The sequence below is a fragment of the Astatotilapia calliptera genome, chromosome 7, assembly GCF_964374335.1.
Source record: "Astatotilapia calliptera chromosome 7, fAstCal68.1, whole genome shotgun sequence".
NCBI classification, from domain to species: Eukaryota; Metazoa; Chordata; class Actinopteri; order Cichliformes; family Cichlidae; genus Astatotilapia; species Astatotilapia calliptera.
In genome coordinates, this window is record NC_137428.1 from 22,213,159 (window position 1) to 22,335,054 (window position 121,896).

General features: G+C 39.0%; 4 protein-coding genes across 10 annotated transcripts; 3 read left to right on the forward strand and 1 right to left on the reverse strand.

Annotated features, from left to right (window-relative positions):
- Positions 1-10,577: 10,577 nt before the first annotated feature.
- lhx3 (LIM homeobox 3) lies at positions 10,578-21,365 on the reverse strand. 4 transcript variants are annotated; one of them, XM_026173671.2, is made up of 6 exons: positions 20,891-21,365; positions 16,194-16,365; positions 15,865-16,067; positions 14,251-14,402; positions 12,958-13,129; positions 10,578-11,867 (listed from the first exon to the last, which is right to left on the reverse strand). In XM_026173671.2, exons 1-6 carry the CDS (start codon positions 20,958-20,960, stop codon positions 11,443-11,445), a joined length of 1,194 nt encoding a protein of 397 aa, XP_026029456.1. In that variant the 5' UTR covers positions 20,961-21,365; the 3' UTR covers positions 10,578-11,442. The 4 variants fall into 4 exon arrangements, with proteins under 4 accessions (XP_026029456.1, XP_026029455.1, XP_026029454.1 ...); XM_026173670.2 differs by lacking the exon at positions 20,891-21,365 and adding an exon at positions 18,382-18,578 and having other exon boundaries at positions 15,865-16,064; XM_026173669.2 differs by lacking the exon at positions 20,891-21,365 and adding an exon at positions 18,382-18,569.
- A 16,263-nt stretch (positions 21,366-37,628) lies between these two features.
- gpsm1b (G protein signaling modulator 1b) lies at positions 37,629-64,683 on the forward strand. 2 transcript variants are annotated; one of them, XM_026173673.2, is made up of 14 exons: positions 37,629-37,942; positions 48,879-49,100; positions 50,570-50,705; positions 50,817-50,959; positions 52,071-52,194; positions 54,180-54,295; positions 54,522-54,677; positions 54,765-54,873; positions 54,966-55,080; positions 56,934-57,004; positions 57,098-57,268; positions 62,074-62,236; positions 62,404-62,609; positions 62,733-64,683. In XM_026173673.2, exons 1-14 carry the CDS (start codon positions 37,881-37,883, stop codon positions 62,931-62,933), a joined length of 1,995 nt encoding a protein of 664 aa, XP_026029458.1. In that variant the 5' UTR covers positions 37,629-37,880; the 3' UTR covers positions 62,934-64,683. The 2 variants fall into 2 exon arrangements, with proteins under 2 accessions (XP_026029458.1, XP_026029457.1); XM_026173672.2 differs by lacking the exon at positions 37,629-37,942 and adding an exon at positions 46,946-47,713.
- A 603-nt stretch (positions 64,684-65,286) lies between these two features.
- On the forward strand, positions 65,287-71,126 carry ak1 (adenylate kinase 1). Of its 2 annotated transcripts, XM_026173675.2 has the most exons (7): positions 65,287-65,472; positions 68,677-68,711; positions 69,330-69,365; positions 69,474-69,637; positions 69,829-69,945; positions 70,036-70,227; positions 70,328-71,126. In XM_026173675.2, exons 2-7 carry the CDS (start codon positions 68,705-68,707, stop codon positions 70,391-70,393), a joined length of 582 nt encoding a protein of 193 aa, XP_026029460.1. In that variant the 5' UTR covers positions 65,287-65,472; positions 68,677-68,704; the 3' UTR covers positions 70,394-71,126. The 2 variants fall into 2 exon arrangements, with proteins under 2 accessions (XP_026029460.1, XP_026029459.2); XM_026173674.2 differs by lacking the exons at positions 65,287-65,472; positions 68,677-68,711 and adding an exon at positions 69,087-69,228.
- Positions 71,127-78,868: 7,742 nt separating this feature from the next.
- Positions 78,869-120,945, forward strand: eng (endoglin). 2 transcript variants are annotated; one of them, XM_026173678.2, is made up of 14 exons: positions 78,869-78,991; positions 79,978-80,129; positions 96,849-96,991; positions 105,811-105,924; positions 111,059-111,248; positions 113,439-113,607; positions 113,689-113,794; positions 113,957-114,158; positions 114,590-114,741; positions 115,040-115,270; positions 115,425-115,491; positions 120,313-120,420; positions 120,517-120,564; positions 120,640-120,945. In XM_026173678.2, the coding sequence occupies exons 2-14, from the start codon at positions 80,069-80,071 to the stop codon at positions 120,759-120,761; spliced, it is 1,713 nt and encodes a 570-aa protein (XP_026029463.2). In that variant the 5' UTR covers positions 78,869-78,991; positions 79,978-80,068; the 3' UTR covers positions 120,762-120,945. The 2 variants fall into 2 exon arrangements, with proteins under 2 accessions (XP_026029463.2, XP_026029462.2); XM_026173677.2 differs by having other exon boundaries at positions 78,879-78,991; positions 79,956-80,129.
- The last annotated feature ends 951 nt before the right edge of the window (positions 120,946-121,896 follow it).

Sequence of the window (121,896 nt, forward strand, 5' to 3'; positions counted from 1 at the left end):
CATTTAAAGAAGTGATGGACTCAAGGGGGAGCACTTTGAAAGATCTAAATACATTTAATGTAGCAGGGGATGGCTGTTTGATGGGTAACGCTCAAGATTCAACCGATGGCCTTCTCTCTAGAGGGATGCACTGCCGAAGAGATTTTTGAGTACGTCATTTTGTGATGACTTGGTTTATTTGATGGGAAAGCTTGGCGGGTTGATGCCGGCATCAACTGCACAATGAGCATTATTTATTTATTTCATTTAACGTGTTTTTACAAGAAGATTTTTAGTTTTTCAGCTGATATGCAAAAAAACCCATGACTAAAATCACTAAAACCATTTCCTATAAAAATTCATCCATATCCTGGCCAAAGATTGACCAAAACAAACCAAATATAATTTTTTAAATAATGAAACCAGAGTTTTAAGTTTTATATACTACATACTGGTGTATAGATTTAAGAAAGTGCTTTTTGTATTTTCACTTTTTTTTAAACTGATGTATAAAACCGTCGTAGAAGTCTATGCAAATGTGAATATAGACAAACAAACACAAGCAAGTGTCCTTCAGACATCCTTAGGCATCCTTCTTATTCTATGCAAAATGCAAAGAAGATGCCCTTTCACCTCTCATCTCACTGCTCTACATACTTTTCTCCTTCCATCTCCCTTTCCTTCCTTCCCTACACCCTACCTTGGTGGCAGCCGTCACACTGCACAGACGTGTGTGCCTGTCCGCTTTGATATAGTGGCATAAGGTTTCCTGATGACCAAGGTCAGGGACAAACAATCTATTCAATCCACTCATTATTATTAGTGGTATAAATAAATTTGCTTGGAAGACTGCTCCTTGAACTTTGAACCCTTACCCTCGGCTGAAATTTATCTTTCCACCATTTTTCCCTGTTGCTTGGTGATGAAAGGTGTCTTTTCCTCAGCCCCTTTATCTCCCAGTCTTCTGCGGTCTCTGCTCCACATTGGCAACAAATCCATTAGCTGAATGAGATGAATACTGCAACTCTGCATATGCAATATTCAAAGGTAATGTTTTTAGACTAGATTAAAAAAAATAAAAATAAATTATGTATATATTCCCATAATTTACTCTAAATCTAAATAAGTTGACAGAACCTAAAAAATAAAGCTGTTTTTATTTGACTAAGCTGATGAATCATAAATAAACAATTATCTCCAAAACATAAGTGTTTGGATTTTGTGCTAGATGTACTTTTTGACTTGTGTGTATTTATAGTGTAACTAATAGCAATGTCACCTATATAACAGGGTAGGACTGTAATTTCAATATTTGAGCAGCTATCACTTACCCAAAATAAATAATACAATTATCTATCTCATTGTTTATTTGTTTTCTATGAAACTGCAGTATTCATCAACAATTCAGCAACCCACTGCACTCATGTTGTCACAATTATTTTAACATTTAGGTTAATATAACAACTTGGGCAACTTAACTGAACTCAACATAATAACTTACCATTTGCAGATGCAACACACTAGCTTTCCCAAAACACCTGCATACGAAACACTACAAAGTATTTTATCAAAAGGTTACAGGAATGATCCTCTAAAATTAGGGAATTTTACTGTTTCAAATTTTTCTAATCTCATTTTCAACATCTTCTCATGCACCTCTATACCAGTTTCAGCATGGCTGCCATAGACCCCTTCATAACATGCATCCCCTTGTGCCTCTACTGCATGTGCTGAATCACCTTCAATGTGTTTAAAAGTCGGTCATAATATTATTATATTTTTCAGTCCCAGTAAATATAGAAAGTTAAGATTATGTTGGTGCAGCTAAAAATAATAAATGTAATAAAAGTCCTATGTAGCACGATCTCAGTCAGTTCTTCTGAATTTTCTCCAACCCACAACTCAAGACATTATGAACAAATGATGAGCGTGAGCCAATCTGGCTCATCATCTTACTTCCTGGATTTTTCCCCAGGAAGTAAAAACTGCTTGGTTGTAGCCAGCGACCCAGCTCTCATCATGCCTGAAGATCCTTCATTTGAAACTGGGTTGAGTTTGAAAAAGAAGGCGATCTTTCCTCAATATGATGACCATTGTGAAATCACAGAGCACCAGTGCAAGTACTGAGAACAGGATTTACGGAGAGCTACCTAAATATAGCTTGCTGGAAACAGTCTGAATTCGGCCAAGAGAATGACCGTGAAGGGGTGATCAGCTAACAGCCATCAGTGTGTCTGCTATAATCTGAATTTAAATTATAAAACACAACCCCCAAAATAATAATAATAAAAAAAGAAAACAACAGACTGTATATAAAAGATGGCTGTAGCAGATGGTGCCTTAAACCTGCAATCATTTCTATAACCGGCAGGAGGTTGCAATACTTAATGTGCCTAATCACTTTGAGCATTTGAATTTCCAGTTTTAATAAATGTTAATGAGTCTAATGAAATCATACATTGACAAAACAAACAAACAAACAAAACCTTATAGCTAAAACACCACAAACCCAAAACTTTTATAGTCTTCTTTAATGCCATTATAGCACATACAATGTTCATATGTATAATAATCTAAGTCCTCCCAACATCGACATTATAGATGCGGTAAAATCTGCAATCGGTGAAGGTGGTTAATGTAACATTATAAGACAATATATAACAACATTAAAGCTCCTTGCACGTATACTCTTCCGTAGTGTCTACAGCGCACATCCCTCACCATGCTTTTCATTACTTTCCAACTTTCACCCTGTAAAACAAAAACCTAGATGTTTCAGAAAGGACGGCATGAAGAGTTGTACACCATACTGTATCCTGCTCCTGTATTAACAATAGTTCTCCCTCTTGTCTTTGTCCCTGATCTCTCCCCTCCCTCCCTCCCTCCCTCCCCCCAGAAACCAAATTATAAAATCATCGAGAGCATGATGAGATTGCTGCTCGGTTATTAATCTTCAATAAATACATCTTGACCCAAGGATTAAGTGTATGCCCTCTCCACCCCCTTGTCCTCTCCACCCACCCACCATCACCCCGCGCCACCCCCCCCCCCCCACCCCAGCACACACCACCCTCACTCATCTCTCCAGAGATCCGTTGACATGAATTATGAAAAAAAAGAACAGCCAAGGGCTGAGAGAGAGAGAGAGAGAGAGAGAGAGACAGGAGCTGAAACAAATGTTCCAACCTGGATTGACTATTGGGCGAATGATGGCAGCGACCTTGGAGGGGGTCGCCAGGCTCAAGTGGGATTACTTCTTCCCTCTGGGAAAGACAAATAGCATAGCTGGAGACGTGCTCAACTAGAAACCTTGGCACGCAATAAGTACAATTTTCAGATGGTTAAAACATGTATGCTATATGATATTAGAAATAAAAAAGAGAACCTTACCTCTAATGTGTAAAACCACCACTAAACAGGATTTCTTTTTGCTAGAATGATTATGAACAACCTGTTATTGCTCTATCATGTGATGAATATTTCTAAGCAGTTAGGCTTAATGAGGGAAGACGCGACTCCTGCATTGCAATTCTGGCCACAGTGATTACCTGATGCAACACTTAACATAAATGGGCATGGTGAGTTAGGTGACTCTTAGTTATAGTTAGGATTAGAAATTCTCTAAAAAAGTGAGAAAAATAACATCGATTTAGCAAATTCGCTCTTTATTCACTCTGCAACTGTCAACTGCAGTGACATTAAAGGAACTGACTGGTCAAGACCAGTCTGTCTGTAGACGATAATAATGAAGGAATTAAGTTTTATTCATGCTGCAGGAAAAAATGAGAGATTAACAAAACAGGAGGCTGTCTCGAAATCAGAGTATAAACTAGAATATTGTGCAAAAGTCTTGAGCCACCCTTCAATTCTTTTCCAAGGAGACAAACTTTTAAAGCTTTTTGAAAGTGGTCTGGCGCAATTTTTTGTTTGGTAAGACACTTAAAACTAACCAGTGAATCATCCGAGCATAAAAAAGGTATTGAACTCAAAAGGTGAATTTGTGCTGTCGACATTTAACAGATGACATGACCTGACACGGGACCTGAGAGATGCATCTGGCCCTTCATCCATCTACGTTAAGCATCATCAGAAATGATCTTAGTGGAAGGGTGGCTGTCAACAAGCTATTCATGAGGAGAGGAACGGGGAGAAAAGGCTGAGGTATGTCAAATTTCTCAAGAACTGAAAAAACAGTGGCAACAGGTCTTATGGAGCAATGCATCCAGATTTTAAATATTTGGTTCAAATCATCATCAGTCTGTACGTGTATGATGAAATTATAAATTGGATTTTGATCCACCATGCGGTACCCAGTGGAAAGGATTTGGCTTCATTTTTGCACAAACACACTGTGAATGGAGTAAAGGCATACCTGAATAGAAAAACTCATACCTGAACACTATCAGTCAGGGACTGGCCTCCCCAGTACTCATACCTCAACATTATTGAAGCACCGTGGGAACCTTTTTGACAGAGAACAAAAAGAAAAAAAAAGAAGCCGACATGTATAGAAGAGCTTTGAATGTCCTTCAAAAAGCCTGGAGAATTATTCCTGAAGATTAAAGGTGGTTATACCAAATACTTTCAGGCTTGTTCGAAGTTCACAGACTTCTGTTTTTGCCTCATATACTGTGTTTGTGTGTATGTTTGCAGCAGGGTCAAGCTGTTTCTGTAGAATAGCTTTCCATATGTATAAACACATAAAGAGTGTAATTGGGAATTACATGTTGCAGTATTTCTTTAAATATTTTTTATACTTTGACTGATATATGAATCAAATACATAATATAAAATCTTTATATTCTTCAGATAGAACCAGGCAGAAACTTTTCCAGGACCGAGGAGCCATCTCCTGGCCGTAGCTTTAAGACAAGAAACTCATTTCTGTTTGAAACGCACAAGTGTATATTTAAATTTTTGGTAAAACAAATCATGATGTTCTTAATCTCTTGCCATCCCCCCCTGCAGCTCAATATTAAAACACTAAAGAGCAAACATTCAGGGCTTGCCCTCCTTGTCTCTTCACCCCTCCCTTCTTTTCATGCAGGCAACTAAAACTGTGTAAGACTTAAGTGGTTCAGCTACCCTCTCTTTCATTTGCCACTTTAAATGCTGGCTTCAAAATCAACAATTATATTAAGTGATTTGTCACCTTATACAGCGAGCGAGCAGACTCTAAAAACATCTGTACTGATGTACTGTACTGTCATGGCTGTTGTAGACACGTTGCGGCTGTTTTTCTGTCATCTCTGGGCTTTCCATGTTCTGGATGCAGGAATTGTATGTCTCCCATCCCTGGCTGGCTTCTCTCCTATCTGCAGTGCCACTAAGAGGTGACAGCTGAGCAATGGCCTTTCGCGGGCGAAGCAATAATTGAAAAGTGTGATGGCTGGCTGCTGGTGTAGCGACCATCTGCGAGTCTGAGTGGTTTTAGTGTGTGTTGCACTCGTGGGTGGGGAGGTCGAGGGTTATGCGAGAGCCAGACAGCCTCCCCGAGGGAGCTGTTAACACCTCATAGAAGCCAAAAGGCTCGGAGAATGCCCTTTGCAGAGCCAAGGTTTCTAATGAGAAAGAAGGTGATTATCCCACTGTGATAATCATATAAGCACGTGCTGCTATGAATCCTGACAACAGTACTAATGAGGCAAAAGCCAGCAGAAATATGGTTAAAGCATCACTATTTCCAGTTTGCAAACAAAGTTTTTCATGGGCTAAATTATCACTGTTGAACTGGGGGAATCTGACTGGGATACTTGCAGATGGAAAATTTATTACTCAGGAAAACAATTAATGCTGAAATGATTACACAGCTGATGCACAGAAAATTAATTCCATCCATGTACGTTTGATAATTATTTATTTTTTCCATAAATCACAAACAGTTTGTTTGTCGTTTTTAAATACTTCAACTATTTCTTATTAATTCTGACTTTTTTGGTCCACTCTGAGCTGCAACTTAATACTTAATACTGATAAACAAAAAGACCGACCTGTGATTCTGTTCTGAAACGAGATGGCCTTTTATTGGTTGATGTTAAATATCACTGCATTCATATGCAGCTGTAAAACCGCCGTGAAGGATGATGCGTTAACAAACACAACACATGAAAATCAGTATGTGTCTCATGCACACGCTCCCGGGTTAATGCCTGTATGAAGTGCTTTGATGATTGCATTAAAGATGACAAATACCTATATGCCAGCACTGAGAGGAAGAGCTGAGTGATACATTAGCCAATACATTTCTAATATGAACGCTCCTGAATGCATTTCAGTCAGCCATTGCAGACAGATTACTAGATATTGCATTCCTGTCTAATAATAAAATGAAGAAATAATTACGCAGCTTGCGGGTAATGGGGAGGTGGAGCAGTGATGGATTTGATTAAAGTTGTCAAAGAAAACAGACGCTAATGACTGTGTTGATTAGTTACATTGCTCTAATGCTGCTGCTGGTGCCATTAATCTGCAGTATAAACAAAAGTATCATGCTGGTCCCTGCTGTGCTTGCAGTTTGTTTGCTTGTGTGTGTGTGTGTGTGTCTGCCATCATGGAGACACTTTCTATTTTTTTGTACTATCCAGTCAAACACAAAGTTCTTTTGTGTGCCTGTTATTTGGGGATAGTGCATATTTTAATTTGACAAATATAGCTAAAAAAATATTATTTTGAAAACAAAATTCATTTTTAATTTCACTCCATACCTGCCATTTATTTCCCAGCACTTTTTCCTCCTCAAAACTAAAAAGGCCCGCCCACTGCAGGACCTTATTCAATTAACACATTGCCTTAATTGATTGATATCTGTACCACAGATAATCCCCTATGCCCCCCTGAGATCCCAAAATGAAAAAGAGCACACTGCCTCTGGCATGCATACACACACACACACTAAGCAGCCAGCCCTCCGTTGCTGCTCCATTAGGTCTGAATTGTAGTTGTGATGTGTGGGACCCAGGGGAGGTGTTATTGTCAGCCCTGATTTACTCAGCACCATCTGACATGGGGCTGGGGGGCCTGTGTGCATGTGTGTGTGTGTGTGTGTGTGTGTGTGTGTGTGTGTGTGTGAGGCCGTATATGAGAGACAACAGGCGTTCGGCCAGGCTTAGAGTCCTTTACAGAAAGGACTGTTAAAAGCAACAGTTTAACAGTAACCACAAAGTGATGGGCAGCCTTAAACCTCATCAGGATTTCATATTCTACACCTTGTAATTTATATTTTACGAGTGTTACGCTGCCAACACTGGTGGCTTCAAGAAAGAACGTATTATATTTATGAATTTATTTCTTCCTCCAATTAACAATCCTTGGTGAAAAAAAATGCCCCACTTTGTTTATTATATTTATTTGATTTGAGATAAAATAAATAAAAATGTCCAAGATTGGGAGAAACATGGCTCATCCAATCGCAAATGGTTTTCATATTATATGATACTATATCCAACATTTTTGTTTGTTTGTTTTTTCCTGTTTCCCACTGCAGTTAATATAAAAAAAAAAGTTCACTCACTGATGATTTCTTATACTAGCCAAGTGTGATGTTCTCATTTTAAAAAACAATTTCCATTATAAGAATGTTGTGAACAATTTAATAAACTAAATGGTGAATGAAAAGAAAAAGAAAAAAAGAGGCTAGTTTGTTGATATTTACTCCGGTAAGCGGAGGTGTGGTTGCAGTGCTTTAGAGCAACACACAAATAATTTTTTGATCTGTTGTTAAATAATTTTTTTCCTTGTTTATGACTGTGAGCTGGCAGTCATAAAAAAGTATCTAAATTTCATTTGTAAGTGTAATTATAACTCATTGTAACTGAAAAAAAAAAAGTTCTGTAAAGCACTGAAAAAACCATGATATGAAAATAACAATTATAATGTGCATTACGTTACAATGTATGTTACAGAATTAACTTAAGTCTTGGTTTTATAAATTTTATTTTACAGACATGATAAAAATATACGTTATTAGAGGATTTGTTTGCTGTAATATCAGAAATTAGAAGAAAAGACTGAAGTATCATTGACAGTCTCATAAACTGAAGTTGGCTAACATAGCATAGTATAAAGGCTGTAAGCAGGGGAAACTGGTTAAAAGGAAATCCACATCAAACAATAATTTGATGTTTTTACATTTTTTTGTATGATGATGGAAAAACCCTAAAACAAAAAAACATACATAACACTGCAATAATAAGCTTTAGATGCAGTGAATAGCAGATGTTTTTAAAGCAACTGCACTGTTTCCTTTGGTTTTCATTCTTTATGCTGGACTAGTTGTGTCCTGTTTAGCTTCATATGCAACAGCAGACAGAAATGAGAGGGGCATTTAACTTCTCATTGGATGCTCATCTTAAAAATTTAAACATTTAAGAAGAACCTTTTAAAAATGCTGATTATTTATATTGTATGCAGACTTTGAAATAAAATAATTTGTTATTTATGATGAAATTTTAACTGTTATAAAAGTGGGTTAAGATGCTTTTATTCCCCTCCCTATTTTGTTCTTCTTTTTTTTTTTTGCACACATGTTACTGCTTTTTATAGAAATCCTGTGCATGAGTCAAGAATCATGCAATCTTCAACTGCTTTTAATTGTGTACAATACAACAACAATCCTACTGATTCACACAATTAAGTAAAGTTTGGTTTTCCTAATTAATTTTGTTAATTAATTCTTGTTCTTTCTGTCTCAGTCGTATTCTTCCTTAAATTGCGTGCAACCTTGTACAAATACAAATGTACACTCCATATATCACGTTACACTTTTCCCCACCTACTTCTATTTCCTCTGAATTTTCCCACCATTTACTTACGCGTTACGCTCTTCATTCAACTTAAGTTGTTGAATATGCTTTCCGTAGCAAGTCTGTACAACCCATTTGACAAATTGTATAAACGACCCTAATCTAATTTTTCACTCAGAAAATAGTGGATTTCCAACTCAATCTGAAAGAGTGGGGTGACATAATCCCAGTTATTTGCTTAGAGGAGTTCACCCTATGGTCACCAAAATCTCACACCTGCAGAGTGACAGGCTACGTCCACACTAATGCGTTTTCGCATTAGTAATGAGAAGTGAAGGTAAAAGAAAGGGTGAAAATGTTCAAATGTGATGGGGCCGAGAAATCCAAAGAACTTCTTAGAGTGTAAATGCATGAAGCTATAGCACAGGTGCCACGTTACTGCGCCTTTCCTTTAAGCAAAGGAAAGCAACAAATAAGCCTTTCTAACCCAAATGCAAACAACCCAGTAAACTGACCGAGCCTTTGACTGTTCACTCTCACCCCCTTACTCTCTTTTCACCAAACACTCTCTGGGTCAGGTTACACACCTGGGATGCAACAATGATACCTGCCTCTCAGCTGGAAGGATTCAGCTCTGGTGTTCCTTCCCTTGTTGTTGGAACCCGAGGAGCAGATCAGGCAGCCATTAGCGGCAGAGGAAGTTGGAGGTTACACTTCAAAACAAAAGAAGGGTATGAGGACAGCTGGCTGTTGTCCTCGTGCATGTCAAATTTTACAAATCTGCATACAAAAACGCACAACCATGCACAAGACTCGGATTCAGTCTCTCTGAATGCAGCAGTATTTCCTTTAAACGCATTATCCAAAAATGGACAGATTGCAAATATTTTACATTCTGCTTGGTAATTTAACCTTTTTCACTGGATCCTTTAGTGTAGCGAAAAACAATATTTTAAGCAAAACTACATGATGTAGCATAAAATGGAAAAAAAAGAAAAAAAAGTTTTCAAAGGTGTCCATAAGTATATTGCTTCCATCGCGGTTTATTGATTTACATATTTAGGATGCTTGAAGTGAAATTGAAACAGGTAAAGCAAAATGGCTTTACCCGCTAATGGTTTATGGATGGTGAGCACAAATATCAATACAAAAAGAAAGCACCCATTAAAAAAAAACTACAGAAAGCATAAAGATTTAAAACTTGTATGATGCAAAGGTGTTTCCATGCGTATGTATCACAAGCCCTTATAGAAGGAAACACGTCAACAAAGAACCGCACACATATACACTCGCATGCACGCACACATTTACTGTTTAATCTATTTAATTGAATCTGACTTTGAATAACTAAACAAATGAGGAAATTCACAAGGGGCACTTGATCCCTTCTTGGATAATGGATTGGAGATTCCTTTCCCATAGGGACATTTGGGCAAACAAGACCCAGTAATCTCTGAATTGATGGGTTGACTGCATCAAATTTCTTCACTAAAGAGCTGTTGAACCCCTGATACAGTGTTGGTAGTTAGCCAGATACTCAATTTGCAGACACAGGCAGAACTGCAGGCTTGCTCTGGTTTCACAGTCAGTGTGGCGATATGTACTATAGAGATGTAAGATAAAAAATGCTGCAGGTAAGACGAATAAAGGGTGACTGCCTTGTTCGTTGGTTCTTGTTTCCCTGTTTTAACAATAATTTTTCAAGTGCTAAAAATAACCTAAAATGTAACAATAAAATTTCATCTTCAGTTTTCTGAATAACCGCTTCGAATACTTTACTCAATTACTTTTATGAGCGCTCATTACATAAGGTATGATGCACTGTTTTGTACAGCAACCAAAAAGGACTGAATCCCATTTTGATTTAGGTGACAAATTTATTAAAGTCCTGCCATTTAATTAGGAATCATCATCATCATCATCATCATCATTACCAGACAGAATAAATAAGACATAAAACAGGTTTTTTCCCACATAAACAAACATATACATCAGACCCCGGGTACTACAGTTCTTCCTTGGGGTGGTTTCTGGTAGAATGAAACAAACAAGTTACATCTGAGAACACACAAATGCATAGAAGTAATTGGATCCCTAGGTACCATTTAAGACAACATCTACAATTTTTGCCTATATCCCTGTTCAAGAATGTACAAAGTCCTCATATGCGGGTTCTTATTCATGTCCAAGAAGGGGTTTGTATAAAAATAAAGTCTCCACAATGATAAACCATTATATATATAGACATTTGGCAACAACCAGACATTTAAAGACTTTGAATGTTGAACTGAGTTCTGCACCTACTACACTTTAGTTAACAAAGAGCAGTGGGCGGAGAGGGAGAGTTGGTAAAGCAAACAAAAGGTTGATGTCTAAACTTTCTGAGTGTGTGTGTGGTCTCTATATTGTTCTTAAAGAGCTTATAGTGGTGTCTGAAAATGGAGAATTTTTGAAAAACTCCTTACTTTGCATACAGTATTACTACTGAAGGATAATTGTTAGGCCAAGTCCTTAAAATGAGGAGCATTGTCTTCCTTACTTTCATTCAGATAACACACTCCGAATGAACCTGTCAGTCAGGTATTGATGTGATCCAGGGACAGCAATCTGCTTCCTTTCCTTACACAATCACAGCCCTGTGAGACTATTTTCCAACTCTTAAAATCCAACAGAAGACACAAAAAATGCAGAAAAAAAGCTCAAACTTGTTATTGTTGACCAATCAAAACTGCCCATGGTCCACTTCATCTAACCAGGAGGCAGGACTGGCTGGAAAATCTGGGTATCCGCCGCTGCTGCCGGTAGAGAGGTCTGAGCTGGGGCCGTTAGCTGCCCCCATGGAAACCCTCACAGCAGGGTTGATCCCAGGACCGCTGCCTTGGGCCATGATAGATAGGGCAGAATCAGGGTAGACCAGGTTGGAGATGAGAGGCTGGTGTCTTGGTAGTGCCTGAAGTGACCCCGGTGACTGAGGAAGGCTGTAGGGGCTGTTGGAGCGCATGTCGTGGAACTGGTCTTGAGAAGGGAGGACGCCGTGCTCAAGGGGGAAAGAGTTGCCCGCTTGGCGGCCTCCCATAGCTGGAGAGGACTCGCTCAGGCTGCTGTAAATGCCGTTAGTGTGGCCAAGCTCTGACATTGGTGGTTCATCTGTCAAACAAGGATAAAGATAAAGGAATAATTAAGATAATTAAGATTACAAGAGTAATAAAAAATAGCAGAAATGTTTGCAAAAAATGAACTTCAATAGAGCTGATGCAGTGTGTTCAAGTCAAGTAAAGCTGCACAAATGAGACTTCGCAAACCCATTTTCCTGATTCAAGTAACTTCCTCACATTGTTAGCTTGGTGAACTAATTATTAACCCTTCCTTGAATATAATAATATACTAAACCCAGAGAAAAATATGAAACGAGAGAATATGCTGTATGTCACACCTCAGCAAAAACCACAAGTGGCTTAGGGAGGTTATCAGAGCAGCTTGGGCTGCCAGCTTCCAGTTAGCTAATGTGTTTGTTCTCCAGTTACAACAATTCATCAGAAACATCCAGTCAACAAAGTACTTTCTGCAAGACGAAATTTTACTGCAGCACTTTGTGATGTGCCTGGAATATCAGACACTATATTCTTATTTGAATATCGTCACAGCTTCATGTATCGAAACGTGAAAGGAAAGCAGATTTTTGCTCTAAGTAAGCAAGTAAGACACATAGTCACAAAGCAGAGCAAAATAATAATAAAAAAAATGATGATAAAAATACTATTTTATTTTATCATCTGGTTTTTTTGTAAATAGCATTTGCAAAAGAAAGCCAAGTTAAACAGAAATGTGTTCAACTTCTTTTTAAAGGAGTCAGCTAAATGTAGCTGGAGTGGTAGATCTGGTGCCATTGTGTAAAAAGCTCTTCAATCTCATATGAGGAAAAATTCATTTGAGCCGGTCATCACTTTCCACTGCCTATCAATATTCCACAGTTCAACAATAATGATGGGTCTATTCAGTTTCCCTGCTTTATTATAAATATTACTCTTTACATACTTGCTCATGTGAAAACATATCATAGTAGGAAGGCAACAAGTGCATGTAATGAATTTAATTGTGAGCATGCTGGCTCACCTTTATGGCAGTTACACTTAAAGTGAAGGAGCCATCTTTATGTTAGTAGTAGAAGTTGTGCTTTTCTTAGGGCACATTTAAAAGAAGCTGTCTCTTCTCTCAGTTATTGCATTGTTGACGCTACCTGTGAAGGACACCTCTGCATCACTGTCCATGCCCTCCTCCTGGATGCTGTCCTTGTCAGATTTGGAGCTACCCCGTGACCTCTTCATATTGCGAAAGTACTGCCCCCATCTTTGGCGCCCGGCATCTTTCTTCAGCCTTTTTTCTTTAGCTCGCCTGTTCTGAAACCACACCTGCAGGGTTAAAAAAGAAGAAGAAGAAATTGTTTTTAGTCAAAGTTGCGATACTTCATGATAAATCATTAGATACAAATACAGTGTCTGACTGATTAAACTAATTAAATCATTTTCAGCTTGTTTTGTTTCTATCATTTATTTAATTTTCTCAGTGTAAAAGACTTTGAACAAGTAGCCACTTTTTTTTTCATCGTTATGACTTCTAAAGAAGTCAAAGTCTCCTACATCTGATGTCCTCAGCTCCTTACGTGATGCACATACTATGCTTTAAAGCATTAAAGCAAAATTAATGTTCAGAGACTGTCCGGACACCACTTCACACCCACTTCAGCTCAGGTGAGAGACTTGAGCAGTGACACCGAACAGTAATCCTTTTTGGTGTTACTGCTAGTGTCCCCAGCATCAGATTTATCATGCATTTAATTAACTTCATGACAGCTACAAGTCGTCCTCAACTTAGAGCAGACAGGTTATCTCGCCGGTGACTTCTAATATTTGAAATTTTGTGGCTTTGCTTTTCATCCGCTCAAACTCTGGCTTACAGACAGCAGTATATGTGCAGCCGGTAGTCTTAATTTGTCTGTAATCTCACTGCCTTCTGGTGTCTGTGAAGTCTGATACTAAATGCAAAAACTTCTTTTTTCTCATTCATTTTATCTTGCACACAAAATGTATTCATTTCAGTCACGAGCACAGAAAGCAGTTTTACATTCTTGTTAATGATATTCCACCCTGAGTGAACCCTCTTCACCCCTTCGCTTTCACTGAATAATGAGGAGCATTTTAGTGGCTTCTGTCTCTACTTTTGTCCTTGCAAATAAAACAATATATATGACCACCACCCAGCAACCAGGAGGGGGCTCTTCAGCAGCAGACAATATGCGAGGGGCCCTCTTAGCATTGTTAACGAGCTTGCACTTAAACAGTGCTGACGTTCAGTCGGACTTCATTTTACTCCATCTAGCCGTAAATCCGCCCCCCACGCCACCCAGCAGGCACCCACACATATATGCACTTGTTCGTACAGTACACTTGTGCCAGGTCAGCTACAATTGTCCCTTGATAATGAAGTCAGGACACTAATGGAATAGCCTTTAATGGATAATAATGTACTCTACCTGCACAACCCGCATATCCAGACCCGTCTCTGATGACAGCTGCTCCCGCACATGGCGGGCTGGTTTTGGAGAGTTATTGTAAGCGTTCTTCAGTGTCTCTAACTGTTTCGCAGTGATGGTCGTTCGTGGCCTTTTTGCTGTAGAATCGGCCTCTGAAAGACAGATGGACAACATACAGTGTCAGCACTGGGCAGGCGTTTTTTTGAGATTCTATGTGGATCTGAAAAAGTAACAATATTTGTTACTAATATTTGTAAATGTGCAAAAATATTTAAAGACAAATTCAATATTTTTAACTGTACAACAGCTGTCAATCAATTTGCTGTAAAGAAATAAGCTCCAGTCTAGTCCATCCAGCTAATTCTGTACAGACATCCTCAGTTGCCAACATTACAAACTCTGATAAATATACGTACTTATTACAGCAACCAACAGCACATAACCTGCATAACATCCTGTCTCCTAATTTTACATAAATAGATAAATTCCCTTCAGCTCATAAACCCTAAATCTGGATCCCTGTGCATAACTGCATCATGTCTGCACATCTGTTTGCCAGCACAGCAAAATACAAAGCCATCATCCAAATGGATGCTGCCCAAGTAATTGCACCCTGTCATTAGTAAAATAAACATGTGTGTTTTTGGTGAAAACTTGTGTTCACTCACTGCATAAATCAGCACAGTAAATTCAAACAAACAGATGGGGAGATAAAAATCGGCCATGCCCACTCTGCCCTATCACGAATGAGCCTGCTGGGACTCTCAGTAATATGAGGTAAAGCAGAGCACTGATACAAAACAGAGTATCTGGTGAACGTGTTTTAGGCTGTTGGCCTGCGCCACCTCATATCATTTCAATGACTACAAGTCAGCTGTTCATTTCAAACCAGTATAAACACTGCATCTAACACTAAAGCTCAAATTAATCAGTGCCCCACTATATGCCACGGTTAAAGCAATGTTTTTTTAACAGCTATAATTGCAAACTTTTACTCTGAAACAGCTTTAGTGGTCTTGAAGCATGTTTAATTTTAATTATGGACTTTTTTTAAATCAAAAACTATCATGTAAGGGAATTATTTTATATTTATACACATGAATAAACGTTAGAAACTATTCCTACAAAAAATAATAAGTGGAATGTCAATTTGCAGCATTTGCAATGTAAAATTCATCCATGCAGACATGTATATATTGCAATGACTGTAGTGGAGAACAATTCCTGACGCCACTGTATATCATTTGCGTGCTGTAAATAATCCTGAAGCCCGCACAAACTCATACACGTGTATTCTTCTCTCACGGTCAGACATACATGCATCTCTCTCTTATTGAGTCTCTCCGCCCACTATAATAAGAGTTATTGAAAGCTGATCCTTTCAAGTGCAGAGTGCAGATGTAATCCTCCTGACCTGCGCTTTATGCAGTTTAGTATCGATCGGTTTGGAGGCAATGATGCAATTAGCGCAGGTGGGTCAAAGTTTAAGGATGACGTCTGTCATGGCAGGTTGCTTAAAACAAGCAGACACACAAAGTACAACATGCCGGAGCCTGGAGTCTGACCAACTGATTTGCCGACCGTTTCCCGATCTGTTACATATCTGCAGCTCACCTCTCTGCTTGGCGGTCTCGTAGTCGGCCTTGCAGACCAGCCTGCTGTCCTCCATCAAATAGTACTCGTCACCTGTCGCAAGTTGCCGCTTGCATACAATGCAGGCAAAGCAGTGCAGGTGGTAGACGAAGTCCTGCGCCCTCCTCACCACCTGTGTGGGCGGAATCCCCTGCTGACATGCCGCGCATTTGGTCCCGAATCTCCTTTTGGAAACAGAAGGTTGCCATCAGTATACATCTCATCCAGCAAGCCATAAATGGAAATTGAAAAGAAATAATTAATAATCAATGTCTTATTTAGCACTGGTTTATTTTCTGAAAGCTGCTCACTTGAAGAAATCGTCTTTGCAGTAGACACTGTCACCCCTGGTGAAGCACTTGTCCGCCAGTTGTGCCTGGCAGTCGCTGCACTTCAGGCACTTGCTGTGCCAGTGGCGATCAAGCACTTTGAGAATAAAGCGATCGACGATGTGTTGATTGCAGCCTGCACACATTGGGATTTCTGCGGGAGACAAGATGGAATCACAGCATTTTAGTCTGTTAAACGAGACGAGAAATGAAAGGAAAAAAATCACGAAGGGAATCGGTGCGCAAAATGACAGCCGGGCATGCTCATTGTGTTTAAAGAGACTCTGAATAATTATCTCCTAATGGACACAACTGTTTAATTATGCAAGACTCCCAATAAGAAAACGTCCCGCTTTATAGATAAAATAAAGAGCGGGAGGGTCAAAACACTGTAAATATAATGATAGTAATTAGATTTTTCATTTCACCTGACCCATTCTTCGCTTTTTAGCCCTTTCATCTATTTGTGTGTGTGCGTGTTTTTTAAAAGTATTGGCACATTTTTTTTAATAGCATCATTTATGTCCTGTTCATGCTTATGATCTAGGCCTAAAAACACTGGCAATCATTGATTTTATATATGTATTATTTATTTTGTTGTCGTATGAAATAACATAAAATTGAAGTCAGTTATTAGTTGTAAGCTAAAATTTAATTGGACAATTCATTTGGTAATTACGAGGATTAATTGTTGGCGTTTTACAGACGCCCTCTTTGTCTTGTTCACTTTTGAAAAAAAAAATTCATAGAAGTCACGGAAAAAGGAAAAATGAGACTATAATTTTTCATGCATTAAGTAGTAAAATCGCATTTAAAACCGAACAATTAGGCACATTTAAAAACTGAATAATCAACGATTACATTAAAAGTGATGTGTTATAAGCTATAAAATGATAAGAAATCGGCTAAATATGAATGTTTTTAAACTGCTTTGTGAGGCACACGTCGACAGTTTGTAACAACATTCATTCGTTTAAGGTAAAACACACTAAAACTGAAGAAAATGTGCATGGATTGAGATGTGCATACACGCTAACAGCGATTGCTGGTTTGCCTGTAAATTTCCCATGTTTGACTCCCCGGATAAAAGAGAGGCCTCACATGACCTGACACTACATTTTAAAGTATTTTTTATAATGTTCCTTCAGTGTACTTCCCACTTATGAAGCTATAAAATGAATAGATTTTAGAGACGCTTTAAGCGTTTAGCATTAAAACTGCACAAAGGCAAAATAAGGACAGCTACAATGGCAGGTAAAACCTTACGAGTCCTCTTTATTATTAATTAAAAGAAGCTCAACCACTTCATATTCCATCCGTGCAAGGAATCGCATTCCTATTGTTCTGTTGCGGGCTGCTCATAAAATATGAACGAACCATTTCTTCTGGTATCACCAGCAAGCTGTGCACAAGTGCGGTGGCAGCCACATCAAGAACAGGTGTATCCAGGTCATCATTAATTCAGAGAGCTCTGTAAAACTAGAAAGCTGCGGCCTGTAGTCTCACGGCACACACCAACATGGTGTCCAAGCAATTTGCTCACCTTGGAGGGCCCACTTCAAAATACTAAAATGATACACGAACATCCCAGCTGAAATTACACGCATCACGTCAGCAATCTGATAACTGATCAAAATGAACGGTCATAAATATATAACCATGTTCGCGCATTTAAAAACAAAAACAACAACTTGTGAATGTTTACAAGAAAAAAATGCCCAGTTTATTTCTGACTGCAAAATATAGAAAACATAATTAGAGATTCGAACGGTGGATAAATCTGAGTTAAACCGGATTTAACCTCCACACAGAGCATCAAACGAAATTTGAAAGACAGTTCAGGCAGATCAAAAGTTAAAACCCGGTGCTTACGATTGCTCCTGCAGAAATGTGGAGCAACACGAAATGACACGCTGTCAGTCCTGGAAGGTTTTATTTTCCAAAATAAAAGACTGCAGCTGTGGAACATCACCAGTTATGATAGCGCACGCTCAACAGACAGCAGTCCCCGTGCAAGTCCCGTGGCCGTATATGACGGCCTTTTTAAAAGGTGTGTGTGAACACATGCCACACACACACACACACACACACACACACACACACACACACACACACACACACCAAACGTATGTGCAAAACGAACAATGTGATTATATTTTGCCTTGGTTACCTTTTTGCAACTCCTCGCTGTGAGCCAGCAGAGCGAACAGCATCTCCGCGTTATTTGGTGCCTCTTTTGGAGAGTTGAGCTCAGCATGTCCATCCATTGCTCATGATTAACACTTACATTAAATCAAACCTGCTTTGCTTGTGTCTATCCAAACACACATACACACACTCACACCGGACGTGTTGTCAAATTCGAGCTTGCAGGAGCCCGGGATTGAAACACAAACGCGCGAGAGTCCAGGAGAGCTCGCTTTTATGCTTCCCCGTGCTGAAGCCAGGGCTGTATTACGCTGCGCCGTTTCCTAGGCGACAGGGAGATGGATTAACATCACCTACTGAGTACCTTACCCCGGATCCGAATAAACAGGAGGTTAGGGGAGAAGCTAATAGCTCTTCTGTGCTCAGTGAGGCACTATAATGTTGTAGCCTATTACTTTACAAACATGAAGAGAAAAGATCGAAAAAAAGCACTTATTTTTATTGAACTGAAATCTATTTGTCTATATGATAGATAGTCATATATGTTTTCATGAAAAAATAATCATACAACACAATATTGTGGCAATAACGTTTGATATGTCTTCTTTAAACGCTTAAAGTTTTGTTTTAGGCATAAAAATATCGTAAATACTGAAACACCTGGAAACTTTTTTTCACTGGGTAATTGTAATGATTTAACTATTTCAGATGCTACAACTGCAAAAAAGAAAACATACAAAAAAAAAAACCCCTGCATGTGCAACCTGATCACATACAACGACCATAGCGGAGCGTGCCTAGAAAAGGTAAGTATACTAAGTCTCAGCTTTTATTTTTTTAGTAAGTTTTTTGTGTTTCTTCCAATTAATTACATTTTGTAATGTAAATTATTTATTTATGTATTTATTGGTTCATGTTCTCCTAAAAAAAAAAATTACTGTGATTAAAACTGCCACACGACTAAGTATACGCCTTAATTCAGATTCCAATGCATGCGTAAAAGAGAGAATAATAGCTTTTAACTAAAGCAATTCCATCTATTTCATAATAATAATAATAATAATAATAGAGTAAATTGTATGATTTCATGAGTGCCCTCTTTTTGCATTCCTCCGCTCGGTCAGATTTTTACATTCATTGTAAATATCTTACTAACTCACGAACACATGCATAACTGAGCACGCATACGCAATCTCCATGTCATGTTGAGTGTCTGCTTGAAGACAAGTGTTTATTCAGGGGAGAGATTGGCTGTTCAATAACATGTTGATCGGGCCAGCACCCCAATGAATTTTATTGACACTGATCTTTGGCACAAAAGAGCGCCTGGGGAAATCTCGGGTAGTGCCACAACCGCCAGGACCCGCTGATGAATCTAAAATCAATGTCCCATTTGCCTGTATTTCAGAAGTATATGAACGACGTTTTGGAGAAAGGTATGGGGTTCATGTGTGCCCCTCTTACTTTTCAGCTTTGTAATAATATTTATGTCATATTGATCGCTCACTTTTGAGGGGGTGAGCCGACAGTAATGTGGCAACAAAGCCATAAAATGACTAATAAAGGTTATCTTATCAGAGAAGTGGCAAGTCGGTTAGGAAAAAGGTTGCAACGTTGATAAAACATGTATTTAAAAAAAAAAAAAATCAAAATACAAATGTTTAAATCTGTTGAAACATGTGGCGGAAATCGGATTGAAAAATATTTTAAGATTTGAATGAGTCTTTATTTCAGATAACATAAGTGACTAATGCTACAAAATTGTTCCAGAATCTAGCGAAATGAAGAAGCATCGAACATGAGACTTTTCTGGACACTAAATAACATTTCTAGACTACAATCTACTAACAATTCAAAGCCTAAATTCCATTTTCCCCCCCATAACCAGCCCCCAGTAGCGGCCTCAGGTGTCCCACCTGTCAGGGCAGGTGGGACACCTGTTGAGCATGTGTCGTGTTGCTGGGTCCGCTGGTGGGAGCGACTTCTTTCCTACTGGCAGTCTGTCGTGCGTCCTCACAGAGGCTGTTATTGCCACAGCGGGCCCAGTGCTGTCCCCATATCCGCTTCCTGCGCCATGAGCACGGGCGGTGTGAAATGACAACACGCGCATAACATCTGTTCCTGTGAGTCTCCAACAATGAAGACTCATTACGGATTCATAACGTCTCCCACACGCAGTGCAGAACAGGCGTCTCTAAACAGTCTATATGCACCACCGTGGGTTGCCCAGCAGTCTTCCTGCAACTTTTTTTTTAGTGCAGTAACATAAATGCCTTATTTATGTTAGGTTTTTTTATTTAATTTTTTTTATTTACACAGGTTTGCACCTATTTATATATTTAGCGTTACAGCGACTGTTTCATGCTTGTTACAGATCACTTAAATTAATTTTCAGTCCTGCTGTGCCGGACAGGATCGTGACGAATTCACGGACCCACGGCGCCCAATTAAACTGTATTTGATAGCTGTGTTTCTCCAAACCCTTTGCGTAATTTGCATCAGTTGTAAAAACAGGCAGGCTGTTTTCTTACCTTGGCCAGAATTGTACCGGGAGAAATTCCCGGTGTTTTGACAGCTTGATCCCGGGTGTTCAAGCAGCATTTTGAAGATGATCCAAAACGAAGACTCACGTCTGTGATTCAGCAGCAACAACAACAAAACCTCTAACGCGACACTGAGAATGTGGATTCAAAACCCCGCACTGTCCTGGAGACTTATCCTCTGGAGATGAAGCTGAGGTTTGTTCAACTCTGGATGAATTTCGGCAAAAAGTTAAAAAGAACTTCCGTGGACCTTTTCCCGTTCGACAGCCAGCAGGAATTGAAACTTTGAATATTCATCAAGTTGATCTTGAACGTTGTGTCGATACCATTGAAATGAGAAGTGGGAAAGTGAGCCTGCACCCTGCAAAACCTACTTCAGCTGAAATAATCAGCGGTCAGCGCTGCCTCTGTCCAGGGTGCTGAAAGGGGAGTTTCCCTAAACAGGCTCGAGGGGTGTGTGCCGCTCAGATATCCCCAGAGGCTATCTTTAAGCGCGCTCACACACGCGCGCACGCACACTTGCCCTCCCCCTCTCTCTCCCTCTCTCTCCCTCTCCTTATCTATGTTGTGTTGCACGTGCCTCTCTTTCAAGGCGCACAATGGGGCAATTGGGCAGTGCTCTTCTCCATTTTATTTGATTAAAAATAGACCGGCACTGCATTAGGTAGATGGAATGAAGATGCCATTATGTAAGCTTATTAAAGTAAACTCACTTTAAAAAAAATAATGCTTGAATTAAACACATTTTTCCTTCTGGGACTAGTTTACTGAAATAAACATCAATCGCCTAAAAACAGAAAACAATACATAAAATAATTCAACATGTTTTAATAAGCTGTTTTTCTCCTCCAGTGTAAAGTGGTAAAAAGGGGCATCGCTAAAATGAATTTTTTTGGCTGGTCTCGTGACTGTGAACTGGTCCCATTAGCACCATATGAGACATAACTACACTGAGCAATTTCCTACAGCTTTGATTCAATTTTCCTCGCCCAGCACCCCAGCCCCATGAGTGGTGTAAGCCAATTAGATTCACTACGCTGTTCATTAGTCCACTTGAGGCAATTAGTCCACACATCAAAACATCCAAAGAAATCAACAAGTTCCCCCCCACCCCCACCCCTCTCACATTCATCATAACTGAGCATCGCCACATCTCCTCTATAACCTCCTATAAACACTCACATTTATTATTGCATGACATTAAGCTCAAAACATGCCTGCTGGATGCTTGTTTTCATGGGTGACTTTTTGTTGTTTTGTGGGCAGTAATCTCTGGTCAACAAGGCTGCACGGATCCCTGTACAGATTAAGGGAGAACTGTAAATCTGGAAGGAGCTGAACGCAGTAACTAGGCTCCTAAAGCCAGTGCAGCATCAAAGGAGCTTAAACCAGAAGCACAACAACAGGGCTGCTTTCCTTTTGCTCTCATCAGCTGTCTTCTCTGATTGTGTTCTGCATTATAAAATTATGTAATTACATATTTATCACATAGGATATAAAACAGATCTGGGTTAGGAACAATTAATAATTGATTAATATCCCTATTAATTCTACAATTCTATTATTTCCGTATACTATAAGTGCACAAATTCTCTATTTTTGGAGGAATGTGAAGCATACACTCATGAGCGATTAGAAATCCATATCTAAATTTGTGTCACTACAGCTTTTTCCATGGGCACTTTCTTTTCTCTGCCAGTCTTTTTGTGTTATTCTATCCTCAGCTCCCTCACACGAGTATTATGATGATTATCCAAAAGATGCCGAGGCTCTTTTCCCTGTTTGTTTGGCTGCTGTGAAACCTCAAGTGTCATCACAGAAAATTGGTAAAGTGTAATACACCTGGGTCCTACTTAAGAAAGCAGCTGCAATCAGCTCCTAATGATTCCATATAAGACTCTGCCTTTTACACCTATGAGAACTTTATTTTTTTATTTTTTTATCATCTCACAAGTGCCACACAAATGAGGGCTACTTCAAAGCACACACAGGGTGCTTCACATGAAACCTCTGTTGTCCTTCAAGTGGAGGCACTTTTCTGAACAAGCGAGTGTTTTGGTGAAGGACACAAATTTATACTCAGATCTGTTAGGTTTCAAACGTAATAGAAAATCAACTTCACTTATACTTGAATTCTTTTCTCTAAAATGATTCCAGTTGGAGTGGTGGAAAACCCACCTCGCTCCTCCACTATCTATCTATCTATCTATCTATCTATCTATCTATCTATCTATCTATCTATCTATCTATCTATCTATCTATCTATCTATCTATCTATCTATCTATCTATCTATCTATCTATCTATCTATCTATCTATCTATCTATCTATCTATCTATCTATCTATCTATCTATCTATCTATCTATCTATCAGAGCTTGTTTCCCTGAATAAGGATGATAATAATAATAATAATGATACTACTACTACTAATAATAAAAAGAAGACACAGAGTTGAAGAGCTGACACTTTAGATGCGAACTAATCATAAACATGAAGATTCTGCTGTATGTTGTATCACATTATCACCAAGTCACAACATATTTATATGCATCAGTTTGTGCTGTTTTAAACTTAATGTAATTTGTACTAAGCCCTTAATGGATATAGAAGGGAAAAAGTGCACTTTCTGATATAAAACTAGACTATTTTGATTAATTTGTGATCATGGATGTCGAGTAAGTTTAGCATCTACAGAAAGACAGCTGTAAAAGAGAGCTCCAGGGGAACTAGGAATCCTTTACCTCTTACTTACTTCTGAATTAGACAGAAGCATCACTGAATTTGTAAATTTTGCTTGTCCTACTAGTACTGCTATTACTACTCAACTACTCAAAAAATAGAAAATGGAATTTTAATTTTAATCAAACTATGTATATGATTTTAGTATGCTGTAAAGTTAAACAGAGATCAAGCCTGTTTGTTACATGGAGTAAATTTTGTTGCATCTCTTTCTTTTGTTTTGCTGTGTATAATATTTTATCACAGTAACAAACATTTATTGCATCATTTCTTGTCAGGGTCTCAGGGAAGAGTCTACCAAAGACAGAGAGAATATGCTGGCCCTCCTCACTGGAGTGGTGACACTGCTGCATCTCCAGAAATGAAGAAAGGATGAACCACATTTATTACAGTTTTTCTCGATTGGCTTGGCTCATTTCTTGAAACTGAGATGACATTCTCAAAACCATAAGGTCATTTGGCCAAACAGTCTTACAGTTCTGCCCGACATTATAGCTCACTAGCAAAATCAAATATCTTTCCCCAAACTCTTCGTCCATGCTTCAAAAGCAGATTCCTTTTCCATATAAAAGGCCAGTACAGTCAAAATAGCACAGATCCTTCTCAAGTGCCTTGGCACATGTGCATTCATTTAGTGCTTTTGTCAAAATAAACTGGATGGTTTAGCACAACACCATGGATCCCCTGCAAAAGCTCATATCTCTCCCAAAAGAGTTTATCCATGTGTCAAAACTAAATATCCTTCCCATATAAATAGTCAATGCCCCCAAAATGCATTATACCTTTGGCATTGTTTAAGCACTGCAAGTCAAAATGCTTAGACGTTATGTCACTGAGGCACAGGTCCAGCAACAGAATACCACTATGAATAAAACTAAAAGATTTTACAGTAAAATCAGCCTCCAATAAACCACTCATACTCAAGGAAACTGTCAACATTGTCATTCGTACAAAGAAATGTTAACATTAGAGAACATACTGTGAAAAGAAAACATATACAGGATTCTGTAAATGTGAACAGTTATAAACACAAACAAAAAACAAAAAAAACACAAATAATTACAGTACTCTAGGCCTACACACACACCAACACTGAATAGTTCAATAACATAGTTCTGTACCTGTTTTCCCTGCGAAAGGTTTGGATGATGGAGGAGACTGTGGACCGAGGCACATTAGGCTGCACTCGGCGACCTGCCTCTGCCATTGTGAGGCGATGGTTTATAACGTGGTCAATAAGGGTGGCCCGGATTTCATCTGGGACATCATGGTGCCTCCGTGCTCCTCAGCCTCTTCCCCCTATTCCTCCACGCATTCTCACTCCTCCTCTTCCTCTTCTTCTTCCTCCTCTTCCTCGAGCAGGAAGTTGCTGTTGTACTTGGCGAGGTGCTTCCATGTTCACACTGCAAATGAAACTGGCCCCAGGCCAAGCTCTGTCTATATACTTTTGGCAGCAGTCATAATCATAGACAACACCTGTCAGGTATCTAAAAAACCTGCTTGATTGGTCATCTGAGATGTGGGAAACTGCTCCTTCGTTAGTTCTAATTTCACCTGATTGATTGTCAAGTACTGTCATAACTTTATCAAATGTTCCAAGATATTCTTTCATGGTATTATATCTTTGACTAATTTTGACAGTTGAACAGACAATTGTGCATATGATGACTTACACAATGAAACCATGCTGATATGTTTTGGAGTGAGTAACCATTTCACTGAAAAATCAACAAATCAGTTTAGATCGCCAAGATCTATTTATTTGGAAAATGTGCTAAATGTGGGCTCATTGTGCTAACTGTAGCTACTTGTACATAATCATTTGAAAAGAAGCACAGAGTCACCTGAGACATGTACTAAAGCATTTGCAATTTGATAAAACCAATGAAAAATGACATTCTGTTGTGAACAATTGCAAGGTGGTTTGGAGATTTGTCCATGTTATTTTGAGAATGTCATCTCAGTTTCAAGAAATGAGCCAAACCAATCGAGAAAAACTGTAACAGGAACATCAACTGGAGAAGAAGTACGAAGAAAAGGGGGGGGGGGGGGGGATAAACACTAGGAATAAATGTGTGAAGATCTCCAGCAAAAAAATAAAACTGTCTATGTAAGCAGGAGGAGAAGAAACTGTAGGAGCAACTAAACACAGAGCTGCGGTTTGGGGAAGGCCTCGAAGGGGACTGGTGGTTGGTCCCGGGCCTGGTAAATCACCATGTACTAAATAGAAGTGAAGAAGTGAAAGAACTGAAAAGGGCTCGGAGGGTGGGGCACAGTGTATCTATGGTTATATGCATCAAATAGATATGGATGAATTAAAGGCAATGTTAGGAGAATTCATTCAAGTTCATCAAGTAACAAAAAAACTCCTGTTTGTAGTTTTGTTTTAGGTTTTCTCTTTAAATAATGTTTTAAAATCAAATCAATTCACAGACTTACAGCAATATTTTTCACTTCTTTCCCTTCCTCACTCTGAAGTCACATTACATTCATTCAGCCAACTTGTGTGCTCCAGGCTGTAGAAGTGCATCTTCGGTTCAGCCGGTAGTATTTGAAACCCATCTTGGAAGAACCCTGTCTAGTAGCTTTTCTGTAAAAGACAGAAAACAAAAGAAACATGGATGACTATTTAATTGAGCATGAAAGTGAGAAGGCAGTCAAAAAGCAAAGATGAACATAATCAGGGACATGTGGAACTGATGCATAATGGGTTGTTGTGACTAAAATTTGCACTTTCCGTGGATTTCGGTGATTGCTAAAGCTTCCAGTATGTTTACATGCACAAGCAAACAAACAAACAGTAACAAAGACCACATTCACAGAGCAGAGTTGATTACATTTCAGCCAATAAACGTAGTTGTAAACTTCACTTAGCAGAATTCTTCCCTCGGTCATTTATAACTCCAGTAAGATTTGAAGTTAACAATCCTTAAACGATATCACAGAAATGCCTTTTTATAGTGATAGAACCAAGCTGTCAAATATTTTCCATATATTTGTAACAATAAAATTCTGAGTAGTTTTCAACACCACGAAAATTGATAAAGTCCTTATTCTAACTTAAAAAAATAGAGGTACAAAGAACTTAATATTTTAAAAATAAGTCTCTTTAGTCTTCTACCATATGCTGACAAAAGGCTTTTAAGGATTTCTCTGATATTTTTTGAAACTTTTGAGTTTAAAGAGGATCCAAAATATTCTCAGATGCCCTTATTGCAGCACACAATGCTTCTATGATCCTTTATTCAATTTTACATCTTTGCATACATCCAGAAACGTTACTCTGTTTTCCTTCCTTGTGTCTATTTGTATAACTACTTATGCACAGCTGAGTTGGGGGGCTGAGTGTTGCTGCAGGGGGTCCGTGTGCACCAATGCCACCCCTCTGACACCAGTCTGCCATTGTGCTCCTGTCATGATCGATCATGTCCTCCAAAGACTGGCCTTGTCCTGGAGGGAGGAGACCAATCACACGCCTCATTACCCAGGCTTGGTTACTCCTATGCGAAGTAGTCCCAAGACACCCCAGCCTGTTGCTGTCTGGAAAGAAGTAGGAAGAGTCCAAATGTGTGTGAGGGGTATAGAAAAAGAGAGAGAAAGATAAAAGATTAGCAGGATGATGTCAGGGAAGGCAGCAGAATCAAACCGGAAATTGAAAAGTAAGCCTTTACAGCGAATAACCCAAAAAGTTTCCGATTGACTGAGTAGACCCTAAGAGCATCTAAACATACTGAAAATAATAATTTAGTTAAAGTTACACTTTCTGTGCCCTCTGAGCAACCATCCTCTATTTTTCAACCACAGCCAGGAACTCTCATTGTTTTGAAATGGCTCCATCTGGCAAGGTTTCACTGACCAGGCGAGCTGAGGGTCGTTCCCCTAGCAGCTGGCTAAACTGCCCAACCGCTTTTCTGCTCAGCCCGGCGACTAACCGACACTCTCTGGTGGCTTTGCTGCTCAAACATACACAAACACGCACACACACAATGCTGCACAAGGCTAACTGTCCACTGGCCTGCCAGTCTTGAGGTCAGCTGGCTTGAGTTGAGTTTGGGGGGGTGTATGCTTGAAGGGTGGTGTGGGGCAAGATGGGTGACACCATTTAGCCCTTTGTTATATGCCAAAGAGAAGGAGTGTTACATGTGTACTGCAAAGAATTTAAAATGATCTTTGGGGGAAAAAATGACAAGTGCTTTAAAGCTCTATGTTTTGATTGATTGTGATCATTCATTTATATGGTTAACTCAACAGCTGGCCCTTAAGAACTGAATGCAGGTTTCATTATTTGTGTGTGAGGGTCTATGCTGCGCTAAAAAGCCTGCCAGTGCCGCCAATCAACCCCTTTGAATATTGATATGCTAATGACGAACAACACAGGGAACAATGCTTGAATGCTACCACTGGAAAGCGGTACAATGGCACTCCAGTCAGGCTCTGACACTTTTACCACCCAACATGTGTCCCTAGTTTCATGCTCAGACAATAAAGGCCAACAACTGTCTGTCCATTTATACAGGGGATTCTGTTACTCAGTGCGGATGCACTGTCTGGGGGTCCTGACTGGTTACATTGTGTTTTAGCTGTCTTTGTCCAAGATGGGAAACATAAGCATTGTAGAGCAATGATAAGCCACCCCAGAGGCAGACATAATGCCTACGAAGTCAGAGGTCAAACCTTTCAAGCAGAGCCGAAGCTTGACCTTGCGCGTCATTCCAGATGTTGACCTGCCTCAGGGATCTATCTGGTTTGTAGGTGGCATTTTTTGAGAGGAAATCAGAAGTTTTAAAGAGCTTACCAGTTATCTAAGCTTTAAAAGGGCAGGTTATGCCCATCTAATCAGGTTTGTTAGCCCAGATGGGAGATCCAAACTATGCATATTGATATGTTTTGATCAAAAGAAGCATCCTTGCTGCCAAGCATACCATCTATAATCCAAGGGTCCTGTTGGTAGATTCTTCTTTTTTTCTATCAGAACATCAAATATATCATGTGTGTGATGTATGTGTGACTGAGATTTGGTATTTTGTGCAGGGACAGGAGAAGCTGAGGATGGAACCAGCTGATACAACACCTGAACCACATCCTTATAAACGTGAATAGAGTACCACTTATTAAATCTCCTCACTCTATCACTGTCTTATCCTTTTATATTGCAATAACTAGATGGAAAGTAGAGAGTGAAACAGTGATTAGTGGCTATACGAGGCAACAGCGACCTTGGATGATGCTCGTAATCACTCTACTGCAAAACGAATGTATTTATTATTAGTAGTTTATTTGCTGATTAATTATACTCCATTTCAGAGCATACCAGACAGCCATCCTGCCATTAGTATTGCATGGGTCAGCCATTTTAAAGCTAGCATTTATCATTATGTCTCTGCACTATTAGTTGCTATTATTACTGAGCTTGTAGGGACACAGTAAATGAGTAAATGAGAACCAATTAAACGAACTGTTCAAATGACACATGATTTGCCACTCTTTCCTCAACCACTGCTTGTGTGTTTCTTCATATGACAGAGGATTTGAAACTGAATTCAGAGTTGCCTCTGACTAACAAACTAATGGTTAAAGATGGATGTTTGTATACCTCTTGTGAGTGGAGGACATAATGTGTTTTTCTTTTTTTGTCTTTCTTTTCCACTGAAGGGAGGGGGTGGGGTAGGTGCTTGTGGTCTAAACATTACGGATAAGGGCCCCGGCACACGCCTGCATGATGTTCGGTAATCCTACAGTCTCAGACTCATGACCCACTTTCTTGGAGAAACATGATGGAGCAGCAGCCTCCTCTTACCCATGAGGAGCCTCCAGACGCGGGGTGGAGGGGTGGAACAATCCCCCCTACTCTGTCAAGACAAAGGAAAAGGCAGACTCCTGTAAAGTCTCCCAAAAGCCAAATAAGAGGTTCAGGAACACTAATACCCAAACCTGATGCTCTTATTAGTTCAATCTGATGAATAATTCAGAGGATGTGCCACTTTGTTTCCAGTCCGGAAAAATAAAGGAAAAAAAAATCTGTTAGTTGAGGACTTTATATATTTTTAGGTGGTTCTGCTGATACGCTTAAGATTCTTTGTGAATATCATGTTTTTTCAGGAAACCTTTGTAAAAATGTGCATTTATGCAGACGATGTTCTATTTTACTGGAAGATTTAAAATTTAAGTCGGTCAGTGGACCAAAGTGGCAAATACAGCCGCTGAGTGATCTTGGCCTTCATGTCAGATGGTTCTTCTTGAGAAGATTCTTAATACTTCATGCTGATCTGCCAATTCAATGTAGTTCTTTTGTTAACTACATCAGGAAATGGGAAGACTTTAAAGCAAGGATCTCAGCCATTTCCTAATTAAACTACTGAATTAAGCAGAGATCATCCACCGATACAAAGGAAATGAAATGAAAAGAACAGCTTCTCCACTATTATGTCTCATACCTTGGAAACATGCTGACCGACATCATGGCACGCGCTGAAGGCAAATAGGTCAACAAATGCTGCATTATGCATTAGATCATATCACCACCATACTTCTTATTCTTTTTATTAACCATCACCACCCGCCCCTGCTCTTGCTTTTTTGTTGCTGAAAACACACAGCTCTTACTTCTCTCTTTATCTTAATCCCTGGCAGACTTTAAGTGTCTGGCATCGAGGCAAAATCCCAAACTGCAGAGGAGCGTGTTTGGAGACCTAATCCCCTTACCCATAGACTCGAGTTGCCCTCAATTCACCTCTCCCAAAGTAGGCCAAGAACAAGGAGCCACAACAGAGAGGCAAGCGGCTTCACGAGGCTCAGTATTATCACGCGTCCCGACAGACAGGCATGAATGACACATACGTTGGCACATGCACACAGACGGATACATGGACTGATGGTGTATAAGCTGGTATACAGTACTATATAGACACATATGTGACAAGCTGACACACAGACACACCCAGATGCTAACCTGAATCATTAGACTTCTTCGACTTCTTTTATGTTCTTCAACAGTCAGATTTCAGTGTTTCAATCATCCAAATTGAATCATCTCCATATTCTGTTTCAGCTGATTAGATGATGACTTTCTGTGTACAGCTTACTGGGTCTTATTCTTAGCAGAACAGGAGGGGCTCAGTATTAACTGTTTACACAAATCAATAGTGTTCCAGATCATATCCTGCATGCAAGCGACGCTGTCCACATAGACAGTAGGTGTAAATACTGACATGTCTGCCTTGGACAATTATTCTTTGTTATTCAGGTTATTATTGACTTAAACATATGCATAGAGGTCAATACAATACCTCAAAGTCCCCTAAAAAAGTAGATTTGTGACATCTGTAAATAGTCAATGGTGCAAGACCTCAATACTTGAAATGTGCAATTCACTTGTATTTTTATTTTTATTCCTATTTATTCTATTTATCCCCTTTGTATATTTTATTTATATCTGTCTCTGTATTTATATAAGTGTGTGTGTGTGTGTGTGTGTGTGTGTGTGTGTGTGTGTGTGTGTGTGTGTGTGTGTGTGTGTGTATATATATATAACATTCTGTAATTGTAACTTCTGTCGGTGCTGTGCTTTTTGGAAACCGAATTTCCCAGAGGAACCCACCTGAGGGATTAATAAAGTTCTATCTTATCTTTTTTTTTTTTTTTTCAAAACTTGTATATGTGGCTTTTTGCTATTTTATTCCACTTGTGGCCAGTGACACTGGGATTTGCAAATTTAAATATGATTTAAGTGATGGCAATAAAATAAACATTTAATGTTCTGTGAAATATGCACTTCTTTGTTCATGTAAATCAAATATATGGCAAATGCATGGAAGCTAATCATTTAGCTGTCACTATCCTCAAGCTGCATGCCAGTAAACAAATGTGATTCCTTTTTATTAGGCACAGGAAACCTGGAAGAACACCGATGGAGACTTATGCACAAAAGCGTGATTATTGTTTTAACATATCATGACTACAGTTTAATGTGGTTTGCAATTTCTACCATAATAACTGAGTAAACTCAGACCTGAGAGGAATGAACAACGCTGCCACCCCTTGGCTCTTTGGAGTAAATTTACTCAGATGTGTTCGAAATCTAAGCAGTGGTATTGGCCGTGTGTGCATGCCTTATACCAGTTGACCACATGCTGCAACTTCAAATAAAGCAAATGAGTAAATATCAAACTATGTAAATAACAGTTGCCACCCTTCATGCATACATTATCTATAAACGGTATTGTCAAGATACAGTTGATGATTTCATGATTTTATAGAAATCACGTATGAAATAGAGAGGCTTATCGGTGTATTCTTCAATATCAGGTTCGGTGGAGACTAAAGAATTGTCTTGGTGTTCAAAGAGGTTTAAGAATGGAGCTAAGAGACAAGACGAGCTTGATTTTGAGTATTATTTAAAGGCTTATCCATCACTTTTCCCATTTCTTACATCCTTCCCCCCTCCTTTACTTCATCTTCTTTAAGTTCCCAGGCTGATTTCAAGAGATTATGTCAGATTTTCACATTATGTAAATTGTTTTATCCTTCTCATTTATCCTTCCTCACACAGTTTTATTAAAATAATGCTTTATCACTAGAACCAAACTTGGTAGAAAATAGGCAATTTACTGTAATGTACTAAGTGAATGTGTTGTGTTTGGGCAAGACACTAACTCCAAGTTGCACCTGCATTGGATGGCACTGAAAATTCGCCCACTTTTCTTTCCATCATGGTAGCTGAGATAGCTCACAGAAATGCAGACAGCCTAGAATAAGTATCTGTATTAGTGAATATGAACAGAAGCTCCTTCTTGGTGGCAGCATTTTTTGCCCCTTGAAGGGAGGGATTATGTAATCATTTCTGTTTGTTTGTTTGTCTGTCTGTCTGTTTGTTAGCAGTTTAGCATCCACAGTTGTGAAGATATTATTTTCAAATTTTGTGTGATGGTAGATGCCAATAACAGCTGTTAATTTCAGTGAAAATTGAGTCAAGGTCAAGGTTACACTAAATGTTTTTAAAAAACCCTCAATTATGGACAGTCTTAAAACCTCACAACTATTTAGTATGCCTTGCGGGACACGAGTACCTAGGTTGGCTAAGCATTTGACCTTGACAATCATTGTTAGCACCCAAGATCAAAGGTGACCTTGAACAAAATTTCAAGAAACCATATTGAGTAATGTATCATATGAAAGGGTACAGAGAGAGCTGGATATCACAGTTTTTATTTATTTTCGATATGACACCCTACACGGCACAAAATCACACACTGCATGAATATATCTTCCAATCTCACATTTTTACATCTTGTTCTTTCTTGTTTATCCAGAGCCCTACCACTGTGAGCAATGGCATGCTCCCTGCATATTCCTGTGACAGCACTGCTCCTATGTCTGGACCACTAGCATGTGTACCTATAGCGACTTGTATCTAGCATTTGTATCTGTTAGAGGGTGATATTAAACTAAACTTAGAATGTCCAAAGGTGTCCATCTAGACCACTTACTTTTCTCCTTTAATTGATGGACGGATGAAAAAAGCTTTTCACAATGGCTATCCCAACAAAGGTACCTCATTCTGGATCTTTGGCACTGCCATGAAGTGACTCAAAGGATGAACCAATGCTGTGTCTACACATAAAATACAGCAAACTAATTTTAAATTGTATCTTTACATAAAAAACATGTCATTTGTTGCCATTTCTTCAGTTGAATCTAAATGTAAAAGATGACATAGTGTGACAGGCATGAAATAGCATTTTTGCACAAACAAGGCCATTCCCAAAGAGCTATTAGTGGAAAACTTGGCATTTCTCTGTATCGTGTGCAGTGTGTTCTTAAAAATGAACACGTACATGACAAAAGATAACAAGGAAGAAGTAGCAGACCTAAAAAAATATCTATAGCTGAGCTGAAAATATGAAAGCGGTATCTGAAAATCATGCCCCTAAAGAAAAAGGAAAACATCCAGCAAAAATCAGGTGATTCATCTACTGTTCCCTGGAGCCTCATCAGGAATGGTCTCAGTGAAAAGATGGCTGTCAAGAAGCCATTCTTAAGCAGGGAAAACAGGGAGGAAAGGTTGAGGTGTGCCCAAATTACACAACATCTGGACTAATAGCAGGTCCAATACTGTGTAAATTTTGGTTTGGTTTGGTTATTTGGTTCAAATAGTCATCGATATGCATGAAGGTCAGGAGAGAGATACAACAGTGAGAGTCTACAGTCATCTGCAAAACACAGTAGAGCCGGTGATGTTCAGGATCTTGTTAAAATTGACAGAATTATGAACACAGAACACATGTAGCATCAGATTTTGATCCACCAGGCAATATCATCTGCAAATCATGTGACTGGTAACGACTTCATGTCCTTTTGGTACAGATTCACAACCTGATCCTACAACAATGGAAAATGAGCAGGACAGAGATAACCTAATATGTACAGGCATACGGTTTGGTTTGTTATTTGTTTGGCTGCCTTACTAAAGAGAAACAAATTTAAGTTGCTCCCTTTAAATCTAAAAATCAGCTTACCTCAATCTCATTGTGATTCTGTTGCTCCTTTTTGTCTGTAATGAGCTATTGCATGGGTGGCCCATGGATGAGATCCAACTGAGGATTAAAGCAAAAACACACCAAAAATGTAAAACAAGTGAGAACAGAAGAAAACATGTTTTTTGAGTGGTGAGAAAATGGAAATTAAAATAGCTCCCATGGGGAGCTTATTATTATCTGAACAGTCAAATGGCAATTCATTAAAATAAGTGGTTCCCACCGCCATAATATCAAACACAAACAAATAAAGCACACTCTGAAGATTAGTGGCTTTTCCTTTGTTCCCCAGAATAATTTTATCGCTTTTAGTTTGGCAAAGCAGAAATTTAGAATAACAAAATCTTTTGATCTAAAACTGAGATGACACTGGGCAAAATGTGTGAATTTATTCATAGAAAGTCATAATATTAATTGCATGATGACACCGCATCACCATATGATCGCAAAAAAAGTATTAAAACAATTTTCATCAAACGAGTAAAATGAAATAAGACAGAAATAATCAAATAGCAGATTAATCATTTAAAACAATATAATATACTTTATATAAAAAATGTAGGATTTGTCAGTGTATTCTTTTTTTTTTTTTTACACTTTCTTTATAGATTCAACAAAAAATCTGTAATCTCTGATGATTGAAATTATTTAAGATATCTGACATCTTAACATTTATTCTGGTGGTCAGAAATGCTTTTCTTTTCATGATGGATGAAGAGGACTGGATGTGCACAGATGTCTACACTCTGTATGCTGCTGTTATTTTCACATAGAGTTTCTAAATCTTCCTATAATTGTAATATTCCTCTTGGTGTATTAATATAATAGAAGATCTTTGAGGGGTGCACACCAACCAAATAACAGCACTGTAAACATCACAGCACAACAGCTGTAGGGCTGTGTTCAAAAGGAAATGAAAGAAAATCCCTCGATAAGACAGCTAAGTGAATAATATGATATTATCTTGCATAGCTTGTATATTACAAAGCAAATTGTTTACACACGCAGACTTAATCACATACAAAATTAGTTTAATATTGGAAAAAAAAAACCCACATCACAGACTGACTACTGAATATCCGTCTGTGTTATTGTACAGCAGTATATTTATTATATAGAGTAACTGTCTAACTATGCTGAAATATCTTCAGCCATGTTAAAGATCACTGTTTTTTGTTGTTGTTTAATTGCATGCATTCTTGGTTTTCCTTGGGATATAAATCCAGCTTTATTCCTGCTTGTCTTTCACCAGTACAATGCTGCCCTCCTATGGTAAGGTTTAGTTTTTTTTTTGCAGGGATCTTTGTATATTTGATACGAATCAAATTTATAACAAAAGCTTGCAGTGTTGAGGGATTTGCTTTTAAAATTCAAAATACATTAGACAAGACTAAACTAATATTTTACTGTTCTAAGCTGCTTAACAGAACACCTTATGCAACACCAGTGTACAAGTGTGTTATTAGAACTTGGAAGATTGGCATGAAAACCATACGGCTCTTACCTACACGGTCACATATAAAAAGAGAAAAACAATCATATTTTATATCTGTGACATTGACAGCAAAGTAATTTAACAGATGTATGTACGCTGCTATTGTTAGTTCCCATCAAGCACAGAAAAACAACCTCCTGGTCTTCTGCACGAGTATTGTGTGGATCAGTTTAATTTAATCTAATACTTCTTATTTCCTGTAAAAAATGACTCCCCCCCCCCCCCCCCCATATTCAGAACACATATTTTGTGGAACATGAGGGTATTTGCAGAATTAGCAGGTATTCTTTGCGTTGTTTTCATTATTCTGTGTTTTCTGAAAAAAAGGGCATCATACCAGCAATACATTTAATGGTTTCCTCAGTCATATTTAGTGATACAGATGAAGGAGAACCAAATACATCCAGCCATCCATCCACTCTTCCACCCACTTTCTTATCCTGGTATCAGTAGGGTGCAGAGATGAACTTGCTGGCCATTGTCCTCAGGTTTCCCAAGATGCTCTAAGTCTCCTGCTGCACTTTTCACTCAGTCATGAACAACACTCCAAATTACTGAAAACCCTCCATGTGATGTGGCATAACATAATGTGGGCACTCCACCCTTTTCAGGCTAAAATCTATGGATTCAGATATAGAGGAACTAATTCTCATCCCATTTGCTTTTATTTTTACTGGGTGGGCTGTAGATCATGGCTTGTGGATCCCCACAGGATAAAAAAAAATCACTGGAAATGGACACCCTCTGGCCCTTTGTTACACATAAATTGTGTTGTGCTCATAAAAGTTGTGGTAGTGTCCACATGAAACAAGTCTGACTTGTGGAACAATCCTTGAACGGGTAAAGATCCTCCTAGTTGAAACCTCCTGGCTTTAATGATATTTTTAACTGAAAATCAACTGTTATAAACAAGTGCAACACACCACTACATTCCTGCTTAAAAAAATCTCGAAAGTATAGTTGGTGACAGAAAAACAACAGTGTGTCAAAATTTTACTTACAGTTTGGAGCACTTTTCACAACCATTGCCATTGGTGATTTTCTTCAAATTGCTGGGATACCTAGCTGTTCCAGGGTTATACTACCACCAATTCAACTGACTGTGACACTGCATCAGTCCATTATCTGGGATTAAATTGTCTTGACTTGCTGTGTACAAGGTAACCAATGAGATGTTTGGATCTGTTAATGAGATGCAGTGACAGTTAAAATATTTCATGATGCGCTGCAGCACAGGAACCATGAAATCAAATAGTAAAAATAATCAAAATGGTTTTTAAATGAAATTAATTTATACTTTAATAAGTAAATGGTACGTGTACCTATTTAATTACGTATTTTGTAAATTATTAATTATTTATTTCCTACTGTAATTAAATGAGGACACATGCTAGTTTTATTTATGACACATTGGCACTTTTGGCGTTCAATAAGTTTGTTAGGCGACTCCTGCCTTTCTCACTGCAAAGACTGATTTAAAGCAAAGAGCAACACAAACATTGTGAGCCGGCTGACACTGCCCCCTGCTGACAGTACACATTTAAAACACGTAGACGCAGATCTGCAAATCTCTGGGAGACATTAGGACACGCCCATATTTACGCGTCATCCCCAAGACACCGCTTGACCGCGATGAACTGTGCATGCATGCCTGCTTTCAGGGTACTTGGAAAAAAGTATGGCTGTATAACAGGGATGACTACTCATCCGTGGTGGGCATATGTGTCTGCGAACTTGAGAGTGTGCGGCTTATGTTTGTACTTAAATTCTTTTTTTTGTTATTAACTGTCGTACAGGGATTGAGGAAAGACTATTAACTTTCCGCTGCCCTAACAGCCTAGAGAAGATTTGGTACATTTAGGTCTTTTTATGGGTGGGGAAATAATTTAACAAAAGTACTGTTAATATAATATTTATTATTTAATTATTTATTTTTTTAAATGTGAAATTAGTCCTTTCTCACCGGCGACACCACGAGCAGCTACGTGACGTCATTTCAGGGGGCGGGGCTTGGATTTTTTTCTGGTGTATTTGCAGAATACCTCACTTCCTCGGCTGCTGCCATTATTGTGGTGAATGAGGAAAGAAGAGTGGGAGATACGGGGACAGTGGGGGAAGAACGAGAGGGAGGGTGGTCTCAAGAAACAAGAGCTAGCTGCCTCTGGAGCATACAGGGAAGGGCCCTCATAACGGGCGCGAGCAAGCCAGGTTATGGCTCATTCGGCTACTAACGGTGTGGACCAGGATCTGGCCAGCAAGAGGCTGCACTCAAGGTAGGAAGCCTCGGAAGTACATCGGTATATCATAAGGGGGGTCAGCTCCGTAGCACGTCCTTGAATGCCGAAAAAGAGACAAGTAAGACGATTGAGAGAGAGAATAGCAAGGGCTGCCAGCTCACAGCTTTGCTTACTAAGGAGGAACTGGGCAGGGGGAGCTTGACCAGCAAGCTTTCACAGATTTAAAGAGCTCAAGACCCAGCCACAGCTGCAGCCAGAGCCCAGCTCCAAGCCTCATTCCTGGCTCGGGTCACTGAGCGGCTGTGGCTGGAATGTACAGACTGAGAGGAGCCTCATAAGATGCAGACGCGGTGTAACAAGGGGAGACTGGCTAAAGGGTGCACAAGCTGACAGCGCGCATGGTTTTTAAGGTGCGATGTGTGTGCTGAACTTCACCTTGAAGGGTGATGGACCTAAACCCAAATACACACAGACTGGCTCTCAGAGCGTTGCTAGTTAAAACCCAGTGTTTAGATACAAATGTCACAGCCTCGTTCAGTTTCATTTGTAGTTTCTTTTAATCATCTTTGATGATCATCAGAAATATGTATACTTGCACCATTTGCCTCTTAATTAGCATAACATTTGACTGTGTCCTCCATGGCCAGGCAGTGAGAGTATTTATTAGTTTTTTGCATGATGAAGAACTCAATAATGACAGTGTTACCGAACTTTAGTTAAGTTTGACAAAACTTGAGCATATGTTATGTTGTTTGTGATTTATGATTAATCATCTCTATTTCATCTCAGATGATCCATTTGCTTATGAGAAATGTGATGTCTCATCATCTGGTCAGCTAGCTGACGGTGTGATTCAGCACCACTTATCACATAATTTTGACATTTTGTCCAGTGTCATGCATTGGACAAAACTATCATTAATCACTGTGAATATCAGAAGTATCCTACATTAAACACATTTATGGTAACATTGCCCAGAGAGCTGGGGTGAGGGAGCAGGCATGTTTATATATAAAGTCAAATCATGCTTGTATACTCTAAGTTGATACCTTATTCCAGTGGCTTTAAGGGATATGTAATATATATCTTAAGTGATTATGTTAGATACTTTAAGAAAACAACAATTAAACTTACTATTGTCAAGCTGCAGGAGTGACATTCACAAACCCTGCAAGGTTATCATATGCTCTGCCAACATAAACACAAGATTCATACACACACACATGGGGTGGGTAGGACTGCTATTAGAGCTGTGATAGGTTTTCCTCTATTTAACTCAACACATGACCTTTGTACATGACGGTTTGGTGTGTGTGTGTGTATTATCTTTAAACTCCAAAAAGCTTAGGCAAGCACAAAGGGGACGTTATGTTTAGGATTTATTTGTCAACTGACCCATCCTGTAAAATCCTTTTGTTTTCTTCCTAAAATGAGAACGTGTCCGGCTATAGAGATTAGTATTTTAAAGCCTATTTGTCCACTTGTGTGTGTGTGTGTGATGATTGAGGAGAACAAAACAATCTTTATATCTTTAAAAAAGAAAGAAAAAAACAACAACAAAAAAGCCACAAAACATAATTAGCATTAATTCAATAAATAAATCTAAAAATAATAAGACAAGACTTACACAAGCTCTTTTTCAGTACCAAAGCACTTTGAATTAAACCCTCAAAAACAACTATTTGCTGCGGTTTTGTAAGCTTTGGAAATAGTACTGTTGTTTTTCCATAAACTTCATGTAATGGTATTTTCCCTGAACCTATACTAGATTTTTGCGACTGAAAACTGAAACGTTTACTAATACTTAAATTACAAATGTCTGACTCAGCACCTGTTGCCGTGTAACAAATGATTTGACTATAAAATTGTGACTTTGTGTCGTAAAAAAGCAAGCTAGAGAAAGGGATTTACTCTGAAATCTTTAAATCTAGCCTGTCTTTCTGTCAGTAATGACAGTAGTTACTAACTGAAATTCATCTTAGATTGACTAACATCATTGCCGTGTTCATTGCTTTGTTTTCATAGCCCCTGCAGCACTTGGTTCCCTTCGTATGGCCTACAGTGTGTGTGTGTGTGTGTGTGTGTGTGTGTAAGTAGCACTATTCAACCTGGCTCTAGAAAACAGAACATGCAGAGAGTAAAAATGCAGCTTCACAAGAGACTTAGACAAAGGAGAGAAGGAGAGAGTCTAGCTTTAACTGAAAGTGACATGCACTGAGGAAGGAAAGCATTCCTAGAGAGTTTCTCTTTGGTTTCCCTGACAACTAGCCATGGCACTCTGTAATTATGGCTGGATTACTGAGTGCACAGTTTCTTAGCTTAACCAAGATTCACAGTGTTGGACGTATAGGCCTTTAAAAATGAAATAAGAATCCATGAATTGAATTAAATCAGCTAAAACAAAAGTATAACTGATTTTAATGATGAAATATAATCCAAGTAAATTTGATTGCTGGCCATTAATTGGTTGAGATGTCACATACCAGTTGTAATTAAATACTACTCCGAAGCAGCGTGTATCCTAATGGGTTTACTGCTTTCCCAACTACATGCCTGATAAGAATCTCAGGTATGAGTGTTGAATAGCTATTTAAATGTCCTCCGGACTCTGCTCTGTACCAGGAGAGCAGCAGCAAAAGCCAACACGTGATCGAAGACAGCAGATGTGACACTGATGAAGTCAGACACAGCTTGGAGGTGGGCATGCTTTGAATGTACAGAAGTGAATCAGCTGCGCTATCAGCTGTGAGCAGACACTGAGGTCAGCTGATCTGCTGAGCGATTACCTGAAGTAACATTACACTCGATTTGGCCACTGAGGTTTTTTTTAATGTGGTCATGAAACAGTGGTGTCTGAAAGTGAGGGTGACCTTGTTGGATTTAGAGCTAGTAGTAAATGTTCAACGCTTGCTTTTACTGAATATTGTGCAACGAGGAAAAGGAAGAAGATGTCAGAACCAGGCGAGTCTATGCAAAGGTTGGTAGAGCTTATTTGCAGCATAAGGGCTATTGTGAATGCAAGCTACTGTAGGTACAATCAATTCAATTCAATTCAATTTTATTTATATAGCGCCAAATCACAACATAAGTCGCCTCAAGGCGCTTCATAGATACAGAGAGAAACCCAACAATCATATGACCCCCTATGAGCAAGCACTTTGGCAACAGTGGGAAGGAAAAACTCCCTTTTAACAGGAAGAAACCTCCGGCAGAACCAGGCTCAGGGAGGGGCGACCATCTGCTGCGACCGGTTGGGGTGAGAGAAGGAAGACAGGATAAAAGACATGCTGTGGAAGAGAGACAGAGGTTAATAACAGATATGATTCAATGCAGAGAGGTCTGTTAATACATAGTGAGTGAGAAAGGTGACTGGAAAGGAAAAACGTAATGCATCATGGGAATCCCCCAGCAGCCTATGTCTATTGCAACATAACTAAGGGAGGATTCAGGGTCACCTGGTCCAGCCCTAACTATATGCTTTAGCAAAAAGGAAAGTTTTAAGCCTAATCTTGAAAGTAGAGATAGTGTCTGTCTCCTGAATCCAAACTGGAAGCTGGTTCCACAGAAGAGGGACCTGAAAACTGAAGGCTCTCCCTCCCATTCGATCCACACCTCCAGGTCACACTATTAGGAAAAAGTTCAATCTGATCTCCGAATCAACAAGCCTTGCCTGTTTAAAAGCATGAGTCCAGTGAGACAAACAATGATAACACATCCTAATTTGATTGTTTTTAATGGACAGGAGGATTTATTACAGTCTGTTACTGTTACATTTAGGGCTGCCACGATTACGTCGACTATCAAAATCGTCGACGACTGATTTAATAGTCGATGCGTCGTTTGAAGCTTTGTAAGATCACAAAAGACGCAGGAATAAGTGGCAGGATTTAAGAGTGTAATAACGGATTGAAACAGAAGATGGCAGCACTGCATGTACAAGGATGCCAGCTGCCGTTAAACCCCGAAGAAGAAGCAGCTGTGTCCCAGAATTCATAGCGCGGCCCAGCTCAGTTTACAACAATGGCGGCAGCTAGTTAGTTTTAATATTACTCTTATTATTCTTTCTGGGTCACAAAATAAATGTTTAACATATTTTCAGGCGAGAATGTAGCTGTGTAAGCCTCAAATATCTGCTCAGTTTATCAAGACACCACATATTTTCAAAAGCGCTCCGACATTTTCAGAGACGTCTGTTACCCACTAGCTCGATAGCTAGCCGGGAGCTAGGCTCACTAGAGCCGTGAGAGCACCGGACTCCTGGCAAATCGTTTTCAAACCCACCGCTGTCTTTCGCTACTCAGGTTAAACATGATATATAAGTCACTTAGATAACTTAACAATGTTATTCTTTGGCTTTTTTTTTTTTAGTATTTTATTTGTTCCTGAGTAAATCGGTTTGGCTGAGATTAAAGTTATAGTTTTTACACAGCTGAATAAACGTCAAGCAGACAGCTGATCATCAGAAGTGTGAGATGCTCGAGAATTTACTCCGGTGTCCCGTTATATTTTAGATAGCAAGGAGTTTATTAAACTTCACCGAAACAATCTGCAAATTTCATTAAAATTTAATGAACTATCATCTTGTCTTTATTTTTAGTTAGCACATACCTTGAACACTTAAAGCTGTAAGCTAATGATAGTTATATAAGAGCAGATGCTGCTGGTGCAGTAAGCTGTAGTTTTACGTCCAATGGATGATGATCTGATTAGTCGACTAATCGCAAAAATAATCTGTGACTAGTCGACTATCAAAATAATCGTTTGTGGCAGCCCTAGTTACATTTTGTTGCACAGAGGCTGTATCTTTGCACAAATCAATATGCTCTGTTTAAATCGTAAATTCCAAATGGACCAGTAATAGTTGTTACAGTACTGTGATAGTTGTGTATACTTACATTTCCGGGGGAGCTGCACATAAAGCTACAGCTCAGGCTATGGTGTAATGCGTGCTGCTCCAGTGCACCTACAGTGTACATTTAGTCTAGACTTACAACTCAAGCTTAACATCTGAGCTACTGCGCATTGTCCCCGTCTTTGTAGGCATTGTGTAGCCATGACCAGTTTATGTGTTGAAGGTCACCTTTCCATAAACCTCCACCAACGTAAACATTTGGATGTCTCATCTTTACTCCCCGTCTTTGTCTTCTGAGCTTTTTTAAACTTGCATTTACACTTTAGCCTAATGATGAAGCATTATTTCACATTTATATAGGTTATATCTAATTATATGACAAATATTTATTGTTAGCATTATATTGTTTTCCACTGACATTGTTGCACTCTAACCTCACTTCTGCCTCTCTTACTTACTCTTGAAACCTGCCCAGTGTGCTACATGTACTCCTTGATGCCATGGTAACAGCGCTGGGAGTTTGTCTCTGTTAGACCACAAGCAGGCTATTATGAGATGAGTGTCTCCCAAACAGAACAATTAGAGGGGGTAATAAGAGGAGAGAATGGCCGACTGTTTGGCACAAATTCTTCTTACTCCGACCGCAACGATGGCAAGAATGAATGTCACTTTGTGGAAATCCTGCCATGAAATTTTGCTCTTTGTTTGCTTCAACTTTTCCCCCCTCTATTCTTTATTTTTTGTGTGTGAGTCAGCCCGCAGGCTGCCTCTTGAAGTTTAGTTTGCAGACTTTGATTAAAGTGAGTGAGGATGTGTTGACTTCCAACTTTACAACTGCAGAGTTTGGATTTTGCTCAAGCTTTTAAAAATATTGCGAGGCATTATTAAGGCAACACCCTTTTCCACAGCCACAGTTTTACAATGCAAGCCTTCATTGTTCGGCTGTGTTTTAACAAACTGAGGCCCCCGTCACCGTCTTTGACCAGACTTGCTGTCTTTTTGTTTTTCTTCTCATATTCTTGCACATCTGTGACTTCCAGCCATAAATTGAATTCTCATCCAACCACAATAGCACTGACGATTGGGTAGATCAACATTTTGGCTGGTGCCTCCCACCTACTCTTAGCATTATTTACAAACACTCTATATGCACAAATCCCTGCATAAGCAGTCCATTCAAACATTTAATGCACAAATCTGTGCTACATCAATATCTTCTTACATGAATTTGTCAACACTCTGTGATTAAATGCGCAAATATTTGTCTCATTACAAAGTTATTAACAAATGTTCACCAGAACTTCCTCAGACCATGCACACCAGTAGAGCAGGGCAATATGGCCAAAAATATTTATCGCAATATATATTTAAAAATTTGCGATAATGATATAACCGAGATATAATTGACTCGAGACCATAACTCCGCAACTTTATTAGTGCAAAAAACCCTCAGTGTATTTTCACTGAAACAAGCAGCTGTTTTTTTTTTTTTTATGCAAATTCCTTGCTGACAGTTTAACCGAAAGACATTTCCAGTGGAAACAGGCTGAGATATCCTCAGCATAACATGTATAATATCCACAAAACTTAAGAGGTTATACACACACAATACGGTAATATTATGTTGAAGCACAGTACATATTACTCCGTGAGGCTCCCGACTATGGTAGCCATAATGCTCCGACAATCCATCAAGCGGTGCTCCTTCGTAGCTTGTCAAAGTTGTACTAAAACATCTTTTGACAGATTTTCGAGCACTGTGTACCACATAAAGTCGGTTCAAGGTTAGTAAGCACAACCAGGATTCATACACAAGGCACACCGGATTATAAGGGGCACTGTCGATTTTTCAGAAAATCAAAAGATTGATTTTAAGTGTGCCTTATTTTCTGAAAAACACGGTAATAGCGACGGCCCGCTTCCATGCTTTACCAAAAATTGTGCTTTTGTGTGTATCTGACGGACGAAAGCCAAACTAGTTCCACACCACTGAAGTTGCAGCATTTTTACGAACCAATTCTGGTTCATCTGTTTCATTCAACAATCTGCTTTCGCCCTTGTCATTCGCTTTTTCCACCATGTGCATATAAAAACAAAGGCACTGCACATGCGCGTTTTACCCATATTCTATCGCAATATTTCATTTTCTTATCATTGCCTAACAGTATACCGGTATTACCGTGAACGGTGTGATATGGCCCAGCCCTACTTTCACCTGTATTTTCATTATCTCTACAGATCCTATCTACTATAGAAATGTTGACGGGAGGGTGGGTGTTCACAGTGAGTCAAAGTGAGTTTGACATGCCGCTGATATAACTGATCAGCTTTAAGTAAATCGCCTCTGTATTCTTTTGTATATGCACCAACCTTATGCCTTTCATCCCTCTGGCTATGGCTGTTAGGCTCTGCTCCACCTTCCTGTTTGCACTGAAGGGTAGCCTTGGCACATTCTGATGCTGGTCTGTCTTTAAGCAAGTTGTTTAGCTATGGCTAGTGCAAAATTCATTTTAGGGCGCAAGGACTACAGAGCTGGCAAGTTTTCCTCCACTGTTGAAGACGTAGCTGTTTTATGTATGCCAGGAAGATAACGTTATACACTTTCAAGGACTGTTATCTACGGTGGGAACTAGATTATCCACATTCCAGAGACTGGACTTTTGTTTGTTATTGTCAGCCATACAAAAAGGTGATGAGAGTCCCGCTTTTGCTCTAGCAGCATGTTTTTCTGCAACAACAGCAAAATTTGTTAATGTTAGCTGAAAGACAAAGAGCTGTGGAACCTCAACCAACAATACTTCACAATTTAATTGTTAGTAGTTTGCTAATTTAATGCATTTTTGATTTTTCGATGTCATCGAGGTTTTCACACAAAACCTTAATTTCAAGACAAGACTGGGTAATAGAAATGGACTGGTGACAGTGCTAACCACTGCATCATTGTGCCACCCTGTTAGTATTTGTATTTTTAGACCACTGATGACTTTGTTGCAATTCAGTATTGCACGTTCCAAGACTCTTCGATGGTTGGCTTTGCATGTTTCTCCTGTTTGTAAAGTAGTATCTAATTTCACAATGGGTACTTTCTAGTGAGCCACCTCCTAGCAGGCACGAGCAAAATACACAGTCTACCTTAAGAGAACAAGACTTATGGTTGCAAACTATATATATATCCGACAATCCTGAACTTCCAATCCCTTGTAGTGGGTTGAGTTCTATAAGGATCTTGTAAAAATAATGCCACCAGCTTTTGAAAGATCTTCAGCCGCAGAGCTCCACTGAATAAACACTCTTTTGGTGTAAATTCATGCTTTAATTTTGGTTTCTACTCATTCTTCTCTTCACCTTCCTTTTTCCTAATATAGTTTATACAGTTATAGTGGTTGTTCCACTGCCCTCCACTTCAGCTATGAAAAATGAAATAATCATTTTCTTCCTGTTTACATTTTCCAATGAAAGTTTATATCCAGTTGCAGGAGGAATTGCATACTGAAAGCAAGATTTCTGGGAAACTAATCAAAATCATTGAATTCTCTTTATTACATTGTGCACTGAGAATTAATATTAATACGTAATTTATTTGCATTCAATTTATTATATACATGTAGACGGCAAAAATAGGAAAAAAACCAGCTTAAATGTAAATTCCTATGTATATTTCCATGTTACTGTATAGACTGATATTTAATAAAAGGGGAAAACAACGCTGTAGTGAAGAGATCTCTTGTAAATCCCTTGTTTAGCTTGTATTTTGCTTGCTGCCCCTGTGACATTGTCTTGGTTAAGTAGGGCACTTGTTAATGTAGTTGTGCTTTCTGTGCTTTGAAAGCAGTTGGACATGTGTGTCATAGTGGCAAGATTTTCATGCAGGAAGTGTTTTTTATAGCTTTAAAATAAAATTAATCTAAAGATTAAAAACAGAAAAGCAACATGTGTTTCCTTATTAGTGAAAATAAGTTTACTTAATACGTCCCTTAGGTCTTATTTACTCACAGTGTCATCTGTCTCGGTTGGTGACCTAATAATGTTTATGCTAGTGTCAGCATGTAGTTGGATTTGTTTAGGCCACTCACTGTGCTGTATTGTCTCTACTGAGGAGGTGCAGGGCATTGGATTAGCCATCCCTGTCTCTCTCATCCTTTCTCTCTGCCTCTCATTGGGGCAATGGTCAAGCTTAGATATAAGGTATTCACTTTGTAATCATTGACTGTTCCTCTACTCTTGCCCAGAATGGTCTGTCATCATGCTCCCCTGTACTTTTAAAACCTGATAGAACAACTGGTCTCCGGGTCAGACTTGAGGAGAAGTTGAAGAGGATTAGAGATGAGCACAATTTTCTGTTGGGAGTAGCGGGAACTGAATTACATAACAACAATGGATATCTTAACTTGATTAAAATCATCTGGATTAATAAAACATAAACTTGTAAACTTGTGACGTCTTAGAAATTCACTTGTTTTGGAGCTCAACGTTCGTGTGGAATGATCTCAAATTCCCTCTGGACTGTTTTGTCTGCAGGTTGCTTCACTGTGTAGTTTTGGAGCGATCTTGAGGACTTGAATAGCACACATTTTTCTCGGCTGGCTTTGGACTGTGGTTAGAATTTACAATTGGAGTGTGTCCAGGTTTGTTGTAATGTTGCTGATATGGTGGTTTTTATTGAAGCTGGGAAATATAAACTTTATAAGACCGCAGTTTGTTAAAGTGTGAGAGGAATTCTTAGTTGTAAGCATAGTACTTAAATGAACTCTACAGAGTTCATTTAAGAGTTTTCTGATAAAGTTAGTTTTACTTAACAATACCATCATGGCATCTGAGCCTTGTCCTCTGACTGGAGCAGAGAGAGCCGTGTGTAGACTTGTCCACTGTGGACCCCGACCTCAAGCTATGCTAAAGCCTTTACCTCTGGAGCTCCAGGTGTATGTGGACAAAACAAGGACCAAGCAAAAACACAGGTACTGTAAAAAAAAAAAAAAACAAAACTCAAAAGTAACCCGTCAAGTTTTTACAAACCAAAATGACCTTGGTGAACACATACATTCCATATTAGGGCAATGTTATGAAATCTGACTAGAAGATAGTGTAATATTAGCTGCTTTAAATGACTGTTCACTCAAAGTAAATCCTTTTTGCCTCAAAAATGACGATGCATTCGCGTCTTCGATTTGACAATAAATAAGCTGTAATGCAGAAAACTGCAAATGGTACGACTCTTTACCTTTTGAATGGAGCCTTTTGCAAAGCCTTTTGATTAGATGCAAGGATAATCCTTGCTTATCTCTACATTCTAGTACTTTATCTGGAATTTAGTGTTACTACTAAACTGTCTGGTCTTGTTTATCCTGGATTATGCAATGCATTTAGGGTGTATACTTCTGGATATAGCTCACTCATGAAGCCTTGTTGTATGCTTACAGTGAGTTCTGACTGGACACCACAGATGCTTTGCTGTATTTTAGCTCAGCAGCCAACTTCAATCTCTGAAACATAGTTTTGTTAACTTCAAGGCATGGAGTGCAACATAGGGCAAAATATTAACCCCCTTAGCTGTTCAGAAATACCAGATTTTCATAGACTTCATGCATTAACCCTGCAGAGGTCTGGCATCCTATCCAGCGTGTACCCCTGCTCTCATCAGAGACAGCTGGGGTAGGCTTTAAGCTGCCGGAGCCCTGAAGTAGATAAGCAGTTAAGGAAGTGGATGGATGACATTGTCTCAGATTGCAGTCAGTAGAGAACCATATTGTTTTTCAAATGTTTTCTCTCTGGTGTGGGTGGGACACTCTGTCTCTGTCTTATTTGTTTCATATCCTCATAAAAATCTCAGAACATGCAAGAGAACGGCACGTCTTCGAACATCAGGCTGTTAACTGATTTAAGCAGTTAAAAGTGTATCACCTTTTCAAGGTGTTCGTCATCGAGCTCAAACTCAGTTACTAAGGCAACAGTCCACAGAATTTATTACAGACCTTGTTGTCATGGCGATACTGCGTCTCTGTGAAAGTATATTTCACTGCGACTGTAATGGTATCCATGTTTACTGTATGTCCTAATCTGTGATCGGGCTAATGTTTTTATTTCATTAGTTTCATGACTTTATTGTATGCGTGTATCTTGCAGGATGGAGGCCTCGTGCTTAGAATTGGCCTTGGAAGGAGAGCGGCTATGCAAGGCTGGGGACTTCAAAGGGGGAACAGCGTTTTTCGAAGCAGCCGTAAAGGTCGGCACAGAAGACCTGAAGACCCTCAGTGCCATCTACAGCCAGCTGGGCAATGCATACTTCTACCTTAAGGAGTATGGCAAAGCCCTGGAATACCACAGACATGACCTTACCTTAGCAAGGTGAGCAATGTGCACAAGCTATGAGTAAAACATTCACCTCAGCTTTGTGCTGCTTGTTTTGAGCTGCTCGGGAGTCTTATTCAACAATCTGTTTGCTGCACTGTAAATGGTTAATAAACTTCACATTTGAAATCTTTAGCTGAGAAGAACTGCATCTTTACGATAAGGGAACTTATACACAGATCAATAAACCCTGCATGCGTACTGCATCCATCACACGGACATATAAGAGGACTGTGCACCAGTATGCAGGAATCATATGCTATGTTCTGTTATTTGATGTACACACAGTTCAAAAGGAAAACAGCCTTTTCCACCCTTTTTTCTTTAGATGATTTGATGCATGGAAACCTTCATGAATTTCAGACAAAGAAATTAAAAAAAAAGTGAGGAGACTTTTACGTAGTAACAGTTGACAAATACCAACTGGATATTTATCTTGTGAGTAATCTGGTCTCCTGCAGTTAGTGCAGCTGGTACTCCTGCAGGGAACTGATTAAGAACCCTAGGGAGATTTACCTTGTTACATTACAGTCTCACCAGGGCCACTGGGGCTTGGTCCTCGGAAGTAGGCAACTGTTGTTGCAATATTTTAATGGTTATTCATTAGCTAAATGGATAACTCGTGGCTTCCTGTGGGTCATCTGGGCTGCCTGCTAGAGGACAATAACATAATGAAACAATGTGGCAGTAGCAGGTTCATAAGAGCATATAGTAACTGCAAGCACTTAGTGCATGCCATCTTTTAGTTGCTCAGTTTCAAAGTGTGAAAGTGAAAAAAGGAGAACGACACAATGGGGAAATTATTTCTCACTTCCAGCATGAAGAGAAAGTAGGCCATAGCAACCAGAGAGGAACTAATCGTGTTGACAAGTTCCGATTCAGCGATGCATGATTAAGCCTAAAGTAATTAGTGGACATGGTGCTTTATTTAGTGCTTGTTATGCTTTATAATGCATTGTCAGTGACTCTCTAGGGTTGTGTATAACTTTACATGTATAACAAATAAAGGAAATCAGTTATGTTCAATAGCCCGTTGTTGAATAAATGTAATATAGCAGCAATATGACTGAATATCTTACAAATTCCTTGATGTGGATGGTCATTTTAGGTCCAGAAAAAACAGTCTTGGAAAACAGAAACGGTGACCAAAACCACAACCTTAAAGTGACATTTGATTTCCTTGATTCACTTTGTTTTCTTCACCAGATGACAGTAATCAAATACGGTCTGTTGTAGATATTAATTGCAGTGATATTTAGTTTGTGGTACACCAAGCTTATTGTGTATTTTTTATTTTATTTATTTATTTTTAAAATAAAAGCTGTGTAGATCACTGATTGATCTAAATGTTTAACTAGTGGGGTCTCAAAAAAGCAGTGATTTTGATTCTAATGGTGCAAGATCTCCGAGCAATAACTTGGTCTTTAACTCTGCCACTAATCACCAAAGATGTCTTTCCTCCACAGAACAATAGGAGACCGAATTGGAGAAGGAAAGGCCAGCGGCAACCTCGGTAACACTTTAAAAGTATTAGGGCGTTTCGATGAGGCCGCTGTCTGCTGCCAAAGACACCTGGACATTTCTCAAGAGCAGGGCGATAAGGTAAGATTATGTACATATATTTGGATATCCAAACAAACCAACACAAACAGAAATATGAAAATCTTCTCGGAAAAAGATAGTGGCAGCCTGTGTTTCTTCACTGTCCTGAAGGTTGGAGAGGCCAGAGCACTGTATAACATGGGGAACGTGTTTCACGCAAAGGGCAAACAGCAGTTATGGGGCTGCACCCAGGAACCAGGGGACCTGCCTCCTGATGTCAGAGACACACTGCAAAGGGCTACTGGATTTTACGAGTAAGTATGTTTTATGCCTGTAGAGCAAATGAATGTATAGAACAGCTACCAGAGTCACAGTAGTCAGTAGCTCTGACATACGAATGTTGCTGCGTTTTGTGGTACTATTGATGATTTTTGAATATTGTCAATTCCCTTTTTTGTCAAGTAGTGGCCGAGAGTTGGTTTGGCTGCTTTCTCATTTTAAACAGAATAACAGTGTACATGTGTGTAACACTGAATTTACTTTTGAGTCCCTGATGATTAAAAGCAACCGTCACAGCCCTCACTGTGCTACCGTCTTTATGACTGGGGTGAGGGTGACTTTGAAAAGATTTTTTAAATCTGTTTTAATACAGTCTTGGTACCACCACTGTGATAATGAAGGTTTCATTTTATTTTCACCATACTATCAAATATTTTAATTTCTACTCTCCTGCTGTTATTTTACCAAGATCTTTGTCAATAATATGCCAAGATAAGAGCAAATAAGTTAAATAATGTGTGCCAATCAGGTAAACATGATGAGGTCCTTGACCCGGTTTCTCCTCCACATGTTGAGAGGGTTGAATTGGGGCTAAACTGGCCTAAACTTATTGTAATGCAGGTTTTACAGCATAAAGTCTTCAGTTGAACTTTGATAAAGGAAGTGTTGTCTTTCAACACAAGAAGTACAACACACTGAGTATATTGCAACACATCATCTTATTTCTTTATAAATTATGGGCTGAAATGTTCACGGGCAGGCTGTAAATGACATTAAAAAGAAACCAAATGCAGTTAGTGCCAATTTGGTGTTTCTGAAAATATGGCCAATACATAAGAAAAAGGGTACACTGAAAAAACACTATTTTACAGATAGAAGTGTGTGCAACATAGCTCATCTTCCTGGGTAACTTAAAGAGCCCATTTGGAAAAAAAGAAAAAAAAGAATTAATATTTCACTTTTTTGGTTTCTTTCTAACTATAATGAATGTAGTAATTGCTTTATATCAACATCAATTAATTAGCTGTTGTCTCATGTCATACCTCGCATAGTAGACTCAATTCTGTTGATTACACATAAAAATGGGAATGCAAAAAAAAAGTTCAACAACCAATAACAACTAAATGCGTGTGCCTGGATGTGTAGGATGAACCTGTGTTTGGTCAAAGAGCTTGGCGACCGAGCTGCTCAGGGGAGGGCCTACGGGAACTTGGGCAACACCCACTACCTGCTGGGTAACTTTGTGGAGGCTATAAAGTTCCACCGTCAGGTAAGAAATCCACATTTCATCCACAAGTTTCAAGATCGCACTGCTGTAATGCAGAGGTGGGAGGTATCAGCCATAATGATTTCATATGAGCAGTTTTCCAGCTTGGACCATTCACTGTGCAGCTGTTCAGCAGCCGTGGCCTCCCATCATATAATACATGTGTGATACATACATATCATGTTTGGGTGAATGATGTTGAAGTTCTTAGGTGTATTAATAGATTGTAAATTAAGTAAGGAAACTCAATAAAACATATTTCAATAAAAATGTTTACAAGAATCGCGTTATTACACCAAGTCAAAGAATTTATAAATCCCATTTCTTTTTAGATAATGTGCTGCTCACTCGTAGTTCCATACTTGACCTACAAAGTGGAATGGAATACAGTGCTGTGCAAAACCAAAATGCTGTAAACAAAGAATGCTTTCAAAAATGGAAGTGTTAATCATTTATTTTCATCAATCACCAAATCTAAATCAAATCAATACTCGGTGTGGCCACACTTTGCCTTCAAAACAGCATCAATTCTTGTAGGTACACTTGCACACAGTTTTTGAAAGATCTCGGCTGGTAGGTTATTCCAAACATCTTGGAGAACTAACCATAGATCTTAATCATGTAATCCCAGACACACTCGATGATGTTGAGGTCAGGGCGCTGTGGGAGCCATATCATCACTTCCAGTACTTCTTGTTCTTTACGCTGAAGATAGTTTTTAATGACTTTGGCTGTGTGTTTGGGGTTGTTGTCCTGCTGCAGAGTACATTTGGGGCCAATAAACAATTATTTATATTTCTGAAAGCATTCTTTGTTTATAGCATTTTTTCACACCTGCCTAAAACTTTTGCACAGTACTGTAAATAGATAAATAATAATTCTAAAAGGAATAAAGCGTAGTTGCATATACGTTTGTTTATATTATGTGCCCTTTTTGCAGAGATAAAGTTGTTCTTTTCTTGTTTCCCTTTGCTTTTGGAAAATATTGCTTGTTTTGCAGTATTTTTGCAGTATTTTCAGACAGAAATAAAATGAATTAATGAACAAATGTTATTTGCATCTGGCTGAGCAAAAAAAAAAAACCCCAAAAGATTTGAATGAAGCTCTTTCATTTTCCAAATTTGTTTCACAACATCATGTAAAAGATGAACCTAATGTTTTACATATGTTTTGCCTTGTCTGGTGTGGTTTTGGTGGCCTGTGTCCTTACTGTTGTGGCCTTGACATCCTGGATGTTTGAACTGCAGCACTGAGTGAAACTACATTTTCTTTATTTTAGCCTCCTTTATCTGTTAAATGCACCTGAGAAGTAAACAGGTGGCCCGCACCGAATTTGCTTTGGTGTTGAGATAAGATCAGAAACATTTGCATGACTTGAGCGTTTAGCTTCTAAGTTCAGTCAGAGTAGAGTACAGTTCATTTAATTTCAGTCAGTGAAGCAGATGGTGTTCCTGAGAGATGTTTTTGCTGGTCTTACCAAGGTAAATGTGGTGTAAAAGTGTGTGTTTCAGTGCTTTGGTATCTATCTAAAGCTGCCCTAGCGGACAGTTTGCAGAGATTGATGGCTACTCATACAGAAAAAGGACAAAATTGGTTTCTTGGTGAATCAGCGGGAAGCATGGCTTCCGGCTTCCACCCTCCATTTTTCTATTGAAAACCAAGTTTTTCCACAAGTGGGAAACTGATTTCTCCCCTTCCTTCCCTGTTACAAATCTATCAGTATGCTGCAGAGGAGAGGTTTCCTATGGAGAGAATCAGAGGAGCTGATTTGATGCACCGCTGCTGCAGCATCACCTCTGCTTATGAAATAAGGTTTCCTACAGAGCTTCCAATATGAACTTGTGAAAAATCTCTCTGCCTGAGCACCAAGTAAAACAAATGCACCTAAGTAAAGCAAAGTGAAAGGAGGATTTAACTTGTTGTCATTAAAGTTAACAATTGAAATTAAAAGTCTTGATTTGTGAACTTGTTGCTGTCATCATTTACAGCGATTATCCATTGCCAAAGAATTCGGGGACAAAGCAGCTGAACGGCGAGCTTACAGTAACTTAGGCAATGCCCTGATATTCCTGGGACAGTTCAACACAGCCACAGAGTACTACAGGTGAGGAAAGAGTGCAGTCTGACATCTAGTGGATTGAAGGAGAAATGAAACAATTTTAACCACTTAGAATATCTCATGAATGCTTAAGTACATGTAGTGAAATAGCTATGTAGCTGTTTAATCATCATTCTTATTCATGTACCCTGTTTCTCGCATTCCTTTGTTAGCCTCTATTTTCTTCATTTTTTCCCAACCCTTATTTATCCCATTATTTTCCTTCCTATAGGAAAACTCTGCAACTGTCCAGGCAGCTGAGGGATCAGGTGATGGAGGCTCAAGCGTGTTACAGCCTGGGCAACACTTACACTCTTTTACAGCAGTATGAGAGGGCCATAGACTATCACCTCAAGCACCTGTACATAGCGCAGGAGCTAACAGATAGGTATTGTTTAAAAACAATTGAAAGAAAACCAAACAAATGACCACAGGAACAGGTTTTTTTTAATGTTGTGCGTTCACTTTTTCATAGGGTTGGAGAGGGCCGTGCATGTTGGAGTCTGGGAAATGCATATGTGTCTTTAGGGAACCACAAACAAGCGCTTTACTATGCCAGAAAGCACCTGGAAATCTCTAAAGAAGTGAGAAAGCTTTACAAGCGCAACAATATAAAAAGGCCGCTTGCATTTTATGTAATTTTTTTTTGTCTCTTTGTCCCTGATTTCATCCGCAGATTGGAGACAGAAATGGTGAACTGACAGCCAGGATGAACGTGGATCAGCTGATGGAGGCCCTGGGGGTCACTGAGAGCGACCTTTCACCCTCAAGTTCAGAGTTTGAGATGCAAGGTAGCACTGAAATTATTATTTTTTTGCTTTTTTTACATGAAAGGTAATGTGGTCATGCTGGACTTTGTGTTTAGGATATACTTTATTGATGTCGAAAGTTGGGAAATTATCGTCACAGTAGATAAAGCATGAAAAACAACCTGCTATGGTAACATGAATACAAGATCCCAAAACAGAAATAGCTCAGAAATATTAAAAAATATAATTGTTGATTAGTTTGGTCAGGTACTTTCAAGCAAAGGTCCCACAGAGATGATCTCTTGCAACAAAGTGTGTGTCTGGAATATGTCAGAGCACAAACTGTATCATGTAGCTTGTTAGCATGCTGTTGTTTACGCTCAGTATTAACTTCCTTGTTTTGCTCAATTGTGTGAAGACGGTGCTTCTTCTTTTCAAAGTATGTGCATATACTAACTTCTCTCACAGATAAATTCACCAATCCAGAACACAGGACCTTTCTCCTGCATTTACTCTATCGCTTCTCCCCAAATAAAACTGCTTATCGCTGATATGTAATGTGAACGTCCTCATGTGGTTTGCAATGTCTGTTTCTTCAGCTGACAGAAAAAAGGCAAACCAAGGCTGAGAGGAAAGGCTTCTTACACATATGCATGCATAAACAATAAATGGAACAGCATTGGATAGTGCTTATTATCACTAAGACACACATATATATATACATATATACACACATCTGCATTAAATTAATACATTTTTATGTTTCTTTAGTGGTTAATCTGCTAGCATGTGCAGACTGTGTAATCAAAATTATGTTTTTAATGGTAAAATGTAATAATAACCATCATCATCATTGTTGTTGTTATTATTATTATTACTATTATCCACAAATTTTTACAAAAAAGCTGGAAAAAATATTTGCTTAAGATGCCAAATCACACCTGTTTAACTTGCATTCTTAAACAGAAAATGTTAGTGATGAAATTATTTGGTTACTTGTTACTTAAATACACATAAATACACTTCAGCAAATTTGTATTTAATTTTTTTTTTTTTTTACAGATTTCTAAAATATTTCTGTTTTGTTGTTATTATGACAGGTCATGGTTAAGCACTACATATATATATAATCAAAAACAATCTTGTAAAAACAAGAATCATTCTGAACTTTGTTGAAGTAGTTAGTAAATGTGCAGTTAAAGGCTTTTCTCATCCGATTAGGCCCACACATACTGCACAAGTTCTGTGTGGTATGTGTGGGCCTGAGCAAGCTAACTACAATGTTTTATGTGTGCACAAAATTATAAATGCAAAACAAACTCCACGTGGGACGGTGTGTTAAATCTGCACTGAGGCTAAATGTGACAGAAAACAAGTGGTGTGTGCATATTTATGAGGTAGGATAACGATACTTGTTTCACTCTGTGGTCCAGGAGGATGGGTTGTCCGTAAGCCATATCAGGCCTCGAGTAACAACAATGTTTTATTGAGTCCCCTCAAATGGTCCACCAGCTCACATAGACATCAGAGCCTTGTATAATAAAGTGAGTAGAAACTGTAATATCTGAACAGTTTGCCTGGCTTCTCTGTGATATTTGCTTTCATAAACTATCCTCCAGGCAGAAATTCACACCCATGTCCTACATTTCCCTCTGGAGCAGAGCTGGCAAACAGACTCTTATTCACTTTGCTTGCCTAGTGGTCGGCCTAAGCCTCATATCCACACCGAACATCATGGGACCACAGCCGAGATTACAGCCTACTGCGAAAATAAAAGATAAACAAAGGGCAGCTTGCAAGCTTAAATCGGCTCATAAATGGGATTCAAGACTGTCTAAGTGATCAAAACCCAAAATTGCAATATTAAATATTTGGGTTTTTTTTTTGTCCTGTAGGAGCAAGACCCAAATTCACCAAGAGAAACAGCATGGACAGTGTAGAACTGTGGAAATACTCTTCAGATAAGGTGATTTCCATTATTTGAACATGTCTCTAAACCACTGTAGGAAAATGTGCCTACATTGTGATCCACCTCTAACAGCATGCTCTGTTCATGCAGAATGGTGAGAACCAAGACTTGGAAAGTATACCGAGGAGATCTAAGAGTCACCTGTCGCAGCCTAGCAAAAGAAAAGGCTGTTCTGACAGCCAGTCATCAGAGGAAAGGCTGTGGTTTGACTCACCCGTGGACACTGATGACATCACTGTGCAAGTTCCACCTCCAGTGCCAGTAAGTGGCCTCAATGTTGCTGTTTTTATTAAATACTTATTGACTCCCGACCTCACATCATATCCTTATTGCCTCGTCACTGCACTCGTAACCTGATCTTCAACAAGTATCAAAAATTAAACAGTAGTTATTCCAGCTCCATTTCATGGAATACAAGTGAAAATTCTTAAAGTATAGGTGTGTTCCTGTGTCTCTTTTTGTTTTTAACCCCTCCCCCCTCTTTTTTTTTTTTTTGCTGATAACAGCAAACAAAAAACTTAAAATTTAATTTCAAGCTTTACAGTTTCAAGAAGCCTAAAATGTCAAGGATTTTTCTTATAGGATTTTACCAGCACTTGAATAACAGTTTGTTTAAACTGTACACAAAAGCTTTATAAGCATAGTAGACATTTCTGTTTATGGACTCATTTGAAATAACAAGAAAATGTAGATATTTCTGTTACAGTATAACACAGACACTCATTTACTGTACATGGACTGATGAGCGTTCATTTCACCAGCTTCATATTTCTAAGATACACCTGAGCCTCAGTGCAATCTCTTACAGTGCATTTGAGTAAAGGTGGAGATAATTTTGTAGAAAGCGCGAGATGACTGTGAGATGGTGAATGTTTCACTTAACTTCGCTTTCTTATCTTTTCTGTTCATTGTAGCTTCTGCTTTAAAGCGAAAAATGAGGGAGAAAATACATTAATTTCAAATAACTTTGGTAAACGATGTCTTCTGCAGTGTAAAAGTGACTTCTCTGTTAATAATATAAACTAGATTCTTAATGGATATGTTTTTCCCCCCACAGCTGTTCTGTCTGACTCACCACAGCACCTAATCATGCCTTGTTTCTGTGGCACTGCTAATTGTTGTTATTAGTAATGTGACATGCGGGAAAAAAAAAGAGTGAAAATTACAGGGCTTTAGGAATAACAGTTTATCACAGCGAAGTAGAAATAGAAGTACAGAAGTAAATGTGGGTGATCTTGAGTCATACCTATTTTCAAATCTAGCATTAAGACCGTTTAAGACCGTTTGTGTATCTGTGAGCTGCAGATGTTACGACTTTTCTTTGTTTTTGCTACAAGTTAATGGCTGATTTTTGATGAAACCATAGGGGATAAAGTCCTCTGCTTCGGTTGCTAAGCATTTCGTGTTTCTGCTTTTTTTCCATGCTACATCTGCAGCATGCAGTTTGACATTTGATTTTGCCATAGCGAGTGTATCTAGGCAGATAAGCTAACTTTAGCTCTCGAGTCGGTTGAAAAAGCTGCATCGTGCTTAGTTTTTAATATTACCAGACGACTCGTTGCTTGTGTCAACTGCGCCTGCTTGATAGGGTCGGGATTACCCAAAAAGTACCGGCCAAGTTTTAATGACACTTGAATGGAAACTGTTTCACAAATTTAGCCTCACCAGTAGCTTGTGAACAGGCATGCCAAGCTCCATGCTTGGAGGCTCGGGTTGTTAATGGGCCACTGAGGACTGACAAACTTTACTCCCTCCCTGTTAAGTAACCAGCAGATGGTTTGCAATGACATATCAGTAGAAAAACTCCTGAGAAAGGGGCCCTAGGTAGAGGGTGAATGCAATGCACACCAGCAGTGTAGACTATGAGAGAGTGTTGGGTCTAATTGGGATTTCAGTGATGTTTAGTGTTACTCCTTTGTGGTTTAAGTACATGGTGTGTATGTTAATTGGTGTTACGCTTTGTTCATGAATAAATCATTATGATGTTTGATCTGAGTGCTCGCTGTGGGGGATGTCTGCAGTGTCTGTGTCCTTCTAGTTTTTAAAAATCAGAAACATGCAAAAAGTAGATAAATGCACTGACAGGCAGTTTAGGCTGTATGTACCAGGGAAAAAGTTATGTAGAAGACACAGAACTCAATAAGCAGTGCTTTTCTTACATTGGTTGAAATCTGGCAAAGGCCTCCCTCTTCATACTCTATAGACAGGGGAAGGTTAACCCTGAAAGACACCTCTCCCATCAGGATTAAAAAATTTCATCATAGAAAAAAGTTAATCACTTCCTTCTAAGGGGGGAAGTAGACCTAAACCATCAAGCAAAAGGCCCACCAAAGCATATCAAAGTCACCAGATCCCCCTCGCTTTGGGGGTCAGTGATTCAGGTCCTTCTTTCATTTTGTCACCTATCTATACTTTAGGAAGAACTTCCTTTTATCATTCACTGTCCCGGTCTGACAGTACTCCCAGTCTCTCTCTGCAAGCACACACATATCTTTACTGTCTATTCTCTTCCTCTCTCACCATCATCACGTGTTCCTTTCTCTCTTGTTCTTTCCATATGGCCTACTTGATTAGTTGGCCTATACAGAGAAGCAAACGACAGCATCCACATAGAGACAGAGAGGAAACTGCTTTAAGTCACATTGGGTGTGTGTTTATAGAGCCCAGTCATGTGAGTTTGTAAGAAGTAAGTGAAGATATTGGTGTTTTTTGCCATCTGAGAGTAGTTGACTTCTGATGGAAATGGGTGCTCGCATGCAGTTCACTCATAACTGTACTCCTCCACCCATCTTTCTACCCCTGCTGCCTCCCCCTCTTCCCCTTTGTCCATACCAGCCCTCCCTCTTAGCTGATAATGTGACCTTGATCAGAGAAGCTCTACTCTCCCCATAGGGTCAACCCCCCCCCAGCTCTCCATAATGAGTTGTTTTCCCACAGTGAGTGAACAGGATAAAAATGGCCTGCTGGAGAGCTGCACAGAGAGAGTAAGATAGACACAGAGGGAGAGAGAGAGAGGAGGCGGCAGTGGTTGGTAGAGATTAAAAAAACTCTGGAAGAGGAGAATGCAAGGAAATTAGAGGTAGGTAGTAGGAAAGCAGAGAGTGATGTAAAGGGGTGGGTGAAAGTAGGGGAGAAGGAGGTGTGAGCCAGACGTGCGGACAGCGCTAGACAGAAAGAGAGCTCATAAAGACATGAGACAGAAGGGTAGATAGAGGACAAAGAAGTGCTGCTGGTAAGTTGTCTCACTTTTTGTCTTGTAACTTGGAAAAACGGCTTCCCACTAAGGTTTAGCGGGGAGTATTCACTTTCTTTTCACGTTTGATACCGAAGCGTGCCTTTATTTGCAGTTAGTGTGTTTGTCTTGCACTGCATGTAAAGATATTTTGCTGTTTTCACTGAGCAAATACCGCAGAGTTGGGAAAAAAAGACGTTTCTTTATGATCTATAGTACAACTTTTTGTGTATTTTAAACAACAGTTTGACTTTTTCAATGCAGAAGTTGAAAAACACGTGATTCTTAGAATAGAGATGCATGAAATCTGGTGTCTGCTGACCTACTTCACATATTGCTGTAAGGCAAAGTGATTTGAGCTCTGTTCAGTAGTCGGTGTTGAAGGTGTTCAAAACAGATTATTTGGAACAAGTCTATTATATTTGCTGCGCGTGGGAGAGGAATGCAACCAGAAAACTTTTATAAGGAAGACCCCATCAGCTTGTGTTGATTTTAGTGCCATTGACCCAAGTTAACCTGCTCTGGCACTTTTGTGTCACAAATATAATGCAGCGAATGTTGTCGATTGTTCAATGTTGAGATATGAAAAGCCAAACTTCTGAAAAAGAAAAAAAGAATTGCTATTAGGCTGTAATTTATAAACTTAAATAGATTAAATTCAAAATTACTGGCCGGTAACAAGTTTTTCAATATTATTCTGACAAATGTACAGTATTATATAGCACATATTTTCCTAGCTCTAGAGGGTCTAGAGAGTTAATGCAGCAAGTGTGATCATTTATGCACAAATGTTTATTTCGAAGTGCAGCCCACCACCCTTTTGCACGATTGTAGTTTAATATTTTGTGAAATATGCAGCTGAAAGTTGTTTCTCTTTTCAGTCTAGCACTTTGTGATGTGTTGCGTGAAAGTTGGTTTGTTAGCAGTTTTCCATCAGATGATCGCTGGATCAGCAGCTTAATTTTAATTTGAGATGGTGTTAACATCTCATTTCATCTGCTGCCATCCGGTCTGGCAGATAAGCTTTTGTTTCAGAGGTATGATATTGTAGCCTGACTGCCACAATATTTAGCAGCATTGTTCAAACATAATAAATTCCACATCTGCTTTGCTAGTACGGGGTATTTGTTTCACACATAAATTATCCACTTCACTTGCAAACTTGTGTGTATTATCAAGACTCTGGCTGTGTTTAATTAAAAGGAAAAAAAAGCATCATTCAGCAGGATATGAGCGAGAGAACCTCTTGGTGTTATCTCAGAATAAACAGCAGAAAGCTGTTGCTGGAGGACTGATTCCAGGGAAGTCAGTGTAACACAAAAATGGCATTCAGTCGATGTGACTGACCCATTGACTAGATCTGATACACAAAATGATGTTTAACAGTTCAATAATTCTGTGGCAGCTGCTACATTTTTTTTAAAAGATTTCCATCTGATTTTACTAGTTGATGGTCATTGGGCCATATGACTTGCTGCAGCTGATACTCATTTTATGTGCTTGTATCACATTCCGTATGTAGGTCAAGGTAGTCTCTTCCCTTGTGAGTTAATCAGATTATTTTTCACCTCCGCGAGCTGGCTATCTTGAAAATCCTCATTATGCAACTCCTAATGGCATTGAGCTTAATTAAGTCACCTGCACATAATGTTTTTTTAATGTACGAGCAGTTCATCATAATCAAGTGCGCTTGAAATACTTTAGTTGCCTCACTTTCAGGAAGTATCTTTTCAGACAGAGCAGCAAAAAATAAGAAAATGAGAAAACAGGCACTCGGCAGATAAGACAGACGCTCTTTGTGCTTAAAGTGAGAGATTTGTTGTTTTCGTTGCAGAAGCTGGGCCGTGACCCCTCTGATGAAGACTGCTTCTTTGACCTCCTCAGCAAATTCCAGAGCAGCCGCATGGATGACCAGCGCTGCCACCTCGATGAGCCACAGAATGGAGACAACAGAGAAGGCGCCGCAACCTCCATGTCATCCCTGAGTGAGATGATAGGTTTGTGACAACAGCATATGCCTTTTATGTCTTTTGTGTCCTATCTTAGGATTAACTGCTTTCTTTATGGCATCTCTGTTCTTGCTGAAAGCTCATCCCTGCAAAGGTTTGGGATCTACCAGATCATTTGCACTCACTGGGATATCTCCGCCCCCCTTTTTCTTTAGATCCTGCAATTACCACTTCCCCCCAGACAGAGGAGCTGTTTGATTTGATTGCCAGCTCTCAGAGTCGACGTCTTGATGACCAACGCGTTAATGTTGGTAACCTCCCGGGCCTGAGGATTACTCATAACAACCTGGGTCACCTGGTGGGAGAGGGAGATCATCAAGAGCCCAGTGATGACTTCTTCAACATGCTTATTAAGTGCCAGGTAATGACACATTAGCACACACATAAATTTGAAATGTGGTTGTTGTATTGTTTATGTAGGTTGCCTCTTTAGCAAATGTGAATCCTATATTAAATAATCTGTATGCGCTCTTTCTGGTTCTAGTCATCTAGAATTGACGATCAGCGGTGCTCCCCACCAGAAGCGGGCCCCCATGCCCCTACGGTGCCTGATGAAGACTTCTTCAGTCTGATCCAGAGGGTGCAGGCCAAGCGTATGGACGAGCAGCGCGTCCAGCTGCCCACAGATGACCAGGAAAGCCCTCCGTCCCCAAGTCCCGAGCCAGCTAGCGGATTTTCCAGCTAGGATTTGGTGAATAAAGCTTCATGTCAAAGAAAATGGAAGCAGGAAAAAAGGAAAGGATGAGCCAACATTTAAGGACAGTACTAAAGGGTGAACTAACAAGCTTTTTAATAACAAGACAAATTCAATGTGCAATAGATGTTGCCCTGTTAAATGTTGCTCAGTGTATTATGTTAAATGTGTGTAAATATAATGGCAAACAGGCAGAATTTAACCTCAGTGATGCAGAGAAGAGGAAAATGAAAGTGTGGGGGTGACATGATTACAAATATTAAATATATATTTAATCTAATGCCTTAATCAGCATTAAAAAAAAGAATCTGACTCAAGATTGTATTCACGGGTGTCAGATGTGTTTCTTCTAGAAGCACATTGTATAATATGGACATTTAATATAGATAGCTACAGTGGAAGTCACAAAGACTTATTTATAGAAACAGTGTTGACATTAGAGAATCTTAGAATCTTAAAAACATACCTGATAATGAAAATTTGAGACAGATATATCTGAAGTGCTCAATGCTGCTTTTATCATTCGATTTTCGTGGTCCCCACTGCTCATAGAAATGTGCTGTTATTTACAGTATTACAAACCCTATCCCCCAGTGTTATGACAAAAAATGCTTTGGTCAATTTGAACTTCTCCATTATTGGTAACTGCACTCCATCCACACGAAGCGATTATATTTGGTTAAATTAAAACACTGATTTAAGTCTGGTTTCCCACGAAAATGCAATTTATGCGAATCTATGCCTTTAAAAAGTGCATCTCACATGCTGTGCTAATGTTACTGAGGAAAAAAACAAAACAAAATCTGCAACATTTCACAGGCTCAAAAGTACGATGGTGTGATATTTAATCTCCAGTTTATGTTTCTGCTTGGCTTTTAAAGTGGTGCTATCTGCTGCCCTTTGTGTTCAAAAAATTCTGATAATGGACTACTGCTACTTACTGCCTTTATTGTTACTTAAATAGACTTAGAAGCAAATATATTAAATAAGAAATGAGACACGTGTGTCATATTTTGAAAATTCTAACACGGTGAGCAATGCTAACTCTGTGTTGCTACTATATGTTGCCTCTCGGTGGCCAAAATGTAGTATTACCTCTGTGAAATGAAGAGTGCAGTCTGTCGGGGAAAACAGGCTTCCCCTCTTCTAGAATATTTGAAGGTTTATATTATACCTACATTCTGTTCTGCACAAATTCTGCAAACAAAGTTATGCTAACCTGTACCCTAATTGTTACCATGATATATTGTTTGGTAAACTTTAAATTGCACCATTAAATCCAGGTACGGCCTGGTGCACTTTCCTGTTTCTTACAAACTTTTCTTCTTGGTTTTTTCGCTAAAGGCTTGAAAATATTTATTGTACAAAGTGACTGCATCATGGCACCGAACATATTTGACCTTACCCAGTGGCTTGCTTTATTTTTAATTTTTTTTAATCAAAAGTAGTACCTCAGTGCTTACATGAACCTTAAACATACTGAATTGTGAATCAGGATGGATCATGTACCACAGTGCTTTATGTTTGGTCCATCTCTCTTTGATAAACAACACATTGGGAGCTAAGATTAAAAAAATTCTCTTCATGTTTTTTGTGAATTAACATTTTTTTAGACACTACACGGTACGCTTCGATTTGTCTTTGCCATAATTTGTATATATAAAGATATTTTGTATTTATGTTCCTTTTAAGGGCATGAATATGTCCCCTCATGCTTTTAATAAAATGTTTGAGATGTTTAGTTTGGACTTGTTTTTAAAAAAAAAGCTTGCATGCATTAGTTCCTCTTTGCTTACACGTACACCTCTGTGCTGTATGAACCTTGCAATCATTTGAATGGATTGGATTTCTCAAGCTGTAATCTTTTGTGGAACATTTCACAAAAAGCTAATCGGACTCTGTTGGCCCACTCAAATATGGTTGCTCAACTAAGACTGGGTAGGAATGTGAAGAATTAAATATAACAAACATAAAGTTTCTTATTTGCATTTACACCACTCTCTGCATCACATCGGATAAACCTGCGGTGTAATTACAGCTGTTTTAATCTGCATAGTGTAATTACAAAGCACTGCAATTCTATTATATAATAATTAGATTCAATATTCGGTTAAAAAGCACCATTATAATGCATCTGTGTTTTTTAATGGTTACATATCACTTAATCAAACTTTCTCAAACACTGAGCATTTTTGCATGTCACATGTCCTCTTCTTCTCATCAGATATCCCCCAAACTTGCAAAGACACACTGACCACAAGATTTTAATTTACTAAGGGGGTGTGTTGATGTGCAGCTGTCAGACCATGCCACTCCGCTTTCCCCACTTCCTCCTGTCCATCATCCCTTCTTTCCTCCCTCCTACCCAGAATGCAATGCAAACTTGAGCAGGCTCAGGCGAGCTATAAAAAGGCATAGAAGCAGAGAGGGAGGGCTGGCGTGCAGCAGGAACTGTGCAGTCACACGCACACGGGGATCCAGGGACAGCAGCCCCTTGCGCTGAGATCTAAAGCCACAACGCGAAAGAGAGGTCAGTACAGAGGACAAAGGCTCTATAGAGGAAAACAGGCAGGAAACGCCTCTGAACAGGGCTGGGTTTGTCAGAGAGGGAGACAAATAGAGGAATATCGGAGAGACAAAGTGGGCAGGGCTGTTTGACGGGATGGAGAGTGGGAATGACAGAGGCAGAGGTTCTTATGGGAACTGTCATGGGACCGTTTAGTCACACTTTAAAATGTTTGACATTTCTTTTTTTCTTTATGTGCCAAAGGAGCCAATCATGGATTTCTTTGCAGTGTAAAGGCATGCAGGGCTCGTCTGTCATTCACAGTGATGTTACTTAAGGCATTACATCATAATTATCCCCAAAACTATAATTAGCACTGATTGTATTTGCTTGTTTTGCTTTGACTTTTCCTTCTCTGGTTTCTTCTACTTTGATACCGTGTCAACATTCTCCTGAACCTGCAGCATTTTCATGCATTTTCATGCATTTTCATGCAACCCCGCGTAGCCATTAAAGTCCGCTGCAAAGCTTTCAGAGCCCGCGAGGATCATTAGCAGCTGATGAGGGCTGAGTGCTATTGATTCCTGTTTTTACGTGCAATTTGGAGCACAGACACATTAATAACACCCACAGCAAACAATTGAATGTCTCATGCTCCATCCTTCCACAAACAACACGGAATATCTCCCACCGCACTGACGTCAAAGGGTCCCCTGATTTCCCTTAAAGGGACAGCGCTCTCAATTAAAACCGCAGAGCACCCTGGTAACCAAACGATTTACAGGGAGAATGTGCTGTTAGATCATCGCTTTCTGTGTTTTGCTTTCAGGGGCGGCCAGTCAGAGCTTCATCTCCATGGGCTTTTTAGGAATGCTTGACAGATAACCTTTAACAGCTGCACATCGGCTTGAGTCTTTTTTTAGCAGGGCCGCATGTTTAAAAACGGTAATTAGACATGAGGGTGGTGCAGGCAAGATGGACTGTCCCATCTTCCTTAGGATGGATGTAATGGTGATTGTAGGATCTGTAAAGATAGAATTTAAAAAAATCCAAAACTGCATATATGAATAGACCACCACTACTATATCAGGTTCTCTAAATAATTTCAGCACTTGATTGGACTGAATTGAATTTTCATATTGCAGGATTATATAAGGGACAATTTAGACACCAAGTCTCTGTTAAGACTCTCCCGAGGAAATGTAGTATGTAGTTTCCCTTCCATAATTGCAGACAGTGTTAAATGCCATGCCCACACCTAGGAGTTGTGCAATCAGGAGTTAGTACACATATGACGTGTCAGGACACAGAAGGTGGCACCATAATAGGCCACACAGAGACTCCCAAAACAGGTTCTGTGCTGACTCAGATGTCAGCCTCCGAGTGACATTTACCCAGACCACAGGGTTAATGGCTGCTGACATACAACTGGACACCTGAGAAGCAACGGCAGGGAGCACTGAGGCGTAGTACAAGTGAGAATCAGAGAACAAGCTGACAAACTTTTAATGCAAACCAAGAAGCACACACTAGGTTTAGGAATGTACAAGTTTCCTTCAGATTAAGTATACTTTAATGTATATCTTGCTTTTTCTGTCTGGCAGTTTAGCCATAAAATGACTCATATCGCACTGTTCTGCAAGCGTATTTTGCAACCTGGCACTATGCAAACTGTACTATTTGAATTGCAAGGGCTAGATAAAATGCAAACTGCTGCAATGTCACCAGGTCAGGTTTGTTTCAATTAATTTAATGCTACTCCTCGAAGTGTGGTTCTTTTAATGCATTCTAATAAAATCTTGCCACAGTAAAACAGTTCCTGGAGATCCTTGAGGAATATTTAACTCCTATTAAATAATAAATCCTAAAATACTGTTTTTTAGTTGTTCATTTAAATACACGGTCCACGATTACACTCAAAATGTCCAACACTGCACCTATGAAGATATTTGTCACCATATAATGTTTTTTTTCTGGTGTACAGTGTGTCCTTTCCTTTTTAGTGCCAATGCCAAGGCACTTGGAGGCACCAAGTAACCTGAGAAGTACTCTCTTGCCTTTTGACACACATTTAATTTGACATACAAGCAGCTTCTTAAGTTACTTTAAGACTATAGCTAGCCAATTTGTTTCATGTGTGTAACATAGTAACAAGCACAATAGCCAAAAAGTGCTGTATGCATAACTCCAAAGGCACACAAGTAGTGCAAAAACTCACCTCAGTGCACAGCAGCTTAATTTAGGAAACAATACATGACAACTTTGACAGAGTGTGTGGGCATATTTTTGACTGGCACTGCTTTAAAGTATTTTGTTTTTCAACTGTATGTTCAGACGGACATGCAGCTACTTGAACGTGCCTATTTATGCCAGCAACCCAGCCTTCTTCCTCATTCTTCAGACTTCTGTCTTTGAGTCAGCTAAAACAGACGTGTAAACAGGAAACAAACTGGCTATTGTCTTTTTTAGATATGCCCAGGTCTATTAATACAACACTAAAAGGTATTTTATTACGCCAAAGGTTTTGTGAATCAAAATATGCTCATACCAGCTTTAACACTATAGGAAAGAAAAGCAGGGTTGCCATTAACAGCATGCTGTGTGCTGTTGTGTCTGCTCAGTCGTGCTCAGTACACTGTACTCTCAATGACACACCAGAAAACTGGCTTTTCCTACATTATACTATACAAAACACACACACAAACAAACTGTTGTGACTTTACCAGGAATAGTAATATTGCCAGCTTTACCAAAACCAATTTCCCCCCAAAAGTTGGAATATTGTGTAAAATATAAAATTGTTATGATATCTATTCCAAAATTTTCTCTGCTTTTGTGTCAATTCCTTAAAGATTTCATATGAATTCTGTTAAACTTTTAATTATAAATACTGAAATATCAAAATTATTTTCAATTTTATGCTGGGAATTATTCTAAAATGAAATGAAATGAAACAAAAAAACTATTTTAAATAGAGCAATTTGATCTTTTGAGCACACAAAACTGTCCTGTATTGCTTAAAGAATATGTAGAGGTGAAAACGACCCTGTTATGGTGATTATAGCCTAAATCTGGCACAGTAATTAAGGTGATCATGCATACATAATCCAAAGTTATTGATTTATACATTAAAGGGCTACCTATAAATCTATGCCTTGCTTGACCTTGCTTGCTGTATGTATCTTCTGTGAATATATTCACTTTTCTGTGTCCTTTTCTCTCTTTTAGTTGACCGAAAACACTCAGACGTAACACAATGGCAGGTAATTAATACACCTGTTCAAGTATTATTATAAATGTCTCTTTATTGATGATAATGAGGTGGAACGTGTTCATTTGTGTGTTTATTATTAATCTAATGGAGTAAAGGAAAGCAGACAGACGGTTGCGTTTCCATGGACTCTACTGCCCTCTTTTGGACAGTTTGGATAACACAGGGAAGGTTTTAATATGTACATTTTAAAAATATTGCGCTCGGATTCTTTGTCGTGATATTGCATTTAATGAAAAACCCAGACACGATCGCAGAATATGATTAAGAACAAATGGAAATGGACTTATTGGCTAGATTTGCAATTCAGACTTTGTTATAAGTGCCTGGGAACACTTGGCAACAAAACAAGGGATAACAACAGTTGCCATGCCAACACTACTTAAGCAATAGCACTAAGCTAGACATAAACAAGCTCAGTCTAAACAGCCTGTTGCAGCAGTTAAAAATGGACGTGTTTTCTTCTTCATCATGTGCGCGTCTTTCCTCCACATCCGACTATCCAGACGGTTTGTTACAAAAACGTTTTCCTTGTGATTTGAACTTTTGCTGTCAAGAAAAACCTCCCGATTCACGCATGTATAACTTTGTCTGTGCCTGCTCATTTCAGACAAGCTCAAAGATGCCAAGATCATTTTTGTTGTGGGTAAGTACCCTGAGCCGCTCTTAGCACTTTAGCAGTAGCGCATTTAGCTTTTATTTGCCTTCATGCCACATGACTGTTTTTTTTTTTTTGTTTAATCTTCTTTTAAAGGTGGGCCTGGCTCTGGAAAGGGCACCCAGTGTGAGAAGATAGTGGCAAAGTACGGCTACACTCACCTGTCATCTGGGGATCTGCTCCGTGCTGAGGTGGCTTCTGGCTCTGAGAGGGGCAAGCATCTCCAGGCCATCATGCAGAAGGGAGAGCTGGTACCTTTGGTAAGAGAGGGCACTATAACTGAAATAATTGCGAGTATGCATAATTTAAAAGAAAACAAAAGGTTTCATGTTTTTTTGTCCAATACTAAATGAAAAGACAAAATACAAGTGTCAGCTCTTCTAAGACACCTTTTTTTGTCAGTGCCATATCATAGTGAAGATTGATCATAATGTTTTGGGGCTACCTGCAGGACACAGTCTTAGACATGATTAAGGAAGCCATGATTGCCAAGGCTGATGTCTCCAAGGGTTTCCTTATTGATGGCTATCCCCGTGAGGTGAAGCAGGGGGAGGAGTTTGAGAAGAAGGTATGGGCTTAATTCATCTTTGCAGCAATGATTTAAAAAAAAAAGAAAGAAAGACGGAAGCTTAAATGAACAAACTGTCTTTGATCCCAGATCGGCAAACCCTGCTTGCTGCTGTACGTCGACGCAAAAGCAGAGACTATGGCCAAGAGGCTTTTGAAACGCGGTGAGACCAGCGGCCGCTCTGATGACAACGAGGAGACCATCAAGAAGCGCCTGGACCTGTATTACAAAGCAACCGAGCCAGTGATTGCCTTTTATGAGAGCCGTGGTATTGTCAGGAAGGTGTGTGCGACTGCTGCGACAGCGGAAAAACAACATTTGAATCTCACGTGAAACGTCAACATATATTCTAACGCATCCATTGTCATCTTATTTTGCCCAGGTTGACTCAGAGCTGCCAGTGGATGATGTCTTCGGCCAAGTCTCCAAGGCTATTGATGCTCTGTAGTAAAGCAGCATAACTAGATGGGCCTGTGTCTGATTGTTTATTTTCAAATTTCAAAAAAACAAACTAAAAAAACAAACAAAAAAAGCCAAATCAAAAGAGAAACAATACACTTTCAACTCATTTGGCCATCAGTCTCAAAGATGTCTTAACTTTAATCCTAATCCAGCAATAAGAACCTAAAATTTTAAAGTTACACAGAAATGATTCTGTGTGAAGCAACTTTAAAAAATATCTCTATATGTACAACGTATAAGTCTTGTTTCCATTCTATACTTAACATTTACAGATATGGATGCAGGCCTGTCTACAACTCAGAGGTGCTGTATACAAGAAATATTAACCACCTTCTAACCTTTAAGGCCTACACTTGGTCAAACACGCACTTTACACTCCCCCTTTTTTCTCCTCTTAAGTGCTGCCGTATTAGAACCAAGAGTTAATGACTTCTTTATACATTGTGCCATTAAATAACTGCAGAGATCACTGTGGACAAACTGGTGGAACTTCATTTTCATGTTCGTTGATGGAGCTTTTAAATTACAGTTGCTGACCGCTTTTAACTTCACACGGTCATTTCTGTTAATCTATTTACCGTTACATTTAAAGCACAAAAATGTTCAATTTCTTTTCTATTTTTTCATTAAGATATACACATGTTACATGTATTTCTATAATGTGGTATATGTAAAAATGAAAGATTAAAATAGCCTATAATAAAAAACAATTTGAGTTATTACTGGTGATTGTGTTACCATTGCCCTGCAGTCTGTAGTAATACTTAAAAAACATACTGTCTTCTTTACAGTGTATAAAACAATATAAAAGTCATATTGTGAGGAATCCTGGACAACAACAAGCGCACCTAAAAAGGGGACTTTGACCAGGCTTACGAGTTCAAAAGGGGAAATGGTGGTGTTGCTGAAGCTTGTAGACACAACAGGATGCAGAAAGCTGTGAGCCAGTCCTCTCCTGTTATAAAGTTTTCCCTTAAGACCTTGGTGACCACCTGGTCTTCACTTGCCTCTCATCTTCCTCTCTCTCGCACACACAAACACACATTTCCAGCTGGCCAAGCAAACACTGCGGCAGGTATCCGGAATACTCTCAAAGGAGAGCTCTGATCATGACCGTGTGCTGCAGGGACAAGGAAGAGGAAAACAACCTCTGAAAGGTGCACAGGATGTGTCCATTGGAAAGTCAATCAGGAGACGGCGTCTCTATGCGCTTTCATGAAGCCATTGAGGATGCGGCCTGAATGCTAGGAATGCTGGTCTTACTTAATAAAGGTAGAAAACAAAGGGAATGACCAGAGGTCGCAGTGGAATTTATCACGTACAGCAGAGAAAGAAAGACAGAGGCGCATGTCTCTGAATGGGGGAGAGAGGTGAGAGGGAGACGGGGGTGATAGCAACCCTAAGTGTGTGCGCGTGTCTACTTACCTACAGCCCTGCAAGTTTGGGATCTGCAACCAAGCTAACCTATTCTGATTTACTAAAAAATATATACAATACAGAGCAAATGTTTTGAGTCCCCCTTTATTTCTTGCTCTGTTATTTGGTGCTTTTGGTTTATTTAAGTAGTCTGGGCTTCTTGAAGGGCATTCAAAGCTCTTCTTTGGATGTTGGCTTACTTTTGTTGATCCCACACTGCTTCAATAATGTTAAAGTCTGAGCTGTTTCTGAGTGTTTGCTATCATTGGTATGATGAAAATTGAAATTTTTGACAATCAGATTGTATTACACAGGGGCTCAAACTCTGATGGCACTTTTATGCGTTCATATTTCCATCAATTTTAACAAGATCAACTAAACTACTGGCTGGAATGCAACCCGAAACCCACGATAAAGCCTCCACCGCATTCTGCAGAGGGTTGTTGACACTCACCGTATCTCTCTCCTGACCTTTAATTTATGGATGATGATTTGAGGCTTTGGTAAACAGTAGATGGATCAGCTAAAAGCCCAGGCCTTTAAGGGCATGACTTTTGGATGTCGATCATCAGTGTCCTTAAGATTTTTTAAGGACTACTGCACAGCAGATATGCCAAATCTTAAGTTAATAGGATTTGGGGAATCATCTTGTTGTTACACTTCAAGAATTATATATCTAGCTCTTTGAAAGCAAGAATATAACAAAATAAAGATTGGCTCCAGACTTTTTTTTTTACACAACACCGTGTGATGTTGTGTAAAAAATTAATGTATAAAAGAAGAGACCATTCATTACATTTTTCATTTGCTATTGTGGCAAATATTTTAAAAAGGTAGCAGGCCTGCATTGCAGACAGGCCACATTTGCACCTAGACTCTTTTGCTATGGAAGAATTCTGATGAGTGTGCAGATTATAGTTTGGCATTCTCTGCACATGATTCTTCAAAAACATTCATATATAAAAATTTCATCTCTTGCCCACTGATGCCTTCTTGTTCCAGTAGCCCACTTCTCATCAGGGCATCCTGATTCCTCAACATCTGGACCTTGTTAATCCGGGTGACATCCAAGCTGACATGACTTCATATTTATTTTAAAACACACACACACACACACACACACACACACACACACACACACACACACACACACACACACACACACACACACACACACACACACACATATATATATTTAATGTGGGTGTAGGTTCAGCTCTTAACAAGCTGGAAATTCTCTTGCCTCCTCAAACCACAGGCTTGGTGTACATTACTTGGATTGGTTGGACCAAGAGACAGTTCTTCACTTTGACTGAGACTATCTTTAATGAGCTCGGGCTCAATGAAAGTTGTGGCATTTTTGTATATTTTTTTTTTATTGCATGAGCTGCATTTGCTGAACTGATGATGAATGTTCACTGTCAGTGGTTTTTAGTGTTGTGATGTGCATTTTCTTTTTCTGGTGTTGCCCCTTGCAGTTAAAGGCTGCTTTAGATTCTCTGGATTATTTAATGATATGTGTTATTTACAGTATGAAGATACATCACCTACTATGCAGTATGAATAGAAAATAACCCCCAAATTCTTTGCATTTATATGTTGAAAAGCATCATTTTTAAATTGTTCAAGTATTTGCTCACATAGCCTGTCACTGAGTGGTAAACTCTTTCTGTAATTATGAGTGAAAGACAGGTTTTCCAGTGTTTTCCATATCGCAGCTTTATCAAAGCGGCATAGGGAGTGTTGTTAATATAAAATTCAAAGTAACATATTACAGATGATACATTTGCAAGTTTGATCAGTAGATGTTTAATTGATTTAGTCTTGTTTTGGTTTCCTTTTAGGGGTCATCTCGCCTCTGTCAGTGCGCCCCAGGGCAGCTGTGGCTACAATGTAGCTTTCCATCACCAGTGTGTGAATGTGTGTGTGAATGGGTGGATGACTGAATGTAGTGTAAAGCGCTTTGGGGTCCTTAGGGACTAAGTAAAGCGCTATACAAATACAGGCCATTTAACATTTACCATTTTCATCTAAAGTTTCACTGTCCTCCTTCTGTCCTCTTCTCTCCCTTTTCTTTTCATTCTTTAGCTCCTTAAATGACTCCATCCACCTTCTCATCACGCTCTCTTCACACATTAGTACATTTGCGTCTCTGTCCTTAATTGCCCTAACTTGCTGCACATCCTTTCCAGCACACACTCTCTGCCTAGCCAATTGATGCAAGTCCTATAGGGCTTTGCCACCTCTCTCTTTAATATACAACTAGACTTTAAGTACTCCTTTACTACTTCTTCCCCTTTTTCTTTGCCAGCCTCTTCCTTCAAATACTTGCCTGTACTCCCTCTTTCCACCACCATGTGTCATTGCCTTCTTTCTTCCGTCCAGAGGATACACCAAATACCTTCTTTGTAGTTTTACTTAGTTCCTCACTCCTTTTTGAACTCAACAACATTTTTCCTCCCTCACCTTCCATTGCTTGGAAGTCTAATTCACTACTAAGTCAAAAATGATTTGCACATCTTTACACTCTTTTTTCACTAATAGATTTTATGCAATGTTCCAAGTCCAACACCTGCACAACGAACAACAAGCAGGGAAGATCTGAGCACTTATTTCTTCATAGCCTATGTAGGATTTGATTTTTTTTCTTCAGTGCCCCCCTGTGGAGGTTTTTTAAACAGTAAGTGAATGGCCTTGCATGCACAAATTTATTTGCTTTAAAACCTGGTTAAAAGGCAAGTTTCAAATGAAACAGTCCATGTGTGAGATTTCAGCCAAGGCAGAAAGGACGATCTGAAAAAAAGGTGCACATGATGTATAACTGCGTTCACTTATTTGCACAGCAGAATCTAACGTCAGCTAGAAATTCTAAGGAAAGGCTTGTTGGGCTTTGTTTATTCCAGACATCGGGTATCTCATGATCTCATGGGAGCCATTCCAGCTACCAGTAACTTATGTATACAGAGGTTGTTTTTTTTTGTTTTTTTTTTGGGGGGGGGGGGGGGGGGTTTGGAGGAGGAGGAGGAGGAGGGGAGGTCAACTTGCTTAGAAAATGACCTGCCTGCTTTCAGACTGTCACAGACTGTTACCAGGGCCTCTCATTTAACTCAAAGATAAACGCACTCTAACAAAAGCCTTGGATTACTTTTAAAGGTGAGATATGATTTTGCAAATGGGACTTTTCTATAATGAAGGTCTTGCCAATTAAACAGCATAGGGGATTGTGGGTGTAGGTTCAATTGCTTTGTAAAACGGACAGACTTCTGTTCATCTGGTATCAGTCTGTGAAATTACCAGTGGAAGGCCATGTGTCAGATCCCCCCTCGGAGTACGATAAGGAAATAAGTAAGCTGGCTCATAGTCCTCATTCTCCTTCTACTTTTCTGTGGACTGCATAGCACGGGCTGGCTGGCACCACCACAGAGACCCAGTGGCACCGTGCGGGAACCAACGTCAACTTGTGATGAAAGACGACGGCCGATTGTTTCCTGTTATTGAAAAAGGACGCATGGGTGGGGGTGGAGAGTTGGGGGCTGGCTCCAATAAAAAAGGAATGCCATTGAAGCAGAGGGCTACTGTCCTTTAGCTTCAGAGGGACTTAAATACCTGAAGCAAATGCAAAGTGTGATATACGCCTCAGTACGAGAGCACTGCAGTTGTTTGAGCATCAATGGACACAAGTAGCACGCAGTCGTCTCTGTTTCGTGTCACATCCCATGTGCACTTCTTTGTTCATTCCGCCTGAAGGAATGTGGTCATTTTACAGAGTCCATACACAAAATACTAACCAGACTTAGAGACATGTGCTGCCTTCATTAAACGTGTCCACTAAACTGTGTACACGGAGGTAAGTTCAGAGTGACTTAGGCAGTTAAGTATTTCTTTTACATTCCTATATTGCACATGTAAATCATTAGGGAGAGAGAAAATGAAAGAAAGCCACAAAACACTTGTGCAAGTGTTTGCTACTGGACTTTTGTGATTACTGTGAACGCTTTTGTTGCATTGTTGATTTGATACGATGATGACTCCTCCGAGTCTGTTCAGTGCAAAAAGGATGTTGTGTCTACTCTTCAGAACTCTCACTCTTTCTTTGTGAGGCTGATGTAGCCAAATATAAACACAGTTCAAAGAAAAATCAAACTTTTTTTCCCCCCAGTTTTGGTTTTTAAAGTAAGCAGCTCGTAAAAATGTCACACTATTTTGTTTTTATTAAAAAAAAATTACAAGGTGTTCCTACACATAATTGCAAATAACAAAATATTTTTGAAATGTTAAATAAGTAATTAATTTATGTATGTACAATTAAAAAAAATGAACATTTTTTAAATGTTTCCTTGAGTTTTTGAGCCGTATTTTTTAGTCTCAATTCTGCATTGCTCAATCTTCGTAATTGCAGGTTATGAATGTAAGAATAACTTTAATGATGTCTCATATCCACTTTGCTGGCATTGAAAAGCAAGCCATGAAAAAAAATTGCATATTAGTTAATGTAAAATGTGACAAAATGTGGTGTGGGAACAAATTTAGTGAATAAATCATGATTTAAATGAGATTATAAGTATCACTTAAGTCTCTGCTTTGCTGAAGGGAGCAGAGGGAAGCTGGTGTGGCCCAGTGATGAACTTCAAATTAATACATAAATACCATTTTTCTGTTAAATTGTGAATATGGTTTCTCTCCTTTTTAAAATGTTTTGGTCTTTTACTTCTGTCTCCTTGTGCCATCCTCCCCTATAGCACTTCACTTGTGAATTTGCTCCTAACTGTTAGATATAAAAGGCACTCAACTGACAACAGATTGCATTTTCCCCCTCATTGGTGAAAATGTATTCTGTATACTGAAACTTGACAACTGTCTTGTTGTAACTGCTTGCAGGTGACACTGACCTTGCTTACTATATAGCTGTCAAACTTAGTGTCTGACTTCTTGGATCCTAGTCCAAAACAATCCCATCTTAATACACTTTAAATAATCTATAGTGTCCATGTGCTACTTTACACCATCACCACCACAAACGGGAGTCATAAAATGCATGACCTTTGTGCAATATGGTAATTATTGGCATTTACTGCATTGTGGGGATATTAGTAGAAAATGGTGTACATAGGAAAAGCACCTTTAGTGACACCTGGTAAATAATTTTAACTAAAATGGACCTGCTAATATCTTTAAATTATGCATCGGTTTCCTAAGTATAGACCATTAAACACAGCACTGACCTTTACCTGATAATAGGTGTGTAATTTCCATAATAGCACTGTAATGACACCGATTATGCTTCCCCGAGGCATACAAAAACTTACTTCCATATTACACAATTCTGTGTCGGTCTGGGGACAATACTGTACATGAATAGGCGTGTGACTGGAAATAGAAATGAACGTGCATAACTCAAAATGAGCAACAATTTAGTGTGCCGTCAGCTCTGGGCAGCTTGGACTTTGTATATATGTGCATAAGATGAGCGGACATCTGGACCTTCTTGTCTCACTGAAAGATGAGAAACCAAATGTGACAGTAATTGTTGAAACACCTTCTTGTTGATATATATTTGGTAACACCTGTGCTCTGTTGTGTGGCATATGTGCCATTTGGTCTTCTCCAAACACATCACATTTCCTTCGGGATTAATAAAGTATTCTGATTCTGATTTGGACAAGTGTGGAACAGAAAGACATCTAGCTGTATCTCTGGGAATACTGCTTTAATCTGTTTCACCACTGACTGCAGGCACTAGTATTCTGCTTAAGTCACAGCTCAGTAAATTTGCTCGCAGCAGCAGTTTTGTAATTACGGTAAATGCTTTTGTTGCACTGGTTTTCATGACACCGCTGAGCCTGATCAATCTTGCTTTTCATCACAACAAACCTAATATATTAAGAAAAGGTCTAACAACGCACTGGTGACCAGAATGAGTGGATGCTTCTAATATACACTCACCAGACACTCCATTAGGTACAGTTTGCTAATATTGGGCTGGGCCCACTTTTACATTAAGAACTGTCTTAATTCTCCGTGCTAATGATTCTGCAAAGTGTTGGAATGATTACTCTGAGATTTTGCTCTATATTTACATGACAACATCACAGAGTTGCTGCAGATTTAATGGCTGCACATCCATAATGTGAATCTCCCACAGTAATCCAAAAATGCTGTATTAGATTTTGTTTTTCATCGGACCAGGCAATGACTTTCTTCTACACAGTTCTGTTTTGTTGGGCCCATATGAGCCTTGGAATCATGTTCTTCTCTTGCTGTTGCCCATCCGCTTCAAGGTTTAACGTACTGTGTTGACTAAGAGACAATCTTCTACACACTTTAGTTGTAGTGAGTGCTTATTTAAGGTGTTATTGCCTTCCTATCAGCTCGACGAAGGCTAGCTTCTCTCCTCTGACCTCTGGCAAAAACAAGGGATTTTTGTCCAGGCAACTAGATATTTTCTCTTCATCAGACATTTCTCTGTAAAGCTGAGATGGTTGTACATCTAAAGTTCTCAGACAGGTATTGCCATATTCAGTCTCTTAAATCCTCTTTTTCCCCCAGTCTGACACTCACTTGGAACTCCAGCGGGTTAACTTGACCACACTGGGCACACTTAACTGGGCTGGGTTGTTGCCATGTGTTTGTTAGACTAGATGTTTGCTTTAACTGGCAGGTGAGTGTAGATGATCGTTGTTTGTGCCAGATAAAACAGCTAAGGCTTGTGGAGCTGATATCCTTTGCTATAAAACTTGGCCTATGTTATTCATCCTTCTCCTGAAAGTCCAAGCCCATTTTGGAAAGTACAGCTACTATGTGTCATAGGAGTTTTTCTTTTCTTTCAACAATATGATCATCATTCATCAACACATGTATAAGGCATGTTTTCCTTTCTTATCTAAGCATGCCCAGCACTAGATACGTTTTAAATACAATAATTTCGCCCCGTGCGTTGTCACAGTTGGTTTCAATAGTAAAGTCTTATTACTCAAAAACTCCACGGAATGACAATAGTATGACGGTGGGAGTGCTTATTAGACTGGGAGGGCTGCTGAAGTAAATTCGCACCGCCCAGACAGCACAAAAAAGTTTGGAAAGTCCAGGCATCGTTACATTGCTCAAAGCACCACATCCCCACCCGTGGATTATAAACCTACTTTGTTCGAGATAGACACCTACATAAAAAGTAAGTTTTGCTGTTTATAACTTTCTCTACTTCATCTTTGTAACTCTCTGTGATCTGTGATTCATTTCCTGAAAGTTTGTTGGGAAATGTCTGTGTCTAGATTCTAAAGAAATCCGGCTTCATGTCCGTTTAAAAACAATTTAATGCGCATGTTTTGGTCAAATAACGCTGTGAAGATGCCAAATGTTAGAATTGCGAAAACACGGAATTATGGGAGGCAGAAATGGGAGGCGTGCGTATGTTAAAGTCAAACTACTTTCTGTATTAACGCAGTGCCTGATAAAATCCGCGCTTATTACTTTACTAATATGCACATCTGTGGATTTCAAAAAGCACGTTAGTCCATGGGTAAGTCGTTTTCTCTCTTACGGCAAGATGTTGCGGGAAATAACGAATTAACGAGACATTTTGTTTTCCATTTGGAACTCCATAAACAGTTTACACAGGCTCTTCCTTTTACTCTATATGAATCATATAACAGGAGCAGTCTCCTTCTTATCTGATGCTGGCATTGTGGTATTATTTAAAGAAAACGGTGCCGTGGTGCTTCCTGAAACCGTCGGCCAGAAGCATAGTGACCACCAGATAACCTCTAGGTTCAGACCCTCATTGTGTGCCAGGAAGACGGGCAGAAACATGATGCGATGAGGAAGAAATGTAAGCAGCTGTCTCCACCAATAATAGCATTACAATAATCATGTTAATAATAAATAATAATCACCATAATCGTGGTTGCTCAAGAGCAGAGACCAAACTCGTGGCATAAGCTGTCCATTACACACATGTGGAGACTTGGTTTGACATCGCACGCTGACTCTCAGAGGGACATGCTGGAAATTGGCAGTTAGTCAGAGCCTTATCAGCCATCACGTCTCCTCCTCTCCTCACCATTTCCCCAGCTTCTTACTTTCTGACCTTTCCACCTTTTTAAGACTGGAATTGTTCTGCTCTTCCTCTGTCACAGTCTTTTGCTGCTCTGCCACCAGACAAGCACGCTTCAACCTCCGCCCGAGTGTCTTCACACCCCAGAGACTGAGATTCAGCTTTCTCCCAACACCTTAAACTTCAGCAGCAGAGATGGAGGATTGCGTGACACGGTTTGCCCTTTTTCTGTGCATCATCGCTACTACAGCCTTTGGTAAGTCTGCCTGCTGTTATTGAGCATTTTAGCAGTTCAGATCTGAAGTTAGTTTCCGTTCTTTCTTTTTTTCTTTCTTTCTGCAGCTTGATTTTATTAAATTGGGAAAAAGGAAAACATTATCATCCTAGTCAGCAGACACTAGCTTTAGAAAAAACCTCCAGGGACTGTTTCTGGCCTAAAGTTCAAGATCGTCTCCTGTCTCGTGCTCTGACAATAATGTATTTTTTTTAGATGGAAATCAGTCTGAAGATGAAAAAATTACATGCAAAAAAGAACAAAACTCTTGAATTATGGTTGAATTTTACAAATCAAATGAAGAATTATACTGGTAACAAGGGAGCAAGTGTTGTTCCAAGTCAGCCAAAGTATTTGTTTGTCTAGTTTTTCATTTTTTTTTTGTAGTGCTAAAAAATATTTTCTTTAAAGATTGTCCAGATTCAGGTAACAAGACGGCATGCGGATGCTACATAGATTTTATGTGATCTTCCTCTGTTGTCCGCTCTGCCATTCCCTGCCTTGGCTGCATGTGGCTGCTCATATCGAATTCAAACCTGTAATCCCTGCGAGGTAGCAAAAGGATCAGAAACCCCCCCTATCTCCATAGGCCTTAATCCAGCTTCGCTCTCTTACCTCCAGTGATGCTTCAGGGTGTTTGCGTCACACTTCCCCACAGCAGCATGGCATTTGAGGTGGCCACAGTTTAGGTGTTTTTTTAATAAGGTAAAAAAAATGTTATATATTTCATGTTAAAACATTAGCAGGTAAAAATGGATTAAAGTGCACATTTTTTTGTTACAGTCATCTTTCCCCCCCTCCAAATAAGAGATATGCTAATCTGAATATGAAAATGTTTCACTTTTAAAAACAAGAAATTATCAGTCTTTTATTATTAGCTTTAGGGAAACCTTTTATCCCAGTCTGGTTGTTCTGAATTGTCAAGTGTTAAAAGCTACGAGCCTCAATTTAATAGCTGACTGTAAATGTAAAACACACATTTCCTCACTCGAAATGTCATAAAAGAACGCATAACACGCCCTGGTGTTATTTAATAAAGCTTTAAAATTAACTGTCAGTTAAATGGTGCTTGCATTTTTCAGTGCCATATACTTACATATGCAAAAAACAAAAAAACAAAAACGAAAACCTAACAAAACACTTAAGTGCCAAATAACCTTTTCCACACTCCAGCCCCATAAACATACAGTAGAAAAAATAAAGTGACATTTTCAGCTTGCTCTTTAAATAAAGCAAAGTAGCCGAGGCAAGCATACATCACTGTTAAAGTTATGCGCCAGAAAAACAAGCCTATTCACTGAATTTGGCTTCAGTGCTGACCTGCTGTATGACAAATCACAATATTGCCACAAGTGCTAAACACCCTCTCAGCAGGGGTGCTGGTGGCAGAAATACAGAGGTATTTTTTGGCCAACTGGCAGACCTATGGAGAGCTGACCTTATGTAGCATCCACCGCAGGGGATCAGTCTCGCTGTCTGCTGGTGTAGTCTGTGAGGAGCTGTTTTGCTCAGTCCTAATTGCCTCTGTGACACATAGTTCTGTATTTGCTATTATTTTTTTCTTTCTTGAATGAGGCTCTGCAAATTTTCCTTTTTTTCCCTCCTTTTCTTTGCATCTGCTGCAGCAGCTTTAGAAGAAGACCCAGAGGGAGCTGTGCCACTATTTTCAGGCGACAAAGCACTCTGATTCTCTGTACATCGTTTCTGCTTTAAGTTTATTTCTTTATTATGTAGCCCAGTACTGTCATATTATTTAACCATTTTCTCTTATATAGTCTTCTGGGATTAATAATGCGTTCTTAAGTAAATCAAGCACAATCCTCAGGTGTGACATGCTGTACCCAGCGCCGTAAAATCATATTTCCAGACAGGTGATAGATACATAAATAGATATATGAGTATATATTCCGTACACATTTGGAAACATCCACTGTGATTCGATGTCTGCGTGTTTAATCGAATCCAAGTAAACTTCAAGTCACTGTTGGAGAAGACACGATGTGAAGGCAACTGAGAAGAAGAGGTAAACAGAAAAAAGTAAATCAAAAATAGCCCGCAGCCTGCCACAAATCCCATGAAGCCCTTACCCAACTGCAAGAAATGGCATATTGTGTTTTGCTTCAGGTCAGTCTTGCTTTAGCTTTATTTAAGCTTTCCATATGTTTGACCCCCTGTCAGCTCCTTGAAATCACTCATGAAATCCTCGTGTGACGTTTAAAGCAGGGTTTGAATTTCAAACAGTTGTTAAGCTCAAAGTTAAAGCAAGCCTTATACTTCATGTATAGATCTTATTGGTATATTACGCACTCTGAGCTACTACAGATGCACAATCTTGCAAAATGACCCAGTAAAACCCAGAGGATTATGTTTGTACCCTTAATTCTAAGAGTCATATACTTAACGTGTGCACCTAATTTCCTGAAATTGGAAACTTAATTGCTCCTTGGAGCTTCCCTTGGTCTTCTGTCATGTGTTCATTTACCTTTGGACAGATTATTAGCGTTAAAGCGTTAGCAGTAAAAAAAACTTGGAGGCTAGGGCTTTTTCCTTAATGTTCCTGCACGCTTATCAATTCACTGTTGGGTTGTCTGAGACCAAAGGACTGAAATATTCTTCCTATTACAATAGTACAGACAGTGTCTTTCATTAAAATGACACTATCTAACTAATCCGGCCAAATTTAGAGACTCTATAGATGATAATAAGGTGGATGCCTCGCAGCAGTCCCTGGGTAAATCAGTAAAACTGCAGTCATCTTGTTAAGCCCACCAGACTCCAGTTCCTTAGCTCTTACGCTGACTTGCTGGCTTCCTTTCTTAAAAACCCAGACATGACTTTTGTACTTACCCTGCAATTTGACAAACACGGATAAATTTGGTTCGGAGGCCGTGTTTTCTTTAGCTCTGGATTATCTGTAAAGTCACCCTCTGCCTATGTCTTCCAGTGAAACGATCATCCGTTCTTTCATGTTACTGCATGATTATTAAAATTCTCTCTGTGTTGGGATCAGTCAGGCCTCTCTCTTTCTTGTTTGCAGCTCATCCATATTCTCTGGACGAGCTTCTGTCAGGCTCCAGTGAAACAGACAACATCACGCTGGTCTTAGTTTCACTACACTGTCTCCCTGTGAGGTCAATTGTGTTCAAAATGTTGCTGTTTGTTTTGAAGGTCTTACATGGTCCAAGCTACAGGTTTATCTCTGAGCGCCTCTGAAGCCGCGATGTGTCTGAATCCGTTTTAACTGTGGCATTTGCGTGTGTCAAGCTCATATAGACACTGTGATACGTCTAATAAACATGCAGTTTCCCCTCAGTTGTCTAACTCTCTTTAGGTTTTCCTTTTGACTCTTTTTTTGTGTAGTTTTTGACTCTTTCGAGTGTGAAGTGCAGCTACTGTGTCAGGTTTTCTTGCAATTGCATTGTTTTGAGGCATTATGTGAAGGTAACGCGCCACCTTCTCCGTGTGGATGTGTAAGTAGGATGACTTTTACTGATGTAAGCCAGTGCTTATGTTGTGTCACGTTAAATTTGCACTGGCTCACTGTTCAAAAATAGTGTGACGGAGAGTTGAAACACTGAAGACCGAAGACGCCTTTGTTTCCCTGGCACCACAACTGGTGCCTCCCTGTCTTGTTAAGAAGTCTACTTTCGTAAACGCCCCCACTTTCTCTTATAACTCTCTCATTAATCTTAACTTTCTAAGCACAAACTGCGATAACCCTCATGATGTCATCGGGGTTAATTTGCCTGACTTGAAAAAAGCCCCTCCAGGATACAGAGGACATTATGCAACTAGCTTTCAGGCTGTTACAAATGAACGGATCTTTGTGTATACAATCAGCGGAGTGCCCCTGCTGGCCTTTTAGATCTAGACATTTTAGCATGTATGTAGTTTTGCTATCCAAGCGTCGCTGCAGATTGCGTCTGGCTAGCCGCTTATTATATGGGAGGTAGCTGCATGCCACCTCCTTTGAAGACAATTTTCAGATTATTATTTCCAGACCGAGCACAATAAGCGTTACCACTTAAGCCGACCGTGGCAGTTGGACGCATAAACAGTTATCTTTGCGTCTGACTGAAGTCTTTGTATTTAGTGATTTTTATCCACTGTGAGTCCGGCATTTCCTGGCAGGAAAATCGTGTTGAATATGCCCCCTGCTGCAACAGCTTTCCCAGTGGGAGACAGACATCGTGATGTTAACTGCCAGACCTCCTGTTGCACTTTTGCTTACCCCCGAGCCTCCCGCCACGGGCTAAAGGAAAAGTACAAAAGTGATTAGCGAACCACTGGAGAAGGACGACAAGCTGTCTGAAAATTAATCTTAAAGAGGGAAAGAGAGAGACAGGCGGACAGACAGAAACACAAACAGAGATAACAGAATTCATAAAGGCTGATTCATGGAGACAGTGAGGGAGTGGGGATCAAATTTATGTGACTGTCAAAGAGAAGATAAGTGGTTCAGAAGAAAGATTTTGGGGGGAGAAGTAAATAGTGGATTAAAAAAAAGAAAGATAAGAAAAATGCAAAACGGATAAACATTAAGAGATATAGAGGAGGGGAATTTCAAGTAGTGATAAGTGAAAATGCAAAACTATTAATTACACAAAATAATGACATCAAAGAGAAAGACGAGGGAAGAAAACTTCTGAAACCAAAAGAGGAATGTGTTCGTTTACAGAAAGGGGATGTCAGGGACTTAAAAAGATTATAAGAAATTGAAAGATATGACTGAGACTTCTCAGAAAGCATGCTGAAGTAGAAAAAAAACAAAAAAGAAAAAAACACGTCATGTTAAAAATGGCTTTGAGAGTCAAAACAGTCAACTTCCCCTGTTTTACTGCAGTGAGCCAGCTCTGCCTGCAGTCAGACTGGGTGGCAGGGAGACGCGACCGCTTGTCGCTGCCTGAGACTGATTTCAATCTCCTTCAGTGTTATGCCCCTCCCAAATAACAATCCATTTCTGACTGCCTCGCTTTTCCTCTGTTTGAATACAGAAAGCATTGTGGGGAAGCCTCACTAACACCATGTCCCGGCACTTGACTGGACGGCTTTGGCGTGCAGTGTGGCGTACACGCGATGGTATCTGTGCGATCTCAACAAGGGAGTCCACAGTTTTTTGTGTTATCTCCCCATTCTTACTTTGTCTTTGAGAAAACTAGTGTTAATTTCATCAAAGAAAAAGCAGGATGAAAAATATTGACAAGTAATTTTTTTCATGATCAAAGCGAAAAGGCTGCGTGTGAGGAAGCTGGATAAACTCAGTATGTTGAGATTAAAACTATAAAGATATGTTTTAGAGTTTTTTTTTTCTTAAAAAAAACGATTTAACAAATAAAAACGTAATTAAAGTATTCATGATGAACCGAAGAACACTTTACGGTTTGGAGTCTTTGGAATTAAATAGTGCAACTTTTCATTAGCAAACATATCCACTGACCCCCCCCCCCCCAAAAAAAATCTCTTTTATTAGTGTTTCTGTCGATAAAAGATAAAAGCTATATGAGGTCTCGGTTTAAATTCTGCTCAGTGTTTCCCAGTGTATGGTTGAATATGGGTATTTAGAAGGCAGGATACAAACACGGACACATTTCCAGGTGGGATCGGATTTATAAAAGGAACATGCGATCCAGGTGTGTGTTCACGTGTTTTATAAATCTCACTTTTTTTGTGTGCGGCCATTATTGGCTTTCGTGCTGATGTACTTGTAGTATTGATCTTTAGCGCTCTTTTATAGATGAGACCTCTAATATGGACTGAACACAGCTGTGATTGGCTAAAGCTTTTTTACTTCCATCTCAGACCACCTGAATTACAATATGTTGCCCCCAAGGTTATTATGGATTTTTTTTTCATCAAATGATGCCCAAAACATGTTTCCTGTCCCAGGTTTAATCTGACACAGTTTATGAAACACAGGTGATGCAGTGTTAATGTTAATTTCAGAGAGGTTTTGTCTGTGCTTTCAAAAGATTTGGCTCTCTTCACCAGGCAAAGCCAGAAAGAGCTTTTTTTTAAAGTAAAGAAGTGAATCAATGATCTTCTGAATAGCAGCAGCTCATCATTAAAGAGAACAAGTAGCTGCGGCAATAATGCTACAGCAGGATGAGCAGGATGGACAGAGAAGAGCGGCTCTGCTTAAACAGAATTTGTAAATGATAATGTTTACTGAGAAAAGTATTTTTGGAACACTGCAGAGGAGATGGACATGGAATCTCAGCCTCCTGCATTAACCTCGCCACAGATGAGAATGACTCTTGTAGCCATGGTAACCTTACACAAAGATCCTTAGGAGATATAAAAATGAAAAATTGAGAAATTAGATAAAAAAGAAATCAATAAGGTCTTCAATTTTTATTGACAGAAATTATACAAAAACCTAATGAAAATCCATCCGCCTTTTTCTGTTGATCCAATTTATGGTTGCAGCAGGGGCGGGGCCTGGAGCCTGCACCAGCTATCATAGAGTGAGAGGCAGGGTACATCCTGGACAGGTTGCCAGCCTGTTGCAAGGCTAACACATAAAGACAACTATTTAGATCCATGGCCAAACCACTGCACCCATGTGCTGACCTCTAATAACAAAAATCAGTTGTCAAAAATTTGAATGATGTTATTTGAAATTCATATCAGGGCTAAATGTATCACTGGACAAGAAAAAACTGCACACTGTTTCAAAACACAAACAAACCAAAAATGTGAAACACGGTTCATGCTGCAGCTGTGCTGTATCTCGCCCTTATATTATATAAATGAAACCATCTTCTTCTTAATGGCTCTGCAAGTTTCCTTCACTACTGAAACCTGAGTGCAGCATCATCATATAAATTTAAGATACCGGCACTTAGCCGTGTCCTGAACATCATTATTATGTGACTGCAAGGTCTCATGCCCTCTGGTCCAATGTTTTTCATTATGGAGCTGTATGAGCACTGAATGCCTCATTAGTGCTGGGCGAGATAAATGCCCAGTCAGCATGGCGACCACTTGTACCCATGTCAACATGCCTGCTGTCTGTGAAGATAAGGCATGGTGTTATGTATTCTTATCTTGTGGTCTGTCTGCCACAGTCACCCTTGGTCTGCACAAATGCAGGAAATGCACCTGCATAGTATTACTTGATTTAGTGGATGAACTACTGGCGGGTCATCTGACTCACCCTATGACTTCAAGTCAGAGGTGCCAACTCACAGTAGGGTTATGTGGTCTGTCCTTGCTTAGCAAAATCTTAGACGGGTATCTTTAATTAATGCTTTTGCAGGTCAGAGTTCAAAATTTCTTGACAGAACAGCTTGACAAAAATATGCTCAGTTGAAAAGCTTTCAAATATTTTGTGTCACGTTACAGCGCGAGTATAGAGCTGTTGCTCGGAAACTTTTTGGTTTGAATTAACTTTCAGCAAACATAAACTGTGGAATCTTTAGCTCACATGTATTTTAGATGTTAGCGTACAATTTACTTGTACACGGTGCTTTCCTAAACAGGAAATATGGGCTTTCTCAGTACACGATATACTGATTTCTAATGGTGCACAATGTGCAGTCGAGTGCTTTAAAATGGCAGGGCCTCTTGATTCAAGCACTGGGTGGGTAGTTTTCCTGTTGATTCAGGTGCCAAACCAGTCAATCTGTATTTAAAGAGCTGAAATTTCTCTGTGATGTCTGGCTGTGCGTGTGTTTTTTCCTAGCGTGTGTGTGTTTGATGTGATGAGAGAGCCCTCGCTGGATTTGGACGCTCGATATTTCATTTGCTTGTATTTCTGTGATATGTCAGAAAGCAGAATATGTGACTCGAAGAGAAAGCTTTGAGACATCTGACAGATTATTTTAATCTGCTCATACAGTGTTACTACAACAAATCCAACAGTCAAACTTGGGGTACTTAATAATCTTTTTCCTGCTGCAGGGAATAAAGTTACACTTGTCAAATAACAAGTGCCGGAGTCCAGACACTTCCATTAGTTAAACAGTGAAATGAAATCACAAAACTTGAAGCTGTCTCATAGATCTCTTTTTGAGATGATTCAAAACCCTTTGAGGCCCACTGAAGTCGTTTGTGTGACCACATATATTTAAATATCTCTTCATGGAAATAAAAAGACACTATTCATTTTGTGTTTGCAGAATATCACTTCCAGTTTGAGAGCCTCTCCGGTCCCGTATAGTGCACTATGGTGGCTCTCAATCCATAGATCATGAATCGTACCCTTGACCCTCCCTCACTTAGAATATCTTAAGAAAATATCAGAGCCTTCATTAATATGCAGTCTTCATGTTGGAAAGTATTAATATTTACTGGCAAAACTCAGTCAAGAAAAACAGGCTAATCTCTATTGGTTCTACACGAAGCATATGTTGTGCAAAGCTACATCAATCTTGAATGATTAGGAGCAGCTACTGTGCAATGAATCTCTCAACGCTTCAGCCTGTTTTGGTTGCACGCAGTTAGCATGAAACTTGCTAAATTAGTCTGTCTATCCACCAATTAACACTTAGATGATTAATTGTGTTTTGCCAGTGCTCTTTTGGTGTAGAGGAGAGAAATCTAACGAAACAAGTGGATAGAAAAGAAACACTTTACCCGTTAACCATCTGCAGTATAATACATTACCGAGAGAAAATGCGAGCATCGACATAAAAATTATGCTTTTTACGTGTGTCACTGAGCTAATCAGCAGTAGTGGCTAAATATTAGCAACAGACAGGGTATAAGGTTGCGTGTGTGTGTGTGGTGAACATCGCCACTGGTTTACGACAATGATGAGACGATGGACGAATGGCTCCCAGAGGTGTAAACAGAGCTAGTGTGAAGACAGGCTGTCTCCAGACCCGCTATCACATCCGTAATTCCTGCCCCAGCAAATAGTGGAAGCAGGACTTCGAGGACTTGCTATCCAGCTAACAAGACTAATCAGCATTTTTTTTTCTTTTTTGGATAAAATATCAGACTTAGAAGAGGGAGGTGAGATGGTCAGGAAGCTTGTGTGTTGCACGGAGTGTGTACTGTGTAGTATGCAGGGGTGAGAGGCCAGGGGACAGTGCAGGCCCCTGCAGAGCACTGATAAGAGCTTGTTTACCTTCCTGTGGATGGTCAGGCCTCAATCTGCAGTCGCGGAAGCGCCAGGACAATAGGTGTGTGTGTGTGTGTGTGTGTGTGTGTGGAATCAAGAGAGAAACTTGAGCTAGCCTTGAAGCTCCCCTTTCCCTCTCTGACTAACTAGGGTAGGACTGCTGACCCTCCCTCCACATTCCCCGTCACGACTCTGTCGCCCGACCCTGGACACAAACAGTTTACTTGACCCCAAGGGACCATGGGAGACAGCTGGTCTTGATGTTGTTTGCTGTCAGGGTTTCCCCCTCCTGTTTTTTTCTCCCTTTCCTCTCTCCTTCCTCTCTTTCTCTTTCTTTCTCGCTTTTAAACCATCCTACTGCAAGTTTTGCAAGCCTTCGTTTTGCATACACTCCAGGCAAGTAGCTCCATTTTTCCACAGAGACTCACAATGAGGGTGTGCGTGAAAGATCGGGCATGAAATCAAGCCTGCCTGCTTGCTTTCCTGAGGTGAATGAAAAGGCAGCAAGTTATTGAACAGCAAGTACTCAGTGCTTTGAATCAAAATCAGCATTTAGTTAGGGTGTGATGGAACTTTTTAAATTCAAGGACTCGCTGGTGGCTGTCAGCATTCTGCACGGTGGGGTTGCTTCAAGTTAACGAAACGCACAAACAGTCCTGGGCTTTTGAGATCTTTAAGAACGCCTTAAAACATCACGTAAAACTACCCAAATCGCGCATGTTTGTGGCGAATAATGCAACTAAATAATTATTTGTGTGTGCTGACTATGTGCAACATCAGTCTCTGCAAAACCAAAACTGTTTGAATATACCAAGCACGATTTCTCTGGGGTTCATTACATCAAGGGTGCTTTCCCATAAAAGAGATGTTGTATTTGCTGTTCACAGGCTTCTAGTCTTCTTTAATGTTATTGCTCCCATTACCGGAGTCAGCTTTAGTCCTTTTTATTTTTGCTGACCAATGACATGCTGACACCCTAGAACATATTCAAAATGAGAAGCTGACTGAAAAGTGAACTTTACTTTTTGCATATATGTGCTTCTCCTGGCAGTTATAGACAGTCTGGAGCCATAGTGAATAATTTCTAGGATTTGTGATGTGAGCAAGAGAGTTATACTGAAATGCACTGTGTGCACATAAGTAATGATTACCTAACATATTCTTATAAAAAAAAGGTCAAATACATTATAGAGAGGTGTTACGTTATAGTACTGGTAGTACCGAAAGCACAGAATTCCACATATCCCCATTCAGCCTATCAAATGCTAGCGCCAGTGCACAGGTGCCCGTATTATACTATTTCCTAGCATTTGTAATAACTTGATAACCTTGGGAACACTCAGCTTGTTCTTTTGTGGATTCACAAACACTTACTTGACGCTGGTAGCATATTGTGTGTTGACTAGACAGTATATGTTTTAAATTTTTGTAGAGAAGATTTGCTTCCCATGAACGTGTTACAACAAATTTTACACAAATGTAAAAGGAACAGATTTGAGTTTGAACACAGATCAAGTTAGGATATCAGCAATGTGTAGGGTACCTTTGATCTTAATAATGATAAATCACCTCCAAGTCTCCAAGCACAGCCTCTGGCCTCAGTTCAGCTACACTGCACTCTTCATAATTATGTGGCTCCCTCCTGGACAGTGATACTTCATTTGAGAGGTTCAGGTTGGCATCTCGTATTAATTACATTTTTCCAAAGTGTTTTAATTTAAATCTGGAAACAATGTGGAAGAACACTTTGGTGCACACGTGGATAATGTGTTTAGTGGGGTGTTGCTGGTCAGTCAAGCTGCAGTCTAAAAATATTAAAATTAGCATAATGTAATTAATACATAAAAAAATAAGATGTCACACATTTCTCATCCTGAGGTCTAGACCAGACAAATCTGTGCTCTGTTTTGCGAGGCTTACTTTCTGACTCAGTCAGGTGATACTTTCGTAAAATGCTAGCATTAGCATGATAACATTTTTACATAAAGAACCCGACCTGACCTCACTGCTAACTGAAACTAAGTGTAAAACAAGTGTGACAAAATAAAATGTAGCTTGCTGAGCTAAGCATAATAAAGTATGGCCATTTATTGAATGAGCACTTGAGTACCAGTGTTGTTCACATTAATCAGATATTTTTATCCCTGTATTATCTCGTCTTGATATCTATGCAGTGTTTTACACTGCAGGGGTAGCCTGGGGATGGAATAGGGAACTATTTGTATATGTGTTTTATGGTGTGTATGTGTTTGTGGTGAGATGAGAAGGTGGGTTTTGTCAAAACATGTGCATTTGATATTGTTACCTGCTTAGGGATTAGCTAGTAGCTACAGCACTGTGCAAAGGTCTTGAGCCACACTTCATTACTTTATATTTTTACAGGAACATGGGAAATAGGTGCAGCAATGTATTGAAACTTGTGCAGACTTAAATGGGAATACAGTATATAAGGCAAAAACATAGTTAGTACAATCCTAATAAGCTTGGAAATCTATATTTTCTAAGACAGCTTTTATTTTTCAAGAAAATCTGAACTGAATAAAGTCAAGCTTTATTGCCATTTCTTCTGTCTTCAGGGGTACTTCTGCAGGCTTCTTGAAGGACACTCAGAGGTCTTCTTTGAATGTTGGCTGCCTTTTATTCTGTTCTCCGTCAAGATGATCCCACACTGCTTAAATAATGTTGAGGTCAGGGCTCTGGGGAGATCAGTGCACGACTGATACTGTTCCATTGTGTGCTGTTCTATTCAGGTATCATTTTGCTGCATTGCTAGTGTGTTTTTCAGGCCATGATGAAAAATGCATACATTGTCAGTCGTGTGGTTTCCAGCTGGTATTGCATGGTCAATCTAGCGTCATTTTTCTGTGTTTGTAATTCAGTCAGTTTTAACAAGATGCCCAACACCACTGACAGAATGAAGCGCCAAACAATGACAGCACCTTCACTGTGTTTCAGAGACACTCACTGTTGTACCTCTTTCCTGACCTCCTCCATACATATGGATGATGATTTGAACCAGAATTTTAAAATATCAATTCATCACTCTATAAGAACTGTTGCCACTGATTTTCAGTCCAGTTCTTGTGTAATTTGGCATTCATCAGCCTTTTCTGACCATTTCACTTCTTTAAGAATGGCTGCTTGACAGTCAGCCTTCCACTGACACCATTTCTGATGAGGCTCCAGTGAACAGTAAATGGATCAACTAAGGGCCCAGATGCAGGTCCTGTGTAAAGTTGTGTTGTCTCTGTCAATTTTTGTAACTAAAGAAGTGTTTTTGCAACACGCTGATACTAACAAAGGGCCTAAAAATACAATTTAAAGTTGGTTCTTTGATAAGTTGTCTGTTATGTGTGACCACAACGCTGGTTCATCCCTCAAGATTGTCCCTTTTTGAAGTTTGAACAATTCATAGATGGGTGTTAAGTAAATGAGGGGTGGGTCAGGACTTTCACACAGCACTTCAAATCTGATAGACTGCACTCTACTCATTGAGTTCAATATTTGTATGCATAATTGCTAACAAATAAATAAATAAAGTAGAGCTATGAAGCAGAACATAGTTGATGTCAAGCTGATCCTCAGATTTCCTAAAATGGGCACAGTGTTGATGCTGGATTAATGGTCCCATGCACAATTGAACATGTGGAAAACGGATGTCTGTCATTTTCTGAGTCCGTCTCCTATCCTCTGGTAGAATGCCCTGAAGGTTAAGAAAGCAAGAGCAGATAGAACCTGGACACGCAAAGGGACCAGATGGACCCCCCCCTCAGACAAGTGTGTCATGCAGTATGGTTTTCATCAGTCACAGATATCGGCTTAATCCGCAAATATGAACCTTGTCCAAAGTCTCTTTTACAAACAGCAAATTGACAATTATTGATTTTGACTACAGACTTGGTTTTATTTTATAAGCTTTCGATCGGTTTGCTACGATTGGGTTTCATCGGTCTCCCGTTGAATAAAACTGTCTTCACGTCTGTTTTCATAAGAGATGGATTTCTAAGTAGCCTGTTTAGGTCTATAAAATAACAGACATGACATATACAACTACTGAAAAGGAATGGAATAAAGATTAAAGAAGGCTTTAAGATCAAATCTTATTTCATGAATCGGGGGTATTTTCTGTCTTCAATTATGTTTTCTATTTATATCTACCCCTGATACCTAACATCTAAATAGAAAATCAGCAGCATCCATAAACATGTCTTCTCATGGAATGGAAAATGGAGGCGACTGATATAAGTAGATAAAGAGGACAGCGAATGAAATAGTTCTTCTATACCTCATTTACCAGCAGACCGCTTAGCGAGGCCATTGGCATTTCCGGGGGCAAGAGGGCAAAATGAATGTTCTTCATATCCGATGGTGACTCATAAAAAAAGGAGGCTGGTGACACAAGCATGCACAAGCACGCAAACATACACGCACATTCTTGTGTGGTCAGTGTGATTTATACCCAGAGCTCTTGGGCAACAGTCATGGGCCGTTGACTCTATGACAGCAGAACAAGAGAGAAATAACTTTAGGGTTGTGGTTATTGAGCAACAAACATTAACACAGAAGAGCAGAATAACAGGAAGCCAGCCTTGACCTCTGGGGTGAGAGGCAGAGGGGAAAAAAAGAGAACGCAAAGTATGGATGGTTCCCCATCTGGATTTTCAGGAAAACTTTTAGTTTGATGCTGAGCAGACTGAGGAACAGCGAAGATGACGATTTACAAATGATACAGGCCTTCCAAGTCCCTCAATTTGTGCCAAATATGTTCCTAACTTCATGGAATAATAAGACGACTTGTTCCACAATCTAAGAGGGAAAAAAACACCACGTGGAACATAAAAAGATGCATCACTTCCACAGTGCACAAAAGTGATGCGATAACAATGATGTAACTGAGTTTAAATTAAAAGCAGCCTATTTTCATCAGGGATATCTTAGGTCACAGGTAATGTGAGGAGAAAAAAAACATGTGAATTTACCAATTGAATACCCCCCCCCCCCCCAAAAAAAAGAAAAAACACAAAAAACCAGCCCATTAAAGGAGACAAAGAGCTGATTATGTAACATGCTCTTGCTCCCACTATCTTGCCGTTGTTTGTTGCATTCATCCATTTCTGTCCCATTTTTATCACAATCTCTGGCCACTCTCGCCCACCAGCAGTGATGACATTGCCTCAAACAAGGCCGCTGATTAGTGCCACTTCTAAATAAGGCACATCAGGTTAGCTTTCCAATCCTCGTAATGTATCCATTAACCCCTTCCACCCTATTCTCCTGTCTCTGTCTCGCTTGCCTCACTCCAGATCTCCTCTGTGATGAATTGTGGCCTGCTAGGTAAACAGACCAAATGCATCATAAAAGCCAGTGGAGCGCAGTGTTATGCAGCATTTGCTTAGTAAATTCGTCGCTTCTGTCATGATACCACGCTCGCTTACTTATGTGCTTCGGTGCCAGCTGCTTTGAGGGTGATTGAGGCATGAATAGTGGATGTTTCGGCATATGTTGCGTATATTCATCACACAATGGATATGCTTATCTTATTTTTGAGTGTAGATCAGTTCTGACTGATTTAATGAAAGCTCATTCCATGTGCAGGTGGGCTAAGGAAGACTCTGTAAGGAGTAAATCCAAACTAGTGACTGTGTCAGCCATGATGTGGCTGTGACTAGTGCCAGAAAACTTCTAGAATAACCCACTTAAACTCTGTCATCTATAGTCAGCGAACGGTGAGCGATGGGCAAGGAAAGCGATCTCTAATTGAGCTGGAAAAAGCCTCTGACCTTTTTTCTTGAGGAAAGAGGAAGTTTGTTGGAGAATATTTTGTCCCTGGCAACTTTATACAGGTTAGAATAAGCATGCGTGCACACATATTCATTCTAGTCTAGCACAATAGATCTCTGGCACACAGACACGCATACACAGTCCAGGTCAAATACCAGGCATTTATACCCACCCTCACCAGTGATCATACACCCTTGGCTGGATTAATTCAGCCTCCCAAGACTTGGATCCTCAGGTTAAACAGCAGTCTTCTAGCAGGGAGCAAAGTGAGCACGGTGATGAATGACTGCAGCCCCGTGTCCTGACACGTCTGATAAACGTGAACCAGCGGATCTGTTTTTAAACAATGTAGTCCTACCCACACATTTAACATCCATTCTCTGCGACCAGGGGAAAGCTTTCAAAATGATTAATAACAAATTTAGCCCTGTTCTGACAAGAAATCTGTAACATTGCTGGGTTTATCTTTCTTTTAAATAATAGCGTTTTGGCTTTCACACATGAAGGTTTTCTTTTGGTTTTTCTCCTGTTATGTCAAAATATGACAGGATTGTTACAGATGGATTCAAATTCTTGCAATAAGATATGAGACTAGAGAATACAGGGAGTTTCATATTAAGGTTGTGAGCAGTGTTGGTCAAGTTACTTGAAAAAAGTAATCAGTAACTAATTACTGATTACTTCCCCCCAAAAGTAATCCCGTTACTTTACTGATTACTTATTTTCAAAAGTAATTAATTACTTAGTTACTTAGTTACTTTTTAAAAACACGATTTACAACCTGAATAGGTGATAAAGCGATAGATCTTTCAGCCCAATTCTACTTTTTCTACATAATCCATCATACAAAATGTAATCAAATGGAAAAATCTCTTTTTAAAACTGGTTTTATTAGTTTTAATCTTTTAACTTCATGCATCAAGCAAAATTTTTTTTGTGTTTACACTCACTCTTTCAAATAGATGCAAGTAAAACACAGCAGAAAATAAATAAAATCAAAGACTAGCGGTCCTTTTGCTCTATTTTGACCTGTGAAGCAGGAGTGGGGTAGGCGGAGGTTTACCCTGGTGCAGGTGTGCCGCGGTCAGTTGAAGAATCCGCGAGTTTCTCTGTGAATTTCCCGTTATGTCGTAGCGCACTCGGTGCTTGCTTGGAAGTTTAGGGGGGTTTCGCTGTAACAAGAAGTTTTCTTCCCACGCACAATGGACGCTAATGCTTTTGTCACTTTTTATGGAATCAAACTTAAAGTAACCCATATGGAAAAGAAATAGTAAAAACTTATATGTGATTACTCATGAAAGTGGCCACTTTCATGAGTAAATCATATAAGGCTTACATGATTTACTCATGAAAGTGGCCACTTTCTCATTACTTTCATACATTGTTTTAGTAAGTATCCAAAACATACAAGTTTCATTATATAATTTTTCAAGGGATCTTATATCTGTTTTCACTCTTATATGCTTTTCATACAAGTTTCACACAAGACAGATACAAACTTTATAAGATTTATATATATCTTTTCCATATGGGAAGGTCAGTACTTCCACGCTTTAAACGCTGCACACTCATACTCTCTCCCCTCGATATATGATCCATTGTTGATCTGCACACAGCTGTTGTCACAAACGTCGCACTTGCTTATGTCACTGTCATGAGACATTCTCGCAAAAAATCACGGTTTTAGTAACGCAGCGGTCCTACGGGAAGTAACGGTAATCTAATTACCATTTTTGCAATAGTTACAAGTAACGCGTTGCTGCCCATCTCTGGTTGTAAGCAATAAATTATTTACTGCAACTTAAAAACATGCTGCTGTTCATATTTAACTATTCTTACTTCATTTCTTTCAGCCACAAGTCAGACATGCACCCCGATGACTTCAAAAGGTGAGAAAGGCAGTCCGTGGATCGTGAATGAGATTGGCTGTTGGACCAGTTTTGTCGGAGAGGACAAGGCAGAGGTCCACATCTTTAAACTGAACTTTAATAACCCGGTAAGCATGTCAAAGTTATTTGAGTCTATCTAAGTTAGATATAATAATCTGTAAAAATTGTCAAGTTAAAAAAAATCCAGTTTGACTGAGAGTGTTGTACACCGAGCTAGTCTGAACTTTATTATTTTTATGGAAAGAAGTAATAACCTGAAAAGTAGTGGTAAAATTCAAATAAAACTTTAGGTAAACATCACAATGTAGAAAGTTCAAATGTTTCACAATTAAACTGCTGCCATCTGTCAAGCACGGTTTAGTTGTCATTTAATCCCAAATTCCCCTGTGCGACAGGGATACGTTATCGTCTGCTCATTCATCATACTTCTTAGCTGATGGAACAGTATGTCAGGTGCTGTCATGCTGAAAAGGAGAAAGCTCTGCACCTATGTTCACCTCACAGTTCACAGCATTCCTAAAATGAAATGTTTCATTCCACTGAACTATCATTACACTGAGTTTAATGATGCTCATTTACTTATTTATAGAGTTATCAGATGTTATGCAATGTGGGACAGTATTAAAGCTGAGTCAGTTTTAAAAACTGACCATACCCAGTAAAAAGAAGCATGCACTGTGATTATGCACATTTAACTTTAAATATATCATTTTTTTTGCATGATATTTTCTATGACGTATGATTTCAGCTGTATTAGAGCTAACAGCTAAATTCAATCGTAGATAGAAACAAAACACCACAAGAACTTTTGCAATCAACAGTCCAAAATTCAAAATAAATACTTCAACTAAAACTTGCACAAAATCAAAACCCCTTTTATACAGTATGTGAGTAATCACCAGTTCAACCAATCTCCACAATATGCAGAACTACACTCATCAAAAGCACCAGCAAACACCCTCCTTTCCCTTTCTTGCGCCATCTCTAAACCTTGGTGTAACTGGCAAAATATCAGACAGCTTGTTGCAATTTTTGGCCTTGAAGTAAATGGAAGATTGTGTAACGGCAGAGCTTGTTTTAGGGACGAAGCCCTCATTGTTAGCAGTTGACCTTTAGTTTCTAATCAATAGGCTTCAGCAAGATTTACAAAGCTTATAATGATGGCAGTGCAGTTATTTCTCAGTACCTTGACAAAAATGTATTCTCAGAGTTCAGCACTTTACTGATTATGTCACAGTAATTATGCAGTTTTTACTTCTTGTCTATAACTTTTTGGGCTTTTCGATGTTGTGACGGGGGCTTTCAGAGACCAGCGCGAACGATGAATGTTCCTTATTCATTTCTAAAAATATCAATGCTACATTTGAGCATGTTCTTCTAACCAAGTGAAGCATCCAAAAAAACACCTCAGTGTTCGAACACATCGTTTGACACCGTCCCACACAGAGTGAGGTCATTAATTTCGCAAGAAATAAAACTGGCATAGGATGGAGCATATAATTTACACACTTGATATAGTTTGACAGATATGATTTTATTCAGTTTAATGTGTTCAAATTAATGAATAACAGTGTTAAAAGCACTGCATAGACCATTAAACACTCCTCTTCTTTATGTAAATTAATGACCTGTGAATAAAAAGAAAATACATAATGACTTAATTATGAAGGAAATATGTTAAAGTATTCCTTTTTAAAAAAAATGTAAAACAGTCTGTGTGCTTTACTGTATCAGACATTATGCTGTGGTGAGGTAAATAAGTGCAGCTTCAAAAGAGTTTTATTCCTTTTAAAGGCACATTTTCAGCTGGATGGGAAAGGATATATTTTAGTATTCAAATTAGAAAAAGAACAGGTGTAATTGTATGAATTAATGATGGCTGAGCTCCTTTAGAACTTGGGTAATGTGCATACGTGTTCACAGTGCCTTGCCTTAAAATGGATGGATGTTATTGTTTAGTTGTCAAACCTGCGGCTTTCCTTCTGTGACAACTCATAATGTCGTTGTAACGCAGAGATGTAAAGACCTTGTATTACCGCGGAAGCACTAGCTGGTAGTCGGGCCGTACGCGTGTCTTAGTGCAGTTGAACATAATCCACAAAGTCCGCTTGTAGTCGAAAAACAAACAGGCAAACGTTTATTTCCACAGTTTGAAATACAGTGATCCATTTCTGAGTAAACTAAGAGATGATTAGACCTTTATCCTATACACCTTGAGTTAGCAAAGATGCACTGCTACCTGTCTTATGTAAAGTCTTGATAAGGAACAGCTTTTGTAGCTTGGAAAATCTGTCATGTGATCTGGGATCTTACTGCTGATGTGTGTCAGGCATGAAAACAAAACTGTAGGCTAAAAAAGTCCTATGGGGGATCAATGTGTGGAACCTGGCATTTTATGAGAGACACTTAAGGCTAAAGATAATAGTGTATCTGGTATGTTTTTAAAAAAATGCACATTTTACCGTATTTGGTCATCATTGTGCGCAGACTTTCCCTGACTCTGAATAAATAAGCTTTTAAACATCTTCCCAGATTACAAAACATAAACACACTCCTTTCCCAACTTTATCAGCCTGATAACTAGCTAACCATTAACAGATGCCAGATGTGACAGAAACGCAGCTTTTTTCAACCCCTTTTAAAAGCCACATTGTTCAATTTTGGTCTGTGTTTAAAGAATTCATTTTCCAGCTAAACAAACATATGCAGTAATTGCTGATAGGGTATTGGGATGTTTTGATTTTCAAACTTTTTGCTTCAGGGAATGTCAGTGAAAAGTAATTCTAGAAAAGTTCTAATCTATATGTTGTTATTGTTCGGCCAGACTCCATTTTTCACTGTCCAACATTGTCGGTCAGCTCGCATTAGTCATTTCTTTATCAGTGTCCTTTGTTTGTTTGCTTGCTTCTGCTGTTTGTTTTCACTTAGACTATGTAGTATTTTTGCACAACTTCTGTTAAGCAAATGCTATTTATTGATCATCCCGTTTTATTTTTCACTGTATTGGTTTTTCGCCGTCATCTGGCAGAGAGTATGAGAATGGAAAAGCAGATGTGTGCAGCCTCGCTAAGACATTGTCACAGGATGGTGAAATACAATCCCTGCCTGCCCATCCATCAGCTCCAGAATTAATAAAAGCCTCAAGGTCCTTTCCTTTAACCTCTCCCAGGAAAGCCATTGAGAATCCTGTCATCCTTTAGCAGAAACGTTTACCAGCAAGCTAAACTGATTCAATTTGATTTCCACTGGAAAATGTTATGATATACAAAGAATCATTAACACAAGCGTCCTTAAGAATGAAGCTTGGTTACCTCACATATGGTTTTGTGCCTTTCTTTGCTTCGAGTAATGCTGCTAACATTGTGCAAGCACATCATTGTCTTTGTCTCAAAGACACAGTTACTGCTGCAAATGTCGTCAGGTCTTTAGTCTCATTTAATGGACTGTAAATCAGAAGAAAATGCAGTTTGATGACAAAACAGATTTAAAGCATATTAGAAAGGAAATGGTTCTCGGCCTTTTTATTAGGCCCGAAGAGTAAAATTAGGCACATTATGTTCTGTGGGAGAGGAAGAAAAGTTAATTGCGAAAAGTTCTAAGTGTAGTTTGTGGAAAGAATGGCGCAAGCTCTCTGATTTTAAAAAAAGGTGAACTCTGTTTGAGACTGGTGAGAGTTCACAAAAGGAATTTGGTCTGCGATCTGTGTGATCCACTCAACACTGTGCATAATTGGCATATCCTGGTCTCTTGATGGGACCACGAGTGGACGTTTTATCATATCAAAAAGCCAGAAAAAAGTGGACATGTGACCTCTTAACACATACCCCTTATCTGCTTTTGGCTGTCTGTTTATATAAAAAAAAACTGTTCTTGTAAACAAAAAGAAAGGGGAACATATTCATCTTATGCCAGACTGTCCAGTCAAAAGGGAGGTTTGCTCTTGGATCCTCTTTTCTTTGTCCTCCAAATTGTCTTATCACCTTCTTCCCCATTCCTTTATTTTCATACTGATTTACAACCTGCCAGGAACAGTTGACTGTCACAGTTTGACCCCACAGAGAATTATAGAGGGAGCATCAAGGGGGTACACAGTCAGAGAGAATTCACTGGGAGGAGCCGCTTGTACAGGACTCATTGATGTCACACAGAGGCTTGGATAGTCAGGCTCTTGGCACAAGGCCGAGACGAGACCAAGAGAGCCAATTCAAGCCAAGGGAGAGAGTCAAAAGAATAACTGGAAACTGCATCAGCAAAGGCCCTTCAAAAAATGCTCTGAAGAAAAGAAAAAAAACCTGAAAAGGAAAACAATTGTATCTTGAAAGCACAGGAACAAAAGCAGCAAAGGTGAGTGATCAGGGTCAGAGTTCAAAAGGAAAGAAAGAAAGTCACAAAAGGATGAAGGGAAGTTAGACAGAAAGCTCATTAGAAAGGGGTATTTAAGGAAAACACCGCCGAGAGTTATCTCTGTATGAAGCACAATGAAGTCAGGAGGAAATGCCGTTCATTCATTTGCACATGCAACACAACAAGTGAGGCACAAACTAAATGTTACAAAAGAACCTCAGACCTCTCCAAGGTTAGTCTGTCTTCAGGGCAATCTAGCTGTATTCTTTTTCTTTTTTTTTAAATTTAATAATATATACTGTGCACAGAAGATGGAATCAAAAATGTGATTTCCTGTGGCTCACCTTGCCACATTCACACAGTATTGCACATGTTATGCATTTATAGAGACTGACACATGGAAATCATATACAGCAGTAGCTCATATTTTATGGCCACCTTCTGCACTGTTGCAGACAACTAGCATTATACGGTATGCTAATATGTTAGCCAATTATTTTTCAACACCCTTTGCAGGATTTTTTTTCGGCCTGTGATTTGATCTTATAGCCCCTGTCTTATTCACTGATATCTGAGTTTCCTGTGGGCTATCACAGGAATTTTAAATTCCCCAACTTGTAGAACTGGGTCTATCTTTACATTCAAAGTGAGTGTGATGCTATTATGATGGGCAGAGCAGCATTTGAGTACTTGGATATCTAACAGCTTTAGACACTGTGTTCCAGGTTCTTGTGGTAAGTTATTATTTTCATGCCAAACCCTCTGCCTGTAGCGAACATGTTTCTTTTATAAGTAGTCCTAACCACTAGAGATGGCACGATACCACTTTTTTATGTCCGATACCGATACCGATATCATAAATTTGGATATCTGCCGATACCGATATGAATCCGATATAGTGTTTTTTAATCAACAAAACTGTTTTTTTAAATATCTTGCTGCATTTTATATAAGTTCATACTCAAGTTTAAAACAACAACTACACTAAAGCTATTCTGTTATACCTGTATGCAAAAAAAAAATATTTCATAGTTCAGCAATACTGATCAATCTAATAAACTTAAACCTACACCATCCTCCCTATTCTGGTATTTTAAAGAGTACTTAGCATAAATATTAAGCAACCTAACTAATAGGGTTCCAACTCCCAGCAACAACAAAAATAAATAAATAAAAAATAGGGAACCACCCCTCACGCTCCACCTCATGATGCTTAATCGACGTAATCAACCTTAATTTGATGCAGTGTGAAAAAAAATGCACAGAAATCAATTATTTTTCAAGAAATATTAAATAGATTCAACATCTTTCTTCAACAAAATTGCAGACTGCACAGATGGTACCTTCCCAAAGGAAAAAGTACTATAGCTTACTAGGGTATATATATTAGACTTAATAGTTACTATATACAGTAATTGACTTCTATTCATTTTACATCAAATTAAAACTTTGGGTGTCAGATAATTATTTATTAAAAGCTAGACATTTTAAATGAGAGTAAGAAAGAAAAGTATGTCTTTGTGCCCCCTTTTCCCTGTTAATGCCCTATCGGCCCCCCTGGCTAAACTTTGCTAGATCCGCCCCTGCACAGTTACCAGCCGTCAGCTAAGTAGAAAAAGATCCTGGAGTAGAAAGTAATATTAAATACATTCTAACAATAGCTTATCAAGCTTAAACTTGCTGCTGTTGTTCAGCCGCTGGTTTCCTCTTTCTGGTGCAAAGTGGGCCAAAAGCAAACTAGAGACACGGACTCGCGACAGAAAAGCCGATCAGCTGATCGTTAAGCAGTTTCACCATTGAAGTAGCAGCAGGAGAGGCAGTCGCTTGTTAAGCTTAATGCAGGAATGCTTTACAAACATTCAGAGATGGACTTACACACTTGCTTTACTTCTCTCGGGATAACTTTGTCGGAGATGAAATGCCGGGTTGCTAGCGAAGCTCCAAATGCTATCCAGACCACTGACAGGTCCTGCATGCCACAGCCGCTCTATCACGTGATGCATACTGCTCCGACGTGCTAACGTTCTGAGGTGAGTTACGGCGTGTTGCAAGTTTTGTGAGGTGCTTTCGTGATATTTAATGGATCGGATTACATTTTTTATTTTTCTCCGATATCCGATCCAGTAATTTAGGTCAGTATCGGACCGATACCGATACGTAATATCGGATCGGTCCATCTCTACTAACCACTGATCTATTCAGATAAACTCCACTGTATCTTCTCCTGGGACTGCAGTCACCCCTTTTAGACATTTTTCCTTTCAAACTGGGGACTGAAACCATTTATAAGATGCAGAAGTCATTAAGCACAAGCCTGCATGTACTAGACACCGGTTAAAGCTTGTGTCTCACTGTGTGTGTATATCAGTGATCCTTCTGTCCATAGCACTCAGCGTGCAAGGCTGTCTTTGAAATTCATCTGTGTTTGGTTTATAGGCAATTTGTCCATGGTCTCCTTAGACTTAATTTGCTCTGCTCTGTATGCGCCTGAAAATTTCCATAGCTTCAACCTGAGCTCATCACAATTCTCTTGGATCACACTCTGGCAACATCAGGTATCAAGTAAATGAATTTGATATGAGGGCGTCTTACTGTTTCCCCAGCAAGCTCATTGTCTCACTAACAGGTTCTGTCTGAAAACAATCTGCCTTCAAATACACACAATATAACAGAATAAAGCATTTGGTGTCAAGAAAAAGTTGTGAATGTTAACCTCCCATAAAAGCCTCACATTGGAGCAATACTTCCAAGTTTTTCCCCCCTTCTTCTTCTTCTTTTTTAAAGCTGTTGTTCATTTCTAATGCACTGAGTCATAAAATTGAGCTGATTACAAATCCATGACTCTTTCACTTTTCTAAACCTAATTATCTTGGGTCTCTTGCGGAAGTAAAAAGACCTGGGATTCATTGGAATTAAGTCTGTCGAAAAAATAAAAAGTCTTTAAACCCAGACTTATTATTCCACATTCAAAAGGTTTACTCACCACCATTTACATCCATAAATCTCTGCAGCACCAGCTTTGCCAAACGCATATGCGAAGCATAGTAATTAAGGCTGATTCATAGTGTGACTGGGGTGGTGATTAGCAAATCACATCACCATTATGTTACTGTGGTTAAAATATAGTTAATTGGATATTACATTATGTGTTGAATTATGTTAATGGTGTTTTATATGTAATATGCCTCATAACAACCACCAAGGTTAGCCATTGTTAAGGCAGCAGGTTGTGAATGAAACGAAGTAGATAAATTAATAATAAGACTGTACATAAGTAATTCTGACTACACCTTTAGGGATAGTTTTAATGCAACCAAGACACAGAGTATACATTACACAAATGCATCTAATTGCACATCTGGTAAATAATTAATTTTATAGCTTTACATGTTTTTTATGTCTCCTCCCTTGCATTGCATAGAAATGTAATAATAGAACCAAGCTACATTACCTCATAAATATCAGCGTCAGCTCAAAAGCAGGCATTTGAAGACTGTTTTCTTCTTGCCTGTTTTTGACTCTCTTCAAATGAGTGGTTGCACGTGTGTCTGGAGCGATCCACGTGTTGACATCTCATGGTTGCGAAAATAAGGAATAGTCACGTCCCCCCTGCTGAGATTTCCTCCAGCATGGAAATTAAATCAAAGTTGTGCGGTATTAAATTGGGGTTGGAACTATTTTTGTGTGCTGCAAGTAAAATATCTCCCTCCTCTGTCAACTTGAGGCCTATTAATTTAATGACAGATAGGGAAGGTTGCAAATTGGTGAGCAGCTCTACCCAAGACCTTCAAAGTTTGAGCAGTGTTGAATTGTGATTCAGTGCAAAATGACCATAATAATGTTGGTCTTTTTATTTGCTCTCTGAAGTTTCAGAACTTTTCATTCTTCATGGCACAGGTTAGAAAATGCTTAAATTGCATTTGTGATGTTTTTCATCTTAAGCCAGTGTAATAATGTTTGAATTTCAGGAAAATGCTACGTTTCAATTTTGCCTGTGCTAAAGGTTAATTCTTGTCATTTCATTACAGGATATTTTTCATTGTCTACATTAATTCATCCCCCCAAAAATGATGTAGCATAGCTGCTATGTATTCTGTTTTCCTTTCTTTTTTCATTCTGCTTTATGATAACACAATCAAAAATTATACAATGCGAGCCAGAAGCATTGCTTGAAGTGCTTCTCAAACATTTTAATGTTTTGATTTTATTTCTGTATTACGTGGCACATACACAACGTGGAAGGCTTTCTAGAAAACTTCTAATAGACAGTGCAGTAGTTCCCATATGGCTAAACATTGGGACTGAATATTTATAACACTTGATTGCTTTGTCTTTCGTATCAGTCCCAATCTTCCACCTGGAGATGTATACCACCTTCAGACATCATTTGCCTGCAACACTTTCTGAACCTGCAAACTATTTGGAAAGTTGTTAGCTTTCATATGTAAAGCAGACTTTCCACTGTAAAAATAGACGCTGCGTTTAAAACTTCAGTCTGAACTTATATGAGTAGATATAACAGCTGCATTGTGTGATTTTCTATTTTTATTCTTGTAATAATTTGTGTTTTTTTTCCTTTCAGGAAAATGTCATATTTCAAATTAACTTGACTGATGCAAAGCCAATGCACCTTATCCTCACATCTGCAGAAACAGCTTATGGTTTATGCTATCTCAACAGCGAGGTTCACTTGTATGTAAGTAATGCATCTTTGTTTTTCTGTACTACCGTGCGCACATGCAGTTTTTTGCTTTTCTTTTGAATGCACATTTGGGACTGAACCTGGAAATAAAATGCCACCTTTGGCCCACTTTTATTTAACCCTGATTACACATACTGCCTCAGCTGTAACATAAGGTTGTTAAAGAGTCACTAACTAATCATAAAAAAAGATCAGGTTGTGGGGATGCCACTACAAGTAGTTAGTTTTATCCGTAATGCATGATTTTCACATGTCTCCAGATGTGCTTGTCTATCGCCAGCTGTTTTCACACACAGTCAAGCTGACACAGCTGTGCAGCTCTGTGAGTCTGTTTGGAGAGACAGTAAACTATGTTGACTTTGCAGTGTTGATTCCCCAGTGGCCCCTCTGTAGTGAAATGTTACAAAAGAGCAAGCAGTTTTGTATTTTGTCTTTTACCCTCCACACTATAAAATCGTAAGAGAACTTTTAGAGAGTATCGAGGAAGGCTGATGCTGATGGCACTGGCCATAAAATTAATGTTCCAATGAAACCGGAGATTCTGACTTTTATACACTGTTCTTAGATTATGTTTGTGGACTGAACCCAGGAAGAACTTGAAACTTTTATTCCATTGTGTGCTTAAGTGATAATGTCAGGGCAAAATGCTACAGTGGTAATTAAAAACATAAACCAGGATTTAAATAGCACTGAGATGGGCAAATAAATGAGATTGCCTCTAACTAGGCTATTATTTCTAAATATGTTATTGATGAAGCTCCTCATTGCTAACTGAAAAATGTTGCAGTATCTGTACATAAGGACCCTTATCCTCATGAGAAATTGTAATAACTGTGATTAAATCAATATTAAAACCATTAGGCATCTGATGCTGTTGAGGGCTATAGAAAGTATTTGGTTTTTAAAGTCACAGTGCAGCACTGTACAACTACACAATGATTGTAACACTTTGTGCTCCCAAAGGAAGGATGGAGGTGTTTTTCCTACCTTAGAGTAAACTGAATTTAGATTTGAAACATCCTCGGGAGATAGAATTACACTGAACATTTAATCGTCTTTATTTCTTTCCACAAACTTTGCCAATCTAGTTTAAAACATTTTTTCGCCTGGATTGTGTCACTGTTTTTGTCTTGAGAACAATTAACATTGGATTTTAAAAACAAACAAAAAAAAGGAAGAAAGAAAAAAGCTAAATCTCACTGTCCTTTTCGTGAAGTTAGTGTTTTGTATTTGTCGGATTTAAGAAGCCATGATACGCTTGAAAAACAATGAAATGTTTGGAGGAATGTCACCAATTACTGATATGCTGACAGCAGTGTGATAGCACATCCTGTATCATGTCCTGTCGAGAGCCTAGACAACATTGCCTGTGACTGCAGGATGTTTTTGTGGGATGAGCCATATCACTGGGGGATAATAGCGCTTTACTGCAGATTGCATTGTAAGAGAATCAGCATCTGGTCAGCATCTGAGAAAGTACGTCACCAGCTTGACAGCTTGGCTCAGTGTCACAGCTCTTGTTGACCTCCCATAGCTGACCCGAAAACATGTGGCGACAGCAGCGTTTTATCTGTAACGTCTTGCAGCATTTTTTAACGATCTTAAGTGACAGCTTGTTAGTTGAAAAAGCTTCTTTTTTTCTCTCTCCACCAGATTTCAAACAATTTGTAACAAACTTAACATAATTAAAATACTTATACAAACTGATAACATTTTATGGAGGAATGCCCAGCTTCTGACATGACACGATACAATTATTGCATGGAGTAACTGATGGGTAGTAGAAGAAGAAATTCCTGTAATCCTCAGCAAACAGAAAGGCTCATTTATTTCAAAAGGAAGGTTCCTTGATCATTACTGGAAGAATTCGCAATAACAAACTGATATTACTGATACTAATGTGAGTTAAATTCCGCTGTGGTCATTAAAATTATTGCCATTGTTATTTCCTTTTTTCTTTCCATCCTGCCTTTGAGGCCTTCCCTGTCTGTCGTGACTAACTTGCCTCCTTTTATTTCTGTCGTTTCCCTTCACGCTATTTTTGATCGCACGTCAATCAAATATTTATGTAGAAAGACTGATGACTCCCTCAGGCTTCCTCGGCTTTCACCAACCACCCCCCCCTTTCCTTGTGACGCAAAAGCTTATTTTGGTCAGATGCTATGTTATGCCAAACATCTGTTGAATGTGTTCACCTCTAGTTGAAGGACCAATTGGCATGGTAGTTGTAGTAATGTGCTGAACAGTTAAAGAAACACTGATGACCGCCCAAAACGCATAAGAGCTGTTAATTTTAGAGTGTTCATTTAAAACTTCAATGTAAAACTTCAGATACAGCTAACTGAAATATTCAGAGCAAGGCAAAAAGTTAATCTGAAATTGAAATTAGGGGTGGGCGGTATAAACGGTATACGGTAGAAATGATATAAATTTGGCCAAAGGTAGAGATTTTGACTACACCGCTCTACCGCGATAGCGCATATTGATGGTGTCATCAAGCTGTGCCTGTTTTGGTCGAAAACATTGCAGCGGCTGCAAACAACATCATCTGCAAATTATGCCGTGCCACAGTAATAGCAAAGAGATTAAGCACTTTTGGAATATGGGGAAAGCCAAAAACTGCGCTTCCTCCACATCTGTACCATTAATTCATTAATGCCGAATTCTCTCACAGATGCTCTATTACCATGTTGTTGCAGTATATTAATGACTAACCTCGTATTGTGGATGGATTATCTCAGTTGTTCTCCTGACTGAAGTTTGGTCCGTTTACAACACCCTTCCATGCAATTGCATTTGTCCCTAACCACCAGAAACCCTCACCTTAACTTTTATCGAGTGGAAAAAAGTTCGACGTTCAGCTTCACTGTGCTAATGTTATGCTAATATAGCTGTGTCACTAGCGATCACGTAGGACATCATTATATACCACCTAGTCCAACTTCAGTAACCCTACAAAAGTCACTGCTGTCTTCATTTATGTTGGAAGCGATAGCAGAGCTGTACATTAAAATTTTGTCAGAAATCTCTCAGTCAGAACATGCTATACCATGTTTAGGTAGAAACTAGTGAGCTAACTTCCTGCTAACTTTTAACTCTGTTGAATTTAATAAATTCTGTTTTCATGGATCCCTGGATGTTAAACTTAATTGTTACACCTGGTAAAGCAGCAACGCTGATCATTTTATTAAAGATGAAAGAATTTAGACAGTTTTTAACTCTCAGTGATGCCATAGTGTTCGTTTGACTTTGGGACCTGAAGCTGACGTTTTAGACCCAGATTACTCCGCGAGGCTCCTGACTACATTAGCCGTAATGCTCCAACAATCCATCAAGCAGTGCGCCTTCATAGCTTACCAAAGTCGTACTAAAACATTTTTTGACAGATTACTGCGCGCTGTGTGCTACGTAAAATTGGTTCGAGGTCAATAAGCACAACCAGAATTCATAGATAAGGGACACTGTCGATTTTTGAGAAAATTAAAGGATTTTAAGTGTGCCTTATATTGTGTAAAATACGTTATACAGAAGAAAATAATATATCGTGGTATATATCGTTACTGCACATGTATGGCGTTATTTTTGTGCCACTATTCTGAGCGCATGTAAAAAAAAGTTTTATAACCTTGATATGTAAAAATGTGCTCAATAAATAACAATTAAAAAAAGAAACCATGGGCTCCAGGTTTATTTTGGGCTCAATCTTTAATGAATTTCTATCTAGGCTGAGTTGTTCTTCTCTACTTGAGTGCTCCAAGAGCTAAAGAAGAAAAAAAGCACTGCACCTCTTCAGTGCATTCAGTGCCACACAATGAATGGAGAACAGCTAATTTTGAAGAAATAGGTTATACCAATCCAATGACATCACTGGCCAAATAAAAGAAAATGTTATTTCAATTAGGGCTGGGCGATATGGCCTAAAATCCATATCACGGTATAATGTGAATCATGTGTATGGCGTTATTTTTGTGCCACTATTCTGAGCGCAAGTAAAAACAATTTGAGCGCACGTAAAAAAAAGTTTGCAGGTGCAAGTGTTGCATTTTGAGGAGAAATTTATTTCGAGCAAAGAAAAGCTAAATTTGAGTGAACAAAATTCATTGCTGCGTGCAAAAATGTATTTCAGTGTTTGCTATTATCCACACACACACACAATAGCAGCCCCTGTCGCTCAGTTTTTGCATTAGCGCTTGCTTGCAATGCGCTGCTTGCGCTCTCGAAATTTCTGCCCGTGCGCGTTCAACTCTTTCTGTGCACCGTTATATTTGTGCCACAAAGCCAGCCAATCACAGACTTGGATGCAAAAAAATCTGATTATAACCTATTTCTTCAAAATTAGCTGTTCTCCATTCATTGTGTGGCACTGAATGCACTGAAGAGGTGCAGTGCTTTTTTTCTTCTTCAGCTCTTGGAGCTCTCAAGTAGAGAAGAACAATTCAGCCTAGATAGAAATTCATTAAAGATTGAGCCCAAAATAAACCTGGAGCCCATGGTTTCTTTTTTTAATTGTTATTTATTGAGCACATTTTTACATATCAAGGTTATGAAAGCCTACTCTTAACAATCTTAGCAATCCCTATTCCTAAAGCCTTCCCCTACTTTCTTATTCATGCAAAACATAATATAAACTCCATTATTTCCCATTGGCCCAGACGAGGAAACAGCAGTGTCTAGTCGTTGGGATGGATGTATATATTTATACCTTGTATGGAGCCAGATTCCAGCCGACCGTGGTGACGCACAAAGCTAAAAAAGGTCCCATTTCCTGGCCCCACACAGGAAGCAAAGGAAAGACCTTGGCTCCAACAGGGTTGTGCAACTGGCCTCATGGACACTTAACCATAATAAACATTTCTTTTTAACAGGGCCCTGCTAGGAGAATAGGGGGAAAGTTGGGTGTGGAGGGTAAGAAAAAGTATAATGAGATTGATGGCCAAATATGTTTGATCTAACTAATTCTAAGCAGACAAGAGGTAAATAAAAATACAGGCAAAGCTGACTCATACAGTTCTGTGTAATCATAGCAACGGGTAGTGGACATGCCTTTTAGGACCTGATTTTGCTCTGTGCTTTCTGAAAATTGCATTAAATGAAGGTAATGAATTTGTTTTTTGCCTTTTCTCTCCAGACAAACCAAAACTCCACAATTACACTACACAATGCCAAGGAACCAAGTTTTCAGAGAAATTTCCATTTGATACAAGGTTTACCCTCCGAAGAGGAGGAGCTGATCAAATGGGCAACAGAGACGTTTGGGGGTGTGACTTCATTCACTACTCTTAGTAATGTGGATCATATCACATCAACAGGAACACAAGGTGAGAGACATTTGTGTAAAGGTGATTTTGGGTTAATTTTTATTACAATCATCTTCTAAACCATCCATTTACTTGTAAGGCATGGAAATGTGCCATACACACATTATGAAATATATGTGTATATATATATGTATATATATATATATATATATATATATATATATATATATATATATATATATATATATATATATATATATATATATATATATATATATATATATATATATATATATATATATGTGTGTATATATATATATGTATATATATATATATATATATATATATATATATATATATATATATATATATATGTATATATATATACATCAGATCACAGAAGAACAGCAAAAAGGTTTCTTATCTGTCTCTAAAATTGTGTTTTGAATGAACTTTGAAACTGTGTGGGTTTTTTGTATTTAGGATATGCTATCTGCATCTGTGTTTGGTCTAAAACAGCATGTTTGGATGCTGAAGAGAACAAAGTAATTACAGTCAGCACATCATGCAGCTCCAGCTTACATAACTCAGGAGAGAGTCTGCATTATAGTAATCAAGGCTGGATGCGGTGCTGTTTCTGGTGCTCTATAGAGAGCATTCATCACTAACCTTCTTTTATCTGAAGTATGCATAAAAACACTTTCTGATGAAATAACTGCAAAAAGCAATGTGTGCACCAAAAAGCTGTTTTGAGTCGAACATTTTCATAGGCAAGTTTTCTATTACTGAATGTCATCTGTGCACTGATTTCCAATGCTTTTCATACACATTTGTAGGTGGACAAGCCAGAGGAATTAAAAGCAAAACAAACAGCTGCGACAGATTTTTTAAAAACATTTTATTTTGTTTTTTTTCTATAAAGCTGTATGCAACAAGCACAACATGTTAAAATCTTAAGTAGTCTGAGAAAATCTTGAGCTTGGCTAAAGTGTTGAGGACTAATCAACATATTTTTTTAGTGCTGACAAGATGTCATTACATATGGCAGAACATTTGGAAAGAGAAGCAATTGAGAAGTGACCATTGATGCTGAAGATGGAAGCACAAAACAACACAGATTCAAAGTGAACATTCACGGATGACTAAAAGCTGGACATTAGGAATATTATGGGATGTTACTGCCATCAGCAGTAGCAGCAGGATGCTCAGTGCAAGCACAATTATTTCCTAGCAAAGCCTCCTTAAGGCAGTCTGAGCCAACACAGAGCTCTTAGATGGATTTAAAAAGAAGTGAACAGTGGTGGGGCTGAAATAGCGACGGCTGCTTGTGCTCCATTCCTATTATAATTTTGAGTATTTTTAAGGATTTATGTTTGAATCTGTCTTCATGATTCAATGTCCTTCTCTGTGATTTCCAACATGTAATGTGTTACAGTACGAGGGAGCTCAGCTTCCCTTTCAAGCAGTGCTTTCTCTCATTGAAAATGCCGTATTTAAATTGTAAGCAAAAGGATGTTTTCAGCCTGCTTAGTTTTAGCTAATGTTGTAACTGAGTCATGCTTCACAAGGGCATGATAATTACTCAAGCAGTGGAACATTTTGTGTGCATGTCCTTCGGGATTCGTCAATGTCAAATTTGAAATGTGATTTCAAATTCATGTCATGCTATTGCTTTTGCAGAAGACAAGTGTTAAGCAATGATAATGAAGCTACTTTTGAATTATAGTTAGAAGAGCTACAGACAAGATTTTAAGTAATTAGAAGAAGACTGCTCCAATCCTCTGTGCAAATGGAGCAATGGCAGCCAGCTTGAATTTGACTTGGTCACAGATTGCAATAATTTGTAGCATTTAATAAAAGTGTGGGGAAAAGCAACCCTGTCCTATAGAATGAGCCATTTTTCCCCATGTGTTTTGGTTCCAAACACACATTAAGTATTCTTGGCACACACCGCTTGCCCATTAGTGTGATGATGCGGTGTCAGGAGCAGTGGGAAACGTGAAACGTATTTCAACCCACAATTCAGCCATAGTGTTCTAAAACTTTTGGAGCACTGTAGCAAGTTACACCTTTGAACCACCTGTGTGTATCTTCAAAACTGCTGCTGGAGTATGTTTAACAGCAGTAAATGATAGGTGTTAATGTTCCTCCCAAAGCAGGTTAGTCCTTGGTTAGAGATTAGCTCATCAGTGTCTTTCTTGAACCATTGGACGACCGATGATAGAAAGTAATTGTTTTATGGTTTTACAGGAACCAAGCCAGGCTCTCCAATCTGTACACTTGAAATTGAAGATCTCCTGGAGAAGCATTTCATGAAGATTCAATCAAATCCAATCACATTTTGCTTCCCACAGCAGCAGGCCTCAAGTCCTGAAACTGAGCTTCATATTATAAACATCGCAGAGAATTCCAGCATTCGGTAAACCTTAATATAAAATGCTTTTTTTTAGCTATATTTACTGGCAAAATCTTTCTTGTGACATTTCATTTTTTATTGCAGCAATGTATCCCTGCACGTGCGTGCAAAGAAGCAGACCCGCGTGTTCATGAGGGGTCCTCAGGGCACCATGTGGACCTTCATCAATCCACAACACACTTCGTTTGCTGTAAGCATACATATTAAAGTCTCAAACTTCAAGAAGTATTTATGGCATGCACCATGTGTGAGATATTATTTATTAAGATCAAAAAGACTTCAGGTATTTAAGTTATCATGTCTACCTCTACATTGTTACTGATTTATCTTAACCTGTCCTCATTTTCTTCAGTCTAACAATGAAATAACGCTGAATCATGCCTCAGCCTCGCACAAAATACCCCCTGCGTTGACACTGACTAGTGATACTGCATCAGATGTGCAAAGGATGGCTTTGTACTATTTTAAAGTCCCTACTTTTGCCAGCTATACTGAATTGAAATTAAAAGAATCGAGGATTTCACTGGTTCTAAAGAAAAACGAGAGCCCAACAGGTAAGACAATAAAATGAAAGCATTCTTCTTGTTTTATGTTGGAAGCTTTAGCAAAAATAGAATAGACTGAGTATTGCAAAATACAATAACCTCCCCAAAAAATACATGTTACCAAACCCAGAGACTGTACTGTATCAGTAGGATAATGACAGCAATAACAAATTAAATATTAACATTCTTGCATTTGGTGTGTATATATATGTATATATATATATATATATATATATATATATATATATATATATATATATATATATATGTGTATATATATATATATATATTTTACTATGCTGTAATTTGAATGGTCATTTAAGTTCTCAGTAACAGAGCTACTCTTGTTTTTCAGAAAGAATCCAAGAACATCAACAGTGATACAGTTGTTTCATGCAAAAAAAATTTGTTGACCTATTTTAATTTAATTTCTCGCTCAGTTGCACCAAGCGTTCCGGCACCAGGCAATCCTGTTGCGACAAATTCCCCCACTCAAATCCCCATGGTGATAATGCTGTACACCTCTGCAGACTATCAGACGCCCATAGACTTTAACACCAAAATCCAGACCGACAAGAGAATTTTTGCAGAGGTAAAACTCTCTTTACCTTTTTAACTGCATTTATTCACTGCTTAAATAAGTGATAGGCAATGTTTTTGTCTTTGTGGTCTTTTTTAAATTATTACAGGGATGACACCCATCACACAGTTACTGCTTTTAGTTAACTGCAGTCCGCAAACTGAATTAAATAGGATTTTTTTCTATCTAAATATAAATATTTTACAATGCAACAAAAAGGCTTACTGTTTAACATATCAGATTGTCCTTCATCCTCTAATGCACATTGAACTTATCATCTTTGTTTTGAATTCTTTTCTGTTCTCTGCAGATTTCTGGAAACACTTTAGGGAGTCTAGTCTTGACTTGGAAGGTGACCAAATGTATTTTGCGATCCAAAGGCTCGTGCCTTGCAGAGAAAAACTTGCCCTTCTTTCCAGTGGACTGCCCCTCAAATTCTTGTCCTAACAGAGCTCGATTCGCCTTCTCCATAGAGCAGCTTCAGGAGCTTTCATCCACCACATGGGACATGGAATGTGATGTCAGCTTTTGTTATACTGAGGTAAGGATTTATCAACCACTTTTAATGTTTCACATCAACACAACACTTTACAGTTTTAATGTGTTTAACTCAGTCGCTCTGAATTCAGAAAATCTGCCTGTATGACAAACCTATGGACACTTTTGGGTGATCTGTGTTTCTGCTTCTTCCCTAGCAATGTGCATATGGAGGAAAAGCCAGCAGGAATTTGGAATTTACCCAACCATGCCCAGAAACCCCAAGTGAGTTCAGTTTAAACTCCAACATGTGGATGAATTATTTTTTTTTTATTTCATTAAATTAATAAAAAATAAAGTTGCAAAAAAAAAGTCCCAATGTCCCCTTGAGTTTAAAATTAATTTTTGACAGATGAATGTTTTATATTTAACTCTCTAAGAATAAACTCTCCAAACTCTAAGCAGAAATACCAAAACTTTTAAATTACCTTTTATGCCTTCAGGACTTAATTGCTAGTCTGGTGCTTGGTCAGAGTGTTGTTGCTTGCTGCAATAATTTTCATTCCTATTATTGCTTTCAGTGCAAAACAAATGCTGCACAGGCTGTTGTCATAACAGTGGATATGCAGTGAGGCACGTAAGGGGTTGTGGGGCAGGCCCTCGTCCTTTAGGAAGGTCTGCAGACTGACCTTGTGGCCACAATCAAAAATAATGACCCTCGGGGGAGGGGGGTGAAGTCCTTTGTGTTTCCAAGGGGTTTGACTGCGCTGCTGTCCTAACATAGGCACTGAGCTTTGTGCTATTGTCAGATCAATCAACACAGTTGACTCAAACAAGAAAAGATGTCTTTCTTGAAAGAAAGTACCGTCACCACACGTTATGATTAATTTCTAGGAAATTTCAGATGAATCAATTTCTAAACAAGAAGACACAAGGAAGCAGAAGCTGATTAAATGGAAGGACACATGAAGTGTCTTTGTAAAACTTGTAATTTGTTTGTTCATGCCTTAAGCTGCCTTTATGCTTCCTGTCCTTTTAGAGAAGAAAGATAAAGGTTTTTATGTCAGTATTGCAGGGGAAGCTGCCTAAACTACTCATCCATGCTTCCCTGTGTCCTGGTTGTCCTCTTCCTTGATTCGCTCTGCATTTCTTTGACTTATATGGTTTAAAGAAATGTCTATTTTTTTTGGAGACCAGGGTAAATTGAGAGATCTAACTTGAAAGTAACACACTTGTTTGGTACGTCTGTTCACTTCATTAGCCAGTGTCAGACATACAAGGGTTATTGTATACTAGCTGCACTAGCAGACTGCAGTCTGCTGCAAGCCTTCACTGGGCAGGACTATGAACTCCATTCAGCAATCTTTCCTGTTTGGTAGTTTTCATACAGAGGGCTACAGGGAGTCTGAGCGCAGGCATGCTGTCTCTCTCCTCCTCTCCACCTGCGCTGAAGCTTCTGCTTCCTCCTCTTGTTTATTCAGCTTTGCTGTCAAAGTCTCACTTATACAAACTAGCACACCAATTGATAATAGAAAAAAACGTCTCCAGGGAAAACCTACTTAGGTTGCTGTGATGTTTTTCACTCATTTAGGAATGTCCTTCGCTGTGAAATCAACAAACTGGGTTGACTGCCTGGAATGCAGTCAGCCCAAATGCCCACAAGATGTCACTGTGTCAGTGCTCTGGTTCACATTATATGTGAAATGACACACATAAACACACACACACCCACTGAGAATTTCTGCATTAATTTAGAGTTAAATGTGTCTTGGCCTTATGACGACTTTATGCAGACACGATTCAGCTTCACACAGATATTAGTCAAATGACCATACTGTGTTAAGTAGGATTACGTTTTTGCAAAGCAAGCTCCTGCTTTCTGGTTATGTTCTGATGAGGTTTTATGTTTTGTGCATTAGTGCTTAGCATGTTCAACCCAGAGGCAGAAGGCAGCAGAAGGCAGGTGAGAAACTCATGGAAAGGTGATGATTAGTTTCCTCCTACTGCTCTGGATACTTGTGGGAAAATCTCTACAGGCAGCAGTAGAGGGGAAGGAGGGAAAGCCGGTATTTACGCAGTGGTTTTCTTGATAGATAACACATAACATACTGCCTCTGCTCTTGTGGGGACTTCTAACAGCTCACATGGTTTGGGACAAGGTTGTTTATTTGCAGCCTTGAAAAGCTTCACTACATTCCCAGATATTGATTTTGGTGCAAATTCTGTAAACAATTTGACAGTTAATTCAGGCCAGTCAGATGGATACTGAACAAATCAAAGTTTAGATCTAAGCAATAAGTTTTTAACATTGTTTGTCATTGGAAATTTTAATACATTTAAGAACATCTGTTTATTTTCCCATCTTCAAATGAGAGTTAGAGTTTACTGTGATGTTTGAGAGAAGGGAAGAACTGTCAGTGATCTGCTGTGCAGCCTTTTTGAAAAGATGTCTTTCTCAAGGCTGTTAATTTCTAGCTTTGCCAGCCCACTAAAACTAGAGAAAAAAATTGCTAGGCTGTTACAATATGTACAGTCTGGTTGATTTGTGGGTAATGATATTTTTTGTCATTTTGCCTCTATAAACTACCACAGTGGATTTTAAATCAAACACTCAAGATATTTCCACCCTTGAGATGATCCATTAGGCTTTACTGCAGCCACCTTCAGTTGCTCCGTGTTTGTCGGTCTGCCTTCAGTTTGGTATTTAATAACTAAAGACCACGCTCTGCTGGGTTGAAGAATATTCCGTTTCTTTGCTCGGAGAAACTCTTGCTTTCACTTTGTGTTTTAGGTCATCATCCATTTGCACTGTGAAGTGCCATCTGATCAGTTTTGCGGGGCTTGAGTGAATCTGAGTACAGCACGACACAATTCAGAATTTAGAACTGCTATCAGCAGACCCAGTTTCACTGACGGCTGTAGATGCAATAGCACGGCCTCCACAGTTTTTGACAGATGATGCGGTTCAGATCATGAGCTCTCTCTCTCGCCTTCTCCATAAATTTCTCTTCCCATCAGTTTTGTACAAGTTAATCTTAGCTTCATCTGTCCAACGAATCCCCCCCCCCCCCCCCCCGAACTCTGCAGGGTCTTTTTGATGCTTTCTGGCAAAGTCTAACCTTGAGTGCAACCAGTACTTTGCACCTTATTGTAAACCGTCTGTATTGTAATTCATTCATTTTTAATTCATTGGACAATTAACTTACAAGCAGGCCAGGTGAGACCAGAGAGTGAGCAAAAATGTACAGAATGGCTTTAATACGAGGTTAGCACTTTTTGCCTCACCACAAGAATGTCCCGAGCTGGACTTCACCATCTGGCTGGGGTCTTTCTGTATGCCTTTCGCCTTCTGGTTGCAGGGATAGGCTTGTGCAACCCTGATAAGCATAAGAGAATGGATGGATTCACACAGTCAATGCAATACTTTTGTTAAACCCCTTTGAATTAAAGCAGAAAATCTTCTCTTCAATCACATTTAAATTTAATTGATTTTTTTTTAAGTTTAAAAATCCATTGTGGTAGTGTACAGAAAGATTTTCATTTTCCAAGTATGCTGGACGTCTGATGTGCCCCGGTACATATTCATTCAGAGCTGCTTTGAGGGAAAGTATTTTATTTTTATAACTACTGGTTCAAGGTTATAGGTTATCTAATATATTTTGTTAGCCAAAAAGTCTCTTGTGCAGTGTAAGCCAGCTCATGGCATGCTCAGAAAACTTTAGAAATTGCAAAGTTGGTTATTAATCAAAGTTCGTATGGCTACATTGGAACAGGACAAATTCAATTTTCTTTAAAAAAAATTCTGACTCACCCAAAACATTGGCTGTAGTTTTGGGAGGTGATAAACAGCACTGTATGTAAGCTCTATTGATTTCCAGAAGGTGTTTTAGTAGATGCATAGATAGTCTGCCAGCTTCAGGAGTGGATGGAAAGAATTATGGCAATTATCATTAAGTCCAATGTGGAGCGACTCTGGCGTGCATTAAGGTTAAGTAGCACTTAATTTTGAAACACAGAGGCTGTTTTGGATATAGATGGCACGATTATTATTGTTAATATAGTACTTTATGTTGAGGCATGAACTATTGGCAAGTCATGGAAAAATGTCCAGTGTATTGAATGTCTGTCAGATTATGGGTTTGAAATTTGATGGTTTCATAGAGATGTAAATTATAACTGTGTACTTTACAGAACTAGCCTCTCATTTCAGGGAGTTCATAAACTTTAACTAGTTTTTTTCTATTACAGAGGATATGGAATAGTAACTTTTAAGCATCACACATAAATGTACGAACAGCAGCTCACTAGAACATATAATAGAGATGCTCTCTAAGGACACACATGGGTTAGTTGGGGTGAATTCTTTATTGAACTAAGAAGATTACATTGTAGTCATCGTGATTCACAGTGCAGATTTAGGACAAACCCAAATTAAGAACATATTTTCAGATGGAAAATCAGTTAAAGTGGTCAAAAAATCTCTGTGTGCAGAGTTAAGTTCAGTTACATAAAAAATACCAAGTACATTGGTCTTCCTGAAAAGAAAACACTTGCTATGTGGCTATGTGATTTTGGTTTTGGTTAGAGTGAATAGATAGAATCTGTGTTTGTGTTGTAATAGAGATAATCTAATCTACATATTCTACTTGTGTGCATTATATAATGAACCTATTGCATGACTGATTTTATTTGGTATAGAGGAAACAATTCTGTCTGTGTACTACCAAACCTTTACAATGTGAAGATGCAATGTTATTAAAAGGACACACCATAGCTTGTAAGAAGAACATGTATTTTATGCCACCATATAAATTGTTGTATATCACATGCTTTTGATTGATTGTCCAGTGTAATCCTGCTGGAGCACAACAAATAGGACTTTTCAGTGGTTCTTTGGAGAAATTATTATATTTTATTATTATATTATATATTATATTCAAGCTGCATTACAATATAAAAGGAGGATTTTGGGTTTCCAAAAATTTTTTAAATCGTGTTCGATTGAACGTAATTGTAGTTGTAGCAGTTGTAGTAAATCTTTTTCTTTCTTTTTTTTTTTTTTAAATTTAAGCTTGCATACATTGTTTTTGCATGTCTGCTTTTCAGCCCGACCATGCATTAACGGCCTGTCTGGAGTTCTGGGTATTGCCTTTGGAGGGTTCCTGATTGGGGTATTACTTGTTGGAGCGCTGTGGTTTATCAAAATCAAAACAGGTAAATTGATGAGTGAGGACAGAATGTTTGGACTCCAGAATAGATCTGAATTGACGTATGTCTGAATTTGAAATTGTCCAATTCTCCTTAATTCAGGGTACCCAACTGGACTGGAGATGAATTCAACTGTAGTCAATATTCCTGGTAAGGACTCTTATTTTTTAATAATTCTTTTTTATTTTTAGCAGGTTCTTATTGGCTTGTTTTTCCTTTCCACAGGATGTCCTTGCTCAGGAGCAAAGCGACAACCTGTTTCTACCAACCCATCCCCCTCTGAAAACAGCAGTGCCAATGCTAGCATTGGAAGCACCCAGAGCACACCTACCAGCAGCATGGCTTGAGAATGTGGTATTTTCACCCAGCAGGGCCACCATCCTCCTTCAAATTTACCTATACGGGTTTTGTGCTTCTTCTTCTTCTTCTTTTTTTTTTAAATCGGTGCCTCAAAAGCATTTGTTACATTCCTACTTCTTTAGATTCTCCTTTAAAAAGCACAACACATATCTTTGGCATAACACCTCTGAAACGGATGTGATCTGGGAGCTTGTAATTGGCGGTGGGGAGGGCTAAGCGATGGTAACCAAAGTTTAATCAATGGCTTCTGACGTTCACCTCTGCTACTTCTCTGTAAAGTCAAGCTCTAAGACAGGAAGTTAAAGAGGGCAAAAGAAAAAAAATAAATTGGCTTGCAGCAACAGGAAAAACAAACCATATCCCCACAAGAGCTAACAGGAAATTCACTGCATTCCTTCCAATGAATATGTGCTTGTGTGATGGCAGCACAATAATAGTCAGACAGGAGACAAAACCAGTCAAAAGACATACTTTAAACAGATGAAAAGCTGTTGTGCGCTCACATCAAGCTACAAAAATATGAGGGGCTGTTTGCTAGGTCAGTCTAGTCAGCAGCATTTTGCGGACTGAAAAGATCAACGTGTTTGGATCTCAGACAAGTCAACAAAATGCTTATTTCAGTGGCTATTTTTCTTAAATAAAGTTTAAGGTTAATGATTAACAGCTACCTCTTATTATTTAGTCTAGACCTAAGTTTAAACTTAGATATCTGTAGTGAATTTCATTTTCTTTCTTTCTTTCTTTTTTTATAAATTCTGTGTCACTTTAGGTGAATCTTAAAATGACTGTTTCGGTCATATGTAGCCTATGAAACAAAGTTATGGTGCCATTTTCCTGCTATTAATAGATGAATCAAAGCTGCTGTACTAATGTGTTTTGGAAGATATATTTACTAATTGCTCAAGAAGTACAATCAAAGTTATCATTTATGGCTCACAGGTTGCAATTAATACTGAATCATTAAGACGTCAGTACCTTTAGTTGTCCAAAGTGTCACATGTAGAGACGTATGGCTGTATTCAGAACTGAATAGTATGGCTGTAATTAGGCGTTAGTTCTAAAACACTACAATATCCGTTCTAATGAGAGTCATCAATCACCACGTCTATCACCACGGCCTGA

What these genes read in the sequence shown, in the direction of transcription:
- lhx3 (XM_026173669.2), bottom strand. Translation starts at nt 18,478, where the DNA reads ATGGATGGACATGCTGAGCTCAACTCTCCAAAAGAGGCACCAAATAAC. An exon ending in TGCAAAGACGATTTCTTCAA is followed by an intron (nt 16,068 to 16,193) that starts GTGAGCAGCTTT and finishes TGTTTCCAAAAG; the next exon opens with GAGATTCGGGACCAAATGCG. An exon ending in TGGATATGCGGGTTGTGCAG is followed by an intron (nt 13,130 to 14,250) that starts GTAGAGTACATT and finishes TTAACCCTGCAG; the next exon opens with GTGTGGTTTCAGAACAGGCG.
- gpsm1b (XM_026173672.2), top strand. Translation starts at nt 47,565, where the DNA reads ATGGCATCTGAGCCTTGTCCTCTGACTGGAGCAGAGAGAGCCGTGTGT. An exon ending in CTATAAAGTTCCACCGTCAG is followed by an intron (nt 52,195 to 54,179) that starts GTAAGAAATCCA and finishes CATCATTTACAG; the next exon opens with CGATTATCCATTGCCAAAGA. An exon ending in GGAAATACTCTTCAGATAAG is followed by an intron (nt 57,005 to 57,097) that starts GTGATTTCCATT and finishes CTGTTCATGCAG; the next exon opens with AATGGTGAGAACCAAGACTT.
- ak1 (XM_026173674.2), top strand. Translation starts at nt 69,168, where the DNA reads ATGGACGTGTTTTCTTCTTCATCATGTGCGCGTCTTTCCTCCACATCC. An exon ending in GGGAGGAGTTTGAGAAGAAG is followed by an intron (nt 69,946 to 70,035) that starts GTATGGGCTTAA and finishes CTTTGATCCCAG; the next exon opens with ATCGGCAAACCCTGCTTGCT. An exon ending in GCCGTGGTATTGTCAGGAAG is followed by an intron (nt 70,228 to 70,327) that starts GTGTGTGCGACT and finishes TATTTTGCCCAG; the next exon opens with GTTGACTCAGAGCTGCCAGT.
- eng (XM_026173678.2), top strand. Translation starts at nt 80,069, where the DNA reads ATGGAGGATTGCGTGACACGGTTTGCCCTTTTTCTGTGCATCATCGCT. An exon ending in CATCGCTACTACAGCCTTTG is followed by an intron (nt 80,130 to 96,848) that starts GTAAGTCTGCCT and finishes CATTTCTTTCAG; the next exon opens with CCACAAGTCAGACATGCACC. An exon ending in AACTGTAGTCAATATTCCTG is followed by an intron (nt 120,565 to 120,639) that starts GTAAGGACTCTT and finishes TCCTTTCCACAG; the next exon opens with GATGTCCTTGCTCAGGAGCA.